We start from the raw sequence: 123378 nt of genomic DNA, 5'->3' as shown, positions 1-123378 counted from the left end.
AAACAAAGTTTAATTTTGGACCCCGATTTGGACCAACTTGAAAACTGGGCCAATAATCAAGAATCTAAGTACATTTTTAGATTCAGCATATCAAAGAACCTAACTGATTCATTTTTTGTCACTATCAAACTAAGTTTAATTTTGGACCCTTTGGACCTTAATGTAGACCAATTTGAAAACGGGACCAAAAGTTAAGAATCTACATACACAGTCATGACAGTTAGATTCGGCATATCAAAGAACCCCAATTATTCAATTTTGATGAAATCAAACAAAGTTTAATTTTGGACCCTTTGGGCCCCTTATTCTGTTGGGACCAAAACTCCCAAAATCAAACCCAACCTTCCTTTTATGGTCATAAACCTTGTGTTTAAATTTCATAGATTTCTATTTACTTAAACTAAAGTTATTGTGCGAAAACCAAGAATAATGCTTATTTGGGCCCTTTTTTGGCCCCTAATTCCTAAACTGTTGAAACCAAAACTCCCAAAATCATTCCCAACCGTTCTTTTGTGGTCATAAACCTTGTGTCAAAATTTCATAGATTTCTATTAACTTAAACTAAAGTTATAGTGCGAAAACCAAGAAAATGCTTATTTGGGCCCTTTTTGGCCCCCTTATTCCTAAAATGTTGGGACCAAAACTCCCAAAATCAATACCAACCTTCCTTTTGTGGTCATAAACCTTGTGTTTAAATTTCATAGATTTCCATTCACTTTTACTAAAGTTAGAGTGCGAAAACTAAAAGTATTCGGACGATGACGACGACGACGACGACGACGACGCAGACGACGACGCCAACGTGATAGCAATATACGACGAAAAATTTTTCAAATTTTGCGGTCGTATAAAAACTAAACATTGTCCAATGAACCATAAAATAAAGGTCAAGGTCAGATGAAACCTGCCAGTCAGACATGTACACCTTTCAATGATCACATCTATTTACCAAATTTGATAATCCGAGTATTTCATATGACAAAAAAACTTTATTCCTAGCAATCAATAATAAATGAAAATGAGTTAAAGGATAATGGACATATGACAGTCAAAAACTTTGTAGCATAAGGTATCAACATCTTTTTGCGACCATAAATAAGTTTCACTTAAAAACATGTCTTTTATTGTCTACTATTGTTTTATTTAGGAGATATCATCTATAGCATGCCAGTTTTTTTTTTTTATTATGAAACTGTTTCATTGAAATCATTCATCTTGAGAAATTTAATGTAAAAGATAAAATTAATTTGATTGAACTTATTTGATTTTTGGTTGTGGTATGATTTATAAAATTAACATAGGTTTATCATAAGATACTATAATTTTCATTGTACATTTATAATTTAAAACTTAGTATGGATCTGATGAGTTATAAGCCCTTTTCAACTGATTTTCATAGTTTGTTTTCATTATGTACTGTTTCACCAGTCCAAGGCTAGGGGATAGTTTTGGTATCAGCAAACATGTTTAACTCTGCCACATTCATTATGTGCCTGACCCAAATCAGGAGCCTGTAATTTCTTTGTTCCGGTATGCATGTATCATATTTGTTTTTCCTTAATAGTTATGTACTAAATCAGGCTGTTTGTTTCCTCATTTGAATTGTTTTTACTTTTGTCCTTTTGAAACCTTTCATTGCTCACTATATGGCATGTGTTTTTGCTCATATCGAAGACTAAATTGTACTACTATAGATGTTAACTTCTACATCATTTGGTCTTTGGTGGAGAGTTGTCTCATTGGTAAACAATAAATACCACATCTTCTTATCTTATCTTTAAAACATAAAGTATATACAATACATTTACTTTGTAATGAAAGTCTATAATATATATGTTTTAAGAACTGTAATCAATAATAAATTAACATATTTTTTAATAATATATATTTAATTGAAGAAAAAAAAGACTGGTTATGGAACAACAGAGCAGCATGTCAATATTTTGTTAAAAGTCCATTAAAAAGTTTAACATCAATATAACCAATATACAGTGCCCACTCTTTCAAGGTAACAAGCTTACTTAAGCTGGCTTTGGTTTATATCAGTCACCTGAAAAGTAAAATAATGATGATCTTTAGTTTTAGTTCTTGTCTGTTGTTGTGCTATGTATTTCTATTTATCTGCTTCTATTTAAGAAATAATTGATGCAAGCTATACTTTATTGTATTTTTAACATGGGTAGTGATTATTTTTGCCTCAGCGATAGTGAGTAATCAATCATTTAGATTGTATTTAGGACAATTAAGGTAATTTCTATGTACCATGTGTATAAGCATAGAGCGTTTGTGTAGGCTCTTCCATGAACCTCCCTTTTTTGTTTGTTAACAAGCAAACAAACTGTGAACAGCCAGCATGAACGGTTGCCGTATCTAGGTCAAATATATCAATTTCGAATTGTAACACGTTACAGTCATAATCAATGAATTAGTAACAACATGTACATCATTTAAGAGGTTTGAAGTGTTTAAGTTAATCAAATATATTAAATGCATGCCAATTTGATAAAATTTATTATTCTTCAGTAGTCAATATACGCATGTGCAAAGAAATTTTATTGGATTTAGAGCATGGCTTTATTCATAAAGCGAATGAAGCACTTCATATTAGAATCTGTGTTTATGTCTTTGTTTTTCTAGGTTTATAGCAAATATTGATTTTCTTTGTCTTGGTGCTGTTCTTATCCTTTTACTTGTAGTTATCAGTGTTTTGTTAAAACAAGGTAGAGATATATACAGTAAATTTGTCAATAATTCTTACGACCTTGAAACTGTTATTTGAAATATCAAAACTTTGAAAATATTGTTTGCCATCTGTTTTGAGAGATTCACTTGTTGTCGAGTATCGAGTTGCGAGTTGCGAGTATCGAGTTGCAAGTTACAAAAGTCGAGTTGCGAGTTACGAAAGTCGAGTTGCGAGTTAAGAAAGTCGAGTTGCGAGTTAAGAAAGTCGAGTTGCGAGTTAAGAAAGTCGCGTTGCGAGTTACGAAAGTCGAGTTGCAAGTTAAAAAAGTCGAGTTGCGAGTTACGAAAGTCGAGTTGCGAGTTAAGAAAGTCGAGTTGTGAGTTACGAAAGTCGAGTTGCGAGTTACGAAAGCCGAGTTGCGAGTTACGAAAGTCGAGTTGCGAGGTAAGAAAGTCAAGTTGCGAGTTACGAAAGTCGAGTTGCGAGTTAAGAAAGTCGAGTTGCGAGTTAAGAAAGTCGAGTTGCGAGTTACGAAAGTCGAGTTGCCGAGCCTGGCAATAATCGTTAGGGACCGCAAAATTTATTCTTTGGCAGTGACACTCAAAATTGTGGACGTTAAAATTATATATGTCTTCATTGGCTAGAGATGCAGGGGAAATGATGTGCGTGCATAAAACAAGTTTAAACCCGTTGCATTTTTGTGTCTGACCTTAGTCAGGAACCTTTAGCCTTTGTTGCTCTTGTATATTTTTTTTATTTTGGTTCATCTTTATATTTAGGAGCATAGAATGGCGTAAATATTCTTGATCTAACGATATATAACACTGTGTTTCGGGGCCTGCTTGGGGCTCCCTCTAGGTGTGTGATTTCTCGCTGTGTTGAAGACCAAATGGCCTTCGGTTGAATTGCATATTTTGGTTGGGTTGCTGTTTCTTTGACTCATTCCCCGATTTTATTCTTTGGTCTATACATGTAGCCATCAAAGATACTATTGTAAAAACTACATTTGCGCCATTTTACAGGTAAGTTTAATTGGAAAATTTAAAATGTTTAGTGCTACATCGTGAATAAGATTTTTTTTTAAAGTATTCCTCCTGGGTATTGGGTAATTTAGTCACTTAGGTTTAAAAATATATAGTGTTCACACGTTTGAGATTGTCAATTATGAATTAATTAGTAAAACGGTTTCCGTTAGTTTTCTAAGAAGAAGGGCGGATCCAGGATTTTCGGTTAGGGGGGCGCAAACTGAATTTTTTTTTTGGAGGCATTATTATCGAAATTATTGAAATATTCTTCTAGAGAGGGTGCAATGTAGATATCTTGCCAAGCGTGGCGAGAAATAAATATTTTGTGGTAAAATTAGCGAGAAATTTAAGTTTCAAGCTAAACCCGCATAAATTATTAACAAGAAATCTGCGAGCTTCTATTCATTGACTCAATAATAGCTCACCGACCAATATAAGATTTTGAAAACAAGAATTTCTACTTTTGCCAGCGATTTTTAATTGTCTTTTCTTAATTTTTTTTTTCTTCTATTTCCGGAGGTCATGTCAAACTTTTTATATACATTTCTACCGCAAACCAGTAAAAGCAGAATGAGGTCCTTGCGAAGATATGTTTATTTTCGTGGGATCCTATGTAATACGGTAGTACGGGTTGGGGGCCTTCACCGTTTATGCATGCTTTACAGGTTGAAAGTGAGAAACATATATTGATATCATACAGAGATGTTAAACAATGATACAAATTAATAAACGAACCCTTCGCCTGAACCAGTATTCCTACCTTTCATTAAGAAAGAATTTAAACAGGACTGTTTTCTTGGCCGTGCCATAATGAAATAACCAACCCAACCGCAGGTAGGGCACTTTCGCCTACTTCTTTGGGAAAGTGAGGTAGGGTTGTTTTTGAACTTATCAAAGCAATTGTTTATAAAATCCGCAACTACCATGTCACATTGTTTTACTTGAACTGCTAAAAACCTATGATATTTTTTTCACCAAACGCAGTACCGCGATGAAGTATAATATATTTATAGAACTTATAAATAAACCGTAGGTCAGTTTATTAGTAATCACGTTGATTCTGTTAAACTTACTGTTTTATATACTTCTTTGAATGTTAAAACAGATGCAATGCGACGAGATTAATATTCGTCGTCTGTTCAGATACTTTATTGAGCTGAGGACAACCCATGCTTTGCAAATTTTAGGTGGGGGGCGCACTCCCGCCACGCCCCCGCCTAAATCCGCCCCTGAAGAATTCAATTTGGATCGTTCCATATTCGGGAAACAAAGGATGATACTATGGTAATAACACCCGATGCAGGACGTAACGGCCATACTGCCATGACGTCCATAGAGATATTCGAAATGTAAAGCCCCGATCACAACAGATCGTACGATTTTTTGTCGTGGAAGATCGATAAAAAAGTTGTCGTGGCACTGTCGTGCAAAATCAAATATCAAAAAAATATTTCGAGAGGTCACATCAGCTACGACATGTCTACGATGGTTCCACGATGGGTACAGTACAGGAAAAAAGAATTGTAATTGTACTGTCGTGGGTTTGTCGCAAGTGAGTCTTGTGAAAGTCGTGCGACTGTCGTACGACAAATGTGAGTTGTTGGGTCTATTTTTCAGATTTTCATGTCATGGAAAATGCGTGCTACCGTCGTGTCACTGTCGTGCCACTGTCGAACGACTGTCGCACAACAGTCGTGTGTCACTCGTACGTTTGACTCCGAACTGCTAGTATATAAAGAAGGCCCGATTTATTGCGTGCCATTTGCCATTTGCTTTCAATATTGTTCAGTGTCATCATAAGTTTGGTCCAAATAAACGACGTTATTCGTATTATATAAAAAAGAAGATGTGGTATGATTGCCAATGAGACAACTGTCCACAAGAAACCAAAATGACACAGAAATTAACAACTATAGGTGACCGTACGGCCTTCATAAATGAGCAAAGCCCATACCCCATAGTCAGCTATAAAAGGCCCCGAAATGGCAATGTAAAACAAATCAAACGAGAAAACTAACGGCCTTATTTATATAAAAAAAAATGAACGAAAAACAAATATGTAACACATAAACAGACGACCACCACTGAATTACAGGCTCCTGACTTGGGACAGGCACATACATACATAATGTGGCGGGGATGATTTCCTAGGAAAATTAGTCTGGGGACATAAATTGTATCAAAAATATAACTATGCAACTCTTAAACAGAACTAAAACATAACATCTAAATTTCCATGGTTTAAATGTAATTAAATTTATTATAGGATTTTATAGGACATGATTACCTAGAAAAATTAGTCTGGGGATATATAGATCTATTACTAACATCAGACTAAATATACTAGTAAATTCTGTAACCATGGACTTTTTATACTAGTAATATTTGTCCGCCCAGACATATTTTACCAGGACAAATTTATCACTAACACATGCATGCTTTGTTTATCAAATGTGAATCAATCCTCAAAAATATTTTTGTAACTCGCAACTCGACTTTCGTAACTCGCAACTCGACTTTTGTAACTCGCAACTCGACTTTCTTAACTCGCAACTCGACTTTGGTAACTCGCAACTCGACTTTCTTAACTCGCAACTCGACTTTCTTAACTCGCAACTCGACTTTTGTTACTCGCAACTCGACTTTCTTAACTCGCAACTCGACTTTTGTAACTCGCAACTCGACTTTCTTAACTCGCAACTCGACTTTCGTAACTCGCAACTCGACTTTTGTAACTCGCAACTCGACTTTTGTAACTCGCAACTCGACTTTTTTAACTCGCTACTCGACTTTTGCAACTTGCAACTCGACTATCTTAACTCGCAACTTGCAACTCGACGATAAGAAACCCTCCTGTTTTGAACCTATAAATGAACTCTTGTGTATTTGTTTCTTTTAAAGACTTTCACAAATGGTCAATAATATAAATAAAACAATTGAAATTGTTTTGAAAGCTGTGAGCTACTGGTGGCCAAGTTGTCTAAGTAGTTCATATACTGTATCACTAGCCTGTCATCACTGAGGTTGTGAGTCCAAAGTCCCAGGAACGTTTGACTCAAATCTTAATTGACTAGGATTGTTTGTTTTGCTACCCAATGTATGTGGTTCTTTCTGGGGAATCTGGCTTCCTCCATTAATAAAAACTGACCTCCATATAACAGCTTAGTACTTTGTTTTTAGGGAGTTCAGATTTGTATTTTCTGAGAAAAATTTCATGGGATTGCTGACAGTAGTTAAATGATAAAACTTCAAAGCAGGAGTATAATTGCCATTTTTAAAATACTTTATGTCTGAATAAAATTGTCACTATAATATACATGCATTAATTACATGATTGTTAAACATGTACAGATCAACTCCTGAAATAAGACATTTCAAAACATTTCAAGGTTTTTCTATTTAATTCATGTCTCATTGGCAATCATACCACATCTTCTTATTGATATGATTCCACATTTAGTAGTGTTTTATGCTAATGTGATACACCTAAGAATTGCATTCAATGTGCTAGATGACATATCTCCTGACTTGTAAAAGGTTTATCAAAATAAATATTCTTGCCTGGTAAGAACTTCTTAAGAAAAATCTTACAAAAGACGCAAAACACAAGATGCTCCACAGGGAACAGCTTGATACGACTGCAGAGGTCGAACCCTTACCAGTTGAGGCACGTATGGACACAAAATTCAAGCTTGATACAGCTCTGAATTTGGATTGAGATTAAATAGTTGACACAAAATAGGTTTCTTACACAGAATGAATGGGGTCTAAGAACTTAAAAAAAAAAAAAATTGAACATTTACCTATTATGGTCCAATATCCAAAATCTAAATACATGGTTAGATTCAGCATATCAAAGAACCCCAAGAATTTAATTTTTGATGAAATCAAATAAAGTTCAATTTTGGATTCTTTAGATCCAATTTGATAAAGGGGCTTGAATATCAAAAATCTAAATAATGGTTAAATTCAGCATATCAATGAACCTCATATATTCAATTTTTGTTGCAGTCAAACAAAGTTTAATTTTGGACCCCGATTTTGACCAACTTGAAAACTGGGCCCATAATCAAAAATCTAAGTTCATGTTTAGATTCAGCATATCAAAGAACCCCAAAAAATCAATTTTAGTTTAAATCAAACTAAGTTGGACCCTTTTGACCTTAATGTAGACCAATTTGAAAACAGGACCAAGAATTAAGAATCTAAATACAGAGTTAGATTTGGCATATCAAAGAACCCCAATAGTTCAATCTTTGATGAAATCAAACAAAGTTTAATTTTGGACCCTTTTGGCCCCTAATTTCTAAACTGTTGGGACCAAAACTCCCAAAATCAATTCCAACCTTCCTTTTGTGGTCATAAACCTTGTGTTTAAATTTCATAGATTTTTATTTACTTATACTAAATTTATTGTGCGAAAACCAAGAAAAAAAGCTTATTTGTGCCCCTCTTTGGACCCTTATTCCTAAACTGTTGGGACCAAAATCCCCAAAATCAATCCCAACCTCCCTTTAGTGGTTATAAACCTTGTGTTAAAATTTTATTGATTTCTTTTTTTTTATTCTACAGTTATTATCCGGAAATCATCAGTCTTCTGATGACGCTGACGACGTGATACCAATATACAACCAAATTTTAAATTTTTTTTAAAGTCATATAAAAATCACAAAGCTTTAGTCAGAACAGTCTTCAAAGTTTTGTGAGGGATCCATTTTGCTGAACTAGTATATATTACTATTAAAGGGCTAGCTAAATCCCCCTCTAGGTGATTTTCTTACTGCACTGAAGACCCATTGCTAGGTGTGGGCTGTTTTTTTTTCTCTATGGTCAGGTTGTTGTCTCCTTGAAATATTCCTTGTTTTCATCCTCTATTATTTTTGGGGGGGTTGAAAAATATGTTATATACATATGTCACAAAATATATCTACATTGATTTATTAGTTTTATTTTAATCAACATCTACATTTAATAGTAAAATACATGCAGCTTCCAATTAGCAAAAGAGAATACATACAGAATGTTAAAATTATGATAGGATAAAATTACAAAATAAAAACATGAAACCAAATTAAAGTAATAATCACAAAAACAAATGGATAGAGCATTGTTTTTTTTTTATATTGAAACGTTATAGGGTCAGATATGTATACTTATAAATAACTGTTATGCCATGTTTTGTCTATTCTTTATTTGTAGGGCTCATTATTCTGTAAAGCCCACCAAGACACTCGGAAGTGGCAGTTCTTTATACTAGATGAGAATAGAATTAAGGGCACAACTCCCCATCAATATTAGTGAAATTTTATTTTTTTATTTCAAATTATTGTCTCTTAAAGTCATATGAAACTTTAAATTAAAAAAAAAATGATGCATATGTTTTTAAAACTAAATGACTAGTTATTATAAAACTTCTGTACATTTACTTTTTTCTCAAGAAAATTCTAAAATTTGTCCAAATTAAGAAGAAATTTACTTTTTTAATGGTTGCTTCCAGTAAACAATTCACGATATGTTTTCTGTATGCAGTGAACTTAGCATGACCTTTCTCAAAAAAATCCAGTGATCGTAAAAAAATGAATCTGTCATTGAAATTAACTATTATCTTATATTGTACATGATATACACATGCTCAATATCAATGCTTCTTTGTTGATTGTTTACTAAGGGGACAAACAGTACTTCTGCTTGAAAACACAATTCATTAGCTGCCATATTTTCACATCATAGCAGACCAAGAGAATATTTTTTTATGATTAAATACAATATGGATGCGTAAAAAAATGATATATAGTGCACAGAAGACTAAGTTTATAATATATACATCCATTGGTTCAAGAATTAGATAAACATTATTTTTCACGAGTCACTCGTTTCACATGACTAATAAATTGCTTGAGTTTCAAAAAAGCCATTCCAGAATGTTTCAACAGAAAAAATCATCTGCTTGACAGAAAAATTATTATTATCTTTTTTAAGCAAGACCAAATCCCATTTGCAAATGATGCTCAAAGTTAAAATCAGTCTTCATTCAGACATCCCAAATAAAAGAATATGCATAAATATTTAGCAATTATCATCCAGAAAAGAAAATTACTCTAAGGCACTGAATGAAGAGGAGAAACAAATTATAAACACATGCTACTTCGCGATTGAATTTGAAACTTGTAAGAACTATACAAAAATAAACTAACTTAACCACAGTTATGTATTGTACCTATGACTGGAAGGCATACAGAAAAGTTATCTATGCAAAATATAAAGCATCAGAATTTAAGCAGATTTTCATTGCTTAACATGCAACGTCCATGAAAACAGTTCATGGGAAATTAATCCACAAACTACATCTAGCAAAGAAATATAGATTCCACAACTGCAACAAGTGTATTACGATATTTCTCCACTTGAGACAGTTAAATTTTAATATTTAAAGGGTGAGGCTTGCTGAGCTTTTTAAATAATTAAAATTTAACTGTTGAGAGTCGAGAAATATCGTAATACACGAGTTGCAGTGGTGGAATCTGTTTCTCTTATGATTTTTATCCTTCCTTTTCAAAGATTTGAGGAAAATTGTATACTTTTGATGTGACGTCATCAGACATGGTCGCCTTTTTTCATGACGTCACAATAAGCAAAATTCAGAAGAAAACAAGAAAATTAAACGTCACAATTAAATCAACCTAATTAAAATTAAATCTCTCACTCGCTCATTTTTTATGCTTGGTCGCTGGGAGTGAGAGATTTAATTTTAATAAGATTGCAATTAAATTTCAACCAATCATTTGCCTAGAACAGATTTTTCACTAGTGAGGAGACATATTTTTCTCACACCATTCAGGAAATGTGAAAATAGCACAAAAATTAGAGAAACAACAATCTATGTTATTTATCAAATGATATATAAAGAAAGTCCAAGCACGTCATTATATTAGACTGAGGTTACAGCCTCAGTAGATATTTGGATTGTAATAAAATTACATATATGTTACTGAGGTTGCTTACTTTTACGATAAACATATTCCAATGCACTAGATAACGTTCTCATATCTGCCTCAATACTCTTTGCCCAATTTTCAACATCACCTAATTCCTGTAAAAACAAATTGATCACTTTTAGTTTTTGATATATATTATTGCAAACTTTGAAGATGTCAGATTGAACTATTCATCAACATGGATTAAAAAATGGTCAAACATTTTCCTGGCTGATATTAGGCTGAAATGGACATTAAATGTTGGTTTACCTATTTTTCCCATGCATTTTACTTATTGTTTCTCATGGCAAAAAGGAGATAATTCAATATTAAAAACTTTTTTTCTTTTCTAGTTTTATTTTGTTGATGACTTCATCATATATACTCTGTATCTTGTTGGAGCATAATGTTAAACTTCTTTAAGTTAAAATACATCTTAGACTAGAATTCATTTGAAAAATTCAACAATCTATACTCTAACTTAACATATCTTTTCATTTAAACTGAAATATTTTTTCATGTGTTGTTTTTTTCAGTTGTGTTTTGGTTGTGATGAGTTCTAAAAGGAAACCTGCTACTATCTATTTACTCACAGGCATGAATTGCATTTGACAGTTTCCACCAACACTGTAGCAGGGGCAGATAATAAATTGATGTTGTTTTCTGTCAATTTCATTAGAATGGATATTATAATATTGTATTTATGTTCTGCAACATCATTTGGTAATTAGATGGTTGCAAATATCCACTTATTGGCTCCGCTTACGTGTCACCAGAAAACTTAATTTGCGACCATCATATCACCAATTGATTCTGTCTGAGCTTAAAATACAATACAGTTTGTGTAAACAGTGCAAGAAAGTGTGCAATGTAAGATCTTTAATGAATAATATTGCCCCCAATGGAAATTCTTGTATTTTTTGTATGTACTAACCTTCTGAGCTGTATTGAAATCTTCCACAAGTTTTAACCATTGTAATGTTTGTTTAGAGAACTGTGCAGCATTAGCTTGTAAGATCTTTGTTTCTGTGTCTAGCTTCTTCTGATTAATGTATGCCTGGGCAACACTACAAAATATGGACATGTAATCAATGGCAAAATTATCAGTATAACCTTATATATATTTAAATCACACACTGATTATAATAAGAAATGACATACTTGAACAAAGGTATAAGCTGTTGCTTGATAGATATACTCCCCACTATGTGTTGTTGATTCCATTTGTAGTATAACATATGTGAATCAGTCAACTTGTGTGACATTTCAAAGATGTAAATTCTAATACGTTTAGGTATTTCACATCCAATTTTTTATGGAAATATTCTTTATAAAGCACAAAGGTGTCAGTATTCACCTCAGAAACTTACAAAACCTTTGAATAGACTTATTAAGAAGGGATATAATTACGATACTGTTGTCAAGTCATTAAAGATTGCATATTTTGGCGTTAATGTTGAGTCACTGATAAGGTCTTTGCATCGGAACTAAACACATTTATTCTAAAAACAGTTGTTGGCATGACACGGGTTATGTTCTTCTCATATATGTTATGATGGTATGATACTAAACCCCTAACGGGAAGGATTGTGCTTGATGTTCATATGATGAAATCATAATATTTCAGTCAGTTTAATTGAAGTCTGGAGCTGGCATGTCAGTTAACTGCTAGTAGTCTGTTGTTATTTATGTATTATTGTCATTTTGTTTATTTTCTTTGGTTACATCTTCTGACATCAGACTCGGACTTCTCTTGAACTGAATTTCAATGTGCGTATTGTTATGCGTTTACTTTTCTACATTGGTTAGAGGTATAGGGGGAGGGTTGAGATCTCACAAACATGTTTAACCCCGCCGCATTAGGAGCCTCTGGCCTTTGTTAGTCTTGTATTATTTTAATTTTAGTTTCTTGTGTACAATTTGGAAATTAGTATGGCGTTCATTATCACTGGACCAGTATATATTTTGTTAAGGGGCCAGCTGAAGGACGCCTCCGGGTGCGGGAATTTCTCGCTACATTGAAGACCTGTTGGTGACCCTCTGCTGTTGTTTTTTATTTGGTCGGGTTGTTGTCTCTTTGACACATTCCCCATTTCCATTCTCAATTTTAAGTTTTTTGGTAAAAAGAAAAGATTATCAAAAGAACTGAAAATCTGCAACATGGAATATCTTACTTAGATGTAACTTTGTGTCATATGTCAAGAAGCTGCATTTTGTACTTTTTAATAAAGAGACTCGAGGGTATAAAAATTTCAGAAACAAATTAAATAGTTATTTTTTCTTACAAATTTTATTTATTACCTTAATTAGATGTTACTTTATCATATGGTACAAAAATCATTAAAAAAAAGCCCAATTTGTGTTGTCCCCAGATGACTTTTAAAATGTATGTATCATTGAAAAAGCTCCAAATTATCTCCCTTTGGTGCAAAAATGCCATTTTTCGGCATTAAAATTGTAATATCTTTTTATACTCATCGGTGACCAATATTTTTTATTATCATTTTCAAATAAGCTGTACTTAAACTAAACTTTTGTAAAATTTTAGCGATTTCTGTAATTTAGTTCTTTTTTTACTTTGATATTACCTTTTTTTCTACTATTAGTTCAACAGAAAAAAAGTTACCTTACAAAAATGTATGCTTCTTTCGCTTTGTGAGTGTAAATGAAAGGTGACCCCATCTTTTTATTTTATTTTTCTATTAAGTTTAAGATAAAGTTCATTTGTAGAAAAATATAGCGAAATCCTATATTAAAATAAAATTTTGATCTAGACCTGCGAGCCACCTTAATGAGAAAAATGTGGCAAAAATGTTATTATGGAGAGAGGTAAACCAGGGCACTTATAATGGTTAAAATAAATATTTCAATATAAAACATCACTATATTGCACACACGTTTATATTTTGAGCTCTTGACTGAGCATTCTTTGATAATTGTTTTGCTTGTTTCTAGATTTTTATTATCTATTTTACTCTCAGAATTTGTTTTCTTTTTCAAAAATTTTGTTATTCTACTGTCATGACTATCATAATGTGAAAAGGTTGAGTGATCTAGTTTAACCCTAGCTACCACATGTGTGTGTGGCTGTCCTATATCAGAAACCTTATCAGTGGTTGTCTTATGGCATTTTCTAATGCTTTGGGTCTCTAAGAAAATTTGATGTTTACAACAGATCTTTTAAAGATTCCATCAAATCTCTTCACAACTTTTCTACACTCAGACTAATGAATAGACACTTGTTAGTTATTGAAGATGTAGGTGGACTTATAGAAGTCATTTTTTTATGTGTTTACCTAGTTTTTAAGATGTAGAACTTTGGATTGATTTGTACCAACCATATTTTTATCCCATGATCATGGCTGTTCTTTTAAAATACTATTTTCCCCCTCACTTTTTGATACACTGATAAATTTTTAAATATTTACCCGCCATTTAAATGATCAACCAAAGCATGAGTTAAAGCTGTAGCTGCTACTATGGCTTCCTTTTTCTTCTTTTCTAGAAATGTAAAAAATAATATTGTGTTAAAAATTTACATTTTGTAACAGTTAAGATAGCCTTCAATTTGAGAATAATTCAGTATCAAATACTTAAAGATTTCCAGGAGATTCTAACTTCTGTCCATGACACATTTCTCCCTACATCATGAACAAAGGAATAGCAAACCACAATGATGAGAGGACCATAGTCTACTGACTGGGAATATAGTACTGTAGTCAGTTATTGGTCCACAATGGCAATCTTTATCAGAAGCTTCTTTGATATAAAAAAATAAATGTTGATTTGAATGAATGTACATGTACATGTATATCTAAAAATTGCAAACACATTGTTTTAGTTGATGCTGCATTACATAATGTATATAATGTTGGTGAAAACTTACAGTAGTTTCCACTTTTTCTTACTTGTAAGATAAGTTTCTTTTCTTTATTTGATTCAAACTATTTTGACAAAAGAATCAGTTTCCCATATTTTAGATTTAAAATCTTAAAACATAGACATTTTCAGTATTTTTGATTTAGTGATCTGAGTATCAAATAGGCTTGTAATTTTGCATTTTTTTTTTTTTAAATAGAAAATTGGTTGGAACAGCCATTAGCTAGTATATTCTACATTATTTCATCCTTTCACCTTCCCCTCTATGTATTTCCATCCGTTTTGTATGCTTCCCTGTTTTTTCTCATGACTTTTTTTAATACCAATTGTTACATATACTTTGTTTTTCCCATTTCCTACTTGAAATTGGGAGATATTTTATTTTACTTTCCTTAAATTTACATTGTTCAGATTTTTCCGTGAATACTTAAATATGATTATGAGTTTCCTTATAATGCATAATCATTTACATATTTTTCCTTATGAAGTTTTTTTCTCCAGATAAGATTTAAACTGTGGAGTTACTTAAAAAGTTAATGGTCATTACTCAACAATCTATTTATAATTTTAAATGTTATGACACATTCTTTTCATTTTGATACATGTACATGTAGCTCAATACATGTCTAGATCAACCCATCTCCAGCTAGAGGGAATGAACCTTCTAACTCATGGAATTTGTATGCATGTGACTCTCATTTGACCCCTTAGCTGGAGATGGGTTGATCGGTTCATTCCCTCTATTCCCACTTTTTATAAATCTGGTAAGAAAAGGTAAAATTTCATGTGGGAATAGAAGGAAAACTTGTGCAAACAAAGGATTATACTGTACAAACATTTTTTAATCAACTGTTAATTGACCAGTGGTTTTTTTTATTAGAACAGGTAATAAGTTATTTTTGCAACAGTATGATTTTTTTTTTTTAAACAAAATAAATAATGAAGTAAAGTTAACAGTTTTCACCCATTATCTTATATCTTTGATTATTGGTCCAAGTAATTATATTTTAAAGTATACTTTTATTTCACATCTTAAGCCAACAGGAATCACCAAAAGCATTAAATTATCGTTTATTTAAAGTTACTTTGGAGTTTGAGAAACATTTATTTTGGATGACCGGCAGATATCCTTATTTCTTAAATTTGGAACTTTGAACATGAAATCTCCAATAGAAACTGGAAGATGGCAAAACATAGAAAGAGAAAACAGAAAATGTGCATTGTGTAATTCAGATGCCATTGGTGATGAATACCATTACATTTTTAATTGTTCAGCTTTCGATAATTGTAGAAAACAATGTATTGCATTTTACAATAGAAATAGAACAAACACATTGAAGTTTTGTGACTTAATGAATTCCTCAAAATGTACAGAACTGAACTAACTTTGTAAACTTATTAAGGAGATCAATAACAAATTGAACTTTTCTGGGTGAACAATTGTGAATGCCTCTATCTACTTTCGTACATTATTTATTTATGTAATTGTATGGAAATATGTATAATTATCTCTATACCTTTCTGTAATTTGGTTTGTGAGAATAAAGATATATATATATATATATATATATATATATAAGATTATACTTGGTTACAATATTATATATATCATGATTTATTAGTAAAGCAGACAATTTTTTAAAGTTACAAATTCAAAAATTTTAAAATAAATCTGACTCCAATCTATTTATAAATCATAATTTTTCTTTATTTTTAAGTACAAATTCAAAAGTTTAAAAACAAATCTAACTCAATTCTATTTATCATGATTTTTCTCTATTTTTAAGTATTTATTTGATGAAAAAAGAAACATATTACAAATAAACAAGGTATTATACCTAAACAGTGTACCAAATATGTTATGCTTTAAAAAAAAAATACAGGTAAATCTTAAGTGAAATTCTAATTAACCCTGATTGTTATAAAAACAAATTATTTATCAAAACATCTATTGTTATTTGCAAGTGGGAATAGAAGGAATAGTATTTTTAAAAAGTGGGAATAGGAGGAAGACACCAGTTAGAATTATCCACTTGCAAGTGAATAATTCATGTGTCTGAGCTTATTTTGACAAAATTGAACCAGCCTTAAAGAGAATTATTATTTCACTTTAAATCTTTCATTAATATTGAACAAAAACTAATCATATTTAGAATTAAAGGGGGAAGTGTGCATGGGACAACAACAAGGTGAAGTTTTAAACGGCCTTGACTGGCTATACAGCCCTTGTAAGGTCGGCCCTGGCTTGTGTATTTTAGGCATTTAATAATTTAAGTTAAATTTAATTTTTATCATATGGTACTGTATAGCAGGCTATTTTCGCAGGATGTACATTTTCGCAGAAAGAACAATATCGTCAAAATAAATTCCGCCAATTTAAAAGTGCACATACATACAAAATGTACAAAGGTATTGATAAAAGTTTTGAATACGCGAAAATAATAACCGTTAAAATATTTCGCATACCTTATTCAATGAAAATCACGAAATTTTACACCCCGCGAAAATAACTTGCTATACAGTAATTGATATAATTTAAAGGAAACAGATGGTACCAAAGCTTTTGTACTACATTATTAAGGGACACAACTCAAGAAGATAAAAGTGACCCTACCAAAATTCAAACTTGATCTATGTTATGTGGTAATAAACATTGTGTAAATTAGTGTCATCACATTTGGTTGTGGTAAATATAATGTAAGTTATAGAACAGAAACGAAATATTCATCAATTTCCCCACTCTAGAGTGGTACAATTGACACCACAAAAAAATCCAACTTTAGCTGTGTTTTGTCTGTGCATCACAGGGACTGGGTTAGCAGATTAAAATTTTGTTAACCAATTTTTTTTATTTTTTTCTAAGTATTTCCTGTCTAGTTGTATTACTTTATTCATGTAGTTGACGTTAACAACACTGTTTCTTAACAAACAAATATTTTATAAACAAAGAAATAGTGTTGTTAACTCAATTATGTGAATAAAGTAATACAATTATACAGGAAATACTTAGAAAAAAATTAAGAATATTGATAAACAAAATTTTAATCTGCTAACCAAGTCCCTGTGTTGTGCATGAGTTTCAACACATTTTGTCTAAGCAAATTTAAGTCAGAGAAAGGAAATGTAAAATAAACAATTTTTACACTTTTAAAGTTGCACAACTCTAGAATGGTAAAAGTGGTGCCACCAAAATTCAAACTTGATCCATGTTTTATGGTTAAAATAAATATTGTGTATGAGTTTTTTTCATAATATTTGGTTCAGACAAACTGAAGACAGGGAATGGAAACCAACTTCGGGAACAACGGACAGACACTGAGACTGTCAATGTATATTTGTTCCAATGGAAACTTTGTTATATAAACATTGTCATAATATCTATTCCTGTTGGAACTGTAACCAGATAGCATGAATTTCATTACAAAATTGCTTGTCTCCACCGGGACTTGAACCCAGGACCTCTGTGTTACATGGCAGCGTGTTAACCGACTGAGCTAAAGAAGTACTTCCTTAGCTCAACCACTTACAGCTGACAAAGTATCTTCTAAGTTTTCTAAGGGAAGCAATCCTGTCGCACTTCCCCCACCCTAAGAGTCATTATACTCTATAATGATGATATCTCCATCTTTTTTATATTCATATTTTAGCCTGGCTAGGTAATTTTTCTGACTGTGGGTTTTTATTGATGGACGTCAATGTAACCGGAGAGCATGAATTTCATTACAAAACTGCTTGTCTCCACCGGGACTTGAACCTAGAACCTCTGTGTTACAAGGCTGCTTGTTAACTGACTGAGCTAAAGAAGTAATTCCTTAGCTCAAACTCTTACGGCTGACTAAGTATCTACTAAGTTTTCTAAGGGAAGCAATCCTGTCACAGAACAAATATTCTATACCATTTATTCCGCTAGGAACATATACTGTAATATCTATACCTGTGGAAATAATATTCCAGATTATTTTTTCCTTTTGGAACTTATATTATGAAGGAACTTCTATTCCGTGACAAGACAACCTGATAACAGCAGAATGTAAATCATTGTTAACTAAGTGCTCGTGTAAAGGTTCATCACAACCTTTTGGCTGAAATGGCCGTATTTACACTAATTTTACTCCGAGTTCCAAAAACCTGTGCACCTGCAAAAGTTTTAAGGCATGGATGGACCTAGATAATCAAATTTTAAATGCATTTTATGGTTCAGATAATTATAAACTTTTCTGGTTTTTGTTATTCATTTTTTTTTCATTCCTGCAGAAGGTGCATAAATAAACTAAGTTGGGTAAACGTTTGAGAAGCTCCACTCATATTATCATGTTGTGAGTAGTATTGATTTAAATTGACAATAGATGGACAATAGACACCTGTACACAATAGATGATTTAAACTCTGTAACTGAGTGGACGGTATCAAATGAAACTCCTGTGTTTGTTTATTTTGCTATCTTCTGCAGACTGGAAAAAAATGCATGTCAAAATCCAGGTAAGTCATTTATTTTCTGAAACATAGACTTCATACAAATTTTATATACCTAGGTCCAGCCATGCCTTAAAACTTTTCTAGATGCACCAGTTTCTCTGTACTCATAATAAATTTTTGGGAGTAAAAACGGCCATATTTCTCTATTCCTTCAGATGAACGTTAGCAAATGCAGTAAAAACAGTATACCTTCTTGTCTTCGTATAAGCTTCCTATTATAAGGAACACCCCTTAACGGGTAATATTAAAATATTAAAAAAAGGGGGAAGAAACAGGGATAAAATATATTACATCAAGGTAAAATCCAGTGGTGGTGCGCTATACATAGACAGTGAATTGTAGAAAAAGAAAAAAACCGAATCATAGCATATAAAATATAAAATTATGTACATAAAAATGATAAACCGATCTACAGAAGTCATATAACTCAGATAATTAGTCAATCATATTACCAGCAAATAGCTTTCTTAAGAGCTTTATAACAATAAATATTTGCTACAAAACATAGTGATCTATATGTACAGTAACATTAATGATAATTTATAAAAGTTTAACTACTGTTTCACTTTTTCATTGTATACCGTAATGTAAAAACATAGAGTTCACCTTGTCTTTCCTTGCGAATTTGTTGTCTTATTTGATGCTGCTTCACAAGAGATGACAGCATTTTCTTCTTACAAATAGAAGAAGATTCTTATACCATCCCGTTTGTTTATGTATTTCAATGTTCCGCCTCCGGAAGTGACGATTTGACAATGTATTATGAATATTTATATTATGATTATTTCTCAACGCTTTTATTTACATAGTTCATCGATGAAATAATGATTCACGAAAAGATTCATCAGTTTAATTGATTTTTTTATGAACAGAGAAATTCACATTTTATTTTAAAGCGGAGGTTAAAATTGAAATACATACTGTTGAACAGAAAAAGTGTCATTTAGTGAGGAGCCGATATCAAAAATTGGATCGTTGGTCTTCTCGCATTTTCACGTGGGACAGGTGCTACCTGGGACAGTTGACAATGGCCGCTAGTCAATCAAATAAAGGCCTGTTAATTATTTTAACAATTTCTTGTGTTTGTGGATTTAATATTGACACTAAGATACCTTTTATACGCACAGGACCTGCAAACAGTTATTTTGGATTTTCTATTGCTGAGCATATGATCACAAACTCGGCTGGTGACATTGTCGAGAAAGTGTAAGTGAAGGTCCCCTAAATAATTTACACAGTTACTATACATTTATAAAAGCACAAATAGAGGCAACATGTACAAACGTAAAAATTCCAGACATTATTAATAATTTCTTAAATTATGCAATAATTTATTTCTTATAAAGTCATGACTGGAAAAATACACTAATTTAGATTTATTATCTATTTTTTTTTCTTTTAAAATTAATTTTGTAGAAAGAATAAAGAAAATATAAACTAGATAGATTCAGTACTATCAGATTATTACATGGCATTTTTCATATCGCATGTATTATAAGCACTAGCTTTTTATGTCGGTTAAAAGCTCATTAGAGCTTATGTTTGTCTATGTTTTATATACCATGCCGACTCTAAATAAAGCTTATTTATTTATTTATTTATATTTACTAGGTTCAATATCAGCCCAAGAGCAGCATGGCTCAAGGGCTGATAATACATGCGATATGAAAAATGACATGTTATGATCTTTTTATCATATGCTTCAACAGTAGAGAAAAATAACAGATTCATACATGTATATTGATGCTTCTACGTAATTCCCGAAAAGAAGTTGAAAGAGTAAAAAGTTCACGGACGTCAGATCAAAATTTGATACATTCAATATGAAATCTATCTATCATATATATGAGTCAACAGAGAAAAAAAAACCATTTTAATAAATACGAATCGACCAAAAATAATTCAACAATATACATAATGAACATTGTTTGGAAAAGTCACCTTTTTTTAAAGTAATTTTCTAAATTATTTTTCAGAAAAACTTTTTTTTTTAATTTAATTTAATCATTTTACACAGTATTTAAATAATTGTTTTGTACAGTACTTTGTAATGTTTTTCACTGAAAACGTAGCATTGAGGTGTATTTTCCAGAATTTGCTGAGTATCACCGGAATGCCATGTGATAACGTTATGGAAAGGCATGTGATAACAATCAAAGCATGTGATAACTTTTTCATATCAGCCCGCTAAGCACTAATTCGAAAAATATGGAAAATACTTTAATTTAATGCTATTATCATACAGTAAAAATCATATGTTATTTAGTCTAAGTATATGATACAAATGTATATTGACATACATTTTAAACTTGGATCTCCTGTAGTTGGTGATCGCAATAGTCTATAGGATATTAGTAGATGCAGAGACATATATTGTATTATATGTCTCTGGTAGATGTATCATGTTACTGTACCTAAAAGAATATGTAATTGAATTGTATGGAACAAATTTTGTGATGTAAACAGATAAAGGAGCTAAGTCAATAAACATTTGTTTAAGGTGTATATGCTTATATGACATTGAAAAGCAATTAAACTTTACTCTATGAAAATGTGACGGGCGTATCATGCGCTCATGGCACAGCTATTTATTCATAATGTAAAATCTTCATTTATGACAAAACTGTAGTCAGGTAGTGTTTACATTGTTGGGAATCATATTACCCCATCTTGTACATTTTTACAGATAAAAATTGAAACAATAATATATTTAATTGAAAGTGACAAGTACTTAGATAATACTAGCTTATCTGACATTTAATACCAGATGAAAGAGCGCTCCAGAAGAGCGAAAAATAGAGGGCTGTGTGGTGGACTGTGTAGGTCTTAATGCCATTTTCCTGTAAGAGAGTTGGAATTTCTACATTCCAATGAAGACTTTCAGAGGATGTACATACATTTTGTAGTTGTCATCAAACATTTGTCATATGACATATAAGACAAACATTAAATTGCTTTTTTCTAGTTTTTTTTGTGACTGTTTTCTCAGTATAAAAATGCCAAGCAAAATGGAAAAATAATTAGTTTCTAAAATTAAAGAATATTGTTAATGAAGTCAGATCAAATTCTCTTGAGATTATTTGGCTGTTGTGTGTCCCTTTTTATTGAAAATTTAGTTTCTAAATGCTTATTTTCTGGTGTAAGGGGAAAACAAAAATCTTTCTTGGTTGCCTTAACATGATAAAAGCTAAATAAGAGATGCCAGGAATCAATATAAATATTTTGAATGATGCATGTACAACAGACCTCTATGTGTACCAACAAGTTCAACACCCACCTCGTCCTGAGAATATATATTACTTATATAAATGAAGATAAACAATGAATAACACATTGTCTTGATAGCCTTACTAAGCATGCTAATCAGTAATACAGTATAATCATCATAAGAAAAGAAACTCAGCTCAATAATTTTATTTACAAATTAATGTACGACTATTCAACATTTTATCACTTTATTGTGCTTAATACATACATGTATACAATGTACATGTATCCCCCCCCCCCCTTTTCCAAAAAAATAATCAACCTAATAATTAAATTACTAGATAAAGCACCTTGACCATCTAATGTTAAGTACAAATGTAACAAATTGATTATTTGATAATGGATATTATCATGATTATATGACCTAAATCTGACCAGCTCAGGGGTTTTATTTATTTTGGCATTACACTGTCTTTATCTGTCAACAGACATTTATATCTGATAGTGATACAGCATAATCTAGGGTATCATATACATGTAAATGTACTGTAAATTCACAAATAATTGCATTCATTTTATTTTGCCATTTTAAAAGAATGGACAAAAAAGCAATCATATTTATTATCGAGAAAAGTACATGTTCATGTCTCAAATTCAAATGTATAAGACAAATTAAATCAACATTTTTTTTTAAATTCAAATCAAAGGAGGGATAACACTATTTTCATATTACATGTACATGTACAAATGTATGTTAAAATGTATGTAAAGCTAGCTAAATCGAAATTTATTTTCCATTTATTTAACTTTTATCACACTGCAACATGTACATTGTACAATTTAAGAATTTCAATGTCCTGTCCTGACCTGTAAAAACGTTTTTTCTTAGTTTTCTAGATTAAGAGAAATTTTTACTTTTTGACATCACATCCATGTACAAAATGTAGTATGGCTGTTAATTTAAAACATTTGTTAGATAAGTGACTTCATGTGAATAATTTGGTATGTAAGCATACATGTATGTAGATTGTTTCATTACATTATTTTCATATACAAGTGCTGAACACATGAAGAAATCTGTTGAGAATCAGACAAATATTCTTTTGTTATGTCATATTACATTAGAGTCTCATTGTGAGAAAAAAGAAAATGTCTAGCTGCATTACATGTTTAACATCATTTACCACAAATCACATGTGCAAATGAATTTTTTTTTGTGTAAATGATGTGAAAAATTAATGAAACCATAGTTTCTTGTATTCTGTGAAAATGTAAAACAATATTTTTAGTAGAAAATTTGCCTTTCTTTCATTGTCTGGATATTGAAGAATTCACCATCACTCATTTTCAGCATCATGGTCCATCCATCAAACACATGTGCATAAAACAAAAGTAGGGGAAGGGGTTGTATGGTAACAACTATGTTTTTTTGAAAGCTTTCATCAGGTATTTAGGATTTCTCTTTTTGAATTGTTATAGATTTTATTTTGCTGGGGTAATATTTTATAGCTTTTAAGATTTACTGGATTGTTTTGCTCATGAATTGACAAAGGCAATACAATGACCTTTATAGTTGCATTTTAGGTTTAATTAAATGAATAGAATTAGTTGTCTCAGTGACAATCCTACCATGTCTCCTTATTTCATTATGTATAACACCCCACTGCCATTGCATAATATTTAAATATTTAATTTATAACTGTAATGTAATTATTAGAAATATTTGTATATTGTATTACCTAGGCCAAAGTTTAGATATGTCCTATCACTGAATATACTATAAAAGTTCAGGGGGTAATTTAATAAATAAAAGTGTTGCTTATAAATGAGGATCTGTATAGTTTTAACAGGTAAATACTACATGTAGTAGGGTTTATATTAGTTCGTCCTTTTCTGAGTTTCTATATCATGTATATTGTGTATGTATTTTCATAATTGTAAAAAAAAAACTTGAAAATAGCCATGAAAGATTGCAATAAATCTGTGTCAAATGGAAACCCAAGATAGCTGCATATTTTAGATACAGTTTAATTTTGTTGAATGATTTTCACACTCAGTCTGATAGGTATACTGTCTTTATCTGTCTGTATTTGTAAACTTTTAATGTCATGTTTAATTAATTTTAAATCCTGCTCTGGAAAAAAATTGTACAATGCAGAACTTCTCAGATCTTGAGACCAATCATCTCTTTAATATATGCAATTAATGCCAATCTAATTAAAAACCGATCTCTCATCGCTCCTGTTTCTGATATGTCGCGTGGGAGATCTAACGAAACCCGCTTTGAGGTCACATGTGAGTGACCTCGTAGGTGTGTCTTTTTCGACCAATGAAATTGAGTCTTCCACGATCTTGGAAGTTTAACGTAAGGCAAAGGGATGTAACTCATTTTATTTACGACGAAATCGTCAGTCAAAATAATTCATAAACTTTTTTGATTGGCTTATTAATAGGTCGTCAACTCATTTGCATATCTTTATAAATTCATAACTTTTAGTTCACTCACATGTGACCTCAAAGCCGGTTTCGTTAGATCTCCCACGCGACATATCAGAAACAGGAGCGATGAGAGATCAGTTTTTAATTAGATTGAATTAATGCATGCTGTATTTCTAGACTCCCAACTGCATTTTTCATAAGATAAAGAAATGTGTGATTTTAATCTTAAGGTTAAAAGGATCACTGAAGTTTACAATTGCAGAATTAAGGATTTTAAGCATAAGGACATACATTGTACATGTGAAGTTAGCGGAAAAAAATTATTTAAGGTTCATATAGACTTATATAAATATTTACTTGTGTAAAGTCCTGTGGATTAAAAAAATTGACAGTATCCTGGATAAACAACAGAATTGCTCTTTTTCTCTAAGTACATGTACATATATGTGGGTTTATTCAATTTTTTGTTTTGGAAAGTGCATACATGTACATGAATTTTAACAGTTGAAAACATTTTGTTAAAAATTAAAAAAAAACTGGTTGAAGAATTTAATTTAAAAAATGTTTATTGTATGAATATGTGTGTATCATACCTGTAACATCTTCACTTATTTTATAACCCACTGGCTTTATATGGTGTACTATAATTTTTAAATGGAAATTTGATAACCTATTCCTCTCACTCACACAGGGGTGACCTATATTTAACATAATAACTACCATTTGATATCCACAACTTGAAAATAAAATGACTGTTTTCTGATGTGTTTTCTTAGTTTGGTTGGATGCTAAAACATTTCATTCTTCCAAATAAAAGTTCTGAAGTTTGACTTTGAAAGTCTTAAAATAAATGGCCAGATCTGATTATGAACATGTACAATGTACTATATTAATTAAACATGTTAAACATGATTCTGCATAATTTCATGCTGAATTCATATATTCAAAACAATGTTGCATTGATGGACAATTAAACAGAAACAAGATTATTTACCAAATTATTTTTATTTCATTAAAAAATGTTTGAAAATGGAAAATACAAACATGAACCTTGTACATACATGTATGAACAAAGTGCAATATAAAAAATGTTCTTGATACATTTATCTAAATGTCAAAACTGAAAGTCCAAATACACTGGTTTTATAAAAAATCTCTTAGCATACTTTTTAGCTCACCTGGCCCGAAGGGCCAAGTGAGCTTTTCCCATCACTTTGCGTCCGGCGTCCGGCGTTGTCTGTCGTCGTTAACTTTTACAAAAATCTTCTCCTCTACACTGGGCCTTTAATCAAACTTGGTCACAATCATCATTGGGGTATCTAGTTTTAAAAATGTGTTAGGTGACCGGCCAACCAACCAAGATGACTGCCATGGCTAAAAATAGAACATAGGGGTAAAATGCAGTTTTTGGCTTATAACTCAAAAACCAAAGCATTTAGAGCAAATCTGACAGGGGTAAAATTGTTTATCAGGTCAACATCTATCTGCCCTGAAATTTTCAGATGAATCGGACAACCCGTTGTTGGGTTGCTGCCCCTGAATTGGTAATTTTATGGAAATTTTGCTATTTTTGGTTATTATCTTGAATATTATTATGGATAAGGATAAACTGTAAACAGCAATAATGTTCAGCAAAGTAAGATTTACAAATAAGTCAACATGACGGAAATGGTCAGTTGATCCCTTAAGGAGTTATTGCTCTTTATAGTCAATTTTTAACCATTTTTCGTAAATCTTAGTAATCTTTTACAAAAATCTTCTCCTCTGAAACTACTGGGCTAAATTAATCCAAACTTGGCCACAATCATCTTTGGGGTATGTAGTTTAAAAAATGTGTCTGGTGACCTGGCCATCCAACCAAGATGGCCACCACGGCTAAATATAGAACATAGGGGTAAAATGCAGTTTTTGGCTTATAACTCAAAAATCAAAGCATTTAGAGCAAATCTGACGGAGTTTAATTGTTATCATGTCAAGATCTATCTGCCCTGAAATTTTCAGATGGACCCGACAATTGGTTGTTGGGTTGCTGCCCCTAAATTGGTAATTTTAAGGAAATTTTGCCGTTTTTTGTTATTATCTTGAATATTATTACAGATAGAGATAAACTGTATACAGCAATAATGTACAGCAAAGTAAGACCTAAAAATAAGTCAACATGACCAAAATGGTCAATTGACCCCCTAAGGAGTTATTGTCCTTTATAGTCAATTTTTTACAATTTTCATAAAATTTGTAAATTTTTACTAACATTTTCCACTGAAACTACTGGGCCAAGATCATTATAGAGAGAGATAATTGTAAGCAGCAAGAATGTTCAGTAAAGTAAGATGTACAAACACATCACCATCATCAAAACACAATTTTGTCATGAATCCATCTGCTTCCTTTGTTTAATATTCACATATACCAAGGTGAGCGACACAGGCTCTTTACATGAGCCTCTAGTTATCACATATTATATTATACAAATATATGTTCATACATACAAAGATTTGTGTTTTGGTATGGAGATATTTTAAGAGAAAGAAATGCCAGGAATGAAATAAGGGTTAATCATGCAGAGATTCAGATAGGTCTAAGGGGCTTCAGTAATAGTTATACACCGAGGTATTGGTGTGTCTGGATAAGAAACCCTGTCTGCCAGAGTTTTATAAAAAGAGTCCCTTCGTCCTCTTCTCAAGAATAAAGAAACATTCACCTTTTGACATACTGAAAGATAGGTGTGTCTGGATAAGAAACCCGCAGACCAAACACGCTCAAAGTAAAAAGATACAGCTTGAATATTTATGAACTCCCTTAATGGAGGCAAACAGGGGTGGATCCAGCGATTTTATAAAGGGGGGTTCTCAGCCTAAGAGAAAATGGGGTGGGAGTTCCAACCTTTTAAATGCATTGTTCAAATAAAAGGGGTACCAACCCTGGAACCCCCTAGGTCCGCCATTGGGCATTCCAGGGGGGGGGGGGGGTAGTCCTGGAATAAGAATCCCCATTTGTTTAAGATCAAAGAATAATGCTTTAAAATGGAGACATATGACTGGGTTCAACAAAGTTTTACCTTCAAGCAAAGGAGTATTTAAAGGATTTTTTGCATTGGTGTTCAAAATAGATGCTTATCAAAATTTATTTAATGCCATTTAAAAAATAATCAATTTGTATTGTTATGGAACTTTTGGGATGTGGAAGCAGGGGTTTCCAGAAACACCACTCCTCAGACCTGTTTGTCTCAATCCATTGTTATTTGTAACAATCATGACAATAGATCTTTTTAATTTACACTTGTTTCAGAAAGAGAACTATGAAGTTAAACAGTAGAACTGGGGTCACTCCGGGTGTAAGGTAAAATCCTATTAAAACACTCTTCAGCACAACTTTGAAAAAGTTAACTAAAAAAATAAATATTTCCAATCCCTTTGGGTCACTTAGAGAAAAAGTGACCAGATGTACTGTCACTGAAGTCTAGCTGAATAACTGATCATGTCAAATCAGTCACTTTATGACAGTTTTTGCAAGGTTTCAATTGTTAAAACATTTGGGTCTAAAAGCACTATAGATACAAGTATCATGTCCCAGTGAATCATATTGCATTTTAAGCTACAGGCAAGCTATTCTGTATGTACTAAAACAAATTATCAAGTTTCTGGTTGATTAATCAAGTAAATGATAGAGTTCAATTGTAAGTTAATTTTATACAATATTCTCTTTATATGCACGCATATCTAGACATGCTCTAAGGTTAGTTTGAGGTGTTTAAATATTTTGAACATATTCTTATAAAATTAAGTGCAGTTGTTTTTACAAGTTCTCAAATACAATTGCAAGCGTAATGAATTTTATAAAGTTGTGTAAAAGTACAATAATGAAAATGAAATTAAGTGGTAAAATGTATACGAGTTATACATGTAAATTTATGTGCAGATTTAAAAGAATTAGAACTTTAATAGATTAAACTGTAAATTGACATAGAAGGCTTGTTCACATGCATTACAATGCAGACAGGATTATAGGAGGTATTGTAGGTCACTGTCAATAAGAAACATTTATTTTCTCCATTTTTGTACACTAGATATGAAATCCCTCTTATTTTCTTCTTTTATATATCCTTATTTTCCTTATAGGATCTCTCTTAATAAATCATTTATACAGGCAGTGCCAATATAAATTTTTACAAAAAGGGTTGGTGTATTTGTATTTGGCGAATTAAAAATTTGTTTACCTATGGAGATATGACAGAAAGAAGTATAACTATAGGGACTCTAGTATGACGAGGTAAACATTGAAGTGTATTCAAGTGTTACACTTGAGGTTTCAAATGATTCACTGGATATGAATATAATTTATTACTGGTAAATCTTCCTTTTATAAAAAAAATATAAATTTGATGTATTTATTTGGTATACATCCAAATTTATAAATTTTCTAAAGGAATTCAGGAAATGAAAACATTGAAAATAGTGAAAAAAATCCAAATTGATGAAATTATGATACACATATGTAGTGTAAAATGTACTGTTGTACAAAGAAATGATTTGGTGATGCAGTGAATTGTAGAGTTCCATATTCATATTATATAAATGTATTATACTGTATTTCAAAATCAATATGAATGCTAAGTGTTGATCTTGATAATAAAGTTCATGTGCTGAACGGGATGGCAAACTATCATTTTCCGTTGATGAAAGATACATGAAGTGAATTGTTCCAATTTTTCATCCGATTTCTTTAAAGGATTTGTATTCTCATTTGACTTTTAATTCTCAAGTATTATGAATATTCATCATGTTCATAACTCTTCAGATACATGTAGTTTTATAAAAAAAGAAATGATTGAAATGTCTTAAAATGTCTTAAAATGTACATTCACGCATAACAGACGTCCAAAAATGCAAATACATATTTATCTTGGCAATTCATAGTTTTGTATCTTCATCTGAGATAAATGGGGAAGGGAGTACTGATACTCGCAAAACAAGTCATCCCAAATATTTATATAAAGCTGTCTAAAGTCAATTCAGTGAGTGGTTGTTGCATCTCTCCATTTTAAATTCAAAATTGTGAGTATTATACGATTAGGTGTTTATGAAGCAGCACTGATGTTCATGATAGGCATTGCTATTGCCCTGTTTAACTATTAAGGTTAATATGAAGGTTATAGATGTCCCCACTTTTAAGGTTAATATAAAGGTTATAGATGTCCACACTTTTAAGGTTAATATGAAGGTTATAGATGTCCACACTTTAAAGGTTAATATGAAGGTTATAGATGTCCCCACTTTTAAGGTTAATATAAAGGTTATAGATGTCCACACTTTTAAGGTTAATATGAAGGTTATAGATGTCCACACTTTTAAGGTTAATATGAAGGTTATAGATGTCCACACTTTTAAGGTTAATATAATTTTTAGCAGGGTTGGCAAAAACCCGGGTTTTATGAGTATTGCCCAGCCCAGTGGGAAATACTGGGAAAATCCAGGTTTTACTGGGTTTTAGTGGGTAATACTGGGCAATACTGGGTAAAATAAAATATTTGTCTGAATGTTAAAGAGGATTCAGTGATAAACACAAATGCAATACATTTAATAAGATATTTATACCCTGTTTTGTTTGTTTAGCATTTGTCTAGGTTTGCAAACTGTAAATAGAAAGCTAATAAATCATTTTTTTTTCAAATGAATATAGCTCCTATTTAGAATTAACAATTACATGTATTAAAGAAACATCACATTTAAATAATGTATATGTACTGTCAATGACTGTCACTAATTAATTTATGTAATTATTCAGATTAGAACACAGATTTGTTTATGTAACAATAATCAGTCCTTTCAATTTTATAAGTGTTAATGGCATGACCCTGTAGGGTGTTTATTTAGCAATATGAATGTATAACAATTAAAATTGACAATTCACTTAAACACTGCAATAAAATGCATTTTTCAAAGTTTGGATGATTGAAACAATACTTGGTAACTAGTATCTCAATTGTTTGTAAAACAATTGAAAGGTCTTTCCTGTAAAAGTGATGTTTTCGTATTGTACTTTGTACGACCTTTCGTTTGATATACGACAAGCATATTTTCTGAAAGTTTTCGCTTTTTACACTTAATGACCTCATCCGCCTACATTTTTGAGATCGGAATATATGGAACAGAGTAGATGAGCTTTCATTTGATATGCGACACCATGTTCTTGAAAGTTTGATTTATGCACTTAATAACCCTATCCAACTTATTTGTGGAGGTCGGGAATTTGATATTTCAAATGTACACATCATGACCTTTCATTTGATATACAACAACCCTACCTTAAAAGAACATTTATTTTTTGCACTCAATGACCCCATCCAACCCATTTTTGGGAGACGTCAATTTGAAAGAAATGTACGCTTTATGTTCTTTCATTTGATATGCGACAACCTTACCATCTGAGAAATTTGAATGTTTGCACTAAATGACCCCACCCGTCCCCCTGGGATGAAAAGGGGGTTTAAAATTTTCATTTTTAAGTAGAGTTTATTAAGACCTTCAATTTGATATATCAGATGACCCCATTTGACAAAGTGCAAATAATGATGCAATATCAACTATATAAATAGAAGTTATGAAACTTACAAAGTCAATGCAAAACTTGAAAATTTCAAATTGATTTTTTGGTGTTTTTTTCCATGGAATGTTTTTGGTATTTGGTCAAACAAATAACTATGTCAACCTCTTCAATTTCTAAAACGTTTTAAGGGGTAAGCTCTTGATGATTCAGAAATACATGCCTCCGCTCGCAAAACTTCAAACTGCATTATCTCTAAAACGACAATAGATATCTCAAATCTGTTAAATGATAAATGATCTACAGTTGAAGGACAACATTATAGAAAAAGAATTGGGACAATTTCAAAGTTCACCAAGGTCACAATTAATCATCAAATATATGATGCAATACCAAACTTAAGAACCGGAAGTCGTTGAGACATGGGACTATCACCATTCAACTTAGGACCACTTGACTTTTCAAATATCACAAGGTCAAGATCATAGTATAATGTGAAGGTCAAGGTGAAATTTCAGCATGACCTGACATTGACCTCAAATTGAAGGTCTTGAATTACTGATCATCTTTGCAGTTTATAGTAGGTTGATATCTGTTACCTTTAAAAAGATATACACACAATACTATACTTTTAGGAATCATCCCGTTGTAACTTTTGAACAGACGGTTGGACATTTTTGGGCTTATTATATAAAATGTAGAGCTCGTCGAGAGGAACATTTTATACGCTGTATGTATGCAGCAAAGTCTTATCGTTTTCCTAATATGTAAGCTTGAAATTGCAGCGTAATTTTATTTTGCACTCTGTGACCTTTGACCTTGGGTGCATATTAAAGGTCACATGAATTAAAGATTATTGGTGAAGGTCCCAAATCTCTACAACTTACGATTCTGGAAATACAATTTTTCTAAAATTGTACACAATTTTTCAAGGGGAATAACTCCTTATAAGGGTTAATAACAAAATGATTGTATATGTTCATTAACATTGCCATCTGTTCCTGTACATGTTGCCGTTTTCAAATCAATTCTATCTATAATACTTTTTGAGAAAAATGCAAAGGAAAGAAATTGCTTCAAGGGGATATAACTCTCATATGGGACGATGCAATCCTATTCAACCTCATATGGTAATACATCATCATGAGATCTACCTATTGTCCAAATAAGGTAATGATATCTTGAAAAACAACGAGAGGGGGCCATATTGAAAAAAACTAATAAATGGGAGATAACTTATAAAGGGGATGATGAAATCCTTAACAGGGTCATCTGTTCATACCTCATGATGAGGTTTATCGATGGTCCATGTTTGGTCTTGATAACTTCAAAAGAAACATAGGGAGGCCATGCCAAAAAAATGTTGGAAGAAAAAAAAGAAAAAAAAGAAAAAACATTAGAAAAACAATAAGGTCTTTCCTCACGTAGGGGAAAGACCTTAATTAAAAGGTCTTTAAATGTGCAAATCTTGTATTCTGCCTACATATAAAATTAAGAGAGAAGAGAATGAAATTGAATTTTCTAGAGATGACTGTCAATGGTAATCTGTATAAAAAGTATAAATTTAGCTGTTATACTATGAAACTATAACAAGTCTTTACTATTTTGTGTTAAAATAAGCTTAAAAAATCATATTGCCCAGTAATGCCCACTATTACCCATTTCTGGGAGTATTGTCCAGCCCGGGAATTCCCGGGTGGCTAATACTTTGCCAACCCTGATATAAAGGTTATAGATGTCCACACTTTTAAGGTTAATATGAAGGTTATAGATGTCCACACTTTTAAGGTTAATATAAAGGTTATAGATGTCCCCACTTTTAAGGTTAATATAAAGGTTATAGATGTCCACACTTTTAAGGTTAATATGAAGGTTTTAGATGTCCACACTTTTAAGGTTAATATGAAGGTTATAGATGTCCACACTTTTAAGGTTAATATGAAGATTATAGATGTCCACACTTTTAAGGTTGATATAAAGGTTATAGATGTCCACACTTTTAAGGTTGATATGAAGGTTATAGATGTCCACACTTTTAAGGTTAATATGAAGGTTATAGATGTCCACACTTTTAAGGTTAATATGAAGGTTATAGATGTCCACACTTTTAAGGTTAATATGAAGGTTATAGATGTCCACACTTTTAAGGTTAATATAAAGGTTATAGATGTCCACACTTTTAAGGTTAATATGAAGGTTATAGATGTCCACACTTTTAAGGTTAATATGAAGGTTATAGATGTCCACACTATTAAGGTTAATATGAAGGTTATAGATGTCCACACTTTTAAGGTTAATATGAAGGTTATAGATGTCCACACTTTTAAGGTTAATATAAAGGTTATAGATGTCCCCACTTTTAAGGTTAATATGAAGGTTATAGATGTCCCCACTTTTAAGGTTAATATGAAGGTTATAGATGTCCACACTTTTAAGGTTAATATGAAGGTTATAGATGTCCACACTTTTAAGGTTAATATGAAGGTTATAGATGTCCACACTTTTAAGGTTGATATGAAGGTTATAGATGTCCCCACTTTTAAGGTTGATATGAAGGTTATAGATGTCCACACTTTTAAGGTTGATATGAAGGTTATAGATGTCCACACTTTTAAGGTTAATATGAAGGTTATAGATGTCCACACTTTTAAGGTTAATATAAAGGTTATAGATGTCCACACTTTTAAGGTTAATATAAAGGTTATAGATGTCCACACTTTTAAGGTTAATATGAAGGTTATAGATGTCCACACTTTTAAGGTTAATATGAAGGTTATAGATGTCCACACTATTAAGGTTAATATGAAGGTTATAGATGTCCACACTTTTAAGGTTAATATGAAGGTTATAGATGTCCACACTTTTAAGGTTAATATGAAGGTTATAGATGTCCACACTTTTAAGGTTAATATGAAGGTTATAGATGTCCACACTTTTAAGGTTAATATGAAGGTTATAGATGTCCACACTTTTAAGGTTAATATGAAGGTTATAGATGTCCACACTTTTAAGGTTAATATGAAGGTTATAGATGTCCCAACTTTTAAGGTTAATATGAAGGTTATAGATGTCCACACTTTTAAGGTTAATATGAAGGTTATAGATGTCCACACTTTTAAGGTTAATATGAAGGTTATAGATGTCCACACTTTTAAGGTTAATATGAAGGTTATAGATGTCCACACTTTTAAGGTTAATATAAAGGTTATAGATGTGTTAATAATGAACATACAGTCATAATACCATAACTTAATCATATATCAGCTCACACCTATCATACCACAAATATTTGTGTGTTGTTGTAGATTATTAAAGTGCTTGATCATATAATGAAGATGTAGGAAGGTATAATAACAAACAAAAAATTGAGAAATCTCAGATCATATTTATTAGTTTCATCCCCTGCGTTTAATATATATTTTCCACTAAAGAAAAAGGAACTTTGCATAGCTAACTTGGGACTATTTACTGTGTACATTGTTGCCCTGTTAAACTTTTTTCTTCCCTTTTATGTCTCCCTAAAAATGGCCTAAAATAATAACTGTCTTAACATGTATTAATTACTGTTCAACAGTTGTAGACAAGATTTACTACCAAATATAAATTTGAAATTTAAATTAACATGTACATACAGTATATACCTTTTAACAGTTGACCTCATCCTAAAATATTGCTAGTTCTACATGACTATATGTATATCTATTATTGAGGTATCTGTTGTTAGTCATAATGGTGTTAGAATTAGCCCTTGACAATAATTCAGGTTTGAATATATATTTATATGTTAATTTGATTTTACATCAGAAGGGGCAGATTTAAGGGAAAAGACATTGTTTGCACATGTATGTTACTGGTATATTAATTTTTCAGTTGACAAGATGATTTAAAAAAAATGTTCCATGTAAAAAAATTAGGTCACATTGACCTACGTATACAAGGCTACAATATGTTCAATAATAGCATATTTAGTTTTGAAGTATGGACAGTTTTTATGTTACTCATATATAAGTCAGAGATGCTACTTTCTTGCACATCTTGTATAGTAATGAATGTCAATGAAACATTTAAATGGTTGGCCATCATCTTTTGAATGTCTTCTTAACTCAGTTATTATCAGTTAAATTCTGTTGTTCTTGATTGTCTTCAAAATTTATTTAAAATACATTTAAATGCCATATATATATTCATTTGTAAAAATCTAAGTGATTGATTAGGACCCCAGTTTGTAACATATTTAAATCTTTAAAAAGTATTTCCAGAAGTTTCTAAAAAATCTTACTATCCCTAAAGCAAATGTAAAGAGAGGCGAAAGATACCAGAGAGACATTCAAACTCATAGTTTGAAAAAAAAAACTGACAACACCATGGCTATAATAATAGGAAAAAAAGACCAACTGACAAACACAACATAATATGCCATTCATCTGCCTTTAATTTTATTCTTACAATTTGATGAACAATCACATCACAAATACATCATGTACATTGCAGGTAATTAAGGGACCCATATATATTCATCCAATTGTTTGAATTATTTTTTTCATTTTTCACTTTCACAGAGACCTTATAAATGATAGTGTAAGGGTGAAGCTATTTACATGAGAAAGCTTGTTATTACATATAAATAATTGCATGGCATGAGTTGGAGATAAAATATGTTTTGATAAGAAATGTACAAGATAAAGATGATATTGAATGCATGTTTTTATACCCTTGAAACTAACATATGTTTGTTTTCTATGTAGACAATGTAGAAAATATATTTTGACAAGAATCTTTGACTGTTCAATTAGGGACAACATTCATGACAAAGGGCATTTCTTGTGTTATAAAAACAGGCAAATTAGATTATTTTCATCCTTGTAGTGTTCATGTCATCCATTGTTTACAGAAAAATTACTGTTACAGTAAAAGTTAATTATAATTAAGAAATAATTCATGGGGGCTTGAATATATCTTGATTTTACCACGGGTTGGCCCTTTATGACAAATATTTTACCCTGATTGATAGCAAGGGATTAAATTATGGCATTAAGCTCATTCATAAAAAAGCACAAGACTTGTGGATGTGTACTCAAAGCGTTTGAAGGAATCCATGTTAGAAATAGGAAATATATAATTAGTATAAATATTTATAAATACAAGCACAGGAACTTTTAAATTTTACAAAATTAAACACCTTCTTTCATTCAATCAGGAAATATAATTGGGTATTAAATGGTTGTGTGTTTCTTGATAAATGATTAGGATGTTTTGTGATTTTTAGCCTTTCCAAAAGAAAAGTAGGGTCACAACAGTTAAAAATCACTACTTTTCCATTCAGATTCACTAAATACATTTAGTTTCTTAATTTAGAAAAAGGCGTACATACATTGTAATTAAAAAAAAAAAGAACAAGTTGTCTCCCATTTATTTGATATGGTGCATTATATGAAAGGTTTATCAATTTCACTTATCATTGTCTCTTTCTTGTCGTTTTTTATGTGTGAAGCTTAGAAATAGACAACAATTCTGTCTGACCATCTCTATGATATTTGAATGTTTTATAATTGCAGGTTATTAGTTGGTTCACCAAAGTTATCAAGACCTGGTGATAGACACAATAAGACTGGAGGTTTATATAAATGTTCATTTAATTCTTGGTGTCCAGATAGTTGTGCCATACAGTTACAAGCAGAATCAGGTGAGATATAAATAGTATTGATAATTCCACTGTTCGTTGTCTTTATCTGGTAAAGTTTAGGGTTATTTCATCATGATCTTAAAGAAAGTGTGAAGATCGAAAGTGAAAAAAAAGCCTTGTGTTTTCTAATATGTATACAATGAAATGGATGGGTGGAGGTAAGTTTTAAAAATTGCATATTGAACATATACCATATATGTACTTGTTTATCCGGAACATTTACTGGTAAATACTGTTATTTAGGGAAGTCCATGGGCAACTGCTACAGACAGATCATGTAAAAATATATAATGTATTACTGTTTGTTCAATTTCACATGTAAATATATACTGCCTTATACAATGTTAAAGTCTGAAGAGAAAGGATTTGAAAAATTGTAAAATAATGAGATTGACAACCAAAATACCAGTTTAGCTATTTACAAATTAGAATTTGATAGCTTAATCAGTGTATATTGTGTTGTATTGATTACTCAGGCTAGTTTGCTTCATTTTTACATATTATATACCCAGTTGGACAACAAATATTCAGTGTGGTAGATTGATAAATAACTTGGATATTGATTAGAGTAAAGACTGATGAGAAATTCAATGATAAAGGATATGATCTTACTTGCATTTATATAAAAATTTAAATCGCTTTCAGTGTTCTCCCCAGATATTTCATTTAGCATCCTGGTAAACAGGGGGAATTAAAATACCATGTTGTTTCTAAAATTTACAGCATCACATCCATAACATAATCCAAAAGAAACCCACTTCAGATAGCATCACATTTAAGATTAAAGCATCACATTACTATGATGCTAAAAGGCCCTGGAGAGAACAGTGGCATTGTTTTTGTCGAGCCTGCAACTTTTGTTGCAGAAAGCTCGACATAGGGATAGTGATCCGGCGGCGGCGGCGTTAGCTAACTTCTTAAAAGGTTTATATTTTAGAAGGTGAAAGACCTGGATGCTTCATACTTTGTATATAGATGCCTCATGTTACGAAGTTTCCGTCAGTCACATGTCCAATGTCCTTGACCTCATTTTCGTGGTTCAGTGACCACTTGAATAAAAAGTTCAGAATTTTTGTAATGTTGAATTCTCTCTTATTATAAGTAATAGGATAACTATATTTGGTATGTGCGTACCTTGCAAGGTCCTCATGCTCGTCAGACAGTTTTCACTTGACCTCGACCTCATTTCATGGATCAGTGAACAAGGTTAAGTTTTGGTGGTCAAGTCCATATCTCAGATACTATAAGCAATAGGGCTAGTATATTTGGTGTATGGAAGGACTGGAAGGTGTACATGTCCAACTGGCAGGTGTCATCTGACCTTGACCTCATTTTCATGGTTCAGTGGTTATAGTTAAGTTTTTGTGTTTTGGTCTGTTTTTCTCATACTTTATGCAATAGGTCTACTATATTTGTTGTATGGAATGATTGTAAGGTGTGCATGTCTAGTGGGCAGATGTCATGTGACCTTGACCTCATTTTCATGGTTCAGTGGTCAAAGTTAAGTTTTTAAGTTTTGGTCTTTTTATCTAATATTATATGCCAAAGGTCAGCTATATTTGGTGTATGGAAATATATTATGATCTATATGTCAGTCCCGCAGGTTTATTTGACCATGACCTCAATTGCACGGTTCATTGCACAGTGTTAAGTTTTTGTGTTTTGGTCTATTTTTCTTAAACTATAAGTAATAGGTCAACTATATTTGTTGTATGGAAGCTTTGTTAGCTGTACATGTCTGTCTGGCATGGTTCATCTGACCTTGACCTCATTTTCATGGTTCATTGGTCTTTGTTTAGCTATCTTGGTTAATGTTAAGTTTATGTGACAGTTGTAATAAAGCTTTATACTTAGGACTTTCAACATAATATCAATGATTAGTAAAGAAGGCGAGACATTTCAGTGTGTGCACTCTTGTTTATTAAATGTTTAAAATTTTGATGGAAACTTGTTAGAATTTCTCAAACATGAAACTTTTAAAGTACATTTGTAATATGAAATATATAGGATAAGAACACACTGATATGCACAAACCAAAGAAAGCACTTAAATTATTGTCTGAAATTCTGAAGATATGAACACATTTACAGTAAATGTTTTTATGCAGTTAAGCTGCATTATGCGAGCACCCTAGATTTGTGTTCTACCCAATAAATCATGAGATACTTGCCATTGTTATTATCTAGCTTGCTACTATGTTATATATAACTAATTGAACACTTTTTTAATACTTTTTATTCTGGATTACAAAAAATATGACCAGAAAAACCTTAAATGATCGTCGATTTATCCAAAAGTTTTAAAGTTACACATAGGAAGTAGTGCTTATTAAGAATCCTTGTGTAGTTCATTATGACTTGTGCTTTTAGCTAAGATGTCAAAGAACAATTGTATGAAATATTTAATCGCCGAACATCTCTTAAGACAAGCAGTTTAGATTTCCCAAATGACAAAAGTCGTAGGAATATGGTTTGTCATCAATACGTAGTACAACTACGTCAGTAGTCAATTATATAATAAGTTCAATTGTTCATGCTGTTGGCGGCAATTTCAAATTAGAAAAAGAAATTTTCGTAGCTTTTCAATTTGGAGGCAGGTGTGCAAATTAGCGGTGGTCCGAGGTCCGCGACCTTCCACTTTTGCAAGCGGAATTTCGACTAGGATAGTTGGTTTCTAGCTACGCACGACGTAGTCACCTTACATTTGAAAGAAAATAAGAAATTACTTTGCAAACCTTTTCACCATCAAAGTCTCCAATTAAACGAGCTAAAAACCTATTTTTATCATTATTATTCATGACGGCGATGTTCATTTTGTTCAACCGCTAGCTTTATACAGAAAATCGCCGACAAATATTGTATAAATTCGAGTAAAATCGTATCTGATTGACAAGAACAGCATTGTAAACACATAACAATGGCGGCCGTGAAGACAAAATTTTACTAAATCGGTTCCGATTCCGGAAGCGGATAAGGGTAATTCCGGGTTTAACGATCATTTACAAAATAAATCCAAGCAGGTGAAAAAATACATCTATGCATGGTAAATGAATATAAACACTAGTATTGTAAACCAAAAGAAAGAAAAAGCAGAAAAATATTTTATTCAGAAACTCAAAATTACTTTTTGACAAATTTTAGTTTAAAAATCCAATACAACGTGACAGCTGGGAACAGTATATATATAACAATATACATGTTCATGGTCACAGTCTAAATTTTCTTTATAAATGATAAATGATGATAATGCATGTGAGATGCTTTTAAAGTGTAAACATATTACTGCAATTTCGAGGGGTTATTTGTTTTTTCTCAGGGCAATTTTGAAGGGTCAATTAAAGTAGCTGAAAGTTTCATTCTTTATTTTCACAAATAATGCAACTATATTATATATACCTTAATGTAAGTACATCATATGATATATAGGTGGCATTCTTTGGGACACTCTACCCCCTCCTGTTTGATAACTTGGAAACGGTCGAGCTCCCCAACCCTAAACCATATGAGGGGCAGATCCAGGATTTTAGGTTAAGAAGGGCGCAAACTTAGATTTTCGCCGAGCAGAGCGAGGCTAAAAAAAAGAGGTAAAATTATCGGAATATTCTTTATTAAGCTGAGAACAACCCATGCTTTGCAAATTTAAGCGGGGTGCAAGCCCGCAACCCTCCCCCGTCTGAATCCGCCCCTGCATATATTCAAGTATAGGACAATATAATAAATAAAAAATAAAATATAGGGGGAGTCCCTGGAGTTACCCCACCCCTCCTATTTGAGAACTTTGAAACGGTCGAGATCCACACCCCTTAACCATATATATTCATGTTTGTGACAATATGAAAAATCAAATGAAATCAAGGAAGAGTCGCTAGGGGTCACCCCACCCCTCCTGTTTTAGAATTTAAAAATGGTCGAGATCCCCATCCCTAAACCATATATATTCATGTATGGGACAATATAACAAATCAGATGAAAGATAGGGGAGTCCCTGAGGTCACTGTTCACCCTCCTGTTGAGAACTTGGAAATGGTCAAGATCCTTACCCCTAAACCATATATACTCATGTATGGGACAATATAACAAATCAAATGAAATATAAGGGAAGTCCTTGTGGTCATCCCAACCCTCCTGTTTGAGAACTTGGAAACGGTCGAGATCCTCACACCAAAACAATAAATATTCATGTATGGATCAATATAACTAATTAAATGAAATATAGGGGCAGTCCCTTGTGTCACCCTACCCTTCCTGTTTGAGAACTTGGAAACCAATGAGATCCCCATCCCTAAACCATATATATTCATGTATTGGACAATATAACAAATAAAATGAAATGATGGGGAAGTCCCTAGGATCACCCTACCCCCAGTGGCGGATCCAGAATTTTTCATAAGTGGGGCCCACTGACTGACCTAAGAAGGGCCCGCTCCAGTCACGCTTCAGTGATTCCCTATATAAGCAACCAAATTTTTTCCCAAGAAGGGGGTCCAGGCCCCCTGCCCCCTAAATCCTCTGCCTACCCCTACCTGTTTGAGAACTTGAAAACCGTTGAGATCCCCACCCCTAAATTATATATATTCATATGTATGGGTTAAAATAACAAATCATTTACATTTACTATGGGCAAGTCAGTCAGACCTCACCTTTGATCCCTGTTGTAGTGAACATTTGTCTGATTCGTGTCTCATAACTTTTGTACTATGGAACACAAACTCAGTTTTCTTTCCAGGGAAACCAGTCCATTCATACTATTACATGTTCATACTAAGTCAAATTGAACTTCTAGCAGTCAAATTAAACCAAGGTTAACTACCAAGTAGAATAAAATGCAATCATTGGGAACTTGTACCACTGCAGACTCACCATAAAAAATATACATTGATATATGCATTGCTTTTGAAACCTTGATAACATATAAACTATTTGCCTTAATAAATAAATCATTAGATAAACATGAATGTACTATATATGAATGTTTAATGTTGAGGCAACATTGCCACAGTTTTCATAATTACGGTTGCCTTGGTTTTTGGTTAACTGCCTTCAGCGCTTACAGCGCTTTGATTTTAGATATCTTAAAAAATCTATTCACTAAAAAAAAGTACTAAAGCCCTGTTGTCACTATCAAAAGTTCCCCAATACAATGTTGGCAAATTAGTCTGTTGTTGCTGTCAAAGTTTTTTCTATGGATATGTCAAGGAAAAAAGGGGGAACTTTACTAAAAGTATACGGTACAGTGGTTCCAAATAACTTCTCATAGTGGGACTACATTGCTCTTTTACATATCGCTGTATGATCAATTTAAGGATGCAAATTAAATGTTGTTCATGTTTTTATGTGGAAGATGAATTTAAGGATGTACTTAGGTGAGGTTAGGTAAAAATTAAGAAATTAAGAAATTAAAATTGATATTATAAGCTGGAAGAGCATCAATTAAGGATAAAGATAAGCTAAAAATATTGATAGGTCATGGACCTCCTTTTCAAGATATTTGAGATTTAAAATATGGCGGGAAAAGGCTGACTCGGACTTTTACCTTATATTTGCATTGGTATTATTTGGGTCTCAAAACAAAAGAAAGAAAATCAAGAATCTTCTAAAATTTTGATAAATGACCTTTCATGAGATATTAAGTCTTATATGAAAAAATAAATGGGTGTTATTGGGCAAAATATTTTACATTGTATTGTATGGAAAAACACCAAGGAATCTGAACATTTGACACAAATTCCAAAACCTCACCTAAGTACATCCTTAAAACTTATTTAACAATGAACCAATTTAATCAGTCAATTGTCTGCTTTTTTTGTCCATAACAGTGATTAGTTTTACTGAAAGTCATCTTTCTTATCAGGTTTTTTTTGCCTTTTTTACACAATACAAAATGCTATAAATTTGGTTATTAAAACAAGATTTTATCATTCATAAACCAAACTCTGATTGGCTAATTCCTTTCAACAGATGCTTTTGTGAATACATTTTGATGTACACTCACTGACAGGGATACAACAACAGAAAATTTCACCTACCAATGAACTAAAAATGTTTCGTAGTGGATCATTGCAAAAAGGTGCAAATTCAAGCATGGATTTTTTTCTTCACATACTTGATTCGCATAAGGATTTTTTTCAATAAAAAAAAATCATCAGGTTTAAAGTATTAATGCATTGTGAAAACGAATATTTCATCAATGTAATTCAAGTCAGATATTCTCATAAATATTCTTTTCATATTGGATACAAATTTTTTTAAGTCTGATGCAGACATTTTGTTGTCAAAGCATTTCAACTGAGGTACTACACAGGCGTCAAAAGGTGTCATTATGGAGTAAAGGGGGTGGCGTCAAAAAGCGTCATTATGGAGGAAAGGGTTAAGAAATGTAATTTTGGTCAAATACAAAGTATTGTTGGATGCAAAACCTCTTGGATAAGCACAGTAAGTAAACAACTCAGATCATCTGCAAGCATGTGGCGATTAATACAATATGTAAAACATTATCTCATGTGTATAAAACCATATACCCGCAGAATTTGACATACATTTGAACAAGTAATAGTAGTGTTTTTATATTGCAGATGACATAGATAGTATTACTGGAACCAGAACAGACCAATGGTTTGGGTCGGTTGTGAGGAGTAGTGGTAAAGGTGGATATGTTGTGGTAAGTGTTATTTATAGTCAGTGGTGTAGGGTGGTAGTGAGGTGTACAAAGAGCTTACATGTGATATGCTTATCCTGTATATTGTAGATCATTAGTTGGAGGTAAATAAAAGGTAAAGATACATTTTGTAGATATATATATATGGTTTCATCATGTTTATTTATTATAGATATCGATACAAGTCGGAGCAAGGATTAATATATTTTTTTTGTATATATGTTGATGTATTTTATATGAGTCAGTGGTAAGATGTTTGGCATACTATGTAGTAATTGGATTATGGTAAAGGAGTTGTTGTAGTAGATGCTTTTTACTGTTTAGTTAAGTAGTATAAGATGGTAGTAAGTAGTAGTATGTGTTTAAATATGGTGGATCAGTGGTATAAATTGTTGGATAGAATTGTTCTAGGAAGTGTTTTTGAATACATTTGTTTTTTAATATATTTGATCAATGGTTTTGGGTGTTGCTTAAACCTGTGGTTAAAAGTAGAAGTAGATTTAACATATGGTCAGATTGTTGTAATTTAAAAAAAATTGTAGATCAGTGGTTTTAGTTGGTGTATAATCAGCAGCAATACCTGTATTAACACATTAGTATCATTGAATACATTGTTTAGCATTATTTTTTAAGAATCACATTACTTTCATACCATGTTAATCATGTTAATAATTCTCTTGCATCAACTGATGAGATACTGATGGTAATTAGTATTTTTATAGTAATTGGAAAAGTTAAACATAAAGACAAATATAAATAGATAGGGACCACATGCAATTAGATCCTCTATGTCTGTTTGAGTTCACATTGTAGAAAAAAAGTACGCTGATCATTGTTTTTATACGACCGCAAATTTTGAAAAAATTTTCGTCGTATATTGCTATCACGTTGGCGTCGGCGTCGTCGTCGTCGTCGTCTGGTGTCCGAATACTTTTAGTTTTCGCACTCTAACTTTAGTAAAAGTGAATGGAAATCTATGAAATTTTAACACAAGGTTTATGACCACAAAAGGAAGGTTGGTATTGATTTTGGGAGTTTTGGTCCCAACATTTTAGGAATTAGGGGCCAAAAAGGGCCCAAATAAGCATTTTCTTGGTTTTCGCACTATAACTTTAGTTTAAGTTAATAGAAATCTATGAAATTTTGACACAAGGTTTATGACCACAAAAGAACGGTTGGGATTGATTTTGGGAGTTTTGGTCTCAACAGTTTAGGAATTAGGGGCCAAAAAAGGGCCCAAATAAGCATTATTCTTGGTTTTCGCACAATAACATTAGTTTAAGTAAATAGAAATCAATGAAATTTAAACACAATGTTAATGACTACAAAAGGAAGGTTGGTATTGATTTTGGGAGTTTAGGTCCCAACAGTTTAGGAATTAGGGGCCAAAAAGGGACCCAAATAAGCATTTTTCTTGGTTTTCGCACCATAACGTTAGTATAAGTTAATAGAAATCTATGAAATTTAAACACAAGGTTTATGACCATAAAAGAAAGGTTGGGTTTGATTTTGGGAGTTTTGGTCCCAACATAATAAGGGGCCCAAAGGGTCCAAAATTAAACTTTTGTTTGATTTCATCAAAATTGAATAATTGGGGTTCTTTGATATGCTGAATCTAACTGTCATGACTGTGTATGTAGATTCTTAACTTTTGGTCCCGTTTTCAAATTGGTCTACATTAAGGTCCAAAGGGTCCAGAATTAAACTTAGTTTGATTTTGACAAAAAATGAATCAGTTAGGTTCTTTGATATGCTGAATCTAAAAATGTACTTAGATTCTTGATTATTGGCCCAGTTTTCAAGTTGGTCCAAATCGGGGTCCAAAATTAAACTTTGTTTGATTTCATCAAAAATTGAATAAATGGGGTTCTTTGATATACCAAATCTAACTATGTATGTAGATTCTTCATTTTTGGTCCTGTTTTCAAATTGGTCTACACTAAAGTCCAAATGGTCCAAAATTAAACTTAGTCTGATTTTAACAAAAATTGAAATCTTGAAGTTCTTTGATATGCTGAATCCAAAAATGTACTTAGATTTTTTATTATGGGCCCAGTTTTCAAGTTGGTCCAAATCAGGATCTAAAATTATTATATTAAGTATTGTGCAATAGCAAGTCTTTTCAATTGCACAGTATTGCGCAATGGCAAGAAATATCTAATTGCACAATATTGTGAAATATCAAATTTTTTTTTAATTAGAGTTATCTTTCTTTGTCCAGAATAGTAAGCAAGAAATATCTAATTGCAAAATATTGTGCAATAGCAAGATTTTTTTTTAATTGGAGTTATCTTTCTTTGTCCAGAATCAACTTAAATCTTTGTTATATACAATATACAATGTATATTCACTTTTTACTACCAACTGATAAATTAAAATAATCTTTACCATTCAGTGATAACAAGCAGTTTTTTTACATCTTAATATTTTATGATGTATTTAAATGAGTAGTTATTGTTGCAAACTCCATTAGAAATTTTAATTGAGATTAGTTTTGGAATAAGGGAAAGGGGGATGTGATTAAAAAAATTGGGTTCAATTTTTCTCATTTGAAATTTCATAAATAAAAAAGAAAATTTTTTCAAACATTTTTTTGAGAGGATTAATATTCAACAGCATAGTGAATTGCTCTAAGAGAAACAAAAATTTTAAGTTCATTAGAACACATTCATTCTGTGTCAGAAACCTATGCTGTGTCAACTATTTAATCACAATCCAAATTTAGAGCTGAATCCAGCTTGAATGTTGTGTTACTTGCCCTAACCGTTCAGGGTTCAACCTCTGCGGTCGTATAAAGCTACGCCCTGCGGAGCATCTGGTTACTTGTACAAGAATGATTGCCTGCTTTAAGGGAATTATTATGTTTTCCTTCAATTCCTATGCTGTATAAGATCAGTTTGAAGTTTAAGGTTAATGTGAATAAACTATGTCTTTAATACGCATAACTCTTATATCTTTTATAGGTCTGTGCCCATAGGTATACTATCAACTATAGTGGTGTGGGAAAATGTATAGCCTTGCGGGAAAGTTTAACATTTCACAAAATGGTAACACCATGTGCAGATGACACAGACCAACACAAGGGAACAGCATATTGTCAGGCAGGAACATCAGCTGATATCAACATGGTAGGTACTTTATGTTCTTGTATAAAACCAGTTTTGAGAAAAGACTCTTGGAATTTAAATGTGTATGGTCAACCCTGTATCTAGGCTTTTTAATTCCCATATCCCCGCTGTAGTGGAGGGGGCATTAAGTTTTACCCTTGTTCGTATGTATGTCTGTCCGTACGTCCAAAAGTTTGTTTCCCTTCTCTTACTCCAGTTTGCCTGACCATATGTTATGAATTTTGGTGGCATCATTTAAACTGTTGTAGAGTTATGCCTGTTACAAATGAAAAAATGCTGAATTTTGCGTTTCCTTTCTCTTACTTAGTTTGCCTCAAAATACAGATCATTCATGAATTTTGGAGGCATCACTTTAACTGTTCTAGAGTTATTTTTATATGCCCCTTTACAAATGAAAAAAAATGTGAATTTTTTTAGTATGTTCTAATACTTTCATTGACTTTAGTTTGCCTCATCCAAATGCTATGAAACTTCACAATGCTAATTACCACAAACTGCAGATCAAGTTTGAATTTTTAGGGTTGTCAATACATCTTCTAGAGTTATGCCCCTGTACAAATGGAAAAAATGCTGAATTTTTTGTTTTTGTTTGCCTTAAACCAAATTTTATGAAACTTATACACAACACTTACTACCACAAAACTCAGATCAAGTACAAATTTGGATAGGGTCTCTTTTACTGTTCTTCTGTTATGTCCCTTTATATGCAAGCTGGGGCATCATCTGTGCCCCATGGACACATTCCCCATTTTTGTTTTCTTCTGTATTTGATTTTCATTTTAGATTAGAATTATTCAAAGAGGATATTTTTGTAACTTCATCTTAATTGTGAAATTTGAACAATTTACTATTTTCCTTTATGCAGTTTCTGGAAAATGATTAAAACATCCATCATGATGACATGTACTTGTAACTTTGTTCTTTGTGAGATTTTCTAACCTTTTTTTCAAGGATGGTACAGTAGTCCTTGGAGGTCCAGGAGCAGGAGATTGGACAGGTTAGAACCTTTGTTTTCACATTATTATTATACCCCACGCAACGAAGTTGCGGAGGGTATAATGTTTTTGACCCGTCCGTCCGTCCGTCCGTCAGTCCTGTTTCTTGTCATCGCAACTCCTCTCAAACCACACAACAGAATTTCACGAAACCTTTTCAGATAATAAGGACATACTATGTAGTTGTGCATATCGACGGGAAATTGCGATTCAATTTTTTTTCTAGGAGTTACGCCCCTTTGAACTTATTTACTTTAATGTACTACTGCAACAGTTTGTCATCGCAACTCCTCTCAAACCACACAACAGAATTTCACCAAACCTTTTCAGATAATAAGGACATACTATGTAGTTGTGCATATCGACGGGACATTTTGATTCAATTTTTTTTCTAGGAGTTACGCCCCTTTGAACTTATTTACTTTAATGTACTACTGCAACAGTTTGTCATCGCAACTCCTCTCAAACCACACAACAGAATTTCACCAAACCTTTTCAGATAATAAGGACATACTATGCAGTTGTGCATATCGACGGGAAATTGCGATTCAATTTTTTTTCTAGGAGTTACGCCCCTTTGAACTTATTATACGACCGCAAATTTTGAAAAAATTTTCGTCGTATATTGCTATCACGTTGGCGTCTGCGTCGTCGTCGTCGTCGTCGTCGTCGTCCGGCGTCCGAATACTTTTAGTTTTCGCACTCTAACTTTAGTAAAAGTGAATGGAAATCTATGAAATTTTAACACAAGGTTTATGACCACAAAAGGAAGGTTGGTATTGATTTTGGGAGTTTTGGTCCCAACATTTTAGGAATTAGGGGCCAAAAAGGGCCCAAATAAGCATTTTCTTGGTTTTCGCACTATAACTTTAGTTTAAGTTAATAGAAATCTATGAAATTTTGACACAAGGTTTATGACCACAAAAGAATAGTTGGGATTGATTTTGGGAGTTTTGGTCTCAACAGTTTAGGAATTAGGGGCCAAAAAAGGGCCCAAATAAGCATTATTCTTGGTTTTCGCACAATAACATTAGTTTAAGTAAATAGAAATCAATGAAATTTAAACACAATGTTAATGACTACAAAAGGAAGGTTGGTATTGATTTTGGGAGTTTAGGTCCCAACAGTTTAGGAATTAGGGGCCAAAAAGGGACCCAAATAAGCATTTTTCTTGGTTTTCGCACCATAACGTTAGTATAAGTAAATAGAAATCTATGAAATTTAAACACAAGGTTTATGACCATAAAAGAAAGGTTGGGTTTGATTTTGGGAGTTTTGGTCCCAACATAATAAGGGGCCCAAAGGGTCCAAAATTAAACTTTTGTTTGATTTCATCAAAATTGAATAATTGGGGTTCTTTGATATGCTGAATCTAACTGTCATGACTGTGTATGTAGATTCTTAACTTTTAGTCCCGTTTTCAAATTGGTCTACATTAAGGTCCAAAGGGTCCAAAATTAAACTTAGTTTGATTTTGACAAAAAATGAATCAGTTAGGTTCTTTGATATGCTGAATCTAAAAATATACTTAGATTCTTGATTATTGGCCCAGTTTTCAAGTTGGTCCAAATCGGGGTCCAAAATTAAACTTTGTTTGATTTCATCAAAAATTGAATAAATGGGGTTCTTTGATATACCAAATCTAACTGTGTATGTAGATTCTTCATTTTTGGTCCTGTTTTCAAATTGGTCTACACTAAAGTCCAAAGGGTCCAAAATTAAACTTAGTCTGATTTTAACAAAAATTGAAATCTTGAAGTTCTTTGATATGCTGAATTCAAAAATGTACTTAGATTTTTTTATTATGGGCCCAGTTTTCAAGTTGGTCCAAATCAGGATCTAAAATTATTATATTAAGTATTGTGCAATAGCAAGTCTTTTCAATTGCACAGTATTGCGCAATGGCAAGAAATATCTAATTGCACAATATTGTGAAATAGCAAAATTTTTTTTAATTAGAGTTATCTTTCTTTGTCCAGAATAGTAAGCAAGAAATATCTAATTGCAAAATATTGTGCAATAGCAATATTTTTTTTTAATTGGAGTTATCTTTCTTTGTCCAGAATCAACTTAAATCTTTGTTATATACAATATACAATGTATATTCACTTTTTACTACCAACTGATAAATTAAAAAAATCTTTACCATTCAGTGATAACAAGCAGTTTTTTTACATCTTAATATTTTATGATGTATTTAAATGAGTAGTTATTGTTACAAACTCCATTAGAAATTTTAATTGAGATTAGTTTTGGAATAAGGGAAAGGGGGATGTGATTAAAAAAATTGGGTTCAATTTTTCTCATTTGAAATTTCATAAATAAAAAAGAAAATTTCTTCAAACATTTTTTTGAGAGGATTAATATTCAACAGCATAGTGAATTGCTCTAAGAGAAACAAAAATTTTAAGTTCATTAGAACACATTCATTCTGTGTCAGAAACCTATGCTGTGTCAACTATTTAATCACAATCCAAATTTAGAGCTGAATCCAGCTTGAATGTTGTGTCCATACTTGCCCCAACCGTTCAGGGTTCAACCTCTGCGGTCGTATAAAGCTACGCCCTGCGGAGCATCTGGTTTACTTTAATGTACTACTGCAACAGTTAGTCATCGCAACTCCTCTCAAACCACACAACAGAATTTCATGAAACTTTGTAGATAAAAAGGACATACTATGTAGATGTGCATATCAACAGGAAATTACGGTTCAATTTTTTTTCTAGGAGTTATGCCCCTTTGAACTTATTTGCTTCAATGTACTTCTGCAACAGTTTGTCATCTCAACTCCTCTCACAACACACAACAGAATTTCATGAAATTTTGTAGATAATAAGGACATACTATGTATATTGACAATAAATTATTATTCAATATTTTTTCTTATAAAACTTTTTTTTTCTTATACTTATTTAATTTCTCCAATGACAATGTGGGGACGTGGGGTATGTGAGCGTGCTCACTAAGGTTCTGTAATTCATAATCTTTTAACCCAAGTATAAAATTTAATAAAAATGATCAGAATTTTCCTACCATCAAAGATCTAGGTAGCTGCCTTAAAGGCGTATTCACCCTTTGTTTAGCATATTCACGCTTTGTTTAGCATATTCACACTTTGTTTTTGTTTTAATTTTTTAGCATAATTTAAACGAATCATCAAATTCAGGAAATAAAACTTGTAAGACTTGAGATTTGACTGCAATTAATAAGATTCTTTTAGTTTATACAGTAGAGTTGTAGTAAATTCAATGGACAAATTGCTTGATAGCTGCCTGTTTATAAAGTGGTCATAAATTGCATTTATTTTGTAGGTGGTGTGTTTACATTACTTGTGAAGAGACAACTTGGAGTTTCCCTTATTTATTACAACTCTCCATGGAGACAAAAGGAGCCAGGCAGAAAGCCAGCACCAGTAGAATTAAGTTCATATATGGGTAATGATTTGTTTAAGGGTTAAAGTCACTGAATTTATTAATCAATAGAAATCAAGAACAATCTATACTGTTACAATCCTTTAACCAGCAGACATCTGTTCTGGTTCTTACACAAATAACACAATGTGGTGTAGTGGTAAGCGCATTGGACTACTATCATAAATGTTCCTGGTTTGATCCCTTTTCTGGGGAGAAAATTTCAGGGACTGAATTTTCAGCTTTCCTTTGACACTATTTGCAAGTATGGTCTTAAGAATGATAATAATCCATCAGTAGGGGACAATAAGTTGCTGACCTGTGAATTAAGAGAGAGCCATATCTCTTGTATGTTAAATACTCCCTTGTGTAGATTTCGTAAAAGAGCAGGCTAATGTTGCTACAAGGCAGCACTCACAACCTCAAATCTAATGTCATTTTTACTCAAATAACACAAAATACATGATGTCATCAAAAGATGTTTTATTTTTTACAGGTTACTCTGTGACATCAGGCCACTATCACTCGACTAACCCAAATGACATGATGTATGTGGGTGGAGCTCCCCATGCAAATGGAGTGGGTCGGGTAGTATTGTTTTACCAAGAGACAGGAGGTTATTTGAAGTATAGAGACAATCAGATTATTGAGGGTGAAGAGCAGTTTTCTCTGTTTGGGTTTGAATTAGCTACTGTTGATTTAAATAATGATGGGTAAGAAAGCTTAAATATTATACACTTGTTTTGGTTTGCTTCTAATATGTATAACTCAGGGTTCTCACTAGGAATTTTTCATGGTGAGTCCTGGGACTCATCACTTTTAGAAATGGTGAGTCCCAAAAGATTTTGATGAGTCCAGGATGCATGTATTTTTTTTGTGTCATAATATAATGAAATATGACGAAATACAACTGAAACGATGCGTGTTGGGTTGGTAGTTCTTATTAAATTAATAAAGATTATGCCCTCTTAATAGTTATTGCTCAAAATATATACATGTAACAGACTTCTAACTGGGTCTTTGTCTAGTCTGTCTACAGAATCAATCTAAACAAATTGCAACAGAAAAGATTTTTTATATATCATATGAGATTATCATAGCACATTACCGTTAAAAAAGTCTAACAAAATCGTACGGTCGGAAATCGGTGAAAATTGAAAATAAAAATATCGGTGTTGTGCCTGCCGATTCATGTCAGAAATGGTCCGCCATATTGACAAAGGGAGAAGACTCTTACATATGTGAATTTATAGAAACCAACTGAGAAGCGGATATCACTGAAAGAATCGCTTACATAAATTTATATTATTATAAAAGTATGCTGGTAAGTGTTTTTTTAACATACACTTATGTTTTACGTGTATTTACATATTCAAAAATGCGTCAAGAAATGAATTAGACATACGAAAGTTCTTGACGCAGGTCAAACGACAAAGATCACTATATTTTTGTTATTTCAAAGAAAATAAATAAAATCAACTACCTTTACATAAAATCAATTAAATTTAAACTAATAAAGTCCTAAATATAGCAATAAAAATAATTTAAAGGGACGTAGTAAGACTCGTCCCTAACGAAAACAAAAAAGTATGGAACGCCAAATTAACAAAAATGGACAGTAAAAATTGCAATTTTGTCGATTTTGAACTAATTACTATAGCCAAAGCATTTATTCTTATCTTCTATTGCATTTTCTTCAAGTAAATAATTTTAAATAATTGTTTCCTTCCTTTTTTAATGAATTATTGTCGAAAATAACTATTTTGTAATTTTATTTCAGCTTTCACTTGACGAAACCTATGTCCGATTTAGCATCATGATTTTATTGGAGCTAACCACAGTCACTGTGCTAATTGTTAAGCACACGGATAATTTCTAAATCAGGTACTATATTATATTTTTCTGCATTGCCTATTTTATTGAAAATATTTTATCACAGTCGAGTCAAAAATATTTGATTGTGTATCTTGTTCTATCAAAAGTCAATTGAAACCAAATTCAAAATGAATGGTCAACTAAACAAATGTACGGAATAGGTTACAATAAACCACAATCGAAAATTTCCAAGAATGGGAATTTTAACATAGTATACTTTTTTTAATGCTTTACAATAAAATTGTACTTAAGTTCAAGATGCTCGTTTCTGTGTGTACTTCGTATAGTTGGTCTTGTTTGTCTTAATGTCCTTTTCGTTTTCTCGGACGCAATTTAAGCCTATTGATTCAACTTTTCTTGTCACCCTTTTTGGCACTTTTCAAATGATTCATTATCTTCAGTAGTGCTAGAATCCATAAGATGTTGAGAAATGGACAAATGAATTACAGTGTATAGACACACTAAAAAAGAAACATCACACGGACAAGAAAACATTATTCATTAAGAGTCGATGTTGTTTATTCTTGTTGTTCTGAATAATATTTTAATGTGTTTTGATATGTTATATGACATATACTATAACATGTATAATGATTAAATATGTAACAACAAATGATTTGTGTACTATTTTTTTTCAGCTACATCTATACTATGGAGAAATGTATTGTGTGCCTAAAAGATGACCACCCAACAACACTGATCAAATTGCGACAAAAAGGTTGTTTTGGAATCAACAAAGCTAGCCAGGAAAGAGGAGACTGTTTGTCCGCATTAGAGGGTAATTTTGTCCATCAACTCTGCAGGAAAACATATACCAATCCAAATGACATAAAGAAATACAAAAAGGAAAAACTTGTTCTGAGAGAAATTCATACAAATACTCCAAAATTACGATCAAAGTCCCATTTTGATTTTAAACATCATTGTTTATTCTGTGGAAATGAAGCAACAGACTCCAAGAAAAAAGACAAAAATGTATTTCAGGTTCGAACTGATGATTTTGAGAGTCGCATAAAAGATGCTTGTGATCTTCGGAATGATGATTGGGCAGCCGAGGTTCGCGGGAGACTGGAGAGCGTAAGCGACCTCCATGCAGCGGATGCTGTTTATCACCAGGCATGTAGTGTAAACTTCCGCACGTGCAAAAACACTCCTGTATTCCGTTCTCCCATATCACCAGACGCAAAGCCTGAAAACAAAAGAGGAAGGCCAGCTTTGCAAGAAGACGGCTTCTACAAAACAGTCGACTTCCTTAAACATCATGACGACGAACAGATTTCCATATCAGATCTTGTTGAAAAAATGGACGAGATGTGTGATGGGAATGCTTATAGTCAGATGTATTTAAAGAAAAGATTGAAGCAACATTTTGGAGACGAAATCATTATTACAGACATACCAGGTAGAAAAAGTGTTGTAACTTTACGTGAAACCGTAACTTGTATTCTTCAGGACTATTACCAGAGACCAAGCAATTTAAATCCAGATGACGAAAAGAGAGCTTTGATCAGAGCAGCTGCCAAACTGATAAAAAGCGACATCCGATCTGTAGATACCACAAAGTCTATCTATCCAACTCCAGCCAACATCGCATCAGTTGATAATAATCTATCATACTTACCCGAAAGCCTGCTGTTATTTCTTTCTAACATATTTTCTGAGATAGACCCATCGGTGAAAATAGCTTCCATAGGACAAGCAGTAATGCAAGCCTCACGACCTCGAGCACTTATAACACCGCTTCAACTCGGTCTAGGAGTACAGGTGCATCACAACTTCGCTTCACGATTTCTTGTGTCCACATTGAACAGCTTAGGATTTTGTTCCTCATACTATGAAGTCCAGAAGTTTGAATCAAGTGCTGCAGCTGTACAAGGAGTTGATCTTCCAGGCGATATAAGCAACAGCTTTGTACAATTTGTAGCAGATAATGTTGACCACAACACAAGAACGATAGATGGCCTCAACACTTTTCATGGCATGGGCATAATAGCTGGAATTACGCCTGGTACGAAGAGAACACAACCCATTCCTAGAATAGCTTTTTCTACTGATGAAATAAAGGCATTAGCAAAGATAGAGATCAAATATTACAAACCTCAATCAGATCGTATGGCTGAATTAAGTTATGCTGAGTTGAAAAACCTAAACACACTGGATAAGACTTTCCGTCTTGACCTGCTGTATCCAATACCAATGTGGTCTGGCTTCATGCAGATGGTTCAGACGGGAGACTACCCAGGAAAATCATCAGTTTCATTCCTACCTATGATAGATTTGAATGCTTCGGACATGACATGTATTTATTCTACATTGAACTTCGTCGCCAACCAAGCAAAGCGTTATGACATAACAGCGATCTTGACTTTTGATCAACCTCTGTATTGGAAAGCCTTATCAATTGTTGAAAACGAAAATCCAGGAAGCACCTTGAAGTCTATGGTTTTACGATTAGGACCATTCCACACAGAGATGAGCTTCCTTGGCTCAATAGGGAATCTTATGAGTAATACTGGTTTGAAAGAGATGTTAGAACTCATATACGCTCCGAATGCCGTCACGCATATCCTTAGCGGAAAAGCTGTAGCTAGAGCGTTTAGAGGTCACATGTTGGTGGATACAGCACTTTATTGTTTGTTGATTGCAGATATATTTAATATTGACGTATCTAAACTTTTGGAAGAACCCAATTCAACCCTTGAAACAACTGAAATGAAGGAAATTGATGAATTATATTCTCAATTATCCTCTGGAGAGCTGTCAGCTTCAGAAGCGGGTGAATCAGATGTCTTGAAAAACCTAGAAGCAACGGTCCATAGAAAACAGGAAATTTTAAAGCAAAGTCGTACAGCAAAGTTGTGGCTGCAGTATTCAGAAATGGTCCAGGTTTTAAGACAATTTATCAAAGCAGAGAGAACCGGTAACTGGCCTCTTCATTTGCAAAGCATCCAAGAAATGTTGCCTTTTTTGGCAGCATCTGGACATAATCTGTACACGAAAACAGCATACGTCTACTTAATGACAATGCAATCTTTAGACGAAGACCATCCTGATGTTTATGCTAGTTTCATCAATGGGAATCATGTCATCAGACGCAGCAATAGGTACTGGGCTGGAATATCTTCAGATTTATTTATAGAGCAAGTTCTAATGAGAAGTGTGAAAACAGCGGGTGGATTAACGAGAGGACGAGGAATGACTGAAAGCCAGCGTTCACTTTGGCTTATGTCCATGCCAGCATGTGCTGAGATCAATCAAGCTATGCAGGATTTGTCCGGAGTAGGATACTTTTCTAGTGAACAACACAAAGACGAAACACATGCAAGACAAAAGAAGGACACTAATGACATTCAAACTCTTCTCACGTTCTTGAAAAGTCGTAATCCATTCATTGATTCAGAGGTAGACCGTTCACTACGAAACATTGAGACAGGAGTAGTAGCTGATAAAACCGTGAATGTGGATGATGCCAAAAAGGTTGGGACTTCCATTCTACAAGAACTAGTAGGAAAGAATATAGCTGACCACACGTTTAGGAGAAAGAAACAAGCCATTACGCTAGGCAACAAAGTTCAGGCAAAACTTGACGGCGAACCTCTTAGAATCGATTCACAGCTCCTTTTTCAGAGATGCACCACTGCGGCACATGGTATTTTCGAAGATATTTCAGAGATATTTCAATTTGAATTATGTGGAGTTCCTTCGTCAATATTTGAAACCACTGGCCTTCCAAGAGAGCCTCAAAAATCAACCCTTGCCGAATATATGTGGAATTTGATTGGACTTAAACCAAAAGCACCAACTGAAACCCACTTTGTACTTGATGGTGGTTCTCTTATACACCGTTTGCCATGGGCAAAAGGAGCTACAGTTGACACCATATGTATGACTTACGTCAATTATGTTAACAATCACTATACAGATGCAACTGTTGTGTTTGACGGATATCCATCAGTTCCAACTACAAAAGACGTAACTCATTTCAGACGTACTAAAGGAATCCTATCTCCAAAAGTCAATTTTAACAATGACACACCAATCAAAACAAAAAAAGACGAATTTCTTTCAAATTCAGAAAATAAACAGCACTTTATCAATACCCTTGGAGAAAAACTTAAAGACGGACATGTTCAAGTTATCCATGCAGAAGATGATGCTGATCTCAAGATTGTGCTTACAGCATTAGAAAAGTCGAAACAACATACAACTACCGTTATAGGAGAGGACACTGACCTACTCATACTGCTCTGTTATCATTCAAAAGATGCCATAAACAAGATTTACTTCAAATCAGAAGCCAAGCAAAACACTCACAAAATAAAGATTTGGGACATAACAGAGACAAGGAGAAAAATTGGACCACTTGTTTGCAATATTTTGCCATTCATACACGCCTTTAGCGGATGCGACACAACATCTCGTATTTTTGGTCAAGGCAAGGGCACTGTTTTCAAGAAAATAAGTACTAACATTAAATTACAAGATCATGCAGCTGTCTTTTGCCAGGAGTCCAATGTTGAGAGCATTCATAAAGCAGGTGAACAAATATTTGTTGCATTATATGGAGGGTTACTAGATGTTGAAACATTAGATATGCTGCGTTACAGAATATTTGCCTCAAAAGTTTGCGTTGGAAATATATATGTACAAGTGCACACTCTCCCACCAACATCTGATGCTGCTAAGCTACATTGCATAAGGGTTTATCATCAAACGCAAGTTTGGATTGGGAAAGGTGATAAATTAGATCCAAAGGACTGGGGTTGGCATGTTGAGGACAATAAATTGCTTCCAATTAGAGCATTACTACCACCGGCTCCCGAAAAGCTTCTTAGGATAATTAGATGTAATTGCAAATTGAATTGTGACACAAAACGATGCTCATGTCGTAAACACGGAATAGACTGTTCCCCAGCATGTGGGGAATGTCGTGGAATGAATTGTTCCAATACAAGTAACATTACAGAAGCCGATGAACTTGACGATAGGTGAATGCATCAATATGCATGTACATTGCAGAGACATTTAACCATACATTAGGGAGACTTATATCAAAATTGTCTGTTTTTTTTGTTAATTTGAAACAAAATCAAATATTTTCAATGATAGATTTTTCAGAAACTGTATTTACCATTCTTATACTTTTTGATGATAACGAAAGTAACCAAGTTAAAACAAAGTAAACAATTATTGAACAGTTTAGGCAATTTATAATATTAAATTTAATGTCTTTACTATAAAGCTGCCTTCAAAGTAAAACGTTTGAAAACAGCCATATATGAATCTCAAATATATCGATTTTTTTGCATTTTTTCGTGATTTTATCATTAAAAGGGATAATTCTACCAATAAGTTCTTACTCTGGATTGTAAATTTTACTTCGGAAATGTTCTTTGTAGTTGTTTTAGTCATCTTAATTCGTTTTTGACATTTGTCTGGCTAACATAGTGCTAAAATTCCGATTTTTTAATTTTTTCACAATTTTCATCGATTTTTTGTTAAAATTAATGTTTTTAGCCCAAAAATGGGGATTTCCGATCGTACGATTTTTCTAGACTTTTAATATATGATTGCGTCATGCTTTGGTATTACAAAACTGTTGAAACCATTTCTGTTGCAATTTGTTTAGATTTATGCATTATTTGCCGTAGACAGACTAGACTAGTCTATCATATTCTTGATGTTGGGCCACATTGAAAAAAATGTTGGTTTGTCAAAAAAAAAATAACTTTACAAATTAACCCCTTCCCCTCTACACCCTTTTCCCAATTAAATAAGTGTAGATTGAATTACATACACCAAGTTTAACTACTCTCATGGCACTACCATATCAGCTGTTTATTTCAAATGTCTATAAATATCCAGACAGAGTTGTCTGTTACTTAGGTGTTTCCCCAAGTATTTTTCCCGCCTAAAATGATCATGTGACATGTTTGTCAACAAAAGAAAACATTTGGTGAAGGAATTCATTTAATTTCTGGATTTTTCTGCTTTTAATAATTTAGTTTAAATTTATATTCATTCCATTTAAGGTACAGCAGTCAAGCATTTGTATTTAAAAAATAGTTTGCAAACAATTTTTACTTTTCAATTTAATGAGAACCCTGATAACTATAAGACAAAGGTGTATAAATGTTGCCTTTGCTTGGAAATTACACTTAGAAGTATACATTTGATTCGTAATTATTCCTTTGACATCAATGTTCATGGATTTCGTTACAGTACATTTATACCACTAAATTAAATGTTCAAAGAATGACAAATTGTCTATAGGCTTTTATGAAGACTTCTGCAAAATACAAAACTAAATATCAACCAACATCAAAGGTTTCATTTATCCACAAAATTTGGTACCCAAGAAAATAAATGAATCTTCAGTAATTATACTCTTTCAAAGCCGTTTGACTAAAGGTGTATATATATATATAGTGCTGGAAAGCAGTGTTCACTAAGGTGTGAATTTGCCTTTTCAGAATCTATTTGACTATAAGTAATCTTATTGTTTGTACACCAAAATGAAAATAACATTATGTCATTGGTTGAATTTTAATTGTTTAGAATGTATCAACCAATCAAAACGTTTCGTTGTACACTATTGAAAATATTACCCATAATGCAGTAGATTCTGAAGCAGCGTATTGTAAAATAGGTATAAATGCATCTCAACTTAACTGCTTTTCTCACTTATGCAGTAGCAGCTCAGGCGAGAAAATCAATGTTGTTGAGATGACAACAATAATCTATAATTATACATGCAAAGGCTTTAAAACTAAAAAAATAAATTGAGTATTGTTTTTTTTACAGATATGATGACCTGATTGTAGGAAGTCCATTACATTATGAGAAATCAAGAGCTGGTGGTGCCATATATGTTTACATGGGAAAAGCTGGAGGGGTAAGATATTTTTTGACATTGACATAAGCTTTAAAGGGGCATTAGTTGTCAATTTCATGTTCACTTATTTGATCTAAATTCTCATATTTCATTTTGAACATGCTGAAAAATATATTCGAATTGCGAAAAACTACAAGAAACAATTAGCAATGCATGTTATAATGCATCAGCATTTCTGTGTTTAGAAGAGCACATGCCATTTTTTTCATCAAGAGGACCTGTGAAGACTGCCAATGATCATATAACTAAACATGAATAAAAAAACAAGCATGTGCTATCATATAAAGATGATTTATGTATGTCTGTTTGATTTCATGTTTAAGATCAGAAATATACGTCTATCATTGTTTTATCTGTATAAGGCTTTACAGTACACATAAAACTAAAGATTGGGCACCACACTTAACTTTCATGTGTCTGTACACATAAAAATGAAGATTGATCAACACACTTAACTTACATGTGTCTGTACACATTATCTTGCATTGAAAAGCCTTTCCTTTAACTACTCCTTGTCAACATGGTCTGCATTAAAAGATATATACCTAATTCAGATAACAAGTGGTAGTAAACCTGTGAGGATAACCAATGAGAAGGAATCTGAAGAAGAATGTGCTATGACAACATGTACAGAATCTCGTTTTGGTTTCTCTCTATCACCTGCTGGAGATATCAATTTAGATGGATATCAAGGTAATGAATAAGAATAAAAATAGAACTTGAACTGGAAGAACAGACAAAAAGTTAAAGACAATTGCCTACATTCATTCTGTTTTATTATGTTCACATCATAAATGTTTGTAAGACCTTTAAGTTAGACAAAACACATACAGCAGTATGAAACACCAAATCTGTACATTTTGCAGTTAATACAACGTTATACTGGTTCCCAGCTGACTATTTTATATTCTCAATGCAATAAGTACAAGCAGATTCCAGTTTACATTATGTTATGCTATGAAAAGAAAAGAGAAATTTGAAGCAAATACTATTGCTCTCAGTCAATATTTGGTTTTTAAATTAAAATTGCATTTGTGAACTATAAGAGATTCGAAAAATGCAGCACACTACAATTTCAATAACCAACATGGCAGAACTGAAACCAACAAATCAATTTTTTTCTCTTATTTTTGGCACGCACTACTCTATAATTTGTATCCTGCTAGGCTCTTTTAATTTTAAAGTTAAAAGATTTAGAACCATACAAGATTGACACGGGTTATGTTCTTCTCATATATGTTATGATGGTATGATACTAAACCCTTCACGGGAAGGATTGTGCCTGATATTCATATGATGAAGACATAATCTTTCAATCAGTTTAATTGAAGCCTGGAGCTGGCATGTCAGTTAACTGCTGGTAGTCTGATGTTATTTATGTATTATTGTCATTTTGTTTATTTTCTTTGGTTACATCTATTGACATCAGGCTCAGACTTCTTTTGAACTGAATTTTAATGTGCGTATTGTTATGCGTTTACTTTTCTGCATTGGCTAGAGGTATAGGGGGAGGGTTGAGATCTCATAAACATGTTTAACCCCCCCTCATTTTTGCGCCTGTGCCAAGTCAGGAGCCTCTGGCCTTTGTTAGTCTTGTATTTTTTTTAATTTTAGTTTCTTGTGTACAATTTGGAGTTTAGTATGGCGTTCATTATCACTGAACTAGTATATATATTTGTTTAGGGGCCAGCTGAAGGACGCCTCCGGGTTCTGGAATTTATCGCTGCATTGAAGACCTGTTGGTGACCTTCTGCTGTTGTCTGCTTTATGGTCGGGTTGTTGTCTCTTTGACACATTCCCCATTTCCATTCTCAATTTTAAGAATTTTGAAATAACATATTTATTTCATCTGATAAGAGATCATGAGCATTGGATAGAAAATTTTGTTTAAAATATGTGGTTACATTGGGAAATTGCTGAATGACAACATAAAATTCTCCTTGATGCTTCTTAAATGTAAGTTTGTCATCCTGGGGCTCAGTTCACCTGGTGGGGTGATCCCTGACTATAACCTTTAATAATCCATATTTTCTCATGTAAGAATTCAATACTCCAATACTAAATGACCATTATAACTTTTGCATATGCATTTTGGGGGTATCAAGAACTTAGAGAATAGGAATATATATGTGTATTATTGGTTAATAGATTTCGTTGTTGGCACAGTCTAGATCTATATTAATTTTTATGCCCCATTTATGTGCCCCATTTATGTGCCCCATTTATGGGCATTATGTTTTTCAGTCTGTGCAGCCCTTCATTACATCTTCGTCCATTCGTCTGTCTGTCCATCCATCGTCCTGTTCCGCTTCAGGTTAAACTTTTTGGTCAAGGTAGTTTTTGATGAAGTTAAAAGTCCAATTAACTTGAAACTTAGTACACATGATATGACATGATCTTTCTTATTTTAATGCCAAATTAGAGTTTTGACCCCAGTTGCATGGTCCAATAAACATAGAAAATGATAGTGCGAGTGTTACATCTGTATACTATGGACACATCCTTGTTCATATATATGTGTATTAATTGTTTAACAGATTTGGTTGTTGGTGCACCATATGAAGAGAATGGAAAAGGAGCAATCTACTTATTCCATGGATCAGCTGATGGTATTGTAAAGAAGTATGCACAAGTAAGTTTACTGTCCAAATCAAAAAGATTAATAGGGAACAAAACAGTCATGAATTTTGTATCAGAAAATGCCATGTGTAACTGAAATGTGCAAATCCAGAAAAGGACTTTATTTAAAGTAAGTTCACTTTCATAACTTTTCACTTAATTAATTATTAAAACAAAAATATCAACAAGGTAACAGTAAGTGTTATTAACATTTTCTATTATGAAATATAGACAAATCCTTTTTTTAGTTTGGCCATAAACTGTGATTCCTTACAGTTTAAGAAGTTTCCTATTAAAAGTGAAAACTACAAATATATAATACATCATAATATCATTGTAGAGAATATCTGGAAAAGAGATTGACCCCACCATCAAGACATTTGGACATGCACTTAGTGGTCAGATGGATTTGGATGGGAATGGCTATGATGATGTAGCAGTTGGATCATACCAAAATGATACAACCTATCTGTTACGAACCAGACCAATTGTACATCTGTCAGCAACACTTAAAGTCTTACCTGCCAAATTTAATCTGAGTCAGCCTCCAGATTGTGTTATTCCTGGTGAAACAACGAAGAAGTATTGCATTGACCTGAAACTCTGTATGTCATTTACTGCCAAACCACTTAACAGGTATTTATTATTCCAAGATACATTTATTTAGAAAAGTGACAATGTGTCCAGCAAACATATAGCAGACAAACTAAATTTCAAGTCAGATTCCATAGAAAGGCTTGTATAGTAACACTGGTTCATAGTACATTTTTCACTATGTTTGTATCGTTTCAATCAAGGAGATACCAGTTTATTTCAACCACTACATTGAAAAGAAACATGAAATTTGTAATGAAAGGTTTAGTTTTTATATTTATCAGTATTAATTTGATATTAAATAGAAATAACTTATCAATGTGGGTGAGATAAAGTTATTAGTTTGAAAAATGATAAGAGCTTTCTACAATATCAAGAACAAAGATGGCGAACGTAAACAAACCACCTCGCCGGTGAAATTGAAATTTCTTTCTTATTTCTTGCTTATTGTACTCTATAGTCCGCACCCTGTCTGGAAGGTCCAATTTTGGAAAATAAAACTGCAGACTATACAAGCCTTTCTAGGTTATTTGTACACTAGTACAATAAATGTAACAAACAAATGTTAGAATGTATAATTGCTGGAGTAAAATATTCCATGAAGGCTAATTTGAGTAGCTTAACTTTTAAATATGAATAGAAAAAGCGCGTATTTTTTCCCTTCACATAAATATTGTATAAATAAATTTGGAACAGGCAATGTTTGAAATTTTTATCTGCATCTGCCATTCTGTTAAAAATGAAACAAGTAAAATATAAACAATAAACATATTGATGTGCATTACACAATTCATGACCTTCCTCATTGCTTGTCTTGTTTCATATCTAAACACTTTTTGTTATATAGAGATTTTAGTGTTTATGGCAGATCAATTTGTATCAAGTTTTGTATCCAGCATCTCCTTATATATATATATATATATATATATATGTAATTATAAAAACAGGTTTAATCCACCATTTTCTACCATAAGCATTGCCTGAACCAAGTCAGGAATATGACAGTTGTTGTTCATTGGTTTGGTGTGTTTGAGTATTTGATTTTGCCATTTTATTAGGCACTTGCCACTTTGATTTTATTTTAATTTCGAAGTTCTGTATTTTTGTGATTTTACAATTTATTCATATCATGTGACATTTATAAATTAAGAACCATCAAGAAAACTTTTGTCTGTTTTATGTTTTCAGCTTTAATACTCCTCAGTCCATACTTTACACAATTGAGATTGAGAAGGGTGTGAGTAAAAAGCGAGCATTATTTGTGAATCCAGGTGGAACAATAAAAAAAAGTTCAACCAAGTTAAATCAACAAGGGGTGGAAGTGTGTACTACAGAAAAAATTAAATTAATTGTAAGTTTTATTATACTGTTCAGCATTAGAGGGAGTTATAACATATCATTATAAGTAAGGAATTCCTATTATATGTATATGATGGAATTTTGTCCAGTTTAGAAGTGTATAAATGGTTACAAACCTTACACATTTCTTCACAAGTTCATATAAATTTGAGATAATACAAAATAGAAAAAAAGTATTAACGGAGGAAAATGAAAACTTTAGCAATACATAATTTTCATTAAAGGTGTTTTAAATTTGAATACACTTTAGAATTCAGTTTATCTTACAGCTAATTTCTTAATGCATGTAAAACAAGACTTTGGTTAGCTTACTTGCTTTGTTTGTATATTGTATATTTGTAATTGGGATAACATTCAATCAAATTTAAATATAATATCAACAGCTTAAAATCATTGTAGTATTACTGTTGCCTGTTACTAGAATCATTTAATCTTTTACAAACTTTGTGACAAATGTAAAGACCAACTTCATACTCATATATTTATTAATGAACCCGTTCTTTTTCTTTTTAGTCTAGCTTCAATGATAAATTGACACCAATATCATTTACTGTGGACTATAACTTGTTAGATATTCCCTACCCTGAACCTAGTCAATGCCTCAGTAGTGGAGTACCTGATATCAATAAGTATCCTGTACTTGTCACAGGGATGGATCAGTCCACAACTCTGCTGACAAAGGTATATATATTATGTTTTAGTTCATACATAGACAGAATTTTATTTCAACCTCTTGCTGTGATTATATTATATACATCATGTTCTAGTATAAACAAGAGACAGAATTTTATTGCAACCACTAGCTGCGATTGCATTAAATACATTATGCAGTATGTGGATGAGAGGCAGTTAGACCTTTATGGGGACATCAGGATTTGGTTGGGGGAGTAGTGATAAGGTCTGTTTAATCACAAGATTTCATGATTTACACTATCCAGACTTGCAAATTAATGATAATTTTTATTCAAAATCTGTTAAAAATGTTGAACATTTCGAATGACACCCCTGGGATTTCTAGACTAAACCTTGAAATGTACAAATAATTGAAGGAATTTTCTAGAAGTTTTGTAACTCTGATCATCTATTAAACTTTTAGACAAGTCTTGGTCAATCAATATGATCTTGTATGAATAATAAACTTATACTTTATGTTAGAAGTGTTGTGACACATTTAAAAAATGTTTTTTTTTATTGACTGCGTATTCTTAGAGCTGGCAATAAAATGTTATACATATTTTCTTAATTGTGTAATTGGCTTTTCACAGGTGAATTTCTCCAGGGAATGTGGTGCAAACGACATATGTGAAAGTAACATACAAATGACAACAGATTTATTGAATTTAACTTTGTAAGTATATATTTGTTCTTTCAATGCTTTATGAGAGTGATGTGTCATGCTCCAGTATATTGTTTTTAATGAAAAAATTATGACATAATATTATGAAGTTCTGAAAGGGTTAGGTCCGGTAATGACCGATTTTGGCCTCAAATTTCAGGTTCATCTGACGAAAGATTTTGACTTTTTATACACTTAAGTGTCTATTTTATTTGAATTAATTAGTTTATGTGAAAGATTTTAACAGATTTAGTCATTAAAAACGATCCGATTCAAGCTCAAATATGAAAAATCTACCTAATATGCCGAAAAATGTCACTTTTCAGATGGTTTTTGGTAAAAATGAAAGTGGCCGCATCCGTGTTCATCCTCAACCTTTACATATGTTATGTATTATCATAAAATACAACTTACATTTCAATATTAAGGATGAACACGAATGCGGCCACTTTCGTTTTACACGAAAACCGTCTAAAATTTAACTAAAATGCTAGAATTATGAGGATTTTGTAATTTAGCATGACTTAATGGTGCTAGTACCGGATATATGTGCATTGTATTGTAAAAAACAGCCCATATTTATGTAGCAGAAGCATTCTACTGTCCAATAAATAACTAAAGGTTTACATTTTAACAATTTTGTAAAACTGCTATATTTTGGGGCCAAAAAGGGGTCTTACTGAACCTACTCCTTTGTAACTTAGAATGCACAAAGTATTTAAATAGAATAAGGGAAAAAAATAACCCATGTTATATAAGAAAATGCAAGGATTTTAAACTTTCTGTTTTTCTATGTAATTTTGTGTTGTTTTTCAGACCAAGAGATGATGATGGAACTATAGTACTGAGTTATGGTGAAGACAAAGTAGTGATTGTTGATGTGAAATTAGACAACAAGGGAGAACCGGCTTATGAAACCAAATTATATGTTACAGTACCTGCTTCATTTGAATGGAACCAACTTGATGTCATTTATCCTGTTAGTTTAACAGTATTATCTTATCTATAAATTTGACAAACGTTATATGGTTTCTTTCACCCAAACATTTCTATCGCCATTTATATGACTTATGTAATATCAAACCATAAGTATTGCAACAAAAAATATGGTTAGGAGATGGGTATGATTGCCAATGAAACAACTAACCACCTAAGATTAAATGACAAGGAAAGATTGTTTTGAATCATTTGAATTCTAAACCATTTCAAACCAGATTTCCAAAGGAAAGACTGGTTATTGATTTGGGGGTGTACAGCAGGCTGGCAGCCGCCAAACAGTGTACACATTTTCTCAAGAACTGTTCAACCAAATCTTTTAATATTTTAATTTGTTGTTTCTGATGACAAAATGGAGATCAAGATCAATATTAATGATTTTCACTTTCACCATTCAGGAGTTATGGTTCTTGAAAGATTGAAAATGGTATTTCAAATATGTCCGTTTTTTAACTCATTGACAGTTCAACCAAAGCTTTTATAATTTTTATATGTTGATTTTGATGACAAAATGGAAGTCAAGTTCAATGTACACTTTATCTCTATTTGTCCGCCATTACTGGAAATCACCCAGGTTCCCGTTAAATTTTGACGTCATACAGAAAAATATCTGACGCCACAATGGAAAAGTGATTGTTGTGTGCGTCAAAAGTTCAAGCGGTCGGGTCAGCCGGGATGAGCGATAAGGTGTATTGATGATTGTCATTTTTATTGTTGTGATATTGAAAAATAACTGTTAATAAAATCTGGTCTGTTCTCACTCTGACAGCCACTTGTTAATGAATTAAATAACACGATAAATATGCAAACAATTAAACATTTGATGAATTTAAAGCACTTTTCTTTTCTCCTATTCTTTTAGCCTAACCATATACCAGTAAGAGTAAACCCCACTACAACATTAGTAGTGATATCTGAGATTGGTAATCCATTTGGTAACCAGGCTAAAACAACTAACTTGAGACATTATCGACTGAGATTTTTACCAATGAAAGGAATAGACAAATCATTTAAAATTATTGTTCAGGTTAACACGTAAGTATTGGAAAGATTTTTCTAAAAGAAGTTACTTTAAGACTTTGTTTGAATAAAATAAATAGATTTAACTAGAATATTGTGTTTACCAAATATTTGAATTCCTTCACACAGACATCTGAAATAAGTTCAATTCATAAACCCCTGTTAACCATATGACCCAACTGTGAGCTATTGCCATTCATTGTTTATTATAAAATATTCTCTTGAAAAATCTTTTGTGGTATATCCAGATGATAAAAAAACTGGTATGAATTTTTTAGCTTACTTTTTTTTTTTTTACCTGATATAGACTCATTTTTATACGACCGCAAAAATTAAATTTTTTTTAGTCGTATATTGGTATCACGTCTGCGTCGTCGTCGTCAGCGTCTTCCGAAGACGGATGGTTTCGGTACAATAACTTTAGTATAAGTAAATAGAAATCAATAAAATTTAAACACAATGTTTGTAACCACAAAAGGAAGGTTAGGATTGATTTTGGGGGTTATGGTCCCAATGGTTTAGAAATTATGGACCCCAAGGGGACCAAAACAAGTATTTATCTAGTTTCTGGACAATTAGTTGTGTATAAGTATTTCAATTGCTCTGATACTGTACTACAATGTTCATACCATAAAGTAGAAGGTTGAGATTTATTTTTAGGGTTATGGGGCAAACAGCCAAGGAATTAAGGGCCAAAAAGGGGCCAAAAACAACCATTTTTGTAGTTTCGGGACAAAAACTTATGTATAACTGTATGGATCTCTCTGACATTGTGCCACAAGGTTCCATATAATGAAGGGAAGGCTTTGATTTAGTTTGGGTTAATATCCCTGAACATTTAGGAATTAGGGGCCAAAAAAGGGCCAAAAAGAAGCATTTTTGTCTAGATTACAGGCAATAACTTGGGTTGAAGTGAATAGATCTCTCTGAAATTATGATACAAGGTTTCTTACTTCAAAGGAAAGGCTGGATTTGAGTTTTGGGGTTCTTGCTCCAAGGTGGGAGGGGGGTTTCAATAAGTGAGGGGTAAAAAAAAGGGGCCCAAATAAGCATTTTTGTAGTTTCAGTCAATAACTTGTGTTTAAGTGTATAAATCTCCCTGAAATTATACCAGAAGTTTCCATACTACAAAGGGATGGTTATGGGGGGTTATGGCTCAAATCATTAAGCAATTAGGGGCAAAAAAGGGGGAATACAAGAGGTTTTCTTGTTAAAGGACAATTTAAAAGCAATGTGGGGAGGTAATGCAATTAAAATTTAAAGAATAATGTTGTGTATATGTTTGATTGCTTGATTATATCCCTTACACTGCTTGTTTTCAAAAGTTTAAAGAAGAAATCTTCAATAGCACAGTATTGTGTAATAGATTTGTTAGATCGTTGACCACATTTATATTGTGACAAAAACCTATATCTTGTCAAGAATTTGATCACAATCCAAATTCAGACAGTATCAAGCTTGAATATTGTGACCAAATTTGCCCCAAATGTTCAGGGTTTAACCACTGCGGTTGTATAAAGCTGTGCCCTGCAGAGCACCTGGTTAAAAGTTCATTAATCAATTATTAGTTTTCTTGGAAGATATTATAACTGATGCTAGTTTTGATTGATGGGGGAAGCCAGAGAACCCAGAGAGAAACACAACCTGTGGCTTATAAACTTAGTTTTGTTGTCAGTAATAATCACTTGAACACAATTCACCATTTACAAATTTTGAACTCTCAACCTCAGAGTTTGGAGGCTAAGGATCACTGTTTGTGAACTACGTAGACCCATTCGGCCCCTCTTTTACAAAGTTTGATGAACAATATATAATGATGTAGATAATTCCATACACTGTTCAGTCTTGTGTTTAATTGTATTGACTGTTTATTTTTAGAACAAGTGAGGAACAGACTATTGCTGGAGATCTTCAAGAATTTAAAGTCCGAGTTATTAATAGAGCAGAGGTAGAATTGCAGAGGTAGGTTCATGATTCATTTTTGAGTAAAGATTGCATGAAATACAATCAAAACCCTTATGGCACATTCTTGATATCTATTTCTTCCAAGGTTTATAACTACTTTTGATGTACACAAAATATAGTGCTTTGATCATAACATTCTATACATCCGATCTATGAAGACATTTATTATACTTGGCACAACAATTACACTTGTTGAAGGGGAGATAATTCAACTTATTCACTTCAATAGTCTCATGCAAACATAACTCCTCCTAAATCTATGGACTTAAATTGATAAAACAGATGTAGGACACTGCTTGGAAATGTTTTCAGATTCATCTCTGAACAACTTCCTGTTTACCAAAATAATTTGGCGGGGATATCGTCAGTGAGCAGTAGCTCACACTTTCACTTGTTTAATCCAGTTTTAATTCTAAACTTGAATCAAATTTGTTGTGAATTTTAATTTTTTTTCTAGTTCTGCAGCACCTGATGGTGATGTGTTTTACAGAGGACCGGTACGTGGTGTCAGCTCAATGAAAACGGAAGCCGATATTGGACCTGCTATAAATCATACATATACAGTGAGTGAAAAACAAACGCTAATGAGAACTTATATTAGATGCTCCTTTGTCTCATAACTTCCATCCCATGTCCCATGAACAGGAAATAATTTTACTTTAGAGGCCAGCATGTGTTATTGTAATCCATTCATCAGCGTTTCTTGTTTTCATCATCTCATCTGAAAATATCTACCAAATGAATCAAACTTGGCCAGCATAATGGTCCTTAATGAAAGTTTACTCATGTTTTGGGTGATGATTTTGCCGACAGTGATAATTCAGTGATGCAATAAAGATTTCAATGAAACCTATGGTACACATAAATGTAATTACATTGTCATCTCAATTTGTACACTGAAACAGATTGAACAAAGTAAATAAAACAATCCTTACTCTTTGTTTGTATTTGAAGAAAAAAATTGGTGGCCAGTTATTTCTTTTGATTCTGATTGGTCACATGTTCATCTTACAATGTAACTGATTGACTCTATTTATGGAAAAACATTTATCATTTTCAATTCACTCTCAAATTTATTTGTTAGCTTTTTTTTTTATATATTTTATTGTTTAATTTTAGGTTGTAAATCATGGACCAGGTATAATTGGTGGAGCTACACTCAGGATATATTGGCCATTTGAACTGAAGACTGAATATCCAAAGGGAAAGCAATTGTTATATCTAATGCAGGATCCTGTGGTTAGTCAATTTACAGGTTTATATAGACTGATGAAATAGTATAAGGTCAATAAGTAGTTCAACCAGAAGTGGATATTAAAATCAAAATTAATGAAATGATACAGATTACTTTATGAATGCAGATATTTTGCCTGAAATAAGACTGTTTTATGTTGAATAGTCAAGAAAATGTGTAAATATGTCAAAGGTTGATGAGTTTAACGAAGTATTTCACTAGATCTTTTACTGGGGATTTATTTTACTGTTTCATCAGTCCCAATTTTCATAAGTTTAGTATACTGTGGATTTTGTGCTTCTAACAAATTTTGCATGAAAGCTTTAAGGTAATCTGTCTTTTTTATTAAAGTGTTAAATTGACAGTTTGTCTATAGAAATTACAAGGTGATTATCTCTCTAACCAATTATCATTTACCGACAGTATGCAAGTTTGAGATTTTTTTTGGAAAGATAGAAGTAACAAAAAATTGATAGTAGAAGTCAAATTTTTAAGAATTTGTAGGAAATGAATCAATTATTTTGTTTCTTACATCAATTGTTAGATAGTGTGAAATTTTGTCAGTAAAGATATAAATCCGTACTTAATTTAGGTATAGTTACTTACCATTCTTGTTCATGCTTTTTTATTGTGCAAACAGATATCTATTGTGATGCCTGCAACTAAAGCTATGAATATGAGACATTGCAATAATACATTTTATTAGGTTTATTATGTCATTTTGACATAGAACCTCAGAAAACTTAGAAAGTAGATCTTTTATAGTCAAAGAGAGAAACTTTTAAGCAAAATGCTGATTTAGTAAGTTAATTCTTGATTTATTGATAAATTTTGTAATATTCTTTTTATACGACCGCAAAAATTTTTATTTTTTGGTCGTATATTGCTATCACGTTGGCGTCGTCGTCGTCGTCCGAATACTTTTAGTTTTCGCACTCTAACTTTAGTAAAAGTGAACAGAAATCTATGAAATTTAAACACATGGTTTATGACCACAAAAGGAAGGTTGGGATTGATTTTGGAAGTTTTGGTCCCAACATTTTAGGAATATGGGGCCAAAAAGGGCCCAAATAAGCATTTTCTTGGTTTTCGCACTATAACTTTAGTTTAAGTGAATTGAAATCTATGAAATTTTGACACAAGGTTTATGACCACAACATAGATGCCAACCATTACGATTTTCCCGTAGTTTTTCCGATTTTGCGATAAAAACTACGCTATTACGGTCAAAGTCGAATAGTTACGGATTCCCAATCATCGACGTTCAATTTTGTAAAACGCGGATTTTTATCATTACTTTTCCGTCCTGGTCCAGTATTTAGGAAACGCCAATGTAATGCTTCCGGTTTCTCGGGAGTTATCAACCTATTGTTGGGTAACTAACTGACTTCCGAAGAGGCAAACTTGCATTTTATTAAGTAGCTTCCCCCCTTTCTCTACTTCTCCTTGACAAAACAAAAATGTTTGAGTCGAGAACATCTGAACAATCAATGAATGGAATACATACTACAGACAACATGTTAAATGACAAATTTTAGTGTACATCACTTTGCAACCACTCGTCAGTAATTTTTATTGGTAAATGCACATTTATGAATGATTACTGAAAACTTTTCAAAAATACGGAAAATTTGATAGTTTGTTACTGATTGTGTCAAAAGGGGGTTGGCATCTATGCCACAAAAGGAAGGTTGGGATTGATTTTGGGAGTTTTGGTTCTAACAGTTTAGGAATTAGGGGCCAAAAAAGGGTCCAAATAAGCATTGTTCTTGGTTTTCGTACAATAACTTTAGTATAAGTAAATAGAAATCAATGAAATTTAAACACAAGGTTTATGAACACAAAAGGAAGGTTGGGATTGATTTTGGGAGTTTTGGTCCCAACAGTTTAGGAATTAGGGGCCAAAAAGGGGCCCAAATAAGCATTATTCTTGGTTTTCGCACCATAACTTTAGTATAAGTAAATAGAAATCTATGAAATTTAAACACAAGGTTTATGACCATAAAAGGAAGGTTGGGTTTGATTTTGGGAGGTTTGGTCCCAACAGTTTAGGAATAAGGGGCCGAAAGGGTCCAAAATTGAACTTTGTTTGATTTCATTAAAAATTTAATAATTGGGGTTCTTTGATATGCCTTATCTAACTGTATGTAGATTCTTAATTTTTGGTCCCGTTTTCAAATCGGTCTACATTAAGGTCCAAAGGGTCCAAAATTAAACTTAGTTTGATTTTAACAAAAATTGAATCCTTGGGGTTCTTTGATATGCTGAATCTAAAAATGTACTTAGATTTTTGATTATTGGCCCAGTTTTCAAGTTGGTCCAAATCGGGGTCCAAAATTAAACTTTGTTTGATTTCATCAAAAATTGAATAATTGGGGTTCTTTGATATGCCAAACCTAACTGTGTATGTAGATTCTTAATTTTTGGTCCCGTTTTCAAATTGGTCTACATTAAAGTCCAAAGGGTCCAAAATTAAACTAAGTTTGATCTTAACAAAAATTGAATTCTTGGGCTTTTTTGATATGCTGAATCTAAACATATACTTAGATTTTTGATTATGGGCCCAGTTTTCAAGTTGGTTCAAATCAGGATTCAAAATTATTATATTTAGTATTGTGCAATAGCAAGAAATTTTCAATTGCACAGTATTCAGCAATAGCAAGAAATCTTCAATTGCACAGTATTGTGCAATAGTAAGCAATTTTCAATTGCACAGTATTGCGCATTAGCAAGAAATCTTCAATTGCACAGTATTGTGCAATAGCAAATATTTTCAATTGCACAGTATTGCGCAATAGCAAGAAATATCTAATTGCACAATATTGTGCAATATCAAGAAATTTTCAATTGGAGTTATCTTTCTTTGTCCAGAATAGTAGTTGAATCAACTTAAATCATTGTTTTATACAATATACAATGTATATTCACTTTTACTACCAACTGATAAATTAAAACAATCTTTACCATTCAGTGATAACAAGCACTTTATTTTACATTTTAATATTTTATGATGTATTTAAATGAGTAGTTATTGTTGCAAACTCTATTAGGAATTTGAATTGAGATCAGTTTTGGAAAAAGGGAAAGGGGGATGTGAAAAAAAAGATGGGGGGAGGGGGTTAAATTTTTCTCATTTCAGATTTCATAAATAAAAAGAAAATTTCTTCAAACATTTTTTTGAGAGGATTAATATTCAACAGCATAGTGAATTGCTCAAAGGCAAAAAAAATATTTTAAGTTCATTAGACCACATTCATTCTGTGTCAGAAACCTGTGCGGAGCATCTGGTTCAAATATAAAGGAGAAAACATTAAATAAAAAATCTGAAATTCACTGACCTTTGTGAAAGCAAAAGATATTGTTTGTTTTTTATATTCCTTTATTTATCATATTTCAGAAATGAGGAATTTTAGAAAAATGTTGGAGGGATAATACTTATTATTATTATTTGGAAATCCTAATTGTAGAAAATGTGAATATTACATTGTATCTAACAGAAAAAAGAGCCTTTTTTAGGGTAAAACAGATAGCAATCATGTGAAAAGTGTTTAAAGTATTTGGATAATTTCAGGTGATTGGAGGCCAGGCCGAATGCCCAAGTTTTCCAACATTTGTTAACTCATTGAATATAAAGGTAAGTGAAAATTTAGAATTGATAAACAAGTGTTTATATATAAAGGATATGCACACAAATTGAAAGCAAAAAGTTCAATTTTTATCAAATGTACATTACTTTATTATTAAATGAGATTAATGAGTGAGCACATTATTTACTGTGTATTTTCTAATCGGGTAAAAAGGGGGCTTTAGTTGTTGAGAGGCAAACATTATATTTTAACAGGCTTTAACATGCAACACAATATTTCATTGGCTTTCACAGACAGCACTGGTTTTATATTACAGCTCAGCTTTTCAGTGGAACCTCATGCAGAAGAATTGAAATATGGATTGATAGAAATTAATATAAATTATTTTTTATTTTTTTTAAATAAGGTTTGAAATTAAAGTATTTCAAAGTCACAAATGATTCAAATGAAGTTTTGAGATCTTAAAAGTATTAGTTGAAATGTGAATTGCATGAATCAGTTAGATTTTGTCATGAGAGTAATGCATGTACAGAATGCAAGCATGAATGGCATAATTGTGTTGATCTCAAATATATGAAATGTTCATATCTTCAAGTAAGAGACTACTGAATACTTTGACAAAGCTTACATAGTCGGCCATACATCAGTATTAACATATGTAATATCCAATTATAATCATTTACAAGCCAAAGATGGTCATTTCCATTAGTTAATGCTTCAGCAAATCACAATTTAACAGTTGTTTCACCATTTAACAAATAATATACACAATGTTGATTATGTCACTGTATGAAATAGTTTAATACCACATCTTCTTTTTTATAATAACTCAAAAGCTGCCTTCTGATTTTCTGTTTGAAACATTGAGATTTGAAAACAAATATTACAAGTCTACCAGGCAATTTATAGAAAAAAAATCTTAAACCCTCATATATTGCACCTGCCTGGTTCTTACAACGAGTTGTACTTAAATGCATACATTTTTATATAATATTTTCTACATTTTCCTTATTTGAATATTTTGAACTGTATAATCATTTCCAAACATAGATTTGAATGATCTTTACAGATTTTGTAAATCTGTTATCATACTGTATCACATATTTAGTTGAGATCAAATTAAAAAATTGAAAATGTGGAAAAACAGTGAAAGTTTTATTTTGTGGGGGATTTGTTTTTAACAAACAGGGTGGAGGATCTGTTTACAATGGCTCTTGTATATTTAATATTTTTGAAATTGTTGTGTGCCATATCACATAATGATAAAACTTGCTTTAGTAATCATAACATGGAAGTTATTTCATCAACACTTTTCTTTAGTGACAAAATATTGAATTGTTTGGTTGATCTTGACTGAATATGTACTGACATTCCATTAAGACAACAATAACTTTGTCCTGATTGAAAATAATAATGCCTACATATAATACATAAAGCATATATATATCAGAGGTTTCAGAAATAAAATCATTTGTTTCATTTGAAATGTAGATTAATACCAAATAAGTATACGTTGTAGCAAAAATCATCTCCTACATATCATTTGAATACTTATTGTTTTGATCACATTTAGACCTAAAGAAATGACAAATGAAATAGATGTCTTTTTATTTCTGAAGTTTGTGACTTTGAGGCCTTATCAGATAATTTTTCTTCATGAAAATGGTTGATAATTTATGTTGAACAAAATGTAAAGTTGGAAGGCAAAAATGTGCATGTTTTGGACCATTTGTTACTTAATTGCTGGAAAGGCCTCAGACTCTGATGGATTCTTGTTGTATATATCATAATATGACTAATGCTGGCTTTGTTTTCTTGCTTTACATAGGAAGACCCAAATCTGTTTATACGACCTAAGAATGTAAGTTTTATTTCAATTGTTTTGCATATATTGCAAAATTTTATAGCAATAATCAGTAGAGAAAAAGAAGGAGCAAAGTCTAATTAATTCTATTTAACTTTTAAAAATTGTTTTGCATATCAGTCAAATATAAAGATATTTTGCATGTGGCTTCTGAAATATCTAAGCAAAGGTTATAAGAATGTATAGTTCTTTAAAACTTTCACAATTTTGGATACCAAAATCAAGATAACAATTTTATTATAGTCGCCGTCATGTAAAATTGGCACCATGTTTTTTGTTAAAATTTTTTTAAATATCAGCCGCGTTTACTCAAGATGGTGTTTTTCTTTTAGCTGAAGTAAAATCCTGTCCAAATATCTACTACTGTCCTACCTTTTATTGTGTTTGCACTGTATAATCCTGACCTTCACATTTTTTAAGATTATTTACATTGTATAACCGCCATCTTGGTTTCTATGAGGGTCCCTTATTCCATAACATTCGTTACTCTCCGGTAATATCATTGTCATTGATGATACAATTTCCCGCGCTTTTTACGTAAAGATGACGAAAAGCTCCGAGAGACACAAGAAAATGGAGAGCACGTGGAACTCCACGGCAACACTTCCGGTAATAACAATGTCGGATTCCACCATACAAATTAATCTTGGATTATGTGAAGGTCAGGATTATACAGTGCAAACACAATAAAAGGTAGGACAGTAGTTGATTTTTGGAATGATATTTGATTCCGCTAATTGAAAAACATGATCTTTAGTAAACGCGGTCGATATTTAAGAAAATTTTGACAAAAAACATGGTGCCAATTTTACGTGACGCCGACTATAATTGATACGTTGTCATGTATTTTTTTCAAATATTTAACTTCGTTTTATTTTTGGAGCACAACTACTCAGTCAACAGGTTCATAATAAGGGACAAAGATAAGTTTTATGTATTAAAACTTAGTTTTAGCTAGTCAAACAGTATATTACTTTGTTAAGCCCCATTTGGTTTAAAATCTTTTGAATTTTTCATGTTATGGCTTACTAGACCTTTGATCTCAATCACACCTGATGGAAGTTTATATTTTTTTTTTGTGCATTTAGTTTTAATTAGAAGTTTAGTCCATTAAATATTCTATCACTTAAAATTCTTTATACTGTATTGATTTGGATTATCTGTATGATTCTTACGGAGAAGAAGTTAACAAACAGTATATGTTATATAAAAGTTAGTTTTGAATCATGTATTTTATATAAAAGGATTGTATCTGGAAATAAAATGTATAAAAAAGTTTGTAATGTTTTTAGACGTCCAATTAGTCTGTTCATTTCCTTAACATGATGAACAATGAAAGGAAAATAATTTGACTGCAAATAAATATCACTTTATTGCAGAATAAAAACAAATGGCTAAAAAAAAAATTGATAAAAATATCTCAATGCCAATTATAGGCTTTATAGATTGAGCTGCCCAAAGGGAGATGTCCTGATTTAAATCCATTTTAATTTTAGCCAATAACCAATGTGGGCACAAAAACTCAGGAATCAGGACCAAAGTACAATGTCATAGATACAAGTAGAAGGAAGAGAGACACAGAAACCTCTACAGATAAACCACCAAAAATTAGAAAGCAAGAAATTGTTTCTAAAAACATCGTTAGATTGGTAATTGCTATATTAGTAAATGTATTGTATATATGGATGATTGTAAAACTGTCAGTGACCATTCACATGAGAAGAATCAAGGAAAGCAAACTTACATTTTCATGGGTATTTGATTTTGTGGTTTTGCTGATCTCTGCATACAAGGTCTACAGAAAAAGTATAAATTGTTGAATATCTGAAGTCTACCCACAAATACTACGAAAATTGGTATCCTACGATTAATAATGAATCCACAGTAATTGAAAGTGACAATGAATGATACATCAATCAGTTAAATCAATAAAACATCAGATTATAAAAAAATAAAATCAAGTTTAACATGCAACATGAGGTGTTTGTAAACAAAACATACCTCAAAAATTCCACCAGCTTGAATAGCAAATGAATTCAAAATTATTATACCACCACTCTAAGTAGTGGCTAATCAGGTCCACTTCATATTTGTTCAGCAGATTGTTCGAATGAATTCCAACACATGAGTGCTTTTCCTGATCTGTCAGAAATTTAGTTCCTGTGCAAATTCTTTCAATTATAACTAGGAGTATCATAGGCAGATCCATGGGGGGCCCGGGCCCCCTTTTCATGGGAAAAATTTGGTTGATTATATAGGGAATCACTGGAGCATTATCCTTTACTTCTGTTTGTGGGGTGTAGAACATTTTATACATCTGTTAAGTGCATCCTCTTTTAGGAAGATTAGGTTGAAGTAGCTTCATTACTTAAAGAAAGCTGTGAACCATAAAATCAAAAGTATATTGTGACCTTGTTTTCATTGTTCATTGAATATAGCTGTGGTGTTGGTTAAAGTGAAATTAGATGTACTATGAACATGAACCATCATGAAATGATTCCTACTCTTATAATCTGTTTCAGAACTGTGATGCTGCTGCTAATTGTAGAGTGATGGAATGTAGAATTTCAGGTTTAGCTAAAGGAGAACGAACAACAGTTCTGTTAAGAGGGAGACTTTGGGAATCAACTTTAGTACAGGTGAATAATCATTTATATAAGAAATCTTCAATTGCTCAGTATTGGGCAGTAGCACAAAATTGCACAATATCAAAATAGCAAGAAATTTTCGATTGAAAATTGATGCAAATATTTTATTCAATTTCAGATTTTTTAAATATTTCACCACATTAATTCTGTGTCAGAAACCTATATTATGTAAAAAATTGATCATAATACAAATTCAGACAGTATCTAGCTTGAATATTGTGTCCAAACTTGCATCATCTGTTCAGGTTTTGACATCTGTGGTCATATCAGGTTGTGCTTGGCAAAGCATTTTATTGTCTTGTGTTCACAAATTCAAATATACTAGATTAAGGGATGCTATTTCCAGTGTCAGCAGCATCAATGATGTAGTATTGTTGGATTAGGGCAGTTTAAGGGGGGATTACAAAATGCAAAAATGCAAGACATATCTTTGAAAGATCAGTTATTAATTATTTTTTCACCCAATAAATGTATATTTAATTTTCTTATTTTATAAGGATTATCCATCAGTAGACGAAGTATGGGTAGCATCAACAGGCGAGGTTATATTAGATACAGATCTAAATATAGAACAAAATAAAGCTGATGATGTAGCCCAGGTGAGTTGAGCAAAAGATTTACATTTTAAAGAGTCAAATGGATAAATTTACAATCACTATAAAAAGATTGGAGTATTCCAGAAATGGGTCAATAGATATCAATAGGCCTTTAAGGTTCAAGTCATTAATGCTTCTACTACTAAAAATAAAATAGACAACAAAATTGAGTAAAAAAATCCTTAAAATCATGCAATTTTTTTATTAATACTAAATGAAGTTTTAAATAATTTTATATGACCCTTTTTCAAAATTATGCAAGGTGAACAGATTTGTATTAAGACATGGCTGACAATTGTTAATAATAATAGACAATTAAAGAATGAATTCCACAAAATAAGAAAACAAACCAATTGCTTTCAAACTATGTTTGAAAGTCACTTCATCCACTGTCAAACATGTCTTGTCTTGTTTCTAAAATAAAAGAAGTAAAAAGGCAGGTGAAATACCATTTTTTACTCAAAATGTTTTAAGGTCAAGGTCAAGTAAATGGGTTATGTCACAGATTTAGTAAATTTAAATACATATAAATTACACTTCTGAACTAAAACCAAAATATGCATTATCTCTTATTTCTGAAATACTTTTGATTGAATTCTTTCCAAAAATGTGAGCATTTGTATAGAAAGCACCAAAAAAAATCAGTGAAAAATATTCTTAAATTTGTTGTATATGCAGACATCTAGTAGTTAATGTACCTTTATAGTAGTTGGCAATTGAAAGTTCAAAATATAACAAATAATTCAATTCACATGCATGCATAAAAATTCAAATGTGTTTTCTGATATATATACAACGTTTGAAGACTGTGTTTTAATGTAAAATAACGAAGTATTTATGAAGTCCATGTTTTAACATTGCAGGCAATAACCTATTCAATACCTGATTTAAAAGAGAGAATTTCTGATGAATTACAATGGTGGATTATACTTGTAGCTGTGTTAGCAGGGCTGCTTGTTCTGATTATCTTTATACTTATACTATGGAAGGTAAGAATTTTAGTACAGAGTAACCTGTGTTATTTGACCCACTGGGAAACCAGAAAAAAATGTCGGATTAAGCAGGATGTCAGAATAATCAGGTTTTTTTCTGCAAGGATATGTATATTTCTGGACCATGAAAATGTGTCAGTTAAAGCAGAATGTTTGGATACTCAGGTCTTGGATTAGGCAGGTTACACTGTACATGTCCCATTATCTAATAAATAAGTAGAATATAATGCAACTACAATATTGAATAAAAAAAAATTAAGAGATTTATAATTACCAATGAGGTTCTATTCACAAGAGTCCACATTTTATGGATATAGGCACTTAACTTAAGGTCACCATATAAATTTTATTATCCCCTTTAGAATTCTTTCCATATCTCAGAAATTTAACAAAAAATTAACAAATTTCATCTGAAGTAATGAGTTAAATGTTCAAATAATCAATATTCTCTTTTCTACAGTAGATTTACATGTTTTTTTCAGTGTGGTTTCTTTAAGAGATTACGTCCAGAAGGATATCAACCAACATATAAAGGAGATCTGAAGAAAAAAAACTATGAATCAAACGATGCTGCTTACTCATAGCCAAAATATAAATTAGAAATTGTTACATCAAATACCAGAATTGTAGTGTCTTTGTATAAAACCAGTGCTTCCATATCTCTATGTTGGTATCTTAAAGATAATGATTTAGATGAAAGGTTGAATTTTATGAGTTTTAAGCCTTAGCATATATGAACTATGATTTTACCTGGCCCTTTGAAGAAAAGTATGTGAATGTTCATGACAACAGTTCGATTGTACAATTAAACTGAGTTTAAGTGTATTGTGTAATTTCACATGAAACAAAACCACCTATGAAAAACCTATTTAATTGTAGGAATAATATGTTATTTACTCGATGTAAAGTGTTCATATACATATAACATTTATTGAATTATATTGTAAAGTTTTCATCTTCGTGTCATTTTGTATACTGTTGACCAAAGAGCGATTATTGGACCATTGTGTTATGTGTCATGTTTTTATACATTTTACCTTGTATGAATGCCTTTAACCTTTTTGTATATTAAACACTTCAGTATGTTTTGATCTAATATCCTAGGTTAAATTTACTAGCATGAAAGATACATGACTATGGGGATTAGCAAAAGAAAATGTTGAATGTCAAAATGTAACATATTTTCTTTTCTTTATCCATTTAAAATAATACGGTTGTAAAGATTCCATTTAGTATGCAGAAAACAATTGTATCCTTTACTACAATATATGTATGTATGAATTATATAAATTTATACCTCTGTATATAGTGACATTCCAAATATCTTTTCAAATGAAACATTGATGATTAGTGCTTTATTTTTATTATGAAATTTATACTATCCTCTCTTTTTTACATTGGTAATAATAATGATCTCTGTTAAGATATTTTATATCTCTTTTCATGCATATCTTAATTTTATTGGTTATCTTAAATATATTCCAAAGAAATATTCCAATAAACTGTAAAAAATAAAAGAAAAAGGTACATTTATCTAAATATTTTCAGTTAAAGGTCAAGTCAAGGTATTGAAAGTGATCTTTAAAACCCTAATGTTCTGAATGTTGATAGATATTAAGCAGACATACATTCAAATATGCCATCACAATATGGAACAAACTAAGTGATGAATATAGACAATTGTATTTATACATGTTGTTAAAAAAGTATAAGGAAACTTTTCAATGTACAAATACAAAATGAAAATAAGCTTGTTATCTAATGCTATCTTGCTTTCAGGGGTGTCCGGATTTGTGATAAGACTATTACATTTTATATCTACAATAATAAGCTTGTTATCTAATGCTATCTTGCTTTCAGGGGTGTCCAGATTTGTGATAAGACTATTACATTTTATATCTACAATACTAAGTTGTGATAAAAAAGTGCTCAAGATTTCACCTGCATTTGATTATATAGAAATGTAGTAAAATATAAGTATTTTCAATTCCTTTTGAATATTTTGTATGAACTTTTTTCATTCCTTTAAGAAATACTTTATGTATGTATTTGTGTTGTGCCTCATCAAAACTTACTTTTTTGCTGCATCATCATAACACATCTTTTTGTTACAGAATTTATATATACATGGTATACAATCCATCCTACAAAATTCCTCACACATACAAAACCAATGTATTTATATTTGCGTGTTTGTGTATATTTTTTAGCTGTATGACATTTTTATGGAAGTATATGCCTGGAATAAGTAAAGAAAACCATTTTGCATTTCTGAAACAGCTGATCTCAATAATTATAACTATTTCCTAATAATCGGATTTAGCTGATTAAAAAATGATTTTCCTATTTGCTTGATTCTTTTATTATCCAAAGGATGTAGTATTATTATATAGGATAATTGATTTAATAATCTAAAACAAATTCTTATTAACAAAATTAATGAACTTATCAAGGAGTCTTCTTTTTTCTTTTTTAAATAGTAAATTGTGTAGGGATTGTATGTTATATGTTTGTGTGTCTAAGGCCAACAAGGCTATGCTTGGTTGTATGTTTGTGTGTTTAGGCTTTAAGTTGCCATGCTTAAGCCAACTTGAGATAAGCTTCTCCACATGTTTAGGCTTTATGTTGCAAGCTTTCACTAGCCCACCTGTATTTATTACACTTATTTATTGTAGTTAGTGCCTCAATTGACACTGTATATATTAGTTGCACAAAGTATACTCTTCAGCAAGTAGTTTGTATTTAGTTAAAAGTAAAAATTTGATAAACTTAACCAACTGTCATTTTTGTCTTTTGTGGATAGTTGTCTCATTGGCAATCATACCACATCTTCTTTTTTATATTACAATAGTTTTTTTTCTGGTTGAAAGAAGACAGCCCTGATATAAGATTACAATTATCTGTCTCACCTGTATCAAAGACATTTATTTAAAGTCATTTTTTATCAAGTTTGTAGTAAATACAGTGCATCTTATCTAGACCTAATAGAATACATTATAAAGCTTGTTTTGAAGCCAGTGAAAAAAAATTCTGTGAAAACATCAAAGGTTTTATCAAATAAATGTTGCTAAAAGTTACAATCAAACTGACTACATGTTGACAAGTATATTTATAATGTATTATTTTTATACTGCTTGAGATATGCATCTCCACATTGCTTTATTTTCCTGACTGGTCTCCAAGGGGTGATTGTTTTCTTATTTTTTACATTTATATATTAAATTTATGAAATATAGAATACATTTTTGGAAGTTGTTTCTTCTTTATAATTTTTATCAAAGAAAAACATTTGGTTGGACTTATGAAATAGTTTGGTAGGTTGAATTTCTAAGATCTCTAAAAAGAAAGTTTGACTAGTAAGTGTGCATGTTTATGTACTGGTTGTAATGGGAGATCAGTATCACTATGCTTTTCAGTGTTATGTCTTTGTATCTCTGCATTTTTGTATATATATTAAGTGTATATATTTAGTTAGCAACGTATAGGAAATAGAAAATTAAAGTTATGATTTCTAGAGGAAATAATAGATTTGAAATAGCAGATTATACCGATGGTGTTTCTTATTCTAAAGGATCTGAAATGAAACATGTTCTTAAACAATTTTTTTAAAAAATGGTGATGATACTGATGTTGTTTTGGATCAGTTTTATAATGTAAAAGTATGGTAGAGATTAACTCTTGTTATCCTGTCTTTTTATAAAAAATTTGAAGGATACCCGTCATTGATATGTTGTGAGTTGCCAGGTATACAATAAAACTATTAGTCTCTTTATTCTGCTACAAGTGATATTTTTAACAAAACAGTAACTGTTACATCCTTTCTTATCAAATTTTAGATACATTTTTATTTTAGAGCTAAATTAGGCTTTTACTGCCCCTTGTCCCTTGATATATGTAATATATTGACATTGGTTAAAATGACTTTTTTAAATTCAAAATTAATTTACTATGAGATATGTAAATAACCTTGTTTTGATCTTTGAGTTCAAAATGTTGAGTGAATATAATGTACCATTATGATGTATTTGTCAATGAACACCAAGTATAAGAATCCATCATTTGTATATTTCATTTTGTATACTGTATATACATGTTTATATATTTCATCATAATCCAGTGATATTATTATGCCAAATATTGTATATAACAATAATTATTATTCAGTTGAAGTGTAATGTATGATTTTCCTGTATGAATTTAAGTTTTTCTTTTGCTTTTTAATTTTGTTTGTTGATACTTTTTTAAGAGTTTATCGTATATTGGTTGTGAAAAACTATCCCTTTATGTGCTTATAAAGCAATGTCTGTGTACTCATAAGCAATCCATAATGCCAGTATTGATTACATTTTGTTTCTGCTTTTCCAGGTTATAAAGTTGTTTGGTGTGATTTTTTTTATAACTAAGATAGACATTAACCTGCATTACAAGAAACATTGTGAATTTTTGTTTCTAATTAAATGAAGTTATTTTTTTTAATTTTTAAATTGTATCATATTTGTGCCTCAATTTTGAACATTTAGTAACCAGTGATATTATTTTGATTATTTTTTACTTAATATAAATTGACCCTCAAAATTAGATGTATTGTAAATTTTTTTTTATATCTAAATTCTAGATATCTGTGAATCAAAGATTATTTAGAGCATTTTATTAAAATCAACAGGAATTTCATGCTTAGTGCCTTATAATGTTACAATGAACTTTGTCAATATTTACATATTTTTACTCCAACCTTGAATCTTTTAATACCTATTTAAAGTTATGAGGACATGTGACATGTTTTTTCAATAATTGGATTTTAATTACCAGGTGATTGTCTGGTTCTAGGATATTTTATTAGTGTTTCTTTTAGTTATAATAAATAAAATGCTTATCAAAGAAAAGAAAAAAATGATCAAGGTATATATTTTAATTGTGCTATGCTGGCTTCATATAATATTAATCATTCCATTTATATGTCATTTTATTGTTCTTAATATCAACCGTTATTACTTATGGGAACAATAAAATATAACCAATAAGGCTTTTGTTCTTTTTTTACTCCTACATTGTAATAAAAATCTGTTAATGAAACAAGACAAGTTCACAAAAAATTACCTTTCATTGTAAGCTTTTGTTGATCATTTATTGTTAGAATTACAAGACACCAATCTGTATAAAAAGTGCTTTCACATGAGAAGTTTGAGAAGGGATGACTGATAGAAACACCAACAATTCAAATTGGAAAAAAGCTTTTAAAGAGTTAGCAAAAACATTGAACAATTTTCTTACACATAACAGACGCACACTAGTTAAGATAGTACCCAACCCAATTAGGTCACTAGGACAAAGACCATGTTTGTTATCACTTGGTGTCCATGGTAAGTCTGTTATCATTTCATAAGTCTATGACAAATGTTTTTCTCTTGAAAACAACTGAAGTGACATGTTTCTTTAAATATTTCTTTTGTGCAAATTTTTCATTAAACATGGCTTTTTTAATGTTTCATTGGTTAAATTTACAAAATCTTTTCTATAATGGCTGAAACTGTTGTAGCCAAACAAGTCCATTTTCTACATTTGAAAATGCCTGTACCAAGTCAGGAATATGACAGTTCTTGTCCATTCGTTTTTGATGCGTTTTGTTATTTGATTTTGCCATGTGATTATGGACTTTCCGAATTGATTTCTCTCTGAGTTCAGTATTTTTGTGATTTTTCTTTTTAGTTGCTAATTTGGTCTGAGTACACCATTATATTGTAGTGCATTTCGTTTAGACAATAAATGAAAATCAAAAAAAAAAAAACCCTGCACTTTCTTAATAATATTTTTACAGTGAGTTGTACTACTATTGGGACAAATTATATAAAATTTTTAGAAAACTTTATAGGCTCTAACTCAAAAATATGGACTATTTTATGTTAAGGGGGTCTTGAAATCATTTGGCAGCTTCCGAAATGCTAATTTTTAACCTTTTTTCAGCTGGACCAAATCACTATACTTTACTTTAAAATTAATGACCCAAATTCTTTTACAGTGTCATTTCACCCCCTTCCTGCTATTTGAGACATAAAAAATGGAGAAATAAATTTGGAAGGGGTATACAAAAATTTGACAAGTAACACACTGTCCACACTAAGACTATATTCATTGACAACGAAAATCCAAGGACGCTGTGTATTGGACCATTTGGAGCTGTTCTCAAATTTCAAATGGATGTCCAACAGCAAAGATTAACTTAACTTTTGAAAACGTTTGCTTTTCTCTTTAAAACACATGCATTGAGATGAAAACATTTCTTTGCTTGATTTACAAAAGTAATGTCAAATCACTTTTACAATATGGAGCGGAGTCTTGGAGGGTAGTACAATATGATTTCAGCAAACTATCCACATTCCACAACACATGTCATCTTTTAAATGGCAAAAAAGCCACAAGCAATAAAGCTATATTTATGTTAACATAACAAAGATGCATACGAGCTGAAATTAAAGAAATACATTGGTCACGTTAAACACCAGGTGGGAAATGAAAGAAACATGGCGACGCATAATAGAGAGGCAACGGAGAAGTATAGTAATGCCATGCCAAAAGGCAGAAAGAAAGGCACAATGTAGACAACAGTGAAAAAATTTGATGATGTCCTTATGTGCAAGTATACACGAAAATGTACAAGTATGAAGTAAACAGGTGGGAAATGAAAGAAACATGGCGACACATAATAGAGAGTCAACGGAGAAGTATAGGAATGCCATGCCAACAGGCAGAAAGAAAGGCATAACAGTGGAAAATTTTGATGATGTCCTTATGTGCAAGTATACACGGAAATGTCTAAGTATGAAGTAAACACGAGTCAATTTTAAAGGATTTTTAAACGACAATGCTGTCGAAACGGGTGTCACGAGTGAAAAATATGAGAACTTTTTACCCTTCCGGTTCAACGAATTTGTTTATTGATTGGGTTTGTTCGACCTTTAGTTTTGTAATTTATTAACTGTTGTTTGTCCGCAGTTTTCGTACTTTTTCGTTTGATTATGTTGTATGACATTCTTCGAAATATAGATTTGATTGCCTCCTTGGTATATCTCCCCATTCTCATGACAAATATCAACACAAAACATGATGATATGTAACACACACGTGTTAAATAGTAAACGTTGACCACATCATGTGCAAAATATCTTTTTACAATAACATATTAATTATCACTAAGAACGGTAATGCAATATTATATTTTTAAAGACGTTGTAAAACGCTCTATTTGCGATTAGAAATGACTTTTGAATGTTACTTTAATTATCATTATAAAACTGAAGCACCTTAGTGTTACTGCATCGCTAATTTGACATTTATCATCGGCTTAACATCTAATTCGGAATCTGTTTTCACAATTCAATATGAGAGCGACATCTTATCCCTCCGCAGTACACGAAATCATCCTCTAGAATTTTGTAATATTCGTGTTGTTCAGTCTTTGGTTTTCTATGTAGTGTTTTGTCAACCTTCGTCTTTTTATGATATTATTTTGTAACTTTAACTCGACTTATGCTATTTAAATATTCCAATTGTATCTTCCTCTCTATTTTCAATCCCATGTAACAAGACATGTTCTGGAACATTTCAAATTGATTGAAAAAAATTCGTTTACAAAACGATTCAATTTAAACGTGCATTCAGCCCAAATACAAAATTTCAACCCTGGTATCGATGATGAGTTTGTTTACTATCTTGAACAGAATTGAATAGCGCATACTCTTATGACACAATATCTTTATTGGTTTCCTTCAAAACTAAACTCAAAGGAACAACTTTTTCATTTCTGTTCTACATCTCAACATTACATGGAGACCTAACAGAAACGATATAATATGACAGATGTTCACCTATGACAATCATTGCCTTTGGACGGCACTTATATAATTTAGTAAAGCTTTTAGATTATATGGGATAGCACATCGTATAATAAAGAAAATAAACAATGGAGAACAAAAATGGTCTCTTTCGTCATAAGTTCTTGTATTCGGTTGCCTGTGTGAAACTATAATATCGTAATTAAGAAAAAGCTCTTTCACTGTTTATGTTATATTTATTTATTGTAAGATCTCTGCGGTAAGTTTCCGCAATAAAATTAGAAATTTTTGGATATTTAAAGCAAAAATATCATAAAAGTAATGGTAAGGACTTTTAGATTTATCAATTGAATGTAATTTAGACGACTCTTTACTGAGTTTGGCCATACACTGTGATTCATACCAATACAGGATTATGCCTGCTATTTAAGGGGCGCGATTGGTTCCCATATTAATGCCGGCACTTAATCGATTAACTGTATTGCAGAAATATATGTTGTCCAGGAGCATTAGTCCTCTTATCAAAGTTCCAGTAAGTATATCTGGCATATTTACCTTTTTCATTAAAGGTGAAGGCTTTACATAAGTTATAACAAACTACTCTGCAACCAGAAGACCACTTTATTGAATAAGATATTTCCTATTTGATTAAATGGTATGTTAGTGTAGTATACAGAGTCGAATAGTATAATTGAGAACCAAATTGAACCAAACATCAAAGGCACATTACTTATCCAAAACATCCAAAAAGGTTTTCATACTTCAATAATAATAAAATTCAATTATCTTGATATGCCTTATTGCAAAAAAATATAACAAGATTTTCAATTGAAACAGGAAACTAGTTAGGAACACAGAAAAAGAAGTCGTATCACACATACTAGAAGCCGAAAAGAAAATAAATAAGACGACAGTAACATGCAGAACCGACAAAGACATTCCATGATACTTCAAAATAACCCCGACAATCAGTAATTTACTAAAATGCAGAATCAATAAAAAACAAACATTTTATATCAAAGGGGCACATCTAAATTGGTTAGATAACTTTGCAGGAAATAAGGTATGCTTAGGGAAAACTGTTCAGTTTGATAGTATGTTGATTTCGATAAAATACTGACCAAAAGTGAAATAATATGTTAGAACAAATACTAGTAGAAGGTTTATCAAGGTTTACAAGATTGCTACCCCGTCGCCAAATATTTCCCGCGCTATATAAAGAAGAATTGAATGGTGTGTGACAATGTGCCATTATCATACGATAGCCAAAATATGGCAAAAGGTCCCATGAATCCAATAACTCCCTATAAAATGTTTACATTAAATTACGGTGTAAAATATTGAACTAAACTATTTCAAATAAAATCGTCTTCCTGCCATCTAGTCCTATAATATCAGACTTAGTAGGTCGTTTAGCATTGATAGAAAAAAATATACGATAAAAAAAACATTTAAAGAAAACGATATGAACCTACGAAGTCATATAAAATTGAGAATGGAAATGGGGAATGTGCCAAAGAGACAACAACCCGACCAAAAAGCAGACAACAACAGAAGGTCACAACAGGTCTTCAATGCAACGAGAAATTTCCGCACCCGGAGGCGTCCTTCAGATGGGCCCTAAACAAATATATACTAGTTCAGTGATAATGAACTCCATACTAAACTCCAAATTGTACACAAGAAACTAAAAGTTAAAGTAATACAAGACTAACAAAGGCCAGAGGCTCCTGACTTGGGACAGGCGCAAAAATGCGGCGGGGTTAAACATGTTTGTGAGACCTCAACCCTCCCCCTATACCTCTAGCCAATGCAGAAAAGTAAACGCATTACATTACGCAAATTAAAATTCAGTTCAAGAGAAGTCCGAGTCTGATGTCAGAAGATATATAACCAAAGAAAATAAACAAAATGACAATAATACATAAATAACATATAGTATATGACCACCTGAAATCTAACCAACGTATTGCATAAAAATTATAAATTACTGCTATGTTCATAATGATCATAATTTAAATATTTACAAATTACATCATTTTTGGAAAACAAGTAGGATTTGGACAATATTTATCACAATACAAGATTGAAGGTTATCCTAGTAAAAATAAGTCAACATATAATATTTTTCAATAACGATATTCTCATGAACACATTGTTCAAGAATCCAAAACTACATATTTCATCAAAACATCTCCTAACTCAAGGGAACGAATTGTATTACAGTAAGTGCTTGCTTGAGGTAAAAAGCATCTGGTCTTCTCACCGGAACATGTGAACAGGTTATCATTGTCATTGTTTCTTACAAATGTGTTATTGTTGACAAATGTTTTCGTTGAATGAACTGACGACTTTGTCATTGCTTTTGACAAAGGTGTAAACTTATGACGTTGTTTTATATGAGTTTTAACTTAAATTGACCAATGTGTCATTAATAATACTACATTTTTAATCAAATACCGTTTAAATGTTAACATGCTGTTTTGTCAACTTTTATTTTTAAAAAGTCATGAATAGTGCAAATAGATTTTCTTCGATTTTCTGTATAAGTTTTAAATGTAGAAATAAATTGAGTAATTAAATCTTATTTTACTTATATTTGATACATGGATAATACCCAGTAATATGAAGTTTTCATTTCCAAAGCACACCATTTATACATTGTCAATTAATTCAAGGAATTGACATTCAAGTAAAACATGAAATTTCAGACACGATATAAAAAAAGAGTTGAAAGAAGAGACAATCAAAACTTTAACAAAAATGAATAAAGGATGCTTCGGCTTAATACCATATCTAATCAGTATTACACATGACTTCATTTACACAACAAAACTTAAATGATGAATATGGGACACACTTGATTAACATGTGTATGAGCTCTAATCATTCCCTCTATCATGAAACTGAGTTTTTTTAAAAACGTTACAGTAAATTGTAGCTAAATTTTTGTTATTTCAAAAATGATTCGGTAGCAGACTGTTGTTTACTTTTGTTAGAACAATTGTTACCTGTACTCTTTTGTATATGTTTATCGTACCAAATATGCATGCAAACCAAAACCAATCAATCTATCATATTTAATTGATAATCAGAATATATTTCGGAACAAATTCTTATCACCTCCTTTAAATAGCTAGAGAAATTATTCTTTAAAAATACTGATTAATAGTATATGAACATTCTATTCGAGCAAATTTAGGTTCTTTTTGTTTATGTTACTCCTAATTAATTTGTTTATTTTAACAACCATAGCTTTCCAACGTTAAGGTGTGAATGTTTCAAATTTAAGTGAATCCAGAAAAAGTCTTCTGACGCATGAAATTTATAAAAGTGTAATTTTCGTTTACTAGCACTTGTCAGCTCTTTTGTACATTGTTGTAAATGCATCATGATGCATTAACTTTTCAATGAATTATATCGATTTTTTTTCTAATATAAAAGCCGTACTTATATGTTATTGTTTAAATTGACACATATATAAGAAAAAGAAAGAACATAGATTTATGACGTATATGACGAACAAAAGAATAGGACCCAGTTGTAAGAAAAGAACACATATTTGAGGAAAGAACACACATTTGAGGCTGGGCATAGACTTACAACTTAAGAGACAGTATAGTAACTATGAAGTATTGTCCTTATTATGATAGGAAAGTGATAAAATCTTTCCTTTTTATGTTTAATATATGGTAGCATACATAATTGGCAAAACATATATATATATGTTACTGAAGTTGTATATCCACTGTTTTAATTGTCTATAAAATATATATCATGTATATTTTAAAAATAGTTTATCCAAAATTGAATGATAAGATGACCACACAATTTGAAATGTTCTTAAGAAGGACTGCAAGGTATTACCTTTCTAATCGATTATTTAAGTTTTCTTACTGATGTATCCGTGGCTGCTTTATTGATAAAGACATTGATGAAGTACATACGATGTATGAACAATATTAATTGACAGCTTGTAATACACCAGGTGCGCACTTTGTTAATAAATTTCTCTTAAGCATTGACAAAGTCCAAAATATTAAACTGTTACTTCCATGTATATCGCATGTCATTTTCTTTCTATATATCTAAATTGTTGTTAAATACACTTAATGAATATCATTAAAAATATTTCCAGCAAATGTATCCATTGTAAGATTGATTTTGCTTCTTTTGCTTGCTGTTACTTGAAAGATTACCATGATGTCCTACCACAGATTAGTTTACCTGTCGAATATAAAATATGGAGTCAATATTATGAAACGAGTTATTATTACACATCTGAAAGAAAGAAATAATGTGAAATTTCCCACAGTTCTTCGATTTTCACATTCACAATTCAGAACTGCCATCAATTTTTATGAATTTAAAAAAAAGTAAAATAACAAGAATACCGAAACCCAAGGAAAATTAAAAAACGGAAAGTCCGTAATCAAAAAGCAAAATGAAAAGCTCAAACACATCAAACGAATGGATAACAAAAGTCATATTCCTAACCAAGTGCAGGCATTTTCTTATAATGAAAAAAGTGTGGATTAAACCTGGTTTTAAAGAAGCTAAACCTCTAAGTTGTATGACAGTCGTCAGTATTAAACTCCATTAAAATGGCAACGATGTTTGAACAAAGCAAACAGACATATGGTATGATATTCAACCCCTAACGGGAGGAATGGTGTTTAGTATTCATATGATGACGATATAATCTATCAATCAGTTTAATTGAGGTCTGGATCTGGCAAGTCAGTAACTGCTATTATTCCTTTGTTAATTTATGTATCATTGTCATTTTGTTTGGTTACTTTTGTTTCCTTTTCAGACATCGGAATTTGTTTTAAAAGGATGTTTACTGTGCGTATTGCTGTTAGTTTTTTTCTACATTAGCTAGAGGTATAGCTAGGGGAGAGTAGAGATTTACAAAAGCCGTTAGGTATTCATCACATTCGCACGAAACTTTATTCATTACCCCTTTCAAAACTTCATTCTCTGTTCAATTTATGTTTGGAATCCACTGTTACAAACCCTCATTCAAACCAATATAAAATTACAGCTATAATTTCGGATATTGCTAGTCACAGACTTTTCAAGCCAGTCCGCATTGGCAAAGATGAAAAAGAAAAAAGATCTTTCCTTAATCTTTCCTTTGCCAACAAAGGTATCGATGGCGTCAACTTAGGCAATATCCTTCATCATAAACTAGTTCAATCGAAAATACCTCCTTGTTTCAAAGACCAGTCTGTACCAATCATTTCTTATACCTATACCAAACCTATTGCAACTAAAATTTTCAATTACAAACACGTTTTGCAGGATCTCGATATTGACGATTTCAAGTCTAAACCTCCTGATTGTACTTGTGCTAGTCCCAATTTACATATAATCCTGCTGGCCACTCTATTACCGGTGACCTCAACATTGTTAATAACACTTCTCTACGAAATGTGTTATCAAAAGGTCCGAAATATCGTGAGCCTAAATCCATCAATTGGAAATATAAATTTTGATGGATTCAGTTGAGAATTATGCCAGGCAATGGGCTAAGCGCGAGAAGGAAGACGTAGACACTCTTTCCGAATGGATTAAGGCAGTGAGGTCGTTGATACAAATCAGAATTAAGAAACTGAATGGGTCTATCAATGCCCATGCTACGTCAATCTTTAAAGACCCAAATGTTGCAAAACACCTATCCTACCTCCATGACAAATATGTTGTTGTCCCCGCAGATAAAGCCCCAAACAACATCGTTTTTGTGTGTAAAACGCATTACATTAACTGCTTGATAAACGAATTAGGTATTGACAATTCACTTGGAACCCAACATATACCCTCACGACACTTACCAAAGAGGAAATCCTGGATAATCATAGGTCCGTTCTGTGTTCCTTTGAAATTTCAACCAAAGATGAAGAACTGGATCTGCCATCACTGTATTGGATACCTAAACTACATAAGTGTCCTTACAAACAACGGTATATGTCTGGGTCTTCTAAGTGCTCCACGAAACCTCTTTCTAAATTATTAACATCTATTTTATCAGCAATCAAAGACGGGCTTCAAAGTTATTGTGAAACTGCCTATTCTAGAGGGGGGTTAATCAGATGTGGATACTTAAAAATTCCAAAGATCTTTTAGAGTACATACAATCTAACTCTCTTTCATCTTGTAACAGTATTAAAACATTTGACTTTTCTACTCTGTACACCAGTATTCCACATTCCAAACTAAAAGACAAATTGAAAGAGTTGGTATTGCTTTGCTTCGTAAAAAAGAAAGGCCAACGTAGATACAAGTATCTTGTTTTGGGGAGGGATATTTCTACTTTGTAAAGGATCACTCTGATTCCAACAAAAAATTCTCTGAAACTGATATTATCAAGATGCTTGATTTCTTAATTGACAACATTTTTGTTACGTTTGGAGGACGTGTTTTTCAACAGACTGTCGGCATTCCAATGGGAACAAACTGTACCCCTTTACTTGCCGACTTGTTTCTTTATTATTATGAGGCTGACTTCATGCAGAAACTTCTAAGGAAGAAAGATACGAAGTTAGCTATATCCTTAAACTCCACTTTTCGCTATAAAGATGATGTTTTCTCACTAAATAATTCAAAATTTGGTGACTATGTGGAACGCATCTATCCAATCGAGCTAGAGATAAAGGATACTACAGATACAGTTAAGTCGGCTTCATATCTTGACCTACATCTAGAAATTGACACTGAGTGTCGATTGAAAACAAAACTTTACGACAAAAGAGATGATTTCAGCTTTCCAATTGTGAACTTTCCATTTCTAAGTAGCAACATTCCAGCAGCACCTGCATACGGGGTATATATCTCCCAATTGATACGATATTCCCGTGCTTGCATTTCCTATCATGATTTTCTTGATAGAGGAGAGTTGCTGCTCACAAGGAAGCTATTAAACCAAGAGTTCCAAATGGCGAAGTTGAAATCATCCCTTCGTAAATTTTACGGACGTCATCACGAGTTGGTTGACCGTTATGGAATAACCGTTTCACAAATGATATCGGATATGTTCCTTACGTCGTAACTACAATCCCCTTCCCTTTCATGAATGTGACCTACCGAATTAGACTATTTACCGGATTTGTTTTCTCATAAGCAACATGACGGGTGCCACATGTTGAGCAGGATCTGCTTACCCTTCCGGAGCACCTGAGATCACACCTAGTTTTTGTTGGCGTTCGTGTTGTTTATTCTTTAGTTTTCTATGTTGTGTCATGTGTACTATTGTTTGTCTGTGTGTCCTTTTCATTTTTAGCCATAGTGCTGTCACCATATTTTCGATTTATGAGTTTGACTGTCCCTTTGGTATCTTTCGTCCCTCTTTTAAATAACCGCGTTGTATTTGATATTCAATGTATATCGGTACTAGAATGATTACTGTTGTGATTTTAAAATACTTTGAACTACAAAATTATTTTATATCAATGTGTTGTTTTTTAATATATTTCATTTTTGCTGGTGTGCTTTGTACGTGCTACCTTTGTATGTTTTTTCAGTGCATATGACGTAGTTTTATCTCTTTTTGTGTGACGTAACATTTAGTAACATCAAACACACGACTCTCTACTCTAGTTGATGTGAACCTCGACATGCAGTAATTTGGGTCGATTTTAAATACATAAATTTGTAGCAATGCATGTGGCTGTTAAATTTATATTTCCTTTTTGTGCTTCTTCGTTATATATTTGTTTGTTTTTGTTCTGATTGAGATTGTGACACGGTGATGATAACAGTATCCCTATTTTGAAGAAAAACACCTATTATGACTGTTTTGTTCACGCATCGTAATCAATATAATGGAATTTGATGCGAATGTCTTACAGGTGATATGTTTAGTGCTATTAAACTAGGTTCAATCCACCATTTTCTACATAAGAAAATGCCTGTACTAAGTCAGGAATATGACAGTTATTATCCATTCTTTGATGTGTTTGAGCTTTTGATTTTGTCATTTCATTTGGACTTATATCTAGATTTGACTATGAGGGTCGGTTGTAAACAGAACTTTACGACAAAAGAGACGATTTCAGCTTCCCAAATATGACCTTTCATTTTTAAACCAAGAGTTCCACAGGGTTAAGTTAAAATCACCACTTCGTATATTTTACGGACGCCATCACGAGTCGGTTGACCGTTATATAATACCCGTTAAACATATGATATCGGATATGTTCTTTATGTCGTAACTATAATCCCGTTCCCTCTTCACGAATCCTAACGAATTTAACTATTTACCGGCTTTGTTATAATATAAGCTACAATACAGGTGCTACATGTGGAGCACGATCTGCTTACCCTTCCGGACCTAACTGTTTCATTTTCTCTTTACACGACAGAACCATCAGAAAATAGTAAACGTCCCCCAAATTGTACCGATGATGTATTCGATTTTAAATCATTTGGGCGATCTTCCATAGTGTAGGCTGCCTGTTTAAAAATGATACAATCAGAAGTCAAAAGTCGGTAATGTAAAAATAGTCTATTAAAACATCTAATTACTCTTGAACCTGATTTGCCTTTCAATAAGTGGTTGCTTTCAACAAATATGCATCTGGTTCCCTACTCGTGGACACGTGAAGATATAACACATTTATTATCTCAAAAAATAACCTTTTAACATTGACGTCATTGAGTAAATGATTATCCTGCCATTCTTAGAATAATGTTACCGTAAAGGTTTATCATTATTTCTGACTAATGTGTTATCAATGACCATATTTTTTGGAGAAAACATATCGTTCAAATGCCAATTACCCGAAGTTTCGACACCTTTCACTTTTACTCTTCAAATGTAGAAAAAGGTGTAAATTGATTTTCTAACTTTTTTTCCAAATTGCTGATAATTTAATTCACATTTCACATGTATGTAAAAAGTAAAATCAGAAAAATGCTGAACTTAGAGGAAAATCAATTAGGAAAGTCCATTTATAATACATGAACAATAACCGATATTACAACGGTTTCTTTTCAAGCACTACCATGTATACGCTATCTATTCTAGAAAGTAATGTTTAAGAGAAATAGATAACCAAAACAAAACAAGAAGTTGGAATGATGGAAAATCTACGGTTAGGGAAATAAATAACTGAAGATTCAGATAAAATACCATTGGTGTTTTAACTAAAAATAATCTTATTTTAGCACTAAAACACAATATTCCTTTTGTTACGTAAACAGAGCACAAAAACACATAAAAAGTTGATATAACAAAACGTAAGCAGTGATTAAAGAACATTTTTATGAGTTATTCCTCCTCTTTGAATCTAGGATAGAGTTGTGTTAAACGTCAAAATAATCTTGTAGTCTGCACAGTTAATTTTGTACTATTTCACAACTGTACAGTTTTACAAATTTCTATCTGTCGAAGACTACTGCTGTTTGATTTCTTAGACATTTGATACATACATTCTCGTAATATGTGAACATCATCCTAAATAGTCAGAACACATTTATCAATAAACTACATGCAAAGAACATTCCATCCCTTAAATGTAATTGATAATCAAGTTTTTATTAAGAATTTATTCTTAAAAGAAAACACGTCAATCGCTACTTTTGAGTAAATCAGATCTTTTATATAAAAATAAGCTTGAGTATAAGCTGGGAACATCAGTGTATTTTCCTCGAAAGTGTGTTTGATTTTGACTGTTTACTATCCATTCCATATGCCATCAGTCGAATGAATCTTTAAAAGTATTGCGTGTTTTGAAATTCTGTACTCTCAAAAGAACAAAACACTCATATACGATTGATAGGAACTGCATGAACATGAACAATTTTTTTTTATGACAAAACGTATTTCAAATTGAATATCATATATTGGTAAACAATCGTTATCGTTAGTTCTACCATTTTAGGTTACGATTTAATTGTTGTCTTCTCATTGTATTATTTAAAAAGTCGAATTCATTAATAATTTCTTGTTCTTCTATTTAGGTTTCATTGTAAACGACCCATCCTACTATTCAGGTTTCATTGTTATCAATCCATCATACTATTCAGGTTTCATTGCAATCAATCCGTACTACTATTCAGGTTGCATTGTAATCAACCTATCCTACTATTCAGGTTTCATTGTAATCGACCCATCCTTCTATTCAGGTTTCATTGTAATCAACCCATACTACTATTTAGGTTTCATTGTAATCAACCCATTCTACTATTCAGGTTTCATTGTAATCAACCTATCCTACTATTCAGGTTTTATAGTAATCAACCCGTCCTACCATTCAGGTTTCATTGTGATCAACCTGTCCTACTATTTAGGTTCATTATTATCAACCCATACTACTATTCAGGTTTCATTGTAATCAACCCGTCCTACTATTCAGGTTTCATTGTAATTAACCCGTCCTACTATTCAGGTTTCATTGTAATCGACCCATCCTACTATTCAGGTTTCATTGTAATCAACCCGTTCCCCTATTCAGGTTTTATTGTAATCAAGCCATTCTACTATTAAGGATTCATTGTATTCAACCCGTCCCACTATTCAGGTTTTATTGTAATCAAGCCATTCTACTATTAAGGATTCATTGTATTCAACCTATCCTACTATTCAGGTTTTATTGTAATCAAGCCATTCTACTATTAAGGATTCATTGTATTCAACCTATCCCACTATTCAGGTTTTATTGTAATCAAGCCATTCTACTATTAAGGATTCATTGTATTCAACCTATCCTACTATTCAGGTTTTATTGTAATCAAGCCATTCTACTATTAAGGTTTCATTGTATTCAACCTATCCTACTATTCAGGTTTCATTGTGATCGACCCATACTAATATTTATGATGTCGACTTCATTGTAAATTAACGCTATGACCGGTGAAAAACTTTTTAATGAACTTATGTTCTCACAATTATAGCAGAAATATGTCAAATAATAATTGTTATAAAAAAAAAATTATGGTGACTTTTTTTAGTATCCAGTCCTGCTCCCTTAATTAAAACGCCAATCGGCCTTCGAACGGGTTCATTACAAAAAGCGGTTGCTTTTAACAAATAAGCATATGCTTTCCAAGAAACGGACACGTGAATTTATGATATATTCATTATCACAAAAAAAAAACTTTATACAGTGTCATTATATCTGACAAACACCTAATAGTTAGACTTTTTTGTTATAAACTGACAACTTTGATTTTTTAGAATAACCTACTTCCTTCACATAAGTTTATGACACTGAAATTAATTCAATAACTAACTCCCATTTAGGAGATAACTGTATTGTACTTTAAGCTCCGACGGCATCAATTGGGGATTTGATGATCGCAAATTAAGTTTACTGGCGACGCGTTAGCGGAGACAGTAAACGGGTATTTGCGACCATCAAATCCCAAATTGATGCCATCGGAGCTTAAAATACAACATTGTTATCTCTATTCTAATGAAACTGACAGAAAACAACGTTAAAACATGTATTTAAAATCTGTCATATGCCGTCTGCGCTTGCGCGTACGTCCCATAGCATCAATTGTCAATTGATGCTATGTAAGAAAGTGACGTTATCCAATCAAAATGAACGTTACAAACGTTGTTGCATTAGAATGTTTTATGTCATACATTGATACTGCCAGAAATATAACGTTTATTTTTCAAAACACAACATTTGTTCGTTGCCAATTGAAGCAAATGATTGATACAAAAGTAAAACATAAATTCAAAAGGGTTAAGCAAAACAAATAATTAAATTTCTACTGTTATCGAAAAATAGATAAGGATAAACTCATTATAGATATCAGGATTGAAATTTTGTAAATGCGCCAGACGCACTTTCGTCTACAAAAGACTCATCAGTGATACCTGAATAAAAAAAAGTTTAAAATGCCAAAGAAAGTTCGAAGTTGATGAAGAACATTGAGGTCCAAAAAATCATAAAAGTTTGGCAAAATATAGCTAAGTAATCTATTCTTGAGATAGAAAAACATCAGTATTTCAAAAATATTAAGTTTTGTAAACAGTTAATTTATAGTTAACCATATCAATGGTAACTAATGTCAACACCACAGAAGTGCTGACTCTGAGCTGGTGATAGCCTCGGGGAATAAAAACTCCACTAGTAGTGGCATCGACCCAGTGATTGTAAATAAACTCATCATATATACCAGGTTTGAAATTTTGTATTTGTGCCAGACGCGAGTTTCGTCAATAAAAGACTCATCAGTGACGCTCGAATAAAAAAAGGCCAAATAAAGTACGAAGTTGTAGAACATTGAGAACCAAAAATTCCTGTAAGTTTTGCCAAATTCAGCTAAGGTAAGTTATTCCTGAGATATACCACTGGTGTCTTAAAAAGAAAAGGATCTTGTTATTGCCAAAATAAAATTGTAATTTATTTGTTGGTTATATTTATGAACGATCGACTATCTCCCTTATATGTAATCTTGTAGTTTGTACTGTAAGAATTTTGTGGTTTCAAAACTGTAAAGTGTTAAAGATCGCTTAAATGTTGAATACAAGACTTCTTATGTCTTATTTTTAAGAATATTTCATACATGCACTCATGTGTTGCTTGTCCTGAATATGCTTGCAATAACAACAAATGGACTTTAATCTAACAATAATTAATTAAAATATTTTTTATCGATAAGGTTCACTTCGAGACTAATTCCATGGACAGCATGCCAATCGTTCATGAATAGTTCATTGAAAAATCTTCAATGAAAACTTAGTATAAAGGAAAGGCGAAGCAAAAAAAAAAAAACCACGGCAACCCCCTCCTTCCAACCACAAAGACACGTCATGTCCTCTGTTAGGGTGAATATGTCCTGGTTTACATGTGGCATCCATTGTGTTGCTCATTATATTACAAACCCGTCGATAATTCGAGGTCCAATTCAGTAGGTCAAATTCGTGGACAGATTGTAGAAACGACAATAGGAACATATCCGTTCTCCGAACATGTGAAACAGAAATTCCATAATGGTCAACAAAAAACGGAAAGTCCCTTATCAAATGGCAAAATTAAAAGCTCAAATGAATTTGAAAAATTATGTTAATCATCATTTTATCTGTATTTGAAAGATAATTGTGGACAAAATCAGTTAATGGACGGGTTTTTCCCATTGTCTGCCGTGTTCCACTTTTAAATGTTAACATTGGTTTTTTTCTAAATAAGCTCATCTAATGCATAAACCATTCTAATGTATGATTACATTGAAGTTATAATGAATACGGATTCAAAAGAGTTGAATTAATGACTTGCAAGACAAAAAAAAATCATAATTCCAATGGATATTTTGTTTTAGCATATTTTGACAAAATTGAACCGAAACTGACTATCAGTACTGAAATATTATTACATCAATCCGCTTTTTCAGAAATTTGAAGCAAACATAACCATTTCTTTATTTTTTTGTGGACTTCGTTGTCTCATTGGCAATCATACCACATCTTCTTTAATTCCTCAGTTGGTACCAGTCCGAGTTGAAGATACTGTCTTAGTTATGGGTAGGTCATGGTGTAAATTTACATTAGAAGGGTTGACTAAAAGCTGATTTTTATCGGTTTTAACGAGATTCACTGACTTTAATTACAAACAATATCTGAATAAAAGTATCACGTTCTGGATTTATGATCCTGCTTCTCTGATTTAGGGCATGATGCTCCGACCTTTGCATAACACTCCTCTCGTTCATAATGTTGATCTTTATTTTACACAGTTAAAAAAGTGTAAAACACCACTACGACGCATTGACACTAATGCAAGGAAGTGTTTTCTCATGCACTTTTCAAAGGCTATCAACTACTCTGATGTGGTGATTTACACTTTTTTTTTATAGTGTGTTGAATAATGATTAATATTTAATTTCGAAATGTAAAAATCACCACTGATCTGTTCATTTAATATGAAAACAATATTAACGTGTCGTATTAAATGTTAAAAAACATATGAAAGTAAACCACACGTAATTCTAATACAGTGGCATCATTTGGGTAATTTCAAATTGAAAAAAAAAATGTAATCCGTTTTACAAGTTACATAAAGACTATTGTGACAACAAATGTGATCACGTTTTACAGACACTGAAGGACTGTGATCCCCCACAAAGAGTAAGAGTATAAAAATGTAAATAAAACATCTCACAGTCGGGTGTGTAAGAGATTTAATGATTTCAGTTTGATTAATTGTTGCACAAAAGGATGATAAAGGATTATAATGATTTTTGAAAGGAAAGGGGACAGTAGTCAAAATCAGATAAATGATTAAATAATTTTAATTGTGAATGGAGAGTGAAAACAAAATATTGGGACATTGCTTGGCTCTTAGTTAACTCAAAACAAATGATGCTTTACCCTACCTCCCAACTGAAAAAGATAATATTCCCTCTTAAAATTTAAGTCGAAAAGGGCACACTTATATCAATCAGATCACCTTTTTCCTGATCCTCGAATAAATCTGGTGAGTAAACCCATATATTCCTGGCTTTGAAACAAAAGAATAAAAAAATGATGGTTTGAAAATAAAGAAGGCAAATTTAATTTCAACGGCATATGATTTTATTCAAATGCTCATTGGAAATTACAGAAAAACTAATAACACTTAGAATTGAACTTCAATAACTATAAGATCAAATCATTCACAGTTTTGCAAATTTAACTTTTCATCGGACACGGGGCGATAGATTAAATAGTACTGAACTTGTTAACAAAAACATGCAAATTCTTAGAAACTCGCATCTTTATCTTTTTGTATGTGATTTAGAATTCAGCGTGTTTTATTGTCGGCTCCATAATAAAAACTGCAGGACCAACTCAAAATTTTGCTTTGAAAAAAATAAAATATTGAATAGTTTGTAAAATTTACTTGCCTTTTTTGCGGTTGTCTTTCTTCAGTCTGCTTCAAGCACTTATCTTAACTCGAATATGACGTTCACAGTGTCGATTATGACTTCCGTTTGAGATCAGACAGGCAAAGACACGAAAAGGGAAATTGTTGGATTTCTATTTTCAATGATCTAGAATGTCATCTGAATAGTCGCATACCTTCATTATAGATTCCTACGGATTGGGAATGGTTCGGAGAGGACGACCAAGTATCCCGTAGTTAGGTTCTTCCGGGGAAAACTCAGCTGAAATTGTCTAGTCGGATTAAAAATATGACTATGTCGTGACAGATTCTGCTGTTTTGGATCAAAATCCTTACCATATTCTGTGTTTTCTAGATGGTGTCCTGTGGAACGGATATGATCTTGAGAAATTTGTCATTGATGTTTTTTCCGATTGAATCCAGATTGTATACAGATATTGCCTAATCCGTCCCTGAACAGCCCCGTTATATATACGATATTCAGCAATAGTACCTATGATTGCCGTTCTAATAATTAAAAAATACGACTTATTTAGTTATGATTAGTGGATCCGGTATTTGAATCGACTTTGTCTGCAACGGCCAGTCAGCTCAGCTCCTGATCTAAAGGGTCCCGCGGTCAGTTTTACATACATCGATCACTTTACCAAATTGACTAAATGTCGTAACTATCTACACATTTATATGCAATAAAATCTTATGACCTTATCTTTATGCCGCTCTGGTTTCATTTCGCAGACAAATCTGTTCTCCAAGAGCAATTCTATTATATTTTTCTCATCTTCTTCAAAAAGGAAGTCACTGTCCCGTGGTTTCTGTGACAGAGAAGCAAAGGCAGAAGTGAATATTGAAGTTGGAGCAGTAGTAGTAGTCGTGGCTATAGAAGTAAGTCCAGCAGTCCCACTTGTAATGTACACTGCAGGAATGGTAATGGGTTTGGTCTCTACGTGTAGACTTGCTTGTTTTCTTCAACAGGAATGGTAATGGGTTTGGTCTCTACGTGTATACTTGCTTGTCTTCTTAACTGGCACACCATCTCCATTAGACTCTTCAGCAGATGAATGAATAACAGATATACAATTAACTTCCCTTTCGTTTCTTTTCCTGTAGTTTTCCTCATGACAGACACAGGCTTCTTCGTAGCACGTATAGTGAAGAAACTAAAGATAAAATGGAGAAAATATGTCAATTACTGACGGCGGTGTGTCAGATTTATTCCACCATTTTCTACTTAAGAAAATATCTCAACCAATTTAGAAATATGAGAGTTGCTGGCTGTTCGTTTGATGTGTTTGAGCTTTTGCCATTTGATTAGGGACTTTACGTTTTGAATTTTGCTCAGAGTTCCAGTATTTTTGTGATTTTACTTTTTTGTAGAAGTGCTGATGCTGGAGTAATTAACAACCGTATTAATATCTTTATAAGACGGAACTATCTAGTTAAATGGTTTTCTAACGCATATCTTCCGTCAGCATCGGTTTACTGTCTGATCTTTTTCAAATCGAATTCGGCAGAATAGGGACGCTATAGGGACGCTGTCGGGACATATTCGACCGTTTTGTAATAATGCGAAAGATATTAATCGAATTGTGAACGGAATTATCGGAACAAATACGGCTTGAAACGACTGATTTTGAAGCCCCCTGAACAACATCTGATTGTTGTCGTAAGTAAATAAACAATTTTACAAGTTCTTCTTTTTTAGTAATACTCTTTATTCATTTTGATTTTATAAGAAGGTGCCTCAGAATTTATTATATATATAATGTTTATAATATGCATGTGAATATGTCAGAACCCTTATTAAATTTACTGATCTGGAAAAGTAAGATAAATATAGATTATAAGGTTTTTGCACATTGATATCGTAACTCGGGAGCAATAGTGTGAACCTTTCTGGTGAGCAAGCACATCGAAATTGTAACAAAAGCTTCACATTGTGTACAGCGGCGGATATTTTACACTCTTACGTTTTCAAGATTATGTAATCTTCATAATTAAAGTAGCAAATTATATAAACCAAAGCAAAATAAGTACACTGTACACTTTATACTCTTATTCATTTTGATTTTATAAGAAGGTGCTTTACATGTATTGCATACATAATACGGAGTATATATCTCCCAATTGATAAGATATTCCCGCGCTTGTATTTCCTATCATGATTTACTTGATAGAGGGTTGCTCACAAGGAAGCTATTGAATCAAGAGTTCCAAATGGTGAACTTGAAATCATCCCTTCGTAAATTGTACGGCCGCCATCACGAGTTGGTTGACCGTAATGGAATAACCGTTTCACATATGATATCTGATATGTACCTTACGTCGTAACTATAATCCCCTTTCATTTTTCATGAATGTGAACTACCGAATTAGACTATTTACCGGATTTGTAATAACATGAGCATTACGACGGGTGCCACATGTGGAGCAGGATCTACTTACCCGTCCGCATCACCTGAGATCACCCCAGGTTTTGGAGGGGTTCGTGTTGCTCAGGCGTTAGTTTTCTATGATGTTTCTTGTGTACTATTATCTGTCTGGTTGTCTTTTTCATTTTTAACCATGGCGTTGTCAGTTTATTTTCGATGTATGAGTTTGGCTGTTCCTCTGGTATTTTTCGCTCCTCTTTTATAGTTAAAAAATGATACCTTTGAATAATACATAAACATTAATGTTTAATATATTAAGATCAAGTTATATAAATGAACAAACAATACTGCAATACAAATCAGGATAGTTCCAAATTCACACTATTCAAAAATAAAAATAAGAAAACGTTTTTTACGTGAGTCTGCATTTATGTATGCCGTCATACGACAAAATTATTTTTATGTCTACCTGTGCGAATTTCAAACGTGCAATTTTACACCAGTAATGAAAACCTTCTATCATTTATGGGTAGACTTTACATAGATAAATTCAGCCGTATTTGACGTGAAACTGTACTTATGTGTCCCGTCATACTTTGAACCACACCATTATTTTATTTATTATTTTTACTGTAAGTCTGTTTTTTTGTTATATCTACTTTACGTGAGTCTGCAATTATGTATGCCGTCATACAACAAAATTATTTTTATGTCTACCTGTGCGAATTTCAAACGCGCAATTTTACACCAGAAATGAAAACCTTCTTTCATTTATGGGTAGACTTTACATACTAGATAAATTCAGCCGTATAAGAAAAGCAAAATGAGAATGTTAAATTTGATGTATGCCTTTTTGTGCTACTTTGTTACATTTGTTGTTTATGTAGTGATATTAAGATGATAACACAATATTGACTGTTGTACCCCTATTTTTGACATTTTTACTCTTTGAGTATGTTTGTTTTGTTCATGCATCGTTGACAATGTAATGGAATTTGATGCGACTGTCATACAAGTGAGAGGTTTAGCTAGCTATAAAACCAGGTTCAATCCACCATTTTCTACATTAGAAAATGCCTGTACCAAGTCAGGAATATGACAGTTGTTATCCATTCGTTTGATGTGTTTGGACTTTTGATTTTGCCTTTTGATTTTTGATTTTCCTTTTTGAATTTTCCTCGGAGTTCAGTATTTTTGTGTTTTTACTTTTTATTATAATAAGGAAATCTGGAGCAATACCTACAAGGACGGCCGCCATTACACTTTATTTATCAGAAGTATTGTTTCAAGGTACAAATTTCATCAAATAGAAATGTCGGGGAAATCAACCGAACAATCATGCATTTAATGTAGGAGAAAGGTGGTCCTTTCTTTGACTCGCTGTTATGAAGTGCAATCACCATGCCTAAGCCGTCGTTATAATATTCATAAAGAATAGCACAATACTGTACAAGCTATATTTCAGTTTCAGTTGGTAATCTTCAAGAGAAAACATTAAAAATATTCACAAACATGTTGGATACTTGATAATAATAACTCAAATGGTCAAAATATAAATGTTTTCATATAATAGTGGAAATTTGGTAATAATAATTCAAATGGTCAAAATTTAATTGTTTTCATCTTATAGTGGAAATTTATTATCAAATAATCTTTATCATAACTTCGGCATATCTCCATAAAATCGACATGCTATTTAACGTTAGCCTACATCTTGTTGCTGAAGGATTTTTCATACAAAATTGCATGTTTGTCACTGACTATACGAGCTCGTATTTACTATAAGTTAATATTCCGATAACAAATACTTTTTTTTTCATTTTTCCAAAAAAAAAAAAAAACCATATAAAACAAAAAATTCCGACATAGATTTATTATTTGTGAATTTCTAATACGCAGCTTTAAAATATTAATATATCAGTGTTGTGTAATGCACTGGCATTTGACCAGTTAATAATCAAGCCAGGTGCCAATTCTAATTGTTGTCTCTGTTGTGACTTAGGGTGTTAATGAATAAACATCTTAAAACAAATCAGTATTAGAGAAGCGAAAGGGATAAATTATAAGTACGCAAAGAACTGACTTTGACATGGCAAAAAAATGATTAACAAATCGTTCCATCTAAAAGAAGACATTTCCTATCATCAGAACAGAGCGTTATGGATATACACCGTTCATGACTTTGGTACGAAATGTCAGAATTTTCCCGGGATAAAAATATTCAAAGTATTCATATCCTAGTGGAAATTGAATATCAAGAGTCTTTATAAAAAAACAATCTGCAATTTTACATGTCTCTACAAAATCAATATGCTATTGAGCGCTACATGTTGTTGTTAAATTCATGTTGGTACAAGTTTGCGAATTTCACTAACAGGGGACATGAGCTTAATCCCGAGGGTAACATTTACTATCTTCTATCCATTAATTACCGATCAAAAAATATAATCTAGTAAGAAATAGATTTTTTTTAATCAATAAAAGTAGAATTTCTTACATACAGCTTGAAAATGATAAATCAGTATTGTTTGATCTCTGTGATGTATTGGCATTTCAAGACCAGTTTTCACCATTTTCGAATCAAGCAAGGTGCCAATCCGACTTGTTAAATCCACTGTGTAGTAAGGTGTTAATAAATAAACAACCAAACAACTGAAACCAATTTTAAAGCCTACATAAGAGATGCAAATATATCAAAGCGATTGTCAAACTCAAAGGTTGAAAACAAACCCACAATAAACATGCCCCCCAAAAAAACACCCGGAAATTGACAAAAATCAAACCACAGTCAACAAAACGCAACATCTAAAACTAATGAATGAACAAGAAGAGTTCAATCAAATACCGGAGGTATTCTTGTGTGCTATTGACTCTGATTAGCAAATCGTCACATCTGAAACAAGTCGTTTTCTAAAAATCGGAAAGCAACAGATTTCTTAGAACGAAACGGGAAGTATTTTAAAAGAGCATTTAGGATTTCATTCATAACGACATGTTTTACTTTTTATCATGTTGAAAAGCGTCTGAAAAAAATGAGAGAATATCACATACCAAATGCCTGTACCAAGTCAGGAATTTGACAGTTGTTATCCATTCGTTTGATGTGTTTGAGCTTTTGATTTAGCTATTCGATTAGGGACTTTCCGTTTTGATTTTTCCGGAGATCAAAATTTTTATGATTTTTCTTTCTTCCACCTGATTTAAAAAGCATCATCCATCCTTTTCTCGTTGCTGAAGAAAAATATAAAAGCAATCGTTCACGTCAATTTTATCGGAACCAAGTATTCTGAATATACAAAGTGCAGGACTTCAGTACGAAATGATCGTGGTCAAAATATTGAAGTATTCAAATCCTAATGGAAATGAATATCAAAGAGTCCTAGTTATAAAATTTGAATAAATTTTTACAGCAATTTTTACATTTCTCCATAAAATCAACATGGTTTTGAGCGCTATATGTTGCTGTTGACGGCATTATGATACACAATGAAAATGTCACATTATCAAGGAACATGATTTCATGTCCCCTTTTTTAATTCAATGAGAAATGAAAACAAATTTATTTTATATTTTCTTGTGAAGAATGTGTTATATTAATTATCATTGCTAACATTATAAGTAAAATATATAATAAGAGAAACAACTATAATGTTTATATATACGGAAGCCGATAAGGGCCATTCAAAAAAAATAAATTATGTCGTAATTACGACATAGCATGTCGTAATTTCGACATAACATGTCGTTATAACGACATTGCTATGTCGTAATTTCGACATAACATGTCGTTATAACGACATCCCTATGTCGTAATTTCGACATAATATGTCGTTACAACGACATCGCTATGTCGTAATTTCGACATAACATGTCGTAATAACGACATAGCTATGTCGTAATAACGACATCACTATATATATTAAAGAATATGTATTATGATTGCCAAGACACTAAATGACACAGAAATTAACAACTATAGGTCATATCATAATGCCCCCAATAACTAGAAAAGCCCCCGCATAATCAGCTATAAAAGAGGGACGAAAGATACCAGAGGGAGAGCCCCGAAATGCTGTGTGGCAGACAGTGTTATTAATTAATTATTAGCTCCCTTGGTAAAACTCCAAATTTCATATTTAATGTATTTCATTGTTAAATAATTTACATGAAGCTGAATAAGTATATATCTGTTAATTGCATAGCTTTTGCTATTTGAATTCATTGATTAAAGATATTTATTTATATTGTAAAGTTTAATATTTGTATCGTCGCAAAATCTTTGGTCACCTTCTTTGGTTACCTTCTGTGAGAAACTTATATATTTTATAGATCCTGATTGGACGTAATAAGTAACCGACCGGGGACTATGAGGACTGATCTGAAATCCTATCAAGGCAAACAAAGCTTTCCACCTCTCAGTAAAGAGGTGCACAACTCCATGGCTTGTTGTCATGAGGGTGATTGGACGTATCGATTGCTCTGTATTTACTATCAAACGGTGGGCACGATGTTCCTAAAACACGACATTACACATAAAAAGCGGCGTCGAAGAGGGTTTTTGATTAATTTTTGCAAGTTTTATTTGTTTTTTTTTTTATATATGTTGGTTGATTTATTTATTATATTACAAAATTTTTAAAATTTCTGATTCTGGTTCTGTTCGTTTTGTGATGTCATTTTATCATAAATTACCTCAAGTTGTGGAAATCTATTTAATAATGTTTACCCTTTAAGTTATTTCAACTAAAAATGCATTACTGTCGCAAGTAATGTGGGAAAGAAAGATGGGACGGAAGTAGATATAGGAAGATGTGGTACAGTTTTCCATAAGAAAGATATTTTTTTTTAGATGTACGAAACTTTTATCATATGATGTTTAACTTTCAAGGTGCATATCATCTAGCTATCTGTCATTGTAAAATTTAACTTAACCCCAATACAAATATATCTGACACTCTGCAAGTAAATCGAACATTTTTACCCTTGGTTAAATTTGAATAGAATTGTATTTTCCCTGGTACATAAGTTGTCGAAATACACCCCTTCAATTACTTGAACCTTGGCTTGAGAATTATTTCCGCGCAAGTCATCTATAGTGTTTAATTTCTGATATACTTTTTAAAATATAGTAATCTACTCCTGGATCGTCCGCGAAAACGGCTTAAATAATCCCGGGTTTTTAAAATTCGATGAAACGGTTTTCGTCGCTGTTTGGGATTTGTCTTTCAATTACTAGTACCTCAATTTCATGCACAAGTTTATATTGACGAAAAGTTCCGGTTTCGCTAGTACAGGAATTAATTTCATCACGACAGTTATAACATGAATAGCAGGACAAATCGCGAAGTAAAACACTCCGTGAACTGGTATAAGTCTTTTAATATTGGTGATTGCACCTTACTGAAGTGACGACTTTAAATGATCTATGGAGTACTTCCACAATATAAATTTCAATTCGAATTTAACATTTAGAGGACTGTCTTGGTGTCTAAAATTTGTCTTTGCAAAAGTTGGACGAAGTGTTTTTCCCCATTTCACCATTCTTTTAAATAAATCGTTAAAAGCTATAAACGATTAATAAAAATTACAAAATTTAACCTGTGTCTAACCTATGTCCCCGGGTGGAGTCTATAGCAACATGCGCTATTCTTTTTTTTCGGCAGCAATCATCAACCTGTTTTTTCCAAATTTTATAACACGATTTGTTTTAATTATCATGATCATTTAATTGAAACTTTAGCACATGTAACGACAGAAATTAGCGTCTTTCGAACTTTCGACGTTTGGACAAATTGGCTACTGTTTTGTAATGTGTGGAAGCATTTTATTCCTTTAAGACCCAAACATGTAGTTAATAAGAAAAGAATCTTGGCATTTTTTACTCTTCGTGTATCTAACTTTTGTTTTGATTAATTATAAAAAATACGCGTTAACTGCTTTGAAAAATGAAATATCAACTTGGACGAAACGGCTACCGTTTGAAAAATGACTGTGTAGAGAAGATTTTATTGAATCAGCAATATTTGAACTCACGAACAATGAGGCAAATATTTGTACTTTTGTTAGATATTATTATTGTCTTACTCTTTTTATTCATTTTCTGCTACTTACAAAATTCACTTTCAGTCGTTGAGATAACGAAAAACGTCGTTGGACATTTTTCTTATTCCCGCTTAATATGAAGCCACCGAGTCAAATAAAATTTGGCAAAAATAACGGCTTTAACGCCACAAAGAACCGACACCTGTCGTTGTTCCTGCCAAGTGTCAAGAAGATCAGAGAATAAGAAATAGGATCACTATACATAAGATTTAAAACAGTTTTTCATAAATGTAACGTTGGACATCCGGTTTTTTTCACATAGCTTTGCTAATCTAATCATCAAATATACTAGATATTACTTAGTTATATATGATCAAGAGCTGTAAAAACATAATTTGAAACATATATTGAATTTGTTTTAATATTGGTTCGTGTTTTCTAACATTTTTATATTGTTTTGCGGATGAAATTTCGAAGATTCTGTTTTAAATCCTAAAGCTTGTAGGAACATCGTGTCCAACGTTTGAAAGTCGAAAGAGAGCAATCAATATTTCAATTCACCCTTATAACACGAAGGCATGTAATTAGAGCTTGTTTATAGGTAGGACTGTATGTCAATCCTCATATAATTCCACACAAATTTTTTCGAACAAGTAGAAGGTTTATAAGACCTTGACTGACTCTGCATCACTTCCACCGTCGATACCTTGAAGGACTTAAATAGCATCTATAAATTATATAAGTTTCTCACAGAAGGTAACCAAAGAAGTTGACCAACGATACAAATATTAAACTTTACAATATGAATAAATATCTTTAACCAATGAATTCAAATAGCAAAAGATATGCAATTAACAAATATATACTTATTAAGCATCATGTAAATTAATCAACAATGAAATACTTTAAATATGAAATTTGGAGTTTTACCAAGGGAGCTAATAATTAATTAATGTTAACACTGTATGCCACACAGCATTCCGGGGCCTCTCCCTCTGGTATCTTTCGTCCCTCTTTTATAGCTGACTATGCGGGGGCTTTTCTAACTATTGGGGGCATTATGATAACATATAGTTGTTAATTTCTGTGTCATTTAGTGTCTTGGCAATCATAATACACATTCTTTTATATACATAGCGATGTCGTTATTACGACATAGCTATGTCGTTAAAACGACATAGTGATGTCGTTATTACGACATGTTATGTCGAAATTACGACATAGCGATGTCGTTATAACGACATGTTATGTCGAAATTACGACATAGCGATGTCGTAATAACGACATGTTATGTCGAAATTACGACATGCTATGTCGTAATTACGACATGCTATGTCGTAATTACGACATAATTTTTTTTTTTTGAATGGCCCTTATCGGCTTCCGTAATCAATTGCACGAATTTTTTTTTAACCCAAAGTTTATCTATCAAACAAGCTATATATGCTGCTTTGAGTAATTATCATAATGGTAATATCAAGTTGACGTCTTTTTGTTTTAATAATCAAAATTAATCCCCAGTGTTATATTCCGAATCAATCCATTGATTAAATAGCAACTCCGTTCTATAATGTATACCAAAGCTTTGGAATTACAGTATCGATCGATTCCAAGGAGCTCGTATCGATTCATTTTCTTTGCGGCATCAAGCTACCTAGTGGTTCTGCATTCAGCATCCATGTTTGAGGTTGTTATGGTAATGACATCATGTCTACCATTATGCTAATTGATTCCTTTTACGGTGGAGAAATGTACAATTTACAGGCGATTTAGAAAAACATCTGCTTTGAATTTTGACTGACCTCAAAGTCGTACCAATTCGAAAGGTGCTAATTTCTTTAGAAATATGGTATAAAAACAAGAGAATATACGAAAAAGTGTCATTTTAAAGACGTTCTACAGGTTAATTTACAGAAACATGGGGACGGTTTTATCATTTTCGCCACGACCAAGGAAGCCATTGTACGAGGAGGTAAATTTAAATAACTACCAATACGAACTTTTAAACAACACTAAAAATTCATCAAATCCGAGGGACAAGAGTTACAGGAAACATTCTATATTTCTAGGAGGATTAAGTTGGAAGAAATTCTCTGTTAGTAATGGAAAGAAGAAAGACAAAAACTTTCAGCGGTTTTCAAACGCCACCATTGTACCAGGAAAAATTGACAACAATTTTAACATCGAGAATGTAGATATAAACAAAAATATACCAAAGTCAATTTCCAGTTATAACATTAAGTCAGAAAAGCTAGATGAAAAGAAAAATGTGGAGAAGAAATCAGTCAAAAAGATCGACAAAGCCACCAGCCCTAAACGGACAGTAATCCAAGCCAGTACTTCCGAATTATTGAAATGTTTAGGAGAATTTCTGAGAAAGAAGTGTAAGCGTCTACGAAATTTCGAAAGTCACAGTGCTATTGTATGGCTGCGGACAGTAGACAGATCTTTACTACTACAAGGATGGCAGGATGTAGCGTTTATCAATCCAGCGAACGTAGTGTTTCTGTACATGCTGGTAAAAGACTCAATGTATAACGATATAGATTCAGAACATGAACTTCAGGCTCTTGTTTTAACTTGCCTATATCTTTCATATTCTTATATGGGAAACGAAATAAGCTATCCACTAAAGCCATTCCTCGTTGAAGAAAACAGAGACAAATTTTGGGACCGCACTTTAGTTATCATTAACCGACAAAGTGCTAACATGTTGCGTTTGAACAGTGATCCTAGTTTCTTTACGGAGGTATTCACAGAACTCAAAGCCTACTCGCCTTGTATATGAGCCTTTCCTATCTACTTTCGCCATAATGCCAATAATCTGCCATGACAATTAAAAGATAGTGATATGGGAATGAGCTGTTGCTTGTTTTACATCGCAATAGTTCAGCATAGCTCATCTCTCACGTGAAAGGTTCATAAATATGCGAGAACAAACATGTCTTCGGGCTCAGTTGACAAATATGTGTTCAGTAAGTGAGGGAATTGTTATTTTCTATTTCATATTTCTTATGAAATATAAAATAGTTTTAAATGTTTACTTAAGCTTTTGTTAAAAATTATAGAGTATGCTGAAAATATCGTAATTTGATTCAAATTTTACTTTTATCAGAAATTCTTCTATATACAGTTTCGTATTAGTCATCTAGCCAACATTTTAAGATGAATCATATGTATATATCCACTCTTAAAAATTCGATTCTCCAAAAATCGATAGCTAATGTGATTGCTTCCATGTTTTATTTGATGAATGAAGCTAGAATCGATTGAATACCGTATAATCAATGCTAAAACTAAATGTATTCATTGATCGTTTGGTAAACTTGATTACAATAGAAAAACGATATAAAATTGGGTGTTAAATATGTTATTAGTATAAAAGTTTAATTAGTATGTTGACAATGAAAGTTTTCTTGGTTTCTGTTTAAATAATTATTTTATTCTTATATTTGAATACGTGTATGCTAATGAGTTGTGTTATTATAAATTGTACTGATATGTTTTGTTACGAAGGGAGCTTTAATGACTGCTCCCCAGCTACCCCTTTCCAAAGATACAAAGTATGTGATGTTATGCTATTTATCTTATGTTATTACATTTTAGTTGATTTTTGAATAGTTTAAATGATTGTAAAATGAAATAAAATATGAATTTTACGTTTGCAAATTTATTCTTTTAGTCTTATTTGTTGATTAACAATGCAAGCCTTTCTAAAACGTGCATTTCTGTACGTATTTCCTGAATTTATTGGATTCCATTTTGGGTTCTTATATAAAATCGATTGTTAAAATACTTGACAGGTCGGGTTCGTAGTATTGCTCAATATATTTCAAGTTATGTCTTTGAATTTTCTATTTTTTCTTTCGTTCATGGTGCCGTTTGTACTTTTCGACTTATCAATGTTCCTAATTTGATTCTTCTTTCTGTTCTTAGAGTGAACTCATCAAGTTTTCATTGTGATATTTGATAAAATAGATATTGATTATTACATGGCAAATTTTCAAATAAAGGCAACTGCGGCTCGAGATGTTCTAGTTTCGTGTTCGTTAACACTTTCAGTGCGAGAACTAGAAGATATTCTAAGTCCGTATTCGTTAACATCTATAGTGCGGGAACTGGAAGGTACTAAAATTATTAAGATTGAAATAATAACAATAATAAAGTAGAAAATCTTCTTCCAACAGGTCTCAATTTTGATACACCTTTTAAATCAAATAGTGTAGATGTTATATCGGGGAATTTGTATACCAACACCGGGTTTGTGTTTTTTGTCTTTTGTTACAGCTTTGTTGTTTGTCTTTTGGTTGTTTCCCTTTTCGTCAGTTCGACATCGACTTATGAGTGTGTACAGACAAAAAAAGGGATAAAGATTGTTACACAGTAACATGGTGTCACATAAACTTAATTTCAAAGAACCGATGTATATGTACTGAAGATGATTTTTTTTTAAATTCGGATACTAAAATGAATTGTGAATAACAGTCACAAGTAAGCTCAAGATTCAAGATTCAAGATTCTTTATTTCTCAAACACCATAAAGTTACAACTGTAAAAGAAGTTCATCAAAAGTTATATAATATAACACAAACACACATGATAGGATAAGATGAAAATATGAAATAAAATAAAATAAACAATAAAGTAGATAGATAGTTTATTCTCATAAAACCATGCAAGTACAAAGGTTACAGAGAAGTTAAAAAATAATATACATAATTAAAAAAAAATGCATTAAAAATGCATAAAATTCAAAATTTCGGATGAGATAACATATAAAAGAATATACATATAGACTTATATAGTCAAATGTAAAAGTTAAAATTGTATGAAGAAATACTTTCTATAAGTATAAATATGGTAAATAAATTATGGTTGTTAAGAAGAAGTGAGCTTACTATTAATACATCTTATAAAATTGCAGCGGTTTCTTAGTGTCTTTGGTTTTTTGGAATTAAACAGTTTGTTGAATGTAATAATGTTATGTCTTGGTATTAGTTCATTTGGAATAAATCTTCTTCTTTCATCTTGTAAAGCCGGGCAAACAAAAATATAGTGGTATTCGTCTCCGATATATCTTTTCGTACATATTGAACATTTTTTATCACTTCTGTCAATGTAATGCCATCTCCCCCTTTTTAGCTCACCTGGCCCAAAGGGCCAAGTGAGCTTTTCTCATCACTTGGCGTCCGTCGTCCGTCGTCGTCCGGCGTCGTCTGTTAACTTTTACAAAAATCTTCTCCCCTGAAACTACTGGGCCAAATTAAACCAAACTTGGCCACAATCATCATTGGGGTATCTAGTTTAAAAAATGTGTGGCGTGACCCGGCCAACCAACCAAGATGGCCGCCATGGCTAAAAATAGAACATAGGGGTAAAATGCAGTTGTTGGCTTATAACTCAAAAACCAAAGCATTTAGAGCAAATCTGACATGGGGTAAAATTGTATATCAGGTCAAGATCTATCTGCCCTGAAATTTTCAGATGAATCGGACAACCAGTTGTTGGGTTGCTGCCCCTAAATTGATAATTTTAAGGAAACTTTGCTGTTTTTGGTTATTATCTTGAATATTATTATAGATAGAGATAAACTGTAAACTGCAATAATGTTCAGCAAAGTAAGATTTACAAATAAGTCAACATGACCGAAATGGTCAGTTGACCCCTTTAGGAGTTATTGCCCTTTATAGTCCATTTTTAACCATTTTTCGTAAATCTTAGTAACTTTTACAAAAATCTTCTCCTCTGAAACTACTGGGCCAAATTAAACCAAACTTGGCCACAATCATTATTGGGGTATTTAGTTTTAAAAATGTGTCCGGTGACCCGGCCAACCAATCAAGATGGCAGCCATGGCTAAAAATAGAACATAGGGGTAAAATGTAGTTTTTGGCTTATAACTCAAAAACCAAAGCATTTAGAGCAAATCTGACATGGGGGTAAAATTGTTTATCAGGTTATTATCTCGAATATTATTATAGATAGAGATAAACTGTAAACAGCAATAATGTTCAGCAAAGTAAGATTTACAAATAAGTCAGCATGACCGAAATGGTCAATTGACCCCCTAAGGAGTTATTGTCCTGTATAGTCAATTTTTAACAATTTTCATAAAATTTGTAAATTTTTATTAACATTTTCCACTGAAACTACTGGGCCAAGTTCGTTATATATAGAGATAATTGTAAGCAGCAAGACTGTTCAGTAAAGTAAGATGTACAAACACATCACCATCATCAAAACACAATTTTGTCATGAATCCATCTGCTTCCTTTGTTTAATATTCACATAGACATAGGTGAGCGACACAGGCTCTTTAGAGCCTCTAGTTCTATTGGCAGTGAATGATTCTATGTTCGGATTTACAAAATGTATATATATCTCGGTCATTTATGATGTTGAAATAATTCTCAAATTCAAACTTTTCCTTAAAGAGCCTATAAGTAATGCATTTTGATGTGTTCTGAATAGCTGAATTCCAAATTTGTTTAAACTGGTCAATTAATCTAAGTTTGATACTTTTTGGTAACCATTTGGTGAGGTCTGTATTTCGGCAGTGTCCAATATATTTTTAATGTTCTTTATCCATAAAATATCATCATTAAAATTGAGAATGGAAATGGGGAATGTGCCAAAGAGACAACAACCCGACCATAGAGCAGAAAACAGCAGATCTCACCAATCGGTCTTCAATGCAACGAGAAATTCTCGCACCCGGAGGCGTTTTTCAGCTGGCCCCTAAACAAATATATACTGGTTCAGTGATAATGAACACCATACTATACTCCAAATTGTACACAAGAAACTAAAAGTTAAATAATACAAGACTAACAAAGGCCAGAGGCTCCTGACTTGGGACAGGCGCAAAAATGCGGCGGGGTTAAACATGTTTGTGAGATCTCAACCCTCCCCCTATACCTCTAGCCAATGTAGAAAAGTAAACGCATAACAATACGCACATTAAAATTCAGTTCAAGAGAAGTCCGAGTCTGATGTCAGAAGATGTAACCAAAGAAAATAAACAAAATGACAATAATACATAAATATTATCAGACTACTAGCAGTTAACTGACATGCCAGCTCCGGACTTCAATTAAACTGATTGAAAATTATGTCTTCATCATATGAATATCAGGCACAATCCTCCCCGTGAGGGGTTTAGTATCATACCATCATAACATACATGTATATGAGAAGAACATAACCCGTGTCATGCCAACAACTGGTTTATCAATAATAAATGTGTTTAGTTCCGATGCAAAGACCCTATAAGTGAATCAATATTAACGCCAAAATATGCAATCTTTAATGACCTGACAACAGTATCGTAGCTATATCCCTTCTTAATAAGTCTATTTAAAGGTTTTGTTAGCTTCTGAGGTGAATACTGACATGTTTGTGCTTTATAAAGAATATTTCCATAAAATATTGGATGTGAAATACCTGAACGTATAAGAAGTCTGCATGTTGAGCTATATTTACGAATGATGTCCTTATACCGATGATAAAATTTAGTAAATGTTTTGACTAGTTTGTGATATCGAAAACCCTGGTGTAATAATTTTTCAGTAATACATAAATTTCTCTCGTTAAAATCTAAAACATTGTTACATACACGAGCGAATCGTACAAGCTGAGATATACAAACACCGTAAGATGGTGACAAGGGAACGCCACCATCTAAAAATGAATAATTAACGATAGGAAATGAGAAATCATCTCTTTTATCATAAATTTTAGTATTAAGCTTTCCGTTAATGATATATATATATATATATATATAATCAAGATCGAGGAAAGGGCAGTGGTCATTGTTAGTATTAGCTTTATTTAAAGTAAGTTCAACAGGATAAATTTCTTTAGTATACTAACTGAAGTCATTATTGAGAGCTAAAATATCATCCAAATATCCAAAAGTATTATTAAATGTATGTATCCGATGTTGTTTCGATGGGTCTTTGCTGATTTTTGTCATAAATTGTAACTCATAGCAATACAAAAACAGGTACGCAATAAGTGGTGCACAGTTAGTCCCTATTGGAATTCCGATAACCTGACGATATACGGAATCTCCAAAGCGAACAAAAATGTTATCTAGTAAAAATTCAAGGGCAGATATAGTATCAAATCATGTTCAATTGACATAGTTTTTTTTTTTTGTTTATTGCTACTAAAAAATGACCTAAAAGAGTTTGAACATAAAATTATATATTCACATTCTGACTTTTTAAATGCCCATTTAATTAGGTGTGTGATTTTTTTTCTTAATGAGAATGTGAGGCAATGTGGTATATAGGGTAGAAAAATCAAAACTTTGAACAGATTCAAAATCACCAATAAAAGCATGTAATTTATCAAGTACTTCCAATGAGTTTTTGACACTCCAAAAGTAATTAATTCCACTATTTTCGAAGGCCTTATTTGAACAATTTATTATCAGGTTTTTGATTGTACCAAGTGTACTGGTAAGAAGAATAGATAATTTAGTAGTGGAACAATGGCTTGAAGACGAAATAAATCTATATTTGTAAGGTGTTTTGTGTAGTTTCGGAAGCCAATACATAGTTGGGACTCTCATTGTTTTTGGTTCTGCTTGTAAAGCGGTAGCTAAAAGTTTATGTTTGTTACAGATGTCGTTTTCTGAAAATGGAGTCAGTTGGAATGTTGGTGAATTGGTGATTTCTTTTTGTAGAACCTCAATGTAAAATTTACGTCAAACAATAATAATATTATTAGAAGTTTTATCGGTCGGGACAAAAACAAATTCCTTGTCTAGTTCTTTTAGTGTATGTTTGATACCGAGAAATAGGTTTATTGTGGTTATTGTTAAGAGTAAAATTTTTCCCGTTTGTTTGTGAGATATCGGGAACATACAAATTTATATAAGATTGATGATAACTTATTTTCATCTATAAGCAGCCTGCACCAACATGATATCATTCGGCATTTAATGCTTATTTCCAATGGGTATCGTCCAGTTTCACCGTACACAATCATGCTTGGGGTAGATCTCTTGAGGTGTAGTAAATGCTTTAAAAATTTGAGATGAACTTGTTTAAAAATGTCATTTTTTCCAAATCCCCATACTTCACATCCGTATAAAAGAATTGGTTTCACCAGTTTGTCAAATAACTCTAATTGGCATTCAATTGATAAATTACACTGCCTCCCTTTTTAATAACGTTGTACATAGCTTTTGTTGCTTTTTCTGATAGTCTTTTCTTTGCTTTATTGAAGAATCCAATTCCGGTTAACAATAGTCCAAGGTAGTTAAATTCTTTAACTATTTCAATTTTTTTTAGTAGCGAAGGGTGTTGATTAACCAGGAAACCTTGATAAATTTGCACAGCTTTTTCGACTTATTTTTTATTTTTTACTGAAATAGTTTTTCAAATTTTGGTATGTTACATCTGTGCAAGAATATCCAAATTATGTGCTCGAAAATTTGCCGAAGAACTACACTGCAAAGTGTAATGAAATTCATCACCAATCTCGTAACAATGACATAAGTTACAATATCTAAGGTTTTGCTCAATTTTATTCTATCTACCAGTTTCGATGGGTAACTTATGGTTACCCGTTCGAAATCTACAATATGTTATTCTTTCTTTATCACTTAAAATATTCAGATATTCCTCAAATTCAAAATTTTGTTTAAACAATTTGTAGACCAAAGCTTTTGATGAACAGTCAATATCAGCTCTCCATTTCTGTTGAAACTAATCAAATAACTTTTGTTTTAAACTAATACCCAACCACTTAGAATTAAATATTTCTTGTGACAACCATATGTTGCTATATCAACATTTATCTAATGTATTTTTAACGTATTTCAACCAATCTGACCTAAATTGGTTGTCAGAATTCTTCAAGAACATGTATTTGTAAAATATTTTAGCAATCCTGTTATTATCCACATTTACCATTTTTGACCAAAAATTAACCATACGCAGCTGTATATATTCAGAGTAGACAGTGGCGGATCCAGCGGAAGGTGTTTGGAACCCCCCTTTTTTTCAACGGTCAGTCAAATAAACTTAGTTTAGTATGGCGTGCATTATCATTGAACTAATGCTTTTGAATTGGAACATTTGGATGGAACTCCCCTTTTTATCCCGGGTTATAAACCCCCTCTTTTAAAGATGTGTGAATCTAGAACAAAGAGTACTCAATATGATGACAACACTTAATAAAAATTAAAACAAATTCTATAGGCATACAGCCCGTAACAGAGAAGTGATCGAATTGATGTTTCTTTACCGTCAAAATTAGCTACGTTATCGACAAACTTAATTGAGTAGTGACCGAACTATTGGTACTTTAACGTTAAAAAGATTGACAATGCTGACAAACTTTCATGTGTCGATAATCAAGTTTAATACCGATAATATTGAAAATAATTCTAATAATATGAAACAAAATATGTCCATGCACCATTTCGATTGGGCACGTCCGACAAATATTTGACACAATTCATCCAAGTTTTACAGAATAACCACCGCTTACCACTGACTATATCGCATAGTATGTTTGAAAACCAACAACAACCGTGCGAAAATGGAGTTTGATAGAAAAAGACAATTAAAATTGTGTTGATAAAGTATAGTGTTATTATCATAAAACGATAATTGATTATAATCTTGGAGTGTTTGAGAAAACATCGCATTCATTCTAATTGATTTGATTTGTTTCGATAAATCATTGACGTCAGATTACTATTTATAGATAGGTAATCGATTTCCTATTTTTGCATATATACACATATTGTTTATATATATTTTTTTATACATAATGAAATATTGTTACCACCAGAAGAATCTAGAATCATATTCAAAACAGTGTGGCTGTGGCCATTGATTGACGACCTAAATTATCCCATTGACTGGGACAGATTATGTGAACGTTTGTCTGTAACGACCACTGCTCACTATGTACTTGTTAAAGACACTTAAACTGTGGGGTCACCAAAGGTTCTCAACACGTAAATGAAGTTATTCGAAAAATTAATCAGGAATAACACGATGTTATGATTTATATCAATAATATAAATCAAAACATAAAGATTATTCCTGATTAATTTTTCGAACTATTTTATTATTGAAGGCGATAAGAACCTTTGGTTACCCCACAGTTTAAATTCTATAAAAAGTAAGTAGTGAGCAGTGGTCGTTACAGACAAACGTTCACCTAATCTGTCCCAGTCAATGGGATAATTAAGGTCGTCAATCAATGGCCACAGCCACACTGTTTTGAATATGATTCTATATATATTTGTTTTGTTTAGGTGAATTTAATGACATCAGAATTTTAGATAAAGATAGGAAACCGATTTCCTAAATTGCATATATATATTATTTATATTTATCCTGCAATTGGGTGTTCTACTATACAGATACAGCCCTACAGATATCGCTATGCTATGCTGTATCTGTCAATCTAATTAAAACCCGATCTTTCATCGCTCCTGTTTCTGATATGTCGCGTGGGAGATCTAACGAAACCCGCTTTGAGGTCAAATGTGAGTGACCTCGTAGGTGTGTCTTTTTCGACCAATGAAATTGAGTCTTCCACGATCTTGGAAGTTTAACGTAAGGCAAAGGGATGTAACTCATTTTATTT

At 32.1% G+C, this 123378-nt stretch overlaps 3 protein-coding genes and 1 long non-coding RNA gene across 6 annotated transcripts; 3 read left to right on the top strand and 1 right to left on the bottom strand.

The window, feature by feature from the left end:
* Positions 1–1832: 1832 nt before the first annotated feature.
* Positions 1833–20073, bottom strand: LOC143065092 (biogenesis of lysosome-related organelles complex 1 subunit 1-like). Of its 2 annotated transcripts, none has more exons than XM_076238438.1 (5): positions 19959–20073; positions 14111–14183; positions 11617–11749; positions 10711–10798; positions 1833–2050 (listed from the first exon to the last, which is right to left on the bottom strand). In XM_076238438.1, exons 1-5 carry the CDS (start codon positions 19978–19980, stop codon positions 2043–2045), a joined length of 324 nt encoding a protein of 107 aa, XP_076094553.1. In that variant the 5' UTR covers positions 19981–20073; the 3' UTR covers positions 1833–2042. The 2 variants fall into 2 exon arrangements, with proteins under 2 accessions (XP_076094553.1, XP_076094552.1); XM_076238437.1 differs by lacking the exon at positions 19959–20073 and adding an exon at positions 19644–19800.
* LOC143065090 (integrin alpha-PS1-like) lies at positions 20065–81801 on the top strand. 2 transcript variants are annotated; one of them, XM_076238436.1, is made up of 26 exons: positions 20065–20243; positions 36782–36909; positions 43481–43566; positions 46527–46691; positions 47643–47688; positions 50998–51120; positions 51593–51809; positions 59776–59866; positions 60421–60559; positions 62404–62498; positions 62826–63121; positions 64268–64430; positions 64952–65119; positions 65704–65786; positions 66591–66753; positions 67633–67805; positions 69669–69752; positions 70213–70318; positions 70875–70994; positions 74561–74623; positions 76405–76437; positions 77937–78089; positions 78963–79079; positions 79586–79687; positions 80548–80673; positions 81159–81801. In XM_076238436.1, exons 1-26 carry the CDS (start codon positions 20065–20067, stop codon positions 81258–81260), a joined length of 3321 nt encoding a protein of 1106 aa, XP_076094551.1. In that variant the 3' UTR covers positions 81261–81801. The 2 variants fall into 2 exon arrangements, with proteins under 2 accessions (XP_076094551.1, XP_076094550.1); XM_076238435.1 differs by lacking the exon at positions 76405–76437.
* Positions 52308–53692, top strand: LOC143065093 (uncharacterized). Its single transcript, XR_012975399.1, has 3 exons — positions 52308–52420; positions 52877–52980; positions 53610–53692. It is a non-coding gene; the product is annotated as an uncharacterized LOC143065093 (long non-coding RNA).
* A 31651-nt stretch (positions 81802–113452) lies between the features above and the next one.
* On the top strand, positions 113453–115428 carry LOC143065089 (cyclin-dependent kinase 5 activator 1-like). The gene has a single exon (XM_076238434.1). It carries the CDS (start codon positions 113678–113680, stop codon positions 114545–114547), a length of 870 nt encoding a protein of 289 aa, XP_076094549.1. The 5' UTR covers positions 113453–113677; the 3' UTR covers positions 114548–115428.
* The last annotated feature ends 7950 nt before the right edge of the window (positions 115429–123378 follow it).

Source organism: Mytilus galloprovincialis, chromosome 2 (assembly GCF_965363235.1).
Source record: "Mytilus galloprovincialis chromosome 2, xbMytGall1.hap1.1, whole genome shotgun sequence".
NCBI lineage: Eukaryota > Metazoa > Mollusca > Bivalvia > Mytilida > Mytilidae > Mytilus > Mytilus galloprovincialis.
This window is presented reverse-complemented; position numbering and strand designations above follow the sequence as displayed.

Excerpts from the sequence above, each read along its gene's own strand:
- LOC143065092 (XM_076238437.1), bottom strand. The coding sequence starts at position 19,704 with ATGCTGTCATCTCTTGTGAAGCAGCATCAAATAAGACAACAAATTCGC. Across the intron at positions 14,184-19,643 it reads AATTCGCAAGGAAAGACAAG|AAAAGAAGAAAAAGGAAGCC; the intron begins GTGAACTCTATG and ends TTACATTTCTAG. Across the intron at positions 10,799-11,616 it reads ATTTCAATACAGCTCAGAAG|GAATTAGGTGATGTTGAAAA; the intron begins GTTAGTACATAC and ends TTGTTTTTACAG.
- LOC143065090 (XM_076238436.1), top strand. The coding sequence starts at position 20,065 with ATGGCCGCTAGTCAATCAAATAAAGGCCTGTTAATTATTTTAACAATT. Across the intron at positions 70,995-74,560 it reads ATCTAATGCAGGATCCTGTG|GTGATTGGAGGCCAGGCCGA; the intron begins GTTAGTCAATTT and ends GGATAATTTCAG. Across the intron at positions 79,080-79,585 it reads GGGAATCAACTTTAGTACAG|GATTATCCATCAGTAGACGA; the intron begins GTGAATAATCAT and ends TTATTTTATAAG.
- LOC143065089 (XM_076238434.1), top strand. The coding sequence starts at position 113,678 with ATGGGGACGGTTTTATCATTTTCGCCACGACCAAGGAAGCCATTGTAC.